The sequence below is a fragment of the Mustela putorius genome, unplaced genomic scaffold, assembly GCF_011764305.1.
Source record: "Mustela putorius furo isolate JIRA1106 unplaced genomic scaffold, ASM1176430v1.1 tig00000281_pilon_pilon_pilon, whole genome shotgun sequence".
NCBI lineage: Eukaryota > Metazoa > Chordata > Mammalia > Carnivora > Mustelidae > Mustela > Mustela putorius.
In genome coordinates, this window is record NW_025421343.1 from 3,293,746 (window position 1) to 3,409,335 (window position 115,590).

Consider the following 115,590-nt stretch of genomic DNA (forward strand, 5'->3'; position numbering starts at 1 on the left):
GTGGCTGGGTGAAGTCAGATTCCGGGTACATCTGGAAGGAAGTCTTAGGAGAACTATGCTGATGGACTGGATGTGAGGACGAGAGAAAGACTAGGTCCAAGGATGACTTCATTTTTTGGCCTGAGCATCTAGAAGGATGAAGTTGCCATTTTCAGAGATGGGGAAAGCCACAAAGGGAGCAGGATGAGAACAGATGAGGAGGCATGAGGCTCCCCAATCACCCACTCTGGGACTGTGCACATGCCGGATGTAAGCCTAGGTCTGTCTGTCTTGCAAAACCTTTCTTCTTTTTCACATCCCTCCGCCTCCCAAGAGAAAAGGCAAAGCCAGCAGGGTCATTGTCCTTGCCTCCTCTGCCTTCCCCCAGGTCAGCATATTCTGGGGAAATCACGCCTTGGAACTCTGGAGTTAGTTTTTAACCTGCTGCGGTCTGTAAGTTGGCTGCATTGTCAAAAGATTCATCCATTTAGTGAACAAGCATTATGACCTGTCATTGTTCTTAGGCCACAGGTCTAGCCTGCCAGTGCCTCCTGTCACAGATCTCCCATCCTGAGAAAGAGTCAGGCCATGGGATGGATCTGGGGATCACCTGTCGCATAGCTAACCACTCCAAAACTTGGTGGTTTAAAACAACAAATACTATATTTGCTCACAACTCTGGGCTTCAGGAATTTGGGCAGAGCTCAGCTGGGATGTTCTGCTCCATGTGGTTTCAGCTAGGATTTCTTAGGAGGTTGCAATCAGGCTGGCTCCACAACCCTGGGACCTAGGCCACTGCACCAGGCCCCACGCTCAGAGAGGCCCTGCAGTTGATCTAATGCTCTGCTGTTGCTATTCCTGAAATTCATAATCATTTTTGAACAAGGGACCCTATGTCTTCACTTTACAGTGGGCCTCACAAATTCTGTAGCTGGTTTGGGTTGCTGTCAGATGCCTGGGACTAGAGCATTCTGGATAGCTTCATTCACAAATCTAGGGTTTTGGCAGGGTGGGCTGGAAGGCTGGAGCCTCTCTACATGGCTAGTCTGGGCTTCTTTGGTGGAAGCTGGATCCCAAGAGTGAGCATCCCAAAAGGCAAAGGGAAAACTTCAGATCATAAGGTCCAGCCTCAGGAGTTCCACAGTCACTTTCTCCATGTTCTATAGGGCGAAAAAAGTCAGAGGGCTAGCTTCGGTCCAAGAAGAGTGGCTGGGGACATGGCAAGGCCTCCTTGTAACAGACTGTGTGGGAGGAAAGTATTATTACACCCGCCTTCAGGAATGTGCCCTACCATACGACATGTGGGTCCTGTCTGCCCAACAGGACAGAAAAGGATGTGCCTGCTGCTATTGCTCCTGCCCTCTCCCTCTACCACACTCCCAACTGGAGCCAGCTGAACTGGTTTGTCTTAGATAGGGTCTGGGATCTGTTCAGTCCACTTAGACCCTAAAAATGACTAGAGCACTGACCTCGGCCAGAGAGTCTGGAATGCCTGTTGATTACTCACCAAGTTAGGTAGTGGGGAAAGAGTGGGCCGGGTGAACAGGTGCGGGAAGCTTGGGTTCATGGTTTTACCCCCTTCCCTCGGAGCAATCAGGACAACTGGAATGAGGAGTCCAAAGCAGGTACAGAACCTTGCTACTCAAAGTATGGTCCCCAGACCGGCAGCATTAGCATCACCTGGGGGTGTGTGAGAAACGCAGAAGCTAAAGAACCAACCCAGGCCTTCTGAGTGGGATCTACAATTGAACAAGATCCCGAGGTGATCCATATGCGTGTGAAGGTTTGAGAAGCTGGGAGACTCTGGAACAACGGTTCTCACCTTGGCTGTACAGTTGGAATCACCGAGGAAGGTTTTATCAGTCCCAATGGCCTGGCCACGCCCCAGACCAACTGAATCAGCATCTCAAGGTGGAACCTGCATTAGGATGTTTTGCTCTTCACTAGACAGTCCCCACAGGGGAGTGAGGAAGCCAGACTCCAAGCCCTTCCTGAGTCAGACCTCCGCCATGGCTCTTCTCTGGAAAGCAAGAAGGCAGGACTGAGCTTCCTGAGAGGCCCAACCCTCCCTCTCCTCACCAGAAGCTGTAGACATTCGTTTTCCCAGATTATACTCCAGACCCTGCGGGGCTCTGGGTTCCTCCCATGTTCCCCCTTCCCACGCCTACCCCTACGTGTGAAGCCAGGACTCCGAAGAGCAGCTCCCCATGTAAGCGCGAACTGCAAACAAATCAGCCTGGACACCAACAAGGGCATTTCCTAACAGGAACCTCAGCTCAGTGCTGAATAAACAGGCAGCCAGAGTCCCCACCCCCCTCCTAGACTTCCCACTGATAGCAAGGCCTGGCCTCTGCACCTGGCCTGGACCTCGAGCTTTCCCAGGACCTCAGTGCTCCCTCCCATCCAGTTCTCTCCCAACCTGTTCCCAACCTGGACTCAACCTACCCAGCCTTAGTAGGGCATGGCAAAGGCTTAGAGACAATCCCAGAAACCCACCTGTGTGGATGAGGGGAGATCCGGGCTGGTGTGCAGAGCCTGTGACAAGTCTGTTATCTCCCTGCCCAACACCACCCCACATCTACCTGCAAGATTCATACACCCCAGCACCATCAGCATCACTGTCAACTCCATTTTCCTTTCTTCTGAGCACAGAAACCTCTCTCTAGATGGTTCTTTCATCCTCTCCCCTGTCCAGCTGCATCTGCTTACAAGACACTTGGAGAGGTCACACACACTATAATCCAGTTCTTTTTATGCCTTTCCCTTTCAACAATGCCCCTGAGTTTCTGCAAGCTCCAACTGGGTTCTAATGCCCATGATGCAGAAAGGCACTAAAGACATGGGGGGTGACTTTTAAAAAAAGAACCAACAACGTTTTTTGGTGTGGGAAGTTCAATCAGTTATGACAGTTAAAGCAAGGTGGTCCTTAAAAGGATTTACCCTCTTTCATACACACTCTTCTACTACAATGCCATCCCCCATTCACCCCAAAGGGAAAAAATCTTGCCCCAAGGGCTGTGAACAAGTAACGGATGTCAACTCAATGAAATTCCATTTCAACCATTTACACTGACCCCCTCATCATGGAATTTAGCGTCAGATGGACCTGGGTTTGAGTTCAGGCAGTTCACCAGCTGTAAAGCAGACCACCTAGCTCTCCAAGATGCAGTTTCCTCCTCTGTAAAGTGGGAGTAACAGCATGACTTCGGGATCAAGAAGGCACCATCAGGATGCACACCCCCCAGCCCCGAGCCTGGGGTAGGACAAGATTTGATAGAGGACCATCCCTCTTTCTTGGCCATTTCTTCAGAAACTGGAGGAATAAGGAAGACACAGAATTCAGCTCAGCAAATAGGTTTGTGCCTACTATGGGCTAGGCACTGTGGCAGGCATGGCTGCTGGCCAGAACGAGAGTTAAGGGGCTGACTTGGGTCTTGGGTTGTCAAAGGGGCTTGGGGTCGCATGAGCTGGAAGCTGAGTCCGGGACCCAGTTTTCCCTTTTGTGCACATCACTCCCCAACCAGTTGGGTCTCAATGTCCTTCCTTTTCAGTACAAGAAAGGGCTTTGACTAGTTTGCTGCTGAGGGCCCAACCAGCTCTAAAGTACTCTAAAGTGGATAGAAAACATCCTAGTGTCATTGCATGAGGATTGTTTGCCCCAGTCCTCCTCTCTTCTCTCTGAGCATTCCTTCTTCCCTCTGCCTGTCCCCATTCTTAGAGCTGGGAGGCCCCGAGGGGCCCCTACTGGCTAGCCCTTCTCTCTTCTCTCCCAGCACTTTCTGTCTGCTTCATCTCACCTACTCCTTGCTTTCATAAGCTTCCCTCTCTTTGAAGGTTATCTGCAGAGGAAAGTGCCCTCCAAGGAGCCCTCCTGGATCTCTGAAGTTGTAACTACTTTCTGTCCTTCCTGCTCCCATAGAACTGCCCCTTCAGTCTGACGGTTGTGAATCTCCCCGCACCCACCCCCACCATCGTGAGATGGTGAGTTCCCACTGGGAAGAAGCTGTATTCTTCTTTCCTTTGTACCCAGCATAAACCCAGCACAATAAATGGGCCTCAAACAAACAGATGTTTGTTAACTTCAGTCTAATTGAAGAGCCTAGGATTTCAGAGAAAGTCTTAAAAGCAGCATATATAAGAAAAAGTTAGGCAACAGTAGGTAACTGCAAAGTGCGATGTGTGTTGTCTGCATAGAGAGAGCCGCCCCTGTGTCCCTGCACATTCCGGGAAGAGAGGAACAAACAACCTTGTTTGCTCTTGGCCTGTCAGGTGCAAGGGGATGCAGGAGGGGCAGAAGAGGGGAACAACAGGTGTGGGCTGGAGCTGAGGCATCGGGGCAGCGGGAGGGGGTGTGGGGTTTCCCTACGGTAGCCCCAGGCCCTCTCATCCTGCAGGCTGGGCTTCCCTTGAGGCCTGATTATTATTACATTGCATTTTAGCTCAAAAGACCTGTGCTTACCCCACTTAGCACCTTTCTCCTGGATGCAAAGCCCCTCTTTGGAAAGAAGAGAGAGCAAGAGAGATGAAGAGACACCCCGCAGAGGAGAGGGCAGAAAAGAGAAAGGGACAAGAATTCTCAAGGGTGCTGGGAGATAGGGCAGCAGAGGGGCCCCCACAATACATCTTCTCCAACGTCCTGGGTCCCTGTGGCTCTGGGACCCCAACTAGGTCTCAGAATGTCGGTGTCCACAGGGGGGGCTTCTTCCCTCAATCCAGAGAAAGAAACCTGTTCTCTACCTAAGTGGCATAATCCAAGGGCCAAGTCTAGGGGTCAGGAAACATCAGCAATTCGTGTTCTTATCCTTTCCCCTCCTTTCCCTCCTTCTGCACTTCAAACCTACAGGCAAGTATAGAGAATAATAAAAAGAATATCCATATGCCCACACTACATACTTCATCAAACAGCTACACTACAGCAGTTTTAAGGAATACAATGTCACAGGGGTTCCTGGATGGCTCAGTTAAGTGTCTGACTCGATCTCAGCTCAGGTCTTGATCTCAGAGTCATGAGTTCAAGCCCTGAGTTGGGCTCCGGACTGGGCAGAGTGCCTACAAGGAAGGAAGGGGGGGGGGGAGGAAGAAAGGGAAAAAGGAAAAGAAAAGAAATAAACTGTAACAGAAAATGGGCAGCCTATAGGCCCTCCCTAGTCCTGTTCCCTTCGTCCTCCCCAGAGCTCATCCTTATTTTATTTTTTTAGATTTTTATTTATTTGAGAGACAGAGACAGTGAGAGAGGGAGAGCACATGCAAGGAGCAGCCGGCAGAGGGAGAAGCAGACTCTCCTTGGAGCAGGGAGCCTGATGCGGGGCTCCATGCCAGCACCCTGGGATCCTGACCTGAGCCTAAGGCAGATGCCCAGCTGACTGAGCCACCCAGGTGCCCTCCATCCTCATTTTAATTGCCATAGTTTTCCTGCTCAATAATGTCTTTATGTTTATACCACATATTTATGCCTTAGGTTATACATGTTTTAACCTTTTTATAAAGAGTGTAGTGGCTTTGTAGTCAACTTGGCTAAGCTAGGACTACATTTCCCAGAATCTCCTTTCCTGCATGGTTCCGGGCTAGGGCTGGCCACAGGAGAAATCTGCGTGATACTTGGCAACAGCAGTGAAGCAGCAGCTGCCTCTCTACACTGTGGAAGGCAGGCCCTGGGCTGGCTCACGCATTATGACAGATTTGCTGGCTCACCTTGCTGATGGGGGAGGTGGGGAGAAACAGACGGGCACAAAGCTCTTTTATTTCCCACAAAGCCTCAGCAGTTTCCCCAACTCCTGAGCTAGGTGTGGATTTAGTTCTAAAACAAAGGACCAGATTCTCTCGCAGGTCACCTGCACTCATAGAGTCAAAGGCTTACAGTCGGGGCGAGAGTGAGGCAGTTTCCAGTTTGTACTTGCTCCCCTCCTGCACATACATCTTTCCTTCCCAGCTGCCTGTCCCTGTCCCCAGCCCCAAAGAAAGAAGTAACAATCCTATATACAGACTATATAACCAGCTCCCATAATTGGGAAATTCCCATGAGAAAGTCCTTCTTCTTTGTCATTCCCTGTAGTCCAGCTTCTCAGATTGTAACCTGACTAATACAGAACATGTTAGCAGACATGGTTTCCAAGAAGATCAGAACCTTAGTGAGTGATGCCTTCTCTAAATTTGGTCGGTATTATAAAATTGATTCTGTGATCTAAATAGATTTAAAGGCATAAGTGAGGGCACGTAGGGCGCTCAGTCGTTAAGCGTCTGCCTTCGGCTCAGGTCACGATCCCAGAATCCTGGGATGGAGCACCGCATCAGATTCCCTGCTCAGCTGGGAGCCTGCTTCTCCCTCTCCAGCTGCACCTCCCCCTTGTTCGTGCTCACTCTCTCCTTCTCTCTAAATAAATAAATAAATAAAATCTAAAAAAAAAAAAAAAAAAGACCCTTACCAAGGATTACCAAGGGTACAGGGATCACTGGTACTCTGTGTCCTAGAACAGGACAAGAAGTTTCTTTACGTGATCACCTGTAGACAATTGTAATTTGGTGCCTATGGAAGTCAGTGTTTTGACTGACTATTTGCTTGAATATAATTAGAATTAATATTGGTAGATTGTTAAAATGCCCTGAAGAATTTGGGGAAAGAATATGTTGAGTCAGGGCTTTAAATTCCCATCTCAAGGTTCATGTGAGGGACCTGAAAGTTTCTATGGCTGACCAAAGAATTCCTTTCACAGCAAATGAAGAGCAGCAATGGGCTCAAGCTCGTGAAATTTACTGATCTTACCACGTTCCCCGTCACCCTGAAGCAGCTGGCCTGAGGGAACAGTAAAACGGCCTTCTGAAGCCTCAGTAACGGTAGCACCTGGGTGGCAACACCTTGTAGGGCTTGGGTAATGTCCTTCGGGATGCAAGATGTTCTCTAGATCAGCAACTGACCTATGTTGCTGTTTCTCCCAAAGCAAGGATCCATGGGTCAGAAAACAGAGGTTAGAAATGAGAACACTGTGGGGTGCCTGGGTGGCTCAATCGGTTGGGTATCTGCCTTCGGCTCAGGTCATGATTCCAGAGTCCTGGGGTCCAGCCTCATATCAGGCTCCCTGCTCAGCATGGAATCTGCTTCTCCCTGTTACCCTACCCCTTCTCATATTCTCTCTCTCTCACACTCTCTCTCTCAAATAATAAAACCTGTAAAACGAAAAGAACATATTTTTTTAAAAAAAGAAATAATAGCTTTCCTCAATATAACACACGATGCTTCTCTAGCAAAAATGCTACTTTCTGTCTCTGAAATGTTGGGTTCTGCTGATCTAGAAGTATTAGTTCCCCAAAAAGGGCACAGAGAAGTGGTTCCACTCAGCTAGACATTGACACTGGACCTGGCTACTTTGAACTTCTCTTGCCAATGAATCAACAGGCTAAGGTTATTGGTCCTGCCTTGGGTGACTGTCTTGACGTCCAAAGGGGAGAATGGGCCCTCTCTTCCCATTCCTGTGATTAAATTCAATAGCAAAACTACTGCAACCCAATGCAGGAAGAAGTGTTATGGGTCCAGACCAGAAACAAAGGTCACCTCACCAGGCAGAGAGTATGAAATGGGAAGTGGAAGAGTATATATAAATACCAGCTAAAGCAGTTGCAGAAGTATGAAACTTTTCTTCTTACTTCAATGTAAATATTTTCCCGCATTAATAAAAAAGTCTCCCCTCCCCATTCCTCTACTAAGTTTTTAACATTACTTGTCAGCAATTAAGTTATAAGATATCACAGGGGGAATATGACTCAGCTAGAAGAGAAATGAGCATCACCGAAGTGTGAATAAAGAGACTTTGTATCTTCTTGCCGTGGGGAGCATTAAGAATGTAATTTTTCTTGGGGTGCCTGGGTGGCTCAGTGGGTTGAAGCCTCTGCCTTCCGCTCAGGTCATGATTCCAGGGTCCCGGGATAGAGCCCCTCATCAGGCTCTCTGCTCAGCAGGGAGCCTGCTTCTTCCTCTCTCTCTGCCTGCCTCTCTGCCTACTTGTGATCTCTGTCTGTCAAATAAATAAATAAAATCTTAAAAAAAAAAAAAAGATTCTCTCTCTTCCAAAAAAAAAAAAAAAAAAGTACCTTTTCTTTCTACATATGGATAACCAATTGATTCACACGTTTTCATTGCGCAAGGGAGCAACGCATCATGTTAAGCAGAAGTGCAAGTTTACTATCCTTTGCTTTCAAACTTTATTTCAAAGTTAAGCATAGTGAAAATGGGTATTTGTGGATGCCAAGTTGACCAAGCATGGACTATGGTGCTTTGCATGGTGTTGACTTCGCTAAGTTGAATCTCACTTCCTAGAATTCCCTTTCCTGTATGGTTTTGGGCTAGAGCTGACCACAGGAGACATTTGCATGACATTTGAAAAATAGAAGTGAAGCAGCCATGCTTATTCTTGGAAGGTCACCAAAGGGTCAGGGCTCTCCATTCTGTTCTACTGACCCATTCATCCACCCCTATGCTGATAGCACACCATGTTCATCACTCTAGCTTTATAAGAAGTGTTGATGTTGGGTAAGGCAACTTCCTTCAACTTATTCATTTTGTCTTAGATATTCTATTCATACTGTCTTAGATATCCTTGGTGCTTCAGCATATAGTTTTTGAATCAGTTTGTCAAGTTTATAATTCCATAAATTTTTAAAAATTTACTTGCATTTAATTTTAAGATAATTTTGGGAAGAATTGTCATCTTCGGACATTGAGTCTTTCTTTTCATATATTCAGATCTTATTTTATGTCCTTCAATATTGGTAATTTTCCCTTTAAGCATTTTATACATCTCTTAAGTTTAATTTTAAATTTATTAAATGTATTTTATTGTTTATTGTATTGTATTGACTTCGCTAAGTTGAATCTCACCTCCTAGAATTCCCTTTCCTGTATGGTTTTGGGCTAGAGCTGACCACAGGAGACAATTACAAATTACAAATGCAATTACAAATGAGATATACTTTCAATTACATTTGTTAATAATATTTACCTTTACCAATTCTTATATATTGATCACATTTCCAGAACTCTTTCTCTGTGGATTTGCTTAACTTCTCTAAAGACAATCATATTGTCTAAAAATAAGAGTAGTTTTGTCTCTTCCTTTCCAATTATATCTTTCTTTTTGTGTCTTATTGTATTGGCTAACATTACCAGTACAATGACAAAATGACACTGTGGTAACGGATATACATGTCTTATTTCTGACTTTATTTTTTTTTTAAGATTTATTTATTTGACAGAGAGAATATAAACAGGCAGAGCAGCAGGCAGAGGGAAGAGGAGAAGCAGGCTCCCCACAGAGCAGGGAACCCCAAGTGGGGTGGATCCCAAGACCCAGGGATCATGACCTGAGCCAAAGGCAGATGTTTAACCAACTGAGCCACCCAGACATCCCTTGCTATAGGTTTGTTATGACTATCCTTTATCCTTTATTTTGATAAAAGAAGTACTTTTTAAGTGAAGTAGTGTTAAATTTTATAAATTTTTTTATGTACCTATTAAGATTATTATATTTTTTCTTCAACCTGTTTATATGGAATACTACTTTGATGACTACCTTTACCCTTAAGTTTACTAAAACTTTACTTTTTTTAAAGATAAAACTTTACATTTTTAAATGATTGTAGACATTGAACAAATGTTCCTTCTGTATTTTTTTCCTTCTGTGGCTATTAAGTATTAGGTATTTTTCTCTAATTTGTTAATATGGCATATTCCTTAAAAGATTTTATGATGCTGAAGTTCTGTACTTTTCCAGGACAAACCCTACTTGAACAAGATTAATTATTTTTATATAAACTGAAAAATATGAATTGCTAATATTTTACTTTGCATTTTATCACCTTAATATCATAGGGTAGTTGGTTTATGGTTTTTGTCTTATAAACCATTTTTTTTTCTGGTTTGAATATCAAACTTAACACATCCTTAAAAATTATTTGGGCTTGGGGTGCCTGGGTGGCTCAGTGGGTTAAAGCCTCTGCCTTTGGCTCGGGTCATGATCCCAGGGTCCTGGGATCGAGCCCCGCATCGGGTTCTCTGCTCAGCAGGGAGCCTGCTTCCCTTCCTCTCTCCGTCTCTCTGTCTGCCTCTCTGCCTACTTGTGATCTCTGTCTGTCAAATAAATAAATAAAATCTTTAAAAAAATTATTTGGGCTGGGGCACCTGGGTGGCTCAGTCAGTTATGAGTCTGCTTTTGGCTCAGGTCATGATCCCAGCATCCTGGGATGGAGCCCATTTCAGGCTCCCTGCTTAGCAGGAGAGTCTGTTTCTCCCTCTTCCTCTCACTCTGCCCCTGCTCATGGGCTCTCTCTCTTTCTCTCTCTCTCTCAAATAAATAAATAAAATCTTTTTTAAAAAGAAAAGAAAAAAGAAAATCCTGAGCTGGAGACACAGTGACTATGTTCTTTACCAAAAAATCAACAAAAATAGACTTAAAATGTTCTTGAGCCTGGGGCACCTGGGTGGCTCAGTGGGTTAGGCCTCTGCCTTCAGTTCGGGTCATGGTCTCAGGGTCCTGGGTTCGAGCCCTGCATCAGGCTCTCTGCTCAGTGGAAAGCCTACTTCCCCCTCTCTCTCTGCCTGCCTCTCTGCCTGCTTGTAATCTCTCTGTCAAATAAATAAATAAAATCTATTTTAAAAAATGCTCTTGAGCCTTCCACCTTATAAGTTTTATCTTGCTCTTTGTCAACTCCTTCTAATTCCAGGGTGCTTGCTGCTGCCAAATTAGCTCATTTTGAATCTCAGTGCATAAAGTGACACAGACCAGACACTTTACCTTGGTTTATAAATCTGTCCCCATACTTTCACTGAACCCTTTTAAGAAGCCTAGCTCATCTACCAATCTAAATAGCCTCTCTCCTCCCCAAAATGGTTACCATTTAGCTAAAAACACAATCTCATTTAATCCTTGTAACAGTCCCATCAGGTGAGTATTATTTTCTTACCCAAGAGATCATTCCCAATTTACAAGAAATTGGAGGCTTGGAGTGAATAATTCACTTACCTGAAGGTACAGAAATGTTCAGTGACAAAGTTGAGACTTAAAGATAGGTTTATCCTATTCTAAAATCTACATCTTCTATCACTGTGCTCCACTGACCACCAACACCACACGCTGTTATTGTCTTTGAAGAGGTGGGTGCTCAAGTCCCTCCTCATAGGCATGCTGTTGGTATCTTGACACTGCCATCTGTTGGGGGGGGGGGATCCTCAGGGTAGCACAGCCCCACACTCTTAGAGGAAAATCTCCTTAAAAAAAAAATATGTTGGGGCACCTGAGTGGCTCAGTCTGTTAGGTGTCTGCCTTTGGCGGGGGTCATGGTGTCGGGGTCCTGGGATCCATCCTCACATCCTGCTCCCTGCTCTGCAGGGAGTCTGCTTCTCCCTCTCCCTGCCACTCCCCCTGCTTGTGCTCTCTCTCACACTCTCTATCTCTCTCTCAAATAAGTGGATAAAATCTTAAAAAAAAAAGAAAGAAAGAAAGAAAAAGAAATATGTTGAGAAATGGAATGGTGTGTGTAGGATTTGGGAGTCAACTTCCACTTAATCCCCCAGTGGGTCTGACTTCAGGTAAGTAAGAGCTCCTCTTCTGAGTTTGCCTCCCACCCACACCCCTTCCCCAGAATGGTCAATTGGTGTCTCCTCATCTCTGACCCAGCACCCCCTGGCCAGACCACAGTAATCCTAGACATGGGACTAGCTGGGCCAGCCACTGATGATCTCACCCACAATCTCAGATTCCAGGCTGCCTAGGGAGCTGTCCGGAAGGTGGGGCAAGTATTTGCTGAAATGGGAAGGAAGGCAGGGCAGGAGGCTGCTTTACCTTAGCAAGGTTCCTCTAGTCCCTACCTGGCAGAGCAGACATGGGCACCTTGTGTCCCAAACAGCTAATGCCTACTGACAATGGCATGGAACTGCCCTTGACATGACTGAGTAGTTTCAAATGTTAGCCATCAGTTTCAGGAGGCAGAACGGCAATAGGAGCCTCAGAACCAAGAATCCCTCTGAGCGCCACAATCCCAGCCTAATGTTCCTCATGCACCAAGCCAATTCTAAAACCTTCACATGGATTAACTCATGTAATCCACACAGCAACTCCACAAGGCAGCTACTAGTATCTCCCATTTAAGAGGTAAGGAAATACAAACAGTAACTTGTAGTTTGCTCAAGAACAACAGCTGGTAAGTACTGATTATTCATCCAAAAAGCAGGGATACAAATGCCGGCCCTAAACCTACATAACTCAAGGAGTTTTGTACACAACTTCTATGCACTGGTGATAAAGACTATTTCTTAAGCTGAAACCATTATAGTTTTTTCCCTTCCACCTTTTGGGATAGAGGAAAGATTTTTTTCCAGTGGGACCCAGGTAATGTGGGTGCAGAAAGTTCCTGGAAAAATCCAAAAAGAAACTGGTAACCATGGCGGTGTCTCCAGGCAGGGGAAACTGAGTGGCTGGGAAGCCGGATGGGAAATTTACTTTGTTTATCAAGATATTTAAATTAAATAAAACTTTTTTTTTTTTTTTTTTTTTTTAAGGTCTGCTTAGTCCCAGTTGAATCTGGCTGGGGCTTCTGCTTCAAAGATGGCGCAAGGATAAGGCCAGGCCTGAAGGCGCTCAGGGGTCGGGTAGCTCGCCCAGAATCACCAGGGAGCCACAGCGAGCTCAGGGTCCTTTCCCGACCACACCAGGATGGGCCTCATCAAACGCGGAGGGAGGGAGGGAGTGCCCACCTTGACTTGCCGCGCGCGGACTCGGGAGGGTCGGGCCCCGCAGGGCGCCGGAGGCCCACCCTGGGCGGCTGGAGGAAAAGGCCGGCCCCCCGCCCCGCCCCGCCAAATTTAAGAGCCCTAGCCCAGCGCTTGGGCCGCTACTGACCGACGAGTCTCCCTCATCGTGGGGTACTCCCCCTCGCCTCTCGCACTCCCCGCACGGCCGCCCACAGGCCCTGGCTCCGCTCCCTGGGCCCGATCCGGCGGGGGCCGCGCCATGCCCAGCCCCGTGCCGCGAGGCCGCCGGCCGCCCACTCCCCCCGGCGCTCGGGACCAGCCCCCGCTCTCTGGCGATCCCCCTGCGCCCCAGCGCCGCCCGGCCGGCCCAGGCACACCCCGCGGTCCCGGGCGCCTCGAGTCGTCCTTCTCCGTCGAGGCCATCCTGGCCAGGCCCGCCCGCCGCGCGCCCACCGCCTCCCCGCCGGCCGTTCCGCCCCGCGCCGCCGCGACGCTCGGCACCGCTCCCTCCCGGGTTCCTGCGACGTGGCTGCCCACCTACCTGGGCGTGGGTCTCCACCAGCCGTGCCCCCAGCCGCCGGGGCCGGGGCTCCGCGTGCCTCACTTCTGCTGCCTGCAGGGCCTGGGCGTCACAGGTACGAGGTGCCCCGGCGCAGCGACCTGGGAACTGGGCGGGGCGGCTGGAGCGCGGCAGCCGCGGCAGCGGGCACAGGATAGAGCAGTCCCTGAGTTTGAGAACCGCGCACGGCCATAGTGGGAAGGGGGCCTATGACCCTTGACCTTGCCGTGGAATCCGAGGCAAGAGACAGGGACTGGCCTCCAGACGGCCGCCGCGCACGCTAGCTGCTGAGCGGGCAGGAAGTGTGTGTGAGCGCGGGGGCGGAGGGGGAAGTGCGGGTGAGTCCCACGCGGCCTCGGAAGACCCGGCCAGGGCCACAGTGTCCCCCCAGAAGGGGTTTGTAGAGTCTCTTGCCCCCTCGACACTCCCTGCGAGAAGGCTTGATAGCGCCACAGCAGCTGTCTTCCCAAAGGAACGGCCCTTTCTTAACTGGGAGAAGCGGCTGCTGCGGTGGTGAGGTCCAGCGAGGAGCTGACCAATGCCCAGACCCCCGTGGCGTCCCCCACAGCTCCCGTCTGTGGAGCTTAGGCTCCACACTTAAGTGCTCCATACTCAAGTACATATGCGTAGAGCGCTCTTAGATGGGGCACCTCCGGATGTGGGGCTGATGTCTTGCATCCCAGTGAGAATGTAAATATTGACCTAACGTTGTCCTCTAGCCCTAACAGCCACCTCCAGGAGCTTTCGCCCTTTTTTGGCAATCTGATTCATGCTTCCCCACCTCCCCTTGAGGAAAACAGGAGCCAAGTTAGTGCAAGCCTTGTCAACTGGTGCCAAAATGGATGTAACCATCTGAGTTGGTGCCCACTCCCTGGGAGCTCTCCGTTCTGCATTTCCACCCCACACCCCTTCCAGGCTCTCAAAACCTATCCAAATTCACGGCCACGGCAGGGGAGTGACCTGCGTGCAGAGCTCCAAACCCATTTGCCCTAACTTCCTCAGGCAGCTGAGCTCTGAGTTGCAGTTTACTGCTTTATATTACAGTGATCTCATTTTCAAGTTAGTTTTTGCATAGTTACTACACTGATACAGTTCAAACTTCAAAAAATGTTTACTAAGTTAGAGGGAGAAGAGTTTCCCTTAACATTCCTGTCCTCCAGTCACCTGGGGGTGGGGTTAACCCCACCCCACAAGCCGCCAATGATTCCAAGTCTCTTTATTCTTCCAGAGGTATTTTATGCATATTTTGTGTGTGTGTGTGTGTGTGTGTGTGTGTGTACACATGTGTACATAGGCTCTTTAGGCTTAGAGCTGACTCACTGCTCAGGCCTCTGGGGTACCCCAGACTGGGCTCCAACAGAGGAACTCCAGGACACTGAGAGACCCCAAAAGAGGGTTCGGACTATGTTTAACTTGAAGCAGCTGGAAGAGTTGGAGAATGTGTTTACAAAGCAGCACAATCTTGTGGGGAAGAAGAGAGCTCAGCTGGCAGCCCAGCTCAACCTTACCGAGAACCAGGTAGGAGCAGGGGCTCCTGCAAGCTCAGGGCTGTACCTGGGGGTGGGCTCTGCTCTCCAGAAGGACCTGGGTGAGGTTGTTGGGAAGACCTGGGCCTTCTTCCTCTCTTGCCAGGCCACGGTGGTGGTGGTGGGGGGGTGACGGGACAGGATGGGACCACATGCCCTAATCACTGGTACACTCCCTACATGAATGAGGAAAACAGTCCCACAGGAAAACACATTATGGGAACAACACCCATTAATCTAGATATTGACCTAGAACTTTATGTTTCCACATTTAAAAAGGAGTTGATGGGGCGCCTGGGTGGCTCAGTGGATTAAGGGGCGCCTGGGTGGCTCAGGGGATTAAGGCCTCTGCCTTCGGCTCAGGTCATGATCCCAGGGTCCTGGGATCGAGCCCCGCATTGGGCTCTCTGCTCAGTGAGGAGCCTGCTTCCTCCTTTCTCCTCTCTCTCCGCCTGCCTCTCTGCCTACTTGTGATCTCTGTCTGTCAAATAAATAAAATCTTTAAAAAAAAAAAAAAAAGGAGCTGACAGTGAAATTAAGTATGTTCAAGGAACTAAATATTTAAAATAAGAATAACCCTTCACTTGACCTCCATATCCCCCTCCAGCTACTACACCGTTTTTCTGCTTTTATCATAGGCAGACTTGCCAAGAACTTGTGACAGTCAGTCTCTCTACGTCCTCACTTCCCAACTACGTAACTCATTCCAATATGAATTTTCCCCTCCCATTCCATCAGAACTTCTCCTCAAAGTCTCTCCATGTTGTCAAAGTCAGCAGCTGTTTTCCTTTCATCTAACTCCCCACTTAATACAATTGACTGCTCCTTCTCTTACTGACACACATACTTCTCTTGGCTTTTAGACACTGCATTCTTGGTTTTCCAGGTCTCTAGCCACTTTTCTGTCACCTCTGTAGGGTACTCTTCTCTTTGTGACCTCATATTTGCCCTCTGTCCCCCCATCTCATTTAATCCCATGGTTTTAAATACCATATATAAGCTAACAATTCCCAGGTTTGTATCTTCGCCCATCTTCTTGTTTTCTCACTTGTACACCAACCTACCTTCTTGAGGTCTCCATTTAGATGTCTCCTAGGACAGGCATTGCAAATTTAAGTCTAAACCTCAATTCTTGACTTTATTTCTTTCCAGATCTGTTCCTCTCCCTACTCATGGCCCCACCATCCATCCAGTTGGTCAAAATATCAAGTCCTCTTAGATTCCCCCTCTCCTGTTTCCAGTCCATCAGCAAGCCTTGTCACCTGTACCTCCAAAATACAACTGGGATCGCTTTACTTTTCTCCATTGCCCCTAGTTCATCCTGGTCCCAGCTCTTTTTGGATTATCACAGTAGTCTGCCAGCTGTGTCTCTGCCTCTCCTTTCATCCATTCTTCACAAAGCAGCCAGATATGCAATTCACTTGAGCAAACAGGACTATGTCACATCCCACTTAAAAGCCTCGAAGCTGGGGCACCTGAGTGGCTGGTTCAGTGGGTTAAGCCTCTGCCTTCAGCTCGGGTCATGGTCTCAGGGTCCTGGGATCAAGCCCTGCATTGGGTTCTCTGCTCAGCAGGGAGCCTGCTTCCCTGCTCCCTCTCTGCCTGCTGCTCTGCCTACTTGTGATCTCTCTCTGTGTGTCAAATGAATAAAAATAAAATCTTTAAAAAAATAAAAAGCTGATATTCCTTTTTTTTTTTTTAAAGATTTTTTTTATTTGTTTATTTGACAGACAGAGATCACACGTAGACAGAGAGGCAGGCAGAGAGAGAGAGAGGGAAGCAGGCTCCCTGCTGAGCAGAGAGCCCGACACGGGACTCGATCCCAGGACCCCGGGATCATGACCTGAGCCGAAGGCAGCGGCTTAACCCACTGAGCCACCCAGGCACCCAAAAGCTGATATTCCTTACCCACAGCCTCCATGGTATTAGGTGATCTGGCCCATGCTGCCTTCTCCCACTGTCTCTTCACTTCCCCATCTCTCACTCCCAGATCCTTCAGCCATGCTCTCCTCCTTTCTGGTCCTCAAACACCCCAAGCTTTCCTACAGGTCATCTCCTGATCCAGCCTGCTTTTCTCTGTCCTCATTAAAGTGGCCTCTTATCCTTTGGGCCTCAGCTTAAGTGCTGGTTCCTCGGGGAGGTTCAAACCCCCATTTGTGTTTGTTTTTGTTTCCATGTTTGTTGTATGTCTCTCTGGTCTGTGAGTTCCATGAGGTCAGGGACTATACCTCTATTGCTCACCACATATCACCATCACCTAGGATCCTGCCTAGCACATAATAGGAGCTCAATAAATATTTGTTGGATAAACAAATGGTGCCTAAAATTATAGGGAAGGGTGTTTTGAAGGAAATGCTCCCGTTAGAAGGAAGAGCGAATATGAGAGCAGAATGTGAGAGCAGTAGGCACCAAGGAATGGGGGAAACCATGGGAACTGCTGGTCACATTCTAATCTCTGACCATTGCCTCTGATTATAGGTGAGGGTCTGGTTCCAAAACCGCAGGGTCAAGTACCAGAAGCAGCAAAGGCTGAAGCTGCCCGTTGTGTCTGCCATGGCTGCCTCCCAAGACGAACCCTCCAGCAGCTCTGACAACAGCAACCAGAGAGAAGACCCTGAGTCAGGAATGGACAGCTGAGGACTGGGACAGAAGCTCAACCTGGGCTGTCTGGACTAATTTTTCTTGGGGGCACTCACTGGAACTACTGAGCCTTTTTTCTTCATCTGTATAATGGGTGCATTGGCAACTTCATCCTCCCAGCACTGACAGGATGTCTGTAAAGTTGTTACAGGGTGCCAGGCCCAAGCAAGTATGTGGGGCAATGTGTGGTGTTTACACCAGCACTGACCTCTCCACAGATTAATCTTTTCCTGGTCTGGCTATGGAGAAGGGGCCTCCTTGAATCAGTGTCTGGGCCTTAGAAGTCTCTTGCCCACCAGAGATGGTGGAGTTGAGAGCAAAGAGTTTCCCAAAGTTTTCTTGTTCTTGTCTGAACTGTCACCATTTTCAGGAGCTCAGCCCCAGCTCCCTGCTTAGGACCAGACATGCTACCCTGACCACCATATTTTTCCCTCTAGCTACCCATCTTGTCCCCCTCTCCATCATTACATAAAATAGAGCAGTTTGGTTCTGCCTTTGCCAAGGTAGGCATTTTGTCACAAACTCTGCTGTATTTCCATGAGATGGTTACAATTTCTCCCCCTTCAAGACCCTAACTCGTGGGGCGCCTGGATGGCTCAGTGGGTTAAGCCTCTGCCTTGGGCTCAGGTTGTGATCCCAGGGTCCTGGGATCAAGCCCCGCATCGGGCTCTCTGCTCAGCAAGGAGTCTGCTTCCTCCTCTCTCTCTGCCTGACTCTCCATCTACTTGTGATCTCTATCTGTCAAATAAATAAAATCTTAAAAAAAAAAACAAAAAAAAAAGACCCTAACTCGTGGTTCCATTTCCTTCCCAGGAAGCTCCTCAGTTTCTAAGAAGCATGCTGATAGCCTGCTCTTGTTAGCCCAGTCACCAGCACAGAACTGATTTCTTTAGTGCTCTACATTCCTGAGCAGAGGGTGTTGATAGAAAATCTAGAATGGCCTCTGGGTACTGAGGTGAACAAGTGAAAGAGGCGTGCCCTGCCACCTAGTGGTGGGAGAAGGCATGGTCCCCACTGCTGTCTGCGGGAGAGAAGACAGGGAGAAGAGGTTGTCTTGGAAAAACCACATGCCTCCAACTGGTGGTAGACCATCCTCTCCTAGACACCAGGCCACAGACTTGAGGGAGGCCAGGGTCCAGCTTCAAGAGCTCCTCTTCCTGTCTTCAGGGAAATCCTAATGCCGGACCCAAAGTCCACTCTGTTAATCAAAGGGATCCAGCTGCATCTGCCTCTTCCAGCACCTGCTTCTTCAATTGACTCATTTAAAAAAAAAAAAAAATAGGGTGCCTGGGTGGCTCAGTCCTTAATCGTCTGCCTTTGGCTCAGGTCATGATCCCAGAGTCCTGGAATCAAGCCCCACATCAGGTTTCCTGCTCATCGGGAAACCTGCTCCTCCCTCTCCCACTTCCCTTGCTTGTGTTCCCTCTCTCGCTGTGTCTCTCTCTGTCAAATGAATAAGTAAAATCTTTAAAAATATAGATTATTTAAAAAATAAAAGACTTAACCTATTCAGCAGTTCCTGGGCTCTCCCCAATCCCTGATGTCACCATACCATAACAGATATAAACAATGTGTTTTTCAAGGAGCACAGCATCCATTGCAGGACAAGGAAACGAGGCAAGGAAACAGTGGTCAGCCTTGGCTGTGGGAACAGATGCTATACGTCCATGGCATCAGGCTTTTGGGGTCCTGAATGAAAGAACAGGCCCCTCTCCTGTTCCCAAGACAATGTGCATATGCACACTCCTGCATACAATTTCAGGGGTCCTCAGACCTGAGGTGCACCGTGTACCACCTTCCACCACCCCTAGGCTGCAAGGTGCCTATGCCCCTGAAGGGGCTGAGAGAAGCACAAGTCCAGCTTGAAGGCCCAAGGAAGGGGGAATTTTGCACCCGAGCGAGTAGGATGGACACGTGCAGTAAGCTAGTCCCTCCTTTCAGGTGGATCAGAGAGGGTAGAGGTCGGCTGACTGCTGCCCACCCCTGCTCTCCGCTAGGTCTAAAGAGCGCTTGACTCTAAACGGGCCAATGGGTGGACAGAGACAACAGGGCACATAAACACGAACGGCACACAGATACATCAAAACTATACACCCACCTATACGCTAGGATACACAGGTATGTACGAAGACACAGACGAAAAACCAAACAGATGTAAAACACAAAGGCAGACCCAGCTACATCCAGCCACCGAACCAATCGACCTAAACACGTAGATTAAAGGGATCTAAGTCCGCACGTACACCCTAGAGCGTAAACCCGAGGTCCTCCGACACACACACCGGGGGCGGGGCCGGAGAGGGGCGGGGCCTCCCAGGTCGAGGCGGGGTCAAGGGTCATAAGGCGGAGGCGCGCCCAAGATGGCGGCCTCCATGTGCGACGTGTTCTCTTTCTGCGTGGGCGTGGCAGGTAGGGCCCGGGTCGCCGTGGAAGTCCGCTTCGTAAGCAGCGCTAAGGTGAGGACAAGGCGGACTCTCCGGGAGCCCTCTACCCTGTCCGACCTTGGAGACAGCCCCACGGGATCCAGGGCCCGGAGCAGAAGCTCCTCTGCCGCTCGTACTCTACGGCTCCGTCCCTACTCGCGGCCCGGGGGTTCCCTGTCTGTCCCCGCGCGCAGGCTTCCGGGGAGGTCACGCGGTGGACCCGGGGCTCCGAAGTCTCCGTGCGCGCGCGCCCCCTTCCCGCGGGACCCGGTGCGCCAGCCCGGGGCTCTGCTCCTGTAGCTCCGGGCGGGGCCGAGGCGGGTGGCGCCGGGCTTTTCCGGCCAGGCTAGTGGGGGGACTTCGCTGCTGAGCCCCAGGTACGGTGGGCGGGGATATGCTGAGCAGAGGAAATTTAGGTATAAAAAAGCGTGGGCCCTCAGGGAACTTTCTGAGTGAGATTTGGAAATGGGTGTGGAGGGAGGCCGAGACCCTTCACGAAAGGCCTTGGAATGCTAAGGAATTTGGAAACTGAGCTCTAAACCCGTGGCCCGTTTGAAGCGTTTTGACAGAGAAATGCCAGGATTTTGTTATGTTATTGTGTTTCAAAAGTTACTTGTAGAAAAATGCATGTGAGGAAAGAGAAGGCAAAAATCACTCATAATCCTATGCTTGTGCAAATATGTGGATATTAAAATTATAATTTTTGCAATCGCTTTTTGATGCAGTAGTGAATCAACATCAATAAACCTGTTTCTAAATAGGTCAACCAACTACTTATTTATGGACTTTTATATTTTATTTTATTTTTCATCCTGAGGTCCGAAGTCTTGCAGCTCAATTTCTGTGCACACATCCTTTTGTTCTCCCTAGCAGAGTATTTTCTTTCCAAATTAACTTTGCCGTATGATATGTGCAAAATGGTATGGCTTTGTTTTCATTTACATTTCTTTGTTTACTGAGGAGGTTGAATAATTTATCATGTGTAATGGCTATGTGTATCCCCAGTCCCTGCCCAAGATGTCAGCCTTCTCTAGTCATCTACCTTCTGCTCTTCAGAGCCCAACCTTCCATTGACTTCTTCCCACTCCAGATGCACCTGGAGCGTTCCTCTCCTTCCGTGATAAAGCAGCTCCCCTATATTCTTGACCTCCTCAGCCGCTCACATCTCTGTCTGCACACAGGCCTCTGGTGTTCTTGATCAGCTCATAGTTTGATGGTGTCCAGGTTCCATCACTCCTAGCACACGGAGATAGTCACCTTCGCCTTCACTGCACAGCCTCTCTCTCATCCCCTCCTCTCTTCCGTTCTTCCTCTAACATCATCACATCAGCCGCTCTACTTGCCCAGTTGTCCTGTCCTAGCCTTCTATCAAACCCCACCTTTGGAAGAATGTGTTGGCCAGCCTCTCCATGCCCACATCTGATCTGCAGCTGGAGAAAATCACATACCCACTTAGACATGGTGACAAGATAGATTATCCCAGGCTTTTTACATCTGTACTCATCAAGTGAGATTGCTTATGAGGTTTTTTTCTTTGTGCTCTCTTCCTCCGGTTACTGCATCAGAGTTACACTTGTTTTTTGGTAAAATGGAGATGCTTTCCATTTTTTCCTCTGTTACTTAGTAGTTTAAATAGCATGAGAATTACTTATTCTTTGGCTTGAGAGAGGTGGCTCATGAACCATATGGTCTAGGGTCCTCACATGGGGGTTGTTTTTTTACTATTTTCTCTGTTGCTTCTCTGGATATTGGCAGGAGCGAGCTTTCAAAAATTTAGCAACTACTCTGCCAGGGACAGGACCAATCAGAACATGATAGTGTCTGACCAAAGAGGATGGATGCCAACCAGAATGCGGTACAGGTGCAGGTCAGCCAGATATTGGCACTGCTTCTTTGTCTAGGCTTTCTTCCTTTTGTTTTCTGTTTGTTTGTTTGTTTGTTTGTTTGTTTTTTAAGATTTTATTTATTTGTCAGAGAAAGAGAGAACACAAGCAGGGGGAGCATGAGCCAGAGGTAACATTAGGCAGAGCAGGGAGCAGGCTGCCCTCCCCAAGCAAGGAGCTCCACATGGGACCCTGGGATCATGACCCGAGCCAAAGGCAAATACCCAACCAACTGAGCCACCCAGGTGTCCCTAGGCTTTCTTCCTTTTGAATTTGGTTCTGGTAATTTCTCTGTTCCTAGAATATTACCCATGTAGTAAAGCTTTTAAAATTTACAGTCTTTTTCCTAAAACTTAACTTTTCAAATTAGAGCCATCTTTGCAAGTTTCTGGCCCTCTCATTCAGGCTCACTTCTCTCCAAGCCTCTTGGTAATATTAATGAAAGCTGCTTTTCTTAAAACACTGTTTTATGTTTGGGGGATGAACGGTTTCATAAAGAAACCAGCTCCGATTCTGTTCTCATTGTTTTGATTACTAAATACTTTCTGCATTGGGCCTTCAGAAAGAGAGAGAAAGACATCGTTATTTACCCAGTGTTGAGATTTGAGATTGTCCACGATAATGTGGGTCTGTGTTCATCTCCCTTTGTCCCATAGAGGAAGACCATCTTTTCATTTTGCTAGATTGGGTCCGGCCCTGAAAGGCTTGAAGGTGGGGTTCCAAGAAGACAACCAAGGATGCATCAACGGCTTTAGCCAGAGGTTTCATGCTAGCTGTCCCACTCTGCTGTTAGAGCTACCCAAGTTGTTCAGGGTTGTGAACTGTAGCTCATGGGTTGCTCAGAGCCATCCTGGTCTACACATCCCTGCTCCTCTGAGTTTGGGAGGTGCTGCTTTCTAGCCACAGTGCCAGTGCTAGAAGTAAATGGGGAGCTACCTGAGAGGCCACATGATGGGACATTTACTGCTGTATCAGTCCGTCGGTTCTTGCCTTCCTCTTCCTTCCCTCCTTCCCTCCTTCCCTTTCTCTCTCTCTCTCTCCCTTTCTTTCTTTCTTACTTTCTCTTTTGGTGACAGTTCAGTGCAGTTCAGGGCGGCACCCTTCTCTAAGTGAACGGTGGGAGTAAGTGCCCCACAGGGCCAGTAACTGCCTGGGTCCCAAAGCCGTTTTCTGTGTCCCTCTGCATCTCCTTCATGTCTTACATGATGTGCACAGTGCTTTAGACCAGAGTTCTAGACTTTAACGTGCACACTAATCACCTGGGCATCCTGTTAAAATGCATATTCTCCTTCAGCAAGTCTTTTGGAGGGGGTTGAGATTCTGCATTTCTAACAGTCTCCCAGATGACGCCATGCTGCCTGTCAACGTCACTTTGAGTAGTAAGGAGCTAAAGCTCATAAGGTACATTCACCTGGGCTGAGGTGTGTCATGGAAACTACCTGGTAGGTACTACGATAATACCTTTCATATACAAAACAGATGCAAAGAAATGAAGCAGTTGGCTCATTTCACAGCAGATGGTATTAGGGCTCGGAATCATCCTTCCTTTCAGTATAACACTGAGAACTGGTTGGGTCCTATGAGTGTCCCATGGACCAGAGAAATGCAGCACATTCTCCCCCAAACTAGGGCTCCCTCTTCTGTGGCATAGGAGTCCTCTGCAGCTCTGAGCAGCAGCATCACTGCCAGGGTCCTGGAGGGCCACATGGGTGACACCAAGAAGATTGTCCTGTCATTACCAGCTCCTGGTACAGGAGCCTCAGTGCGCTTCCAGCCATTCCAAAAATTCTCCTCCTCTGGCTGACATGGTGGCACCCTCCCCATCCTAGTCCTTCTGCTCTGACCAGGCTGAAAGAAGTGGGACTGAAAGTAGGTCAGAGCTGCATTTGCAGAGGAGGTAGTTATGGAGGGCGCTGACCATGCTCCGTGAACCCTCCCAAGGCAGAGAGGCCTCTCCTGAGAGGAGGGTGTGTGGGAGGTGATGCTGGGCAGCCCTCCGGGAACCATTGGAGCTAGGTCTTCTCTCTCCCTATGATCATCCTATTCCTTCTCTCCCTGGTAGGGTAAGGGGCTGTTTGCCACACAACTGATCCAGAAGGGGGAGACCATCTTTGTAGAACGGCCTCTGGTGGCCGCACAGTTTCTCTGGAATGCACTTTATCGCTACCGAGGTGAGCACATCTCATCCACTCCTCGTGGCTGCTGGGCCCAGCTGCTGTTGTGCATGGAAGACAGCTACGTTAGCTGATGTCTCTGGGACTTCAGGCGTTGGGAGAGAAGTTCATCTTCCCTTGGAGAGCCATGCCTGAGAACCATGCTTGTCTCTAGCTTCAGGGCATTTGGGACTGGGGGTGAGCGGTGGAGGGGCTCTTCCAGCCTGCTCCCTGTTGGGGGTGGGGAGGACTGTTGCTCAGGTGGAACTCAGTCTGAGTCAGAGTATAAGGGCCTGGGTGTCATGCTGAAGGTCTCTGTGCTAATGTGCCTCCCTGCACCAAGAGGAGGCCACAGGCCCTTTGATCAAAACAGGTGGAGTTAGGCATCAGAAGCAGGTAGGATGCCCTTAGCTTTTCCAGCCACGTGCTTTCTTTACACTTTTCTTAGGCTAGAGACAAACATGAAAGGAGGGTCAGCTGGCTGCCGAATGTGGGGAAAGCACAGTCTGGGGGATAGGAGAGAAGCTCCACAGATTAAGTCACATTGGGAAGGGCAGAGTGCCTGACAGGAGGGGTGGGACTCCAGAGAGGGAAGAAAACCAGTCTGCCCTGGAATGCATGTGAAAGCATTCACTCGTTCTGTTCTGTAATACAGTCATTCATTTACTTACTTCCCAAATGTTTGCTGAGCACCTGCTGTGTGCCAGCCACTATTGTTAGCCCTAGGGATACTGCTGTGAACGAGACAGAACATGGCCCCTGGTATAAAGACGCGCGCGTTTTCCTGTGTGGCTCTTTTCCTCAGCCTGTGACCACTGCCTTCGGGCACTGGAGAAGGCGGAGGAGAATGCTCAGAGGCTGACAGGAAAGCCAGGCCAGGTTCTGCCTCACCCCGAGCTGTGTGCCGTGCGCAAGGACCTCCACCAGAACTGTCCGCACTGTCAGGTAAGCAGCCCCCGGAATTGCACCTGGGGGTGGGGGAGAAGCCTTAGCTGCAGTCCTCTGCAAGGAGATAGGAATGACAACAGACCTGCTAAGGGCCCCCAGCGAGCCATGATGGAGGGGAAGAGCGTCAGAAGGCTCCATTCCTGTTCCAGCTTTGTCCTCCCTGTCCCAGTCCCACCATCTAGAAAATAGAAAATGGGAACTTGCCCTCTTCCCAGCAGCCTAGCAAGGGCTCTTCCCTCTGTCTGAAAGCTCCCTCCTTCCCATTGTTTTACAAGCCTGGGTGCCCCTCTCACATGCTCTGGGTCTCCGTGTGCTTTCGGCCCTCGTGATGCCACTGAGCTACTGCTCAGGCTGCTCAGAGAAGTTAGTGGAGGCGAGTAGCCTGGAGGGCTATCTGCGCCTCACCCCGTGGCCAGATCCTGGGGTGCTGACGTCGCCCCACTCCACCAGGTGATGTACTGCAGTGCAGAATGTCGGCTGGCGGCTGCTGAGCAGTATCATCAGGTCCTGTGCCCAGGGCCCTCCCAGGATGACCCCCTGCACCCTCTCAATAAGCTGCAGGAAGCCTGGAGGTAGGTAGCACTTCATCTCTTCCCCCTTTTATCTTCCCTCTTTGCCTGAGATGAGCAGATATAGTCATCTTTCTTAAACTTACCATCCCCCAGGTTTTTCCTCCATCTCGGGGTTAAACTGAGGTCACATCACCTTCCATGTGACCCCCCAGCCCCACTGTCCTCAGCATTTTACACACTCCCAGGAAGAGCCCCATGGTGCCCATAGAGATGTGAAGTCCTGCCCACGTCCTTGCCAGTGACTTCCTCTCTTTGGTTATAAATGGAGTCGGCAGGAAGGACTCTCTGTGGCAGTCAGCCTGGACTTCCCTGCACGCAGCTACCGCGGAGGGAATTTCAGGCCATATCCTTTTCTTTCTCCCCAGGAGTGTTCACTACCCCCCTGAGACGGCAAGCATCATGTTGATGGCCCGGATGGTGGCCACGGTGAAGCAGGTGAGCCCACCCAGCCCTCCCAGGGCAGCCAGTTCTGACCTCGTTTGCCTCTTGGCCTCAGTCACCACCCCCGCAACCTCGAGACCCTGCCTTGGATGCAGCTCCGCCTAGGCTGTGGAAACATCAGGAGCAGCTACCTACAGCTCCGGCAAGAGACTCTGATCTGGGAGAGGGCGTCCTGTGCAGCAGCAGGTCACACACTCAGCTTCTAGGCGCTACTTTCTCAAGATCGTGCCTTACGTGTCAAGTGAGAGGAGCCACTCCAACCCCTTCTGCTAACACTGAAGCTTCTCAGCCTCATCATCCTGTTTCTTCAAGTGGTGTTGAACCGGCTAGCCTGGCCCAGCTGGGGAGAAGGTTGGGTGTGGGTGTGGCACGGAGGAAGTCCCCAGGCCGAGAAGGGTCTACAGAGAACCTCCTGTGTGCTGGTGTTTCCCTAATGGCAGGGGCCTCAGAGTCACAGGCTACCCTCCCGCCTGGGCACAAGCAGCAGCAAGGAGGCAGGCATCCTGGAGTCCACATATGCACATGCATACACACACGGGCATAGTGAATGTGACTCTGAAGTATATTTGTTCACTGCAGGCCAAGGATAAAGATCGTTGGATCAGGCTCTTCTCCCAGTTCTGTAATAAAACGGCCAACGAGGAGGAGGAAATTGTCCACAAACTCCTGGGGGACAAATTCAAGGTCAGTCTTCTCCTGAGATCCCCCCACCCGCAACAGCCTTGGATGGTTCTGTGGCTGTCTGATGGGAGCTCCACATTTGGTCCCTTCCCAGCCCCAGGAAGAGGTTAGAACCTGGGGCCAAAAATCTATTTAGAGGGCCTATATTCCTGCTACTATTTCACCTTGTGACCTAACACAGACCAAGAGTTGAGAAGTGGGGTGATGAGAGAGGAAGGAGGGGTTGGGTGCCCTGACAAAGTTAGGCAGAATCTCATGATAGGATAGCAATGGGCAAGTCAGTTATAATGGAAAACAGAGGGTTGGGGGTCCAAAGAGTGAGGGAGCAGCGTGAAACAGGAGGATTTTAGCTGCCGATGTGCTGAGTACTTATTCCCACCCAAAGATTACACATTCTCACCGAGGACAGCCAACTTCCATGCAGGAGCTCCCTAAAGGTACAGGCAGGGCTTAAAGGGAGCTGGGGGGGCCTCCATTCATTCTGAGGAGAGGAGATAGGGAGTCAGGCTGGGCCAGAGACTAGGTTAGGGAGCCTGGAAGATGACAGTGAGGACAGACTTTCCAAGCCACGTTGCCTCAGCCCTCCTGGTACAATCGCTGTAGGATAGGGAGGAATTTGGGGTTCGCCCCCCTAAGTTGGAACAATTCCCCAGACTGCCAAAGTTCTTTACAAATAAAGACTCTGTGGGCTTCCTTTGCCTTTAGGGAAAGCTCTTCCATGAGCTGGCCCTTTTTTCCTTCCCTCTCCTGGTCTTCTGGGGCCTGTCTGGGTGCTCATGGCAAATCCCCAGGGATGCACATCTCTCCCTGCTTCCCCCAAACCAGGGCCAGCTGGAACTTCTACGGAGACTCTTCACAGAGGCCCTCTATGAGGAGGCGCTCAGCCAGGTGAGCGCGGGCGGGGGGGTGGGGCGGGGAACCAATGGCTCTTTACTCATTCCAGCTCTCCACGAGCAACCCGGTCAGCACCTCCTACTTGGAGAGCTAAGCCAGAGCTGACCTGGTATGAAGTTGGGATGGGACTGACTCAGAGACTTCCTGAATAGAGAGTTGTGTCAGGAAGAAAAGCGAGTGGCTGGAACCTGAGCATTCATTTTTCTTCTCCCCACAGTGGTTTACTCCAGATGGATTCCGGTCTCTCTTTGCTCTTGTTGGGACCAATGGCCAAGGAATTGGGACCAGGTTAGGAGAGAACATTCCAAAGCTATTGAACTTGTCCCTTAGGGCTGGAAGGTAGCACACCTCCTTTCAGGATTAGGATGGGGTAAAGTATGATTCTGTGGCCAGAGAGCGGGACTGGAGGCAGTGGTGGGAGTCAGAAGACTGAGGTGTTAGAATTTGCTCTTGGGAGCCTTGGTCTTTTGGGGAACATGGGCCCGTGCCCTGGAGAAGGAAGTGGGCTTAACTTGCCTAGAGGTGGAGAGCCCTGTGAGCTGGGCCTGCTCCTCTCCAACCATGGATGCCTGGGACCCCCCAGCTCCCTGAGCCAGTGGGTCCATGCCTGTGATGCTCTGGAGCTGAAGCCTCAGGACCGAGAGCAGCTGGACGCCTTCATTGACCAGCTGTACAAGGACATCGAGGCAGGTTGGTGAGATGGAGCCTTGGTCTCACCCAACCTCAGATGCCCCCCAGTCAGACACATAGCCTTCTGAGGGAGTTCTGACCGAATAGTTGGGGAAGATAATCCCTGTGTGCCTATGGGAAGCTTCAGATCCATCCGTAGGACACATAGATAAGCCATGACTCTGAGATCCATACAGAGGCTCGATGCTGGGGGTGGGGGGTGCTGGACAAGTGTGGTGATACCATTTACAGAAAAGCTCATGTCTCCAAGAAGCAAGTTCAGATGAACTGGTAGTAGCCAAGTGGTAAGACAGTAGAGCCAGTGCCTGTCCTTACAAGCCTAGTTTCATTCCCCCCAGTAAAATGGGTAGAATAACATCTGCATATTACTGTCTTACAGCCACTGGCGAGTTTCTTAACTGTGAAGGATCTGGCCTCTTTGTGCTTCAGAGCTGCTGTGAGTCATGGCATTGAGGAGGGGTGGCCCTGGTAGGCTGGTGGAGAGGAGTCTGAGAGCAGGATTAGGTCTGAGTTTCCTTGGGGATTCTCCTGGGCCTTTTTGTTCCATCATTTTCTCATTCATTCATACCCTGGACTTAATATATGTGTATATATAAAACCTTCCAGTGGGCAGGATGCAAGAGTTCTGATTCTTGCAAACAGAAGACTCGGTTTCGCACCGCCACTGCCCTGCCGGGTTTCGGGTCAGGGGGGAGTGTTGTAAGAGCCTGGGAGGTCCTCAGACTCCTGGGAGGGAGCTCAGGCTGGAAGCTGAGGCTCAATAGCCCCGGACAGAGAGGGGCAAAGCCAGCTCACAGAATTGTCTTTTCCAGATCTCACCCTCTCCCCCTGGGTTTCCTCACTGTGAGCACCCCCTCCCAGGACGTGGGCCACTCTGCCCCCAGACTAGGCTTGCAGAGGGTCTGGTTCAGCTGTTCCCAGATGCCCAGTAGCAGACAGGACTGAGTTAAGGGGTCCGGCCTGGGCAGGTGTTCCTTTCACAGCCTTGTCCCTCCCTCTGCAGGATACTGGAAACAACTGAGAATCAAGCTGCCCAGTGCTGAGGACAGCAGGGGCAGTGACAGCAGGTGGGAGGCGGTGTGAAGTGGGAGTGCATTTGTGCCTGTGCTCTGGGGTCTTCAGGAAAGAGCACTGGACAGGGAGTTGGGAAACTTGGGTGCCAAGACCTGCACAGCTGTAGCAGCGATGAGAGAACAAGGAAGGATGGGAGCTCTGCCAGGCTGTTATTTTTGTTAGTCAGCAGTCCTTATGACTTGCCTCTCATGACCCAGGTAACCACAGCTGTGTCCCCAATGCAGAGACCTCCTTCCCAGAAAACAACTTCCTTTTGCATGTCACTGCCTTGGAGGATATCAAGCCAGGAGAGGTGAGGGGGCTGGGAGCTGTAGGGCAGGGGCTGGGGGGCGGGGGAGCAGTGGGCCTTGCAAGTTTCCCCTTGGTACTGGGAGCAACAGTGGCTAGAGCCCCAAGTTCAGGCTGTTTGGTTGAGTCCTCACATGCCCCAGGGTAGGAGTCTTTTTACCCATAATTATGCTCTAACCCCACCCTACCCCCCAATTCTTCAAAAAATAACCAGAAAGCCTCAGAGCAGTGACTGAGATGTAACTAGATGCCCAGCTTCTTCCTAGCCACCTTTTGGTCAACAAATGCACAGCTTCTAAGAAAGCCAGATACGACTCTTCGTGGCTTGGGCTGTGGGGGTATGTGTGCGCTTGGGGGCTGTTAGTACAGTGCATGGAGCCTGGCTGAGTCTTCTTCCAGAGCAGGTGGCACTGTGTCAAGATTACTTCTGACCCCAGCCACAGACCATGGCCACTGAGTGCCCATAGCCGTGGCCTGAGGCCAACCACAGTCCCCTCTCCTCGGCCAGTGGTTGGGGAGGCCCCAAGCCCATCTAAGAGAGCAGCTGTCTGACCCCTCCTCTTCTCTGCCCTCCAGGAAATCTGTATCAGCTACTTAGACTGCTGTCAGCGGGAGCGTAGCCGCCACAGCCGCCACAAGATCCTCAGGTGTCAGCTGGGGATGTGGTGGGTGGCCAGGCTCCGGGAGGCTCTGTCCTGGTGGCCGCCCGACTGCACCCTCACCACCCTCCCCCCATCCCCTGCAGAGAGAACTATCTGTTTGTCTGTTCCTGCCCCAAATGCCTGGCAGAGGCTGATGAACCCAACGTGACCTCAGAAGAGGAGGAAGAGGAAGAGGAGGAGGAAGGAGAGCCAGAAGATGCGGAGCTAGGCGATGAGATGACTGATGTGTGACATCACCCCAGACCCTGCAGGAAAAGGGGGCCTTCCCCCAGAGGGGAGGCTTGGAAGGAGCTCCCCACTCTCCTTGCCTGCTATCTTCCCACTCCACCCCCCGCCCGTTCCAGCTCTGTTTCTGCTAGAGGGTAGGACAGAGGCCGGACCCTAGGCCCTAGGCACTCACCTCCCACCAGACCTCATGCCCTGGACACTGCTGCTGAGGGGCTCAGGCTCTGCGCTGTCACTGAGCCTCTCAGAACTGTCCCCGCACAACGCACATGCACACGCGCACACACATGCACACACTCTCCAGGTGTAGCAGCTGCAGCCAAGGTCAGGCCGTAACAGTGTCTCTTGCCCCCGGCCCCGCTTACCTGTCCACCTGAGGCTTCACCCCTTTCAACCTGCTACAGAGGGGGTAACAAAGTGGCCATCTGAGGACGGCCTGACTGCACTGAAGTGACAGGAGAGGGGTTGAGCTGCCTCCACCTTCTTCCCCACCTCCCACTGTTAAAGCTGCTAAGGCAACTGCCTCCTGCTAGCACTGCTGGGAGAGGCAGGAAGGAGCAGCCTGGCCTCCAGGCCTCCAGAGCATCTCCCCTGAGGCTTTGTGCCCTGGACACTGGACCAAGGGGATACTTCCTTCTGCCCACCTCCTCACGTCCTTATTTCAACTTCTGGGGGAGTGGAGATTAACCCCTTCCCCAGACTCCGGAATCTCTGTACCTTGTGCCTTGCTTCTCAGGCCCTGGCACAGTGGCTGGCTACATGAGGTACGCAGGAGGCCTCTGCCTCCCTCAGGAGGGGATCCTCCCTCAGCATGTGGGGGATCATCACCCCTTCCTCACACTCTTTCCCACCGAGGACTCCAGCAGCTTGGCTGACACTGGGGCACAACAGGCCTGTGCTCCTTAATTTTGGATGCCCAAAAGGCTTCCCTGGGACCAGTTTAATATGGGTCAGTGAGGGGCTCTCCTGGCCTTGATCTCTATCTTTGGGGTCTCCAGAGAGGAACATTGAAGTCTTCCAGAAACCTAGAGGAGCTGGGCTAGATATTCTGACTTAAGCCCTGCCTGTGTCACCCTCCCATCTCCCCCCAGTTAGCACCACCCCTCACTCTTGGGTTGGATGCTCTGAGAATTACAGACCATCACTTGCAATTTCTTTGCCTGCCTACCTTCCTGGCGGGCCTGCCACCACCCCTGCTGAGGGATCTCTGAGAGGGCAGGTGCCCACCCCATAGTCTGTCCTAGATCATGAGTCAGGTGGTGCCCCACCTGTGTGGCCTCTTGGGCTCTTACTCCTTCATAGCAGCCAGCACCCCCCTCCCGCCCCTGCCTGCCCACTGTTTCCAATAAAGTGTGAGTGGTGACAGGCCTCTGCAGGAATGCTTTGTGGAGAATGACTTGACAAGCTGCCTGGGGCCCATAGCAGTCACTGAGGTGGTGCAGAGGCACGCAGTGTAGACCAGGTGATGGCAGAGAGGGGAGCCACAGCTCCTCAGCTTGGGCTCCTCTCTGCACTGTCTGCCCACGCTCTGCTTTACATGTTTCCAAATGCCAATAGCCCAGGTCTTCTGTGGTCTAATGTGGATCCCCAGGACCAGGTTATCACAGGAGTCTTCTCAGGGGACTGACCTATGGCTTCCTGAGTTCTTGAGCAGGAAGCAGGCTTTATCAGGATCCAAGGTTGGTGGTAGCCTAAGCACAGGTCCTGAAGGACCTTGGTTAAGTCATTTACCCTCTGGGGGACTCAGTTTCCTACCCCTCAAAATAAGGGCATGGGACCAGATGAGTAGGAAGGCCCCTCCCGCCCATGTGCTCTTACTCTAGGACACAGTTGCAACCCTGATGAGAGGCTTTATTGCTAAAAAGTCAGTGAGGGTTTATTAATTCCTCAAACAAAAGCTCCTAGAACCACTCCAGCAAGTGCTGTGAAGCACACTGAGGAGACCCTGGCAAGGGAAGGCTGGAGCCAGGTGGGATGTGACAGGTCACAGGTGGCTCTTGGGCCACTTGGCTTTAGCCCCTTTTGTTCCAGATTCTAGCCAAGAAGCTCTGGGGCCTGACTCTTCCCATAGCATGAGATGTTTGGGGGCCCTGAGGAAGGGAAGGCCAGTGGCGTGGCTTTTAGCATAGCCAAGGCCCAAGCCTTTTTCCTCTACCCAACTCCACCTGTCCCCAAATCCCAAAGAGCAGAATTCCTGGATTTTCCTTTCCCAGCCCAGAGTTGTTTTAAGGCTGGTTATGTGGGACCAACTCTTCTACCAGAAGGTCCAGGGTGGTTGCAGCAGCTCAAAGGTGGGGATGCTGGTGACATTGACTGGGATGGAAATGATGGCCCATGGCAGCCCATGCTGTTCCAGGGAGCGACGGATCATGTAGCTGGGAGGGCATGAAGAGAGGTGGTGATGGTCACTTTCTCAGCACCCCATCATGCCCCACTGTCCCCATCACTCTGGGAGTTCTAGAGCCCAAGCACTTGGCCCTCCAACTGAGGCTTGCGGGAAAGGACTGGTGATTGCCCTTGACCTCCCCAAGTCATGGCACCCAGCCTGGTGCTGATACAGCCAGAGATAAGGAGCCCTCACCCATCTCGGCCGAGCAGGAAGAGAGCAGGGATGTCAGCTGTGCGCTGGGTACTGTCCTGGATCATCTCCACGTAGAAGCTGTCATTGTCAACCGCATTGTCAGAGATGATCACTGCCCGACCGCCGTGCTCCTGCACCACTCGGGTCTTGGAGAGGAAGGAGCAGCCCCTGGAAGAGGTGGTGATGAGACCAAAGGAAAGACAAGATCCTAACTAGCCCTCCTCCAGACTGCCACAGCAAGGATGAAAGAAGGACCAGGGAGAATTTTTTATAAGTGGCCAAAAGGCATGAATCATCTTAAGACATTTCTTAAAGACCATTCAAAATGTGAATTGTTTCAGAGCACCACCACCAACACTGATCTCAGAATCTACCCTATGCCGGGCCCTCCTCTGGTGCCAGCGTCTGTCTGCTCCTTACCCTCTCTCCACCAGAGCGATCTGGTCCTGGATGAAGAAACCGTTGCTGAGCTCCCCGCAGGCCTCCGAAGGTTCTGCAGGGACAAGGTGAATCTGCTCATACCTTGTGTGCTGGAAGACATTTAGATAGGTCAGGGTGAGGAGCCATGCCAGTTCCAAGACCAGGCTGACAGTCCCCTATTGGTTCTTCCCAAAGTGTGAAGGAAACGTGGAGTGGTTTCGGTATGTTGGGCACTGAATTATTTTTACTAAATTCTCATAAAGGCTTATCTAGTTGTCCCACTCGACCCTGCCTTTCTATGAGATACGTAGGAGAGTTGGTATGGTTTCAGGGGAAGTTTCTACTTCCCCAGAAAGGGGAAGTAACCTGCCTTAAGTCACATAGTGCAGACAAAGCTAGCAGAGCCCTTGGTTTCTCACTATTTCATGTCCTCAAAGAAGACAGCTTTGTCCCTGTCTGGTGCTCAAGTCTGTATTACACCTGGGAGGGTAGCTAACCAGAAATCTGCACCACTGGCCGTGCCCTGCTCAAGTTGCCGGGGGCCAGCACCCACCCAGTCCAGTCGCCCATCCTCAGACCCGCCCTGCCCCGAACTCGCGGGGTCCCCAAGGTGACCCGTGACTCCTTCCTGCACAGCAGCCCCAGGAGGACAGACCAGGATTCTGCATTCTCCCCTGTCCCAGCACTCAAGTATTGGTTGAAGGGATGAGAGGGTCGCCTTACTTGGTGGGATGGAGATGGAGATAAGATCAGAGACAAAGGGGTCTCCCTGAACTTACAAAGATACCACCAAAGTCCTTGGCAGGTGTGGCTGTGAAGATGTAGCGAATGTCTCCAGGACTCAGCACTTGGAAGTACAAATAATCATGGATGCGTAAGCCTGAAAGATAAAAGAGTACGGGTGAGAAGCCTCCAAAGAACAAGCTGGTTCAAGTTCAGATCATGGACCCACTGTTCAATGGGGCTGGCTGTAGTCTGGGCTCAGGGGCCCAGCTTTAGCCATGTTGAGTCCTCCTGATGGGTGAGATGGATGGTCTCTGCCCTGATGCAAAGAGAGTTAGTAACCCCAGACATATCAGCTGCTGCTGCTGCTGCTGCCGCCGCCACTGCTGCTGCTGCACAGGGGAGCCAGGAAGAGGGAGAGCCTCTGTGTTCTCTCTCGGGATGAATCCATCTTTGCTCTGAAGTGGACATGAGAGTTTCAAGGTGGAGCTGTGGTAGCCTGAGTATAAAACGATTCTCACTAAAACTTAAAAGTTGACTCCGGTTCCACTGCCATGCCCCTTGTCCAGCCACTGTCCTTTCTTGTCCTCATGGGTCCAGCTTCTTAACTGGTCTGTCTGCCTCTGTTCTTGCTCTCTATGGTCTATCCCCCCCCCCAAACAACAGCCATGGGGCTTCTTAAAATATCGTAAAGCAAATACGATGAGGTCACCATGCTTATGGCTCCAGAACCCTTCAACAACTAGCCTTTGTGTTCAAAATAAAATCTAAATCTCAACTGTGGCCTGTAGGGTCCTCTTCCATCTGGCACTTGGCTGCTACAACCTCATCTACTCCTTCCTGGCCTCCTTTCAGTTTCTTCCCTTCTCTTGAGTCTTCTTATAGGCGTTGCCTCTATGTGGGAGGCTTCTTCCCCTTTCCCCACCCCAGCTATGCCTCTTCACCGGGCTCACTCCTACTCATTGGCTAGGTCATAACTGATCTGTCACTTCCTAGAGAAACCTTAAGCCCTGTCATTGCTCTCTCCCCCATGCCCCTCCAAAATGAGCTTTTTCTCCTTTGACACTTTCAACATAATTTGTAATTATACAGTATTCATACTGTTTTGTTTAATGTCTGTCTCCTCCACTAAGGCAAGAACCACAGTTTCAGAGCTTAGTTCAATGCTGTATCCACATTATGTAACAGCGGCTGGGATATGTGGGTGCTCAATAAAGGTTGTTGAAGGAGTGAAGAACTATTTTCAGCTCCATTGCACTGAGGAAGAGAATTTTCAGAACAACCAGATTTTTCTGGGGTTTAGGATCTTCTCTTCAGCACCAAAGTTTAAAATTTTACCTGGACTTGAATCCTTGGTTCTTCAGCTCAGAGAGATTGAGGAATGTGGAAATGTGGAAGCTGCTTGCCACACGTCAAGTAGTCAGTCAACAGACTATCACACCACTACTGTGTGTCAGGGTTAGGCCTGACTGTGGCTTTAGCTATCCTTGTCTCCAGGCCATATCACAGCCACCAGAGAGAGTTCCACTGGCTTGGCATTGGGCTCACAGCTTTTACCCCGGGAGTGGGGACTTCCCACCAGATACAGATACATTCCCAAGAAGCCTTCTTTAAACTCCTCCTCCTTCCCACACATATCTTCACCTGGCCTTTGCATCTACTGATCTGTGTAAATCAAGTGTGGGTACACGTATGTGCTCAAGTGTGTGTAGGGTGTATATGTTTATGTGCTCCTTCAGGAGCAAACAGGTTGTGTGTGTATGTGTGTGCCTGTACATGTGAGCCCACGTGTAAGAATGTATGTCCCTGTATGCTCACATACGTATCTCCAGCTTGTACTATCTCTAGCTGGCCCTTGTTCTTTCTCCCGGTCGCCCCTTCAGCCATCTGGGTCGGCGCTCTTGGGGGCGTGGAGAGGAGTCCTGCTTCGACGTGGGGAGCTGAGGACTCAGAGTCCAGCCTCAGGCCGCGCCCTGCTCAAGTCGCCGGGGGCCAGCACCCACCCAGTCCAGTCGCCCATCCTCAGACCCGCCCTGCCCCGAACTCGCGGGGTCCCCAAGGTGACCCGTGACTCCCGGCCCGACACGCGAGCGAGATAGAGGGCCAGCCCCGCCCCGCAGCGCAGCCCCGCCCGTTGCCGCTCACCGTGGGCCGCGACGCACGCGGGGAGCCAGAGCACGAGACAACACCAGCCCGCGGCGCCGGGGACCATTTCCAGGGCCGGGCCCGGCGCCGCGCTTCCTCCGACCGCCCCACCGCGCTAGCTCGCCGGACTTCAGCCTGACAGCTGCTCCGGCCTCCAGCCCCCAGACCCGCTCTTGCTGCTGGTTGGCGGACGGGAACGAGGCCCACGGCTGATTGGCTCTGATGCCTGTTCGTGTAGCTACACTTTCCGCCTCTGCGCCTTAGCCTACTTCCTATTGGTCGAGTGAAGTGGGGCCGAGGGCTGATTGGCCTAAACTCTTAACAGCAACTGCCACCGTCCCCCCCCCCCCCACACACCCGCGCCCTAGCATTTCTTAGTTTGGATTCGGCTCCAGGACAGCGCGGGCTGGTGGGCGGGCCGGGGAGGAAAGCCGACTGGAGATGGGCAACTCTCTGGACTCGCTTTAGCCGTCAGTAGGTGCGGACTCGGCCTGATCTTCCCTGCGGCCGCCTAGCAAGACGATGATTTGCTTCTCACAACCGTGCTTTCCTCCTCCTCACCCCCTCTTTGGGAAGGCGTTCGTCTGGCGCTCAGGTGGTCTTCCGCGACCTCCACTCCGCTCGTCCTCTGCCCACTTCCACCAGTGCCTGCGCGCTCTCTGTCGGTAGGCGCTGGGGACCCGGCTCAGTGATCCCCTCCCTCGAGGAGGCTGTGGCCAGCGCAGAGCCGGAAAACGGGCACTGGGGCCAGGTGCCGGGTGCCCACGTCTGCTTTTCTACCACTTAGCCTACAGCTGTGACCTTGCACAACTTTCATAACCTCTCAGCCTCAGTTCCTCCATCTATAAAATGGGCATGATAATAGTACCAACGCGATAGGATTGGAAGGGTTCATGAAATCTCTCACCAAGTGCATATTTAACGTAAGCCTATCCCATAGCGCTCAATAAATGTTCGTGTTTATTGTATTCCTTGGTCTGGCGTTCGGGGTGAGGGGGGATGGAATGAGGGTTAGCGGGTGACGCAGACCGAACAAGGATTCTACATATTCAAAGAGAAAAGCACAACCCGAATCCGGCGACCCTAGGTAACCAACGCGTCTCCCAAAAGCTCCCTCAAAGACCCAGCCTCTGGTCCTTCTAGCCGTGTCGACTCTGTGGTAACAAGCCATAGAGTGGCGGAAGTGGCCCGTCCCCTTCCTCTCCCGAGCCAACGGCTTGGCGAAGCTTCTGGGGACTTCTCTGGCGCGGGGGATTGTGGGGTTGTTGGGCCGCCCGGACGCGGAGAAGACGGGAGGCGTAGCGGGCCAGTGAATAAGCTTCCAAAATGATGGTGAGTGGCGGTTCGCCTATCTGTCGCCATCCGCTGCCATCCGGCCCGTGGGTGGCACCGCCTGGCCCGGGTCGGTCCCATAGGGCCCTCCGCTACCTACTGACTCTGTCCTTAGGCGGATCCCCTGTCTCCGGCGACCCCGGCCCGCCGCGGCCTGGCTCGGCCCCCGCACGGAACTGGGGCTCTGGGCGAGGCCTTTGTGGGGCTGGAGGGAAGACTTTGGTCTGGCCGGCTGCGGACTACAAGTCCCAGGCTGCTTCGGGGCCGCGAGCCCGCTTAGGGGACCGGGTTTTTGGAGCCCCCTCACAATCATAAGCTGTGTTAGAGTGCGACTTTGAGCGTGCGTGCATACACGGTCGGCGGGTGCCTTGGGAAACGTGGGGGTGTAAAAAACGTGTGCTTCTTAGAACGGGCAGCGTGGGGACCTTATGTTGGGCGGAGCGGAGGGGCTCAACTGTGGTTGCTCGCGGGTCCCCCAGCCCGCCTGCTGCTGCATAGGTGGAAACACACTTGGCTTGTACTTTACCACTCACTCGTTCGTTCCTGAAGTAAAAGCATATTTAGTGCCTACTGAATGTCATGTAATGCCAGCTGGTTGTTGGGGCTGCAGCTTCTCAGCCAGGAGAATGGACAGGGCACATGGGGACACTACGGCAGAGGTGGGAAGAGCCGGGCTCGGACTCCGACTCTGTTTGCCCTTCCGGACTTGGCATCAGACCAGGCTTTTCTAGTTGGCCATCTAACGCTGGGTCTCCTTTTCTTGAATTAGGGGTGTCGGTGAATCCCGGAGGCCCCCTGTAGCCCAGCCCACTTCCGCCCCAGCCCTTTGTGCCATCTCAGGGCCCTAGATGCTTACAATGGATCCCAAGCCTGCTGCTGTCTCCTGAGTTGCTTTTGAACAGGGCCAGCTTTTAAGGGGGTGTCTGAGGCAAGACCCTGACGTAGATGCTGCTCCCTGTGGTGCACTTGGCAGTTCACGGACTCATTTTGGTCAGTCAGAGGAAATCTTCTGTTAAGTGGTGGCCTTCTACAGCCGCTTCCTGTCCTGGTGGAGGTCAGACTGACCTGTGAGGTGTGTGTTCATTCTGTGACCGGATGCCCTGGGAGTCCAGTTGTACCATGATAGAAGGAACCTAGAATTTATCTGTACTTTTTTCTCCCCTTCATACCTCTAGTACTTCCGTTTTTCAGTCCCTCTCCAGCAATACCTATTCTTGAAGTCGCTCCAGAGCTACACTGGATGCCTAGGTTTTGTAACTAAGCTGGTACCTACTAGGTATGTGACTTTGAGCATGCTATTAAATTTCCTGCCCTCGGTGTATTAAGGGGATTCTTTGAGCTGCTACATACAGAGCATCCAGCATGGAGTAAGCACTCAGCAGATCTTAGCTGTTCTGCTAGGTGGTTGGTTTCTTCCTTCCCTCCCTGTAATCTGTCCTACTGACAAGACTTCCATCAGAGTTTTGTTTGGCAAGACTCCTTTTGGGATGTGAATCTTCTGTCAAAATCCTTGCTGTCATGGAATTAGCCCTCGATATTCTAGAATGCTTCTGTGATCAGAAGATAGGTAAAGGGGTCCCTGGCTGGCTCAGTCCATAGAGCATACAACGCCTAATCTCGGGGTCATGAGTTTAAGCCCCACCTTGGGGGTAGAAATTACAAATAAATAAAGTTTTTTAAAAAGAGAGAGGACTGATAACTCAGTCCTGTGACTTGCAGTACACTAGGAAGGAACATGTGTCCTTGCCTTTGTGGTATTGAGTACTACATGCCTTGGCATGTGAACACCTGTTGTTGTTTTACAGAACATTAAGCTTTAATAATAAATAAACGTTTTTAAGGAGGATGAAGATGAAGGTCATTAAGCTGAAATTCCAGAGCCTTCCACGATACCCTTGGCAGATTACTGGTTCCGCTCTTGTTTCTTTATTCAGTAAAAATGAGTGAGATTGAAAAGTAACTTAGAAAAGAAGCTGGACTTCCCATAGCAGTGCGTGTCCTCCAGGAGGTAAAAGAAGAGGACCTGTCCAGCTTGACCTGGCTTGGTTCAATCCAGCTCTGCCACCTTTCCCTTCCCTTAGGATTCCTCGTTTATCCAGCCTGCCATTTCTGTGGGCCCAGCCTACACAGCATAGGGAACGTGGGGCTCAGATGCTTCTGAGCCCTCTTTGCTTTGTACTTAAGAATTCTCAGTGGATTTCGTTTCACCACCCTGCCAGTGCTTTTGCAAAAATTAGAAGCCAGTGTCTTTTTTTTTTTTTTTAAGATTTTATTTATTTGAGAGAGAGCACGCACACATGAGGGGGTGAGGGTCAGAAGAAGAAGCAAACTCCCTTTTGAGCAGGGAGCCTGATGCAGGACTTGGTCCTGGGACTCCGGGATCATGATCTGAGCTGAAGGCATTCGCTTAACCACCTGAGCCACCCAGGTGCCCAAGCCAGTGCTATCTTAATTCATGGCGTATATAAAGTTGAATTTTCAGTATCAAAAGCTTTTGCATATTACTTCATACGTGGCCAAATCTAGGCACTCCACAAATTGAGATGATTATAATCCTTACCTTTGGGAAGCTCATACTTTAAGATGGCTGGTGTTATAAAAATTGTGCACAGAGGAAGCAGAAGGAATTACGGGATCCTCTCTTCAGGGTGCCCCTAGTAGCTGCTGTTAAAAAAACATCTTGAAAGAATTGGGGCACTGATGAATTGCTGGCATGGTAAGAAAGTGTTTTGTTTTTTACCATTTAAAAATATCTTCACACACAAACACACACTTTATTAAGTAAGCTCTATAGCCAACACAGGGCTCAAACTTAGGACCTGGAGATCAAGAGACACATGCTCTACCAACTGAGCCAGGGTAGAGACACCTGGATGGCTCAGCCAGTTGGCCATCTGACTCTTGGTTCAGCTCAGGTCATGATCTCAGGGACCTGAGACACTGCCCTGTGTTGGGTTGTGGGCTCAGCACTGAATCTAAATTGTCCCTCTCGCTCTGCTCCCCCTACCCCTGTTTGTGCACTCACTCTCTCCCAAATAAAATTTTTTTTTTAAAGATTTTATTTATTTATTTGACAGACAGAGATCACAAGTAGGCAGAGAGGCAGGCAGAGAGAGAGAGAGAAGGAAGCAGGCTCTCCGCGGAGCAGACAGCCTGATGCGGGGCTCGATCCCAGGACCCTGGGATCATGACCTGAGCCGAAGGCAGAGGCTTTAACCCACTGAGCCACCCAGGTGCCCCAAATATTTTTTATTTTTTTAAAGATTTTATTTATTTGACAGAAATCACAAGTAGGCAGAGAAGCAGACAGAGAGAGAGAGAGGGAAGCAGGCTCCCTGCCGAGCAGAGAGCCCAATGAGGGGCTCCATCCCAGGACCCCGGGATCATGACCCGAGCCAAAGGCAGAGACCTTAACCCATTGAGCCACCCAGGAACCCCTATTTTTTATTTTTTTAAGGATTTTTTTTTATTTGTATATTTGATAGAGACAGAAAGACAGTGAGAGAGGGAACACAAACGGGGAGTAGGGGAGGGAGAAGCAGGCTTCCCACTGAGCAGGGAGCCTGATCCGAGGCTCCATCCCAGGACCCTGGGATCATGACCTGAGCAGAAGGCAGATGCCCAACAACTAAGCCACCCAGGCACCCCAAATAAAATCTTTTTTAAAAAATGGGGCACCTGGGTGACTTAGTTAAATGTCTATCTTTGGCTCAGGTCATGATCCCAGAGTCCAGGGTCACAGCCCACCGCACCATCCCTGCTCAGCAGGGAGTCTGCTCCTCCCTCTGCCTGCCCCCCAACCCTGTGCTCTCTCTCTCAAATAAATAAGGTCTTTTTTTTTTTTTTTTAAGATTATTTATTTATTTATTTGTCAGAGAGAGAGCGAGCGAGAGCGAGCACAGGCAGACAAAGTGGAAGGCAGAGTCAGAGGGAGAAGCAGGCTCCCTGCGGAGCAAGGAGCCTGATGTGGGACTCGATCCCAGGACGCTGGGATCATGACCTGAGCCGAAGGCAGCTGCTTAACCAACTGAGCCACCCAGGCGTCCCTAAATAAGGTCTTTAAAGGAAAAAAAAAATATCAGGGTAGCTCTTATAAATAGGCATACAATTTGGAGGTGGAGATAAGAAAAAGTCTTCATAAGCATTGTTCAGTTATCCTGTTGGAGAAGTGAAAATTTGTTGAAGGTAACAGGAAAAGTTTGAGATGCAAGTTGGTTTTTGATTTGAAGTTTAACACTATGCAGGGCAAGGATGAACCGAAGAAGCTTGGGGCTGCCATGAGAAATAATTTAGCAGGACTGAGAGAGGGTAGGGCCTTTGAACGGAATAGCTTTTTCCTTACTGAAGGTATAAGAGGCCTGAAAGAATGCTGAGAGTATAAAGAAGCCATTTCTTGCTGTCAGACCTGGGACACTGGTGAAAGGGAAGGAATTTTCTCTCTGGCCCATGCCTGACCTCAGATTTCGGGGGTTATCTGACAGGTAGTCTTTTAAAAAAAGAGAAAGAAAGAAAGTAGTGTATGTGTTTATTAGGAAAACGTTGAAACAAAACAGAAAATCCACAATACAAAGCATCAGAACCCTTTTTAAGAGTGTAGGAACACTCTTACTCATTACAGCTTCTTGCTCATCTTTCCAGCCCCTTTTATGCATTTACATACTATATCTTGCCTCCTACTTTGTTTCTCTTTACATTTTATATAGATAAAATGTAAATTGGAACATGCCATTCCTCTGCAATAAGTTTTTCCAGGGCTTCCTTTTGTAGGAATAAAATCCAAACTCCTTACCATGGTCTGTATTGAGTATGGAGCTGGCTGTTGCCTGCATCTGCAGCCTTACTCCAGTCTTCCTTCTGCCCACTGTCCTCCAGCTGCACTGGCCAGAGGAGTTGGCCTTTATCAGGAATTGCGCAGTGAATATGGAGTCACCCTCATGGGTCACTGGGCTTTCTGATGCGTGAACCCGTGCCTCCTTATTGTTGGGTCAAGATCTCCCTTGTGCTTTCATTTCCTGTGTCTTTCCTGCTCAGACTAGGGGTGGACAGGGGCAGAGGCTTTCAGACTTCGTATAGCAATCCATGGTAAGAAGTACATTTTAAGTCATAGCTTAGTAGTACACATATAGCATAACAAGTTTCAAAACAGCACCCTTACTATATTCTGTTCTACAACACAAAATTAAGTCACAAACGCAGAGAAGACAGAGTCTGGTTATGAGCTCATCTCGGAAGGCACAGGTTTTGATACAAACTGCTTTGCCAAGATGAGGAATTACTGTCTGTGCTAACAGTCACTGAAGCAAAGGTCTCTAAGCAAAGTTTTTAAATGGGGAAGTATCCCTGTCTTCCCAGAGTTTCTAAGGCGGGTATCCAAATTAAGCCCCTGTAGGAATAATGACTGTTCTCGAGGCTAGCCTGCAAAATAGATGAAAATTTCTTTGGGACATTTGACTGGAGACCGGTCACAGGGAAGCTCTATGGAACTGACACTGAGAGATGGAAACATCGTGTACGAATTAGATTTGTTGTCATTTTGTGAGGGTATCTGTTTCTCTGCCTGGCTCCTCCTGTGCACTCCAGCTAAGCATGGTTAGTAAGCTGCCTGCCTGGGCATCTCCAGGACACCACCTGAAGCTGTTGGCATCTCGTATTTTGCATCAATGCCCCGTCAACTTCTGTAGGATTAAGCTGTAATGCAGATAAGTGGTGGTTTTGCTGGAGGGTGAACACTGAGCTTCTTCCTCCTGTGCTGTGACCTAATTCTTCAACACAGGGGATAGTGTAAGAGTTGAAAAGGCTGTGCTTACTCTGCTGAGCACTGGAGAACACAGTATTTGATTTAGACTAAATCATCCTCCTCATACCATTTTCTAGCACACCTGCAGGGTAGCTGTGTTCTTGGCTGTATCTCTGGATATAGGTGCTGGTCAAGGAATCAGCGTGGTGGACAGTGGGAATATAGTTTTTAAAAACCTTCAGAGGGGCGCCTGGGAGGCTCAGTTGGTGAAGTGTCTGACTCTTAATTTCAGCTCAGGTCATGATCTCTGGGTTATGAGATCAAGCCTTGCGGCTGGCTTGGTTCTTAGCAGGGTGTGTGCTGCTCTCCCTCTACACCCCCTCCGTGTGTGTGTGTGTGTGTGTGTGTGCGCGCGCATGCGTGTGTGCATGTGCTCTCTCTCTTGGATCTTTAAGAGGCCTCCATATATTTCTGTTATGGGGGAGATGGAAACATTTATCCTTTTGCCCCTCCTTGAATTTCATTGCAATAGATGATTGTTAAAAGCAGTCCGTTGTTCTTTCTTCTCCAGCCCACACCAGTTATCCTGTTGAAAGAGGGGACTGATAGCTCCCAAGGCATCCCCCAGCTTGTAAGTAACATCAGTGCCTGCCAGGTGATTGCAGAGGCTGTACGAACCACCCTGGGCCCTCGCGGCATGGACAAGCTGATCGTAGATGGCCGAGGTGAGTCTGCAGGGTTCCTCAGGCCAGGGCACAGGGGAGGACACTCCTGGGGAGTGTTCAGGGTAGCAGAGATTGGCCTCACAAATGCCACTGTTTTTAAGATCTCTGATGGCTTGCTGTGAAACAGTTCCATTTCGTACTTTGTCCTGAATGCTAATAAATCTTAGGGGAATATAGGAATATATGGGAGAAGTTGGTCTCAGGAACCTGTTGCTTCTTGGGGAGAGGCAGCCTGGAAACATGAAACAGAACCATCTGTGTTGCCTGTGGTCATTCCATTGTATCATGTCACCAGAACAGAATTTCCCCCCATGTTTTAGTGTCCTAGCTGACATGGGAGATAATAGGGTGTTAATTAGATAGTCAAGACTATCTAAACAGTTTCTCACTCATTTGAAGTAATATTTTCTACATTCAGTTTGAGGTGTGCAAAGTGCTGTTTGGAGAAAATCAGGAGCTCATGGTCTTCAGAAGCTTGTGGTTTCAGGTGCTTTGTGCACAGAGCTAAGTCTGTAAAAAGATCAGTTCATAGATGCCACGATCTTCTCTTGTCCCATCCCAGTAAAGTGTGTGTGGGCTCCCAAGTCCAACTGGGAAAAGGGTCTTTAAATTTTTACTTTCTGTTTTTCCTTTTAAGGCAAAGCAACAATTTCTAATGATGGGGCCACAATCCTGAAACTCCTTGATGTTGTCCATCCTGCAGCAAAGACTCTAGTGGACATTGCCAAATCCCAAGATGCTGAGGTGGGGAAATCAAGCATATGTGTTTAAGTAAAGGTTGAAATGCATGGCTGCTTGCTCTTTTGCTTTTCTCGCATAAAGTTGTTTTTTTTTTTTTTTTTTTTTTTTTTAATTTTAACTCTGAAATTATGATTTCACAAGTAGTACATACTTGTAAAATAATTAGATGGTATTGATAGTCTTTGAAAATTTATACTCTTTCACTGCATTTAGCTGAGATATTAGAACCAGGGCCATATACTGTCGTGCATATCTGTGACCTTGTAAATAATTTAATCTCTCTACCCCTGAAACAAATAATATATGTTAATTTTTTAAAAAAGCAAAAAGAAACAGGTGAAAATAATTTTAGTATATTTAGTATATTTAGCTTAAAAAAAATCTCTCGGGGGCGCCTGGGTGGCTCAGTGGGTTGAGGCCTCTGCCTTCGGATCAGGTCATGATCCCAGGGTCCTGGGATCCAGCCCCACATCGGGCTCTCTGCTTAGCGGGGAGCCTGCTTCCCTTCCTCTCTCTGCCTGCCTCTCTGCCTGCTTGTGATCTCTGCCTGTCAAATAAATAAATGAAATCTTTAAAAATCTCACATGTTAGTCACCTTATAAGATGGGACTGGAAACTCCAAGGTTTCCAGTTTATCTGCTGTTGTTTTTCCATGCTGGTAAAATACAGATAACATAAAGTTTGCCACTTCAGTCATTTTCAAGTGTATGAAATGACAACATTAACCAGTGTGTCTTAAAGCATTTCTAACTCTGTGGGCACTGGGGTGGCTCAGTTCCCTAAGCTTCTGCCTTTGGCTCAAGTCATGATCCCAGGGTCGTGAGATGGAGCCCCAAGTCAATCTCCTTGCTCAGTAGGGATCCTGCTTCTCCCTCTCCCTCTGCCTGAGGCTCCCCTGGGTTGTGCTCTTTTTCTCGCTACATCTCTCTGTGTGTCTTTCAAATAAATAAATAAAATCTTTACCCAAAAAAAGAAAATCTAACACTAGAATCTTGAATCAACTGTTGAGAGGAAACAGGCTTGCATTTTAGAGTATCACAGATTTGTTCTAAAGTTATATAAAAAGGTTTATTGAGACCCAGTAGACTATAAAACAGTGTAACTTGTAAAAATTAAAGTGAGAATAATCTGAATTTGACCTGTTACTATCTTCAACAAGGGACTAATAACCTTTCTGGCCAGGAGTTTGGCCACTTAAACCCTTTACCCCAGTACCACTTCTTCCCCCACTTCTTCCCCCTTGGAGATCCCTCACATTACACAATGGACATAAGTGAGTTGAAAGTGAATTTCTGCCAAATCAGATGTGAACTGGTTTTAGCTTTTATTCTTTTTCTCATTCATTAAAAATAGGGTTTAGATCCCATTGTAGAAAATGACTATGTTAGAATGGTTAGCAGATTGTTATCTGCTTGTTCCAGTGTATAAAATGTAAAGGACTTTTGGCCTTTCCTGGAAGGTTTGTTTCCGTGGGATTCAGCGGAAATGATCTTTTTGGAAACTTCTGTAGTCCTTCATACTCCTTAAAGAATGTTTGTGTCCTGTCTCTTGCTGCCATGGTTACCTGGGACACAGAAGCATAAGCGTGACTGGGACTATCTTGTTCATCATGCCTGTGTGTAATATATAAGTTCTTGGTTAATCTGCTTATGTGATTTCACATCCTGAGGAACTTTGATTGTCCAAATCAGCTCTCTTTGGAGAATGGGCCTGGCTGGGGAATTAATTTTGTAGCCCAGAGCCTTTTGATGGGATGGATACCTAACTGCCTTCACCTATGCTTTCAGGAAAAAACATTTTACACCCATTTAAACACTCCTAGTTTAAATGGGTAGGTTGCCTAAAAATGGAGTTTCAGGGTTTATCTCTAAACATGAGAAAATGTGAATTTCCTGTCATCTGCTTCTAGGTCGGTGATGGTACCACCTCTGTGACCCTGCTGGCTGCTGAGTTTCTGAAGCAAGTAAAACCCTATGTGGAGGAAGGTTTGCACCCACAGATCATCATCCGAGCTTTCCGCACTGCCACCCAGTTGGTATGGGAATATTGGCTACCCTGGCCATGTGCTTGGGTACCTTCATGTTTTTCTTAGGATAATACCTTTACTGGGGTATAGAGAGGCTGGTGACAGGGTTCTTTGGACTTTTTCTGACTTCTCCCTACAAATTTCAGATCTGCCATTCAGTAGCTATCTCTTCAAGCTTCAGGTTTCCTGATGGACTCAGTAAGTGAGAGCTGGGGTTTTTTGGTTTGTTTTTTATCAAGTTCCTCATGGCACACATGTTAGGACCCTGCTTTTACTGATCTTTGACCTTCATTCTGTGATCTTGGGCAAGTCAGTCCCTCTAGGCTTTACTTTCTCCCTTTACTATCTCTCTTCCAGGGGCACCTGGGTGCCTTGTCAGTTAAGTGTCCAATTCATGATTTCGGCTCAGGGTCATGGGATGAAGCACTCGGCTCAGGCTCCATGCTCAGTGGGGAGTCCGCTTGAGATTCTCTCCCCTACCCCCCAAAGTTACTTACTGTCTGTTTCGGGTTGGTAACATTAAAATGAGATCATACATGAGAAGTGCTTTTGAAAAGATACTAAGTTTAACATATAAAGGTATTATATATCTAATAAATTAAAGCACTGGGTGTTTTTCATAAGCCAGAAGGTTTGGCCCAATCTAGAATCCTAGCTTGTTTCCACTCACTTATTTTAGTGTATTTTTTGCATATTCAGAGTTAAATCCTAGAAATACCTTGGTTTTTCAGAACTAGACCTATGCCTAGACCTATTTGTCACTGGGAGTTTTCTAAACTACAGAGACCTTTGTTTCAGGCAGCTATAGGACTTGGAAGTGTTGTTTCAGCTGCAGAGTGGGAATGTTTAAGAATTGGGAGTAAACAGATTATAGAGTGGCAGGATGGTCTGGGACCCACCTCTCCAGGTTGCCTTTGGCATCAGGGACTCACTCGGCTTCTGTTGTTGGCAGGCAGTTAACAAGATCAAAGAGATCGCTGTGACCGTGAAGAAGGAAGATAAAGTGTAAGTTTTTGGTGGGCTTTGTCAGAACCTTGACTTTCTGTGGCCAAATTGGATGTAGAAGTGTGTTGCCACCCTATATGGGCCCAGGGCCATTTGGCTCTTGCCAGACCCTTGGCTGTATGCCAGCTTACACAGCACAAAAGGGGCTGTATGCTGGAGTTTTAAAGCTGTCCCACGCGAGGTCTCTGGCCGTGGTCACCATCCCTCAGTGGTAATCTGTCCTAAAGATGCAGAAGAGGAAGGTGGTGTGGGCTGAGTTTAGACACCAGAACAGACCCCCTGTCCACACTGCAGTAGACTCAACACTAGAGCCTGATGCAGGTCCCACCCATCCTCGTGTCCCAGGGAGCAGAGGAAGCTGCTGGAGAAGTGTGCCATGACCGCCCTGAGCTCCAAGCTGATTTCCCAGCAGAAAGCCTTCTTTGCCAAGATGGTGGTGGATGCAGTGATGATGCTCGACGATCTGTTGCAGCTTAAGATGATTGGAATCAAGAAGGTGCAAGGTGGTGCCCTGGAGGTAAGCCTGCCACAGCCCCCCGGGAGGCTCCTGCCTTCACATGGACTCTGCAGACGGGTTGGTGCAGGAGGTGAGCACACCGTACAGGTGCTGAGAGAATGTGTGTTGGGCTGGAAGTCAGACTAGAGTTGTGGTCCCCATGATGTCACTACAGCCTATGACTGTACATACTTTCTGGACCTGTATTTACTTGACAGCAGAAGAGCAGATTGAACTCAATTTTTAGAATCTCTGTGTGATGTGGGAGGGGATAGCCCTAGCTCCATCTGATAAATCATTTAGGACCCTCCGGGCGAATAAATCTGAGAAGTGCTTCTCAGTCCACTCTATTTGAAGGGACACGCCTTTTATTCATTTGTTTTGAATAGATTATACATAGTTTTAAATGTATAAAGGGGCCTAAAGATAAAAATAAATGCCCCAGATACAACCATTAAGTGTGTGTGTGTGTGTGTGCACAAGTGCTTCCAGCATACTGTGTGTGTCTATAAACATATGTAAATACTGCTTTTCTAAACACAAGGGTTTATTTGTAATACAGTGTTCTGTAATTCCCTTTTGTCCATTTAACAATATATTTTAGAATTTCTTTTTAAAGATTTTATTTATTTATTTGATAGAGCTCACAAGTAGGCAGAGAGAGAGGAAGGGAAGCGGGCTCCCTGCCAAGCAGAGAGCCCAATGTGGGGCTCTGTCCCGGGACCCTGGGATCATGACCTGAGCCGAAGTTAGAGGCTTTAACCCACTGACCCACCCAGGTGTCCCTCTGCCTATCCATCTTGATAGAGCTCAGGCATCACCCCTTTAGGATGCTGTGGATTTGAGTGTTGCACATGTGTTCACTGTTAGGCAATAGTATTAGAGATTAGCCCTGACACAGAACATGGAGGTCTTTGAGCTGAATATATCCTTTTTTATTGAGTGGGAAATAACTTGGTCCCTTAATAAGAGAGATCTGGAGGGTGCCTGGGTGGCTCAGTGGGTTGAGGCCCTGCCTTCGGCTCAGGTCATGATCCAGGGGTCCTGGGATCGAGTCCCACATCGGGCTCTCAGGGAGCCTGTTTCCTCCTCTCTCTGCCTGCCTCTCTGCCTACTTGTGATCTCCCTCTGTCAAATAAATAAAATCTTAAAAAAAAAAAAAAGAGAGCGAGAGATCTGGGATTTGAACCCAAGTCTTTGGATAGTGCTGAAGTCCATCCTAAGGGCAGCATGCTTTCTTACTATTCCCTTCTATTAAATCCAACCCACAGGAAGCTCAAGTTCTGAGGGACTGAAATGTAGGAAGCCACAGTTGTAGCTAGGGAACTGTACAGGGGTTTCTGACCCTTCTGGCTTCATCTCCTTGGAAGAGGGTGCACCTAGCTTACCGCACACAGGTCAGAGTGTGTGTGCACACACGCAGGACAGATAGAGGGGGTGTGGGGTGACGTGTCCCGTAGAAAACTGGGAGGGAGTTGAGTTGGGATTGAAGGGGGAGGCATTAGGCAGCCAGTACCTTATTCATAAATGCCTGGTCCCAGGGTGCCTGGGTGGCTCAGTGGGTTGAGGCCCTGCCTTCGGCTCAGGTCATAAATGCCTGGTCCCTTCTCTGGCACTGGAGGTATACATTTGGCATTATCCCTTGGCTCCCACTTTGGAGGTCAGTCTTAGAGGAGTGCCCAAATGGCTTTTACCATGCTTAGTCTCTGTAAGCTGAATGATTGATTTTCTTGATACTGAAGGGACAGCCAAAATACGTTTTGTGTTTTTCCCAGGTTTTATGAAAATGAAAAGGCTTTGTTGTAACAGTGAAATAAAGTCATGGTCGGGGTGCCTGGTGGCTCAGTGAGTTAAGCCTCTGCCTTCGTCCCAGGTCATGATCTCAGGGTCCCGGGATCGAGTCCCACATCAGGCTGTCTGCTTAGCAGGGAGCTTGCTTCCCCACCTCTCTCTGCCTGCCTCTCTGCCTACTTGTGATCTCTCTCTCTCTGTCAAATAAATAAAATCTTGAAAAAAAAAAAAATGAAGACATGGTTCACTCTTTCAGGTTCACAGGAATAGACATATCTTAGCCTAGTACGCCACTAGCTTGATTTCATTTCATGCCAGTACTGAACTGTTGACTGTTTTGTTATTTTTAAACAGGAGTCCCAGCTGGTAGCTGGCGTCGCGTTCAAGAAGACTTTCTCTTATGCTGGGTTTGAAATGCAACCCAAAAAGTACAATAATCCAATGATCGCCCTTTTAAATGTCGAGCTTGAGCTGAAAGCTGAGAAAGATAATGCTGAAATCAGAGTCCACACCGTTGAGGTAGGCCCCACCAGCTGGCAGTGACCAGGGAATGGCCAGCTTTCTTGGGCCAAAGCCATGGTCTTTGTGGACATCTTGGGCACAGCTTTGTTTTTCAGGCTCCCTATGGACCCCATTCTCCTCCTGGCCCCCTGAATATGTTGATGTCCAAGTACTAGGCCCACTTTTTTTCCCATTCTGCTCCCTAAGTGACCTGACGTGAGGGGATTTGGGTAGGTAAGACCTGCTGAAATAATTCTTTGGACCCTGAGACGGGGCTAGCGGGGCCTTCCACCTATACACCAAGCCCAGGTTTTTGAGTCCTCTTATTTGAGCAGATGAAGGCCGTTCTGCACCGGGTCCCACACTATAGGGACAGGTGTGCTTCCGTGACCGATGATACCAAGGCTGTCTCTGGAGGTAGCAGTGTTCCCAGCTATAAGCAGGTGCTGTTAGGTAACGTGCCCCCAGCACAGAATGGCCTCTTGGGGAGGGGGTCTTGTCACTGGGGACTCCGTGGGTACAGCTTCTCAGAGGAATGTAGATCTGTGAGGCTAAACTATTTCTTAACACCTTGGCATGCCAGCTCTGGAGGAGCTCCCAGTCCTGGGGTTATTTTCTGTTTTGGCGTTTAAAAGTTTTAGGTGGTTCCCAAGTTACCGTATAGGGTCCTTGTTTAGTTGGACTGAGGAGGGGCTCTTCTGGTTACCGTCTTCTGGTTAATTCTCAGATAAATCAGCATATTTTACTTTGGGGGGTATACTTTAGCCTACTATATATGCTGATCTCCCCCCAAAAGCATCCTCATCCTTTTCTGGGTCTCTTAAGGATTATCAGGCAATTGTCGATGCCGAATGGAACATTCTCTATGACAAGTTAGAGAGGATCCATCATTCTGGAGCGAAAGTCGTCTTGTCCAAACTCCCCATTGGGGATGTGGCCACCCAGTACTTTGCTGACAGGGACATGTTCTGTGCTGGCCGAGTACCAGAGGAGGATCTGAAGAGGACAATGATGGTAACCAAATGTTTGAGTGCTGCTTCTTGGCCTTTGTGGCCCTGGTGGAATTTTCATTTACTCCTGGTGTGCTGGAGTGCACTTTCAGGTTGGCACGTGATTCTAGGCCTGTCTTCGCTTTTTTTTGGCCTTGAAGCACTCCAGTCCCCATGTGCACATGCTCGGTATAACCGAAACAAGTCAGGAAATGTGATTTGTGCAGGAACCTAGTAGTAATGTTATGATCAGCTAGAGAAACTTAAGTATTGGTGTTTCCAGCCAGATTTCCTCCTTTTTTTTTTCGCATTTCACCAAAGATGTGCTAGGTCTAAAGCACCAATCCTAAGTTGTTGGGCCCAGGGCACACTAGTTTGGGGGAGTGGGTTTTGGCTGAAGTAAAGGGTCCCCATCTCCTTTTAACTAGACCTGCTTGCCTGCTATGTGTCTTTGTTCTGTTTTATTTTCTCCTCTTTCGGGGATAAGGCTGAGAGTGGGTTATCCAGGGCAGGAGGCTCTGGGCACTAGTGTAGGGTTTGGCATGGGAATTGGCTTTTCAGGCTGGGTGGCAGGAAGCTGTCTTCTGGCTTCAGGGGAGCCTTAACTGCCAGGTGGTCTTACTTTCCTGTGCTCCTCAGGCCTGTGGAGGCTCCATCCAAACCAGTGTGAATGCTCTGTCATCAGACGTGCTGGGCCGCTGCCAGGTCTTTGAAGAGACCCAGATTGGCGGCGAGAGGTAAGCCATAGGCCTGGGCTGCCTGTTGGCGGAGGTCATGGGACCTGCCTGGTCTGGCCTTCTGCCTTTTTCTGGGATGTGCATGTGCTCCTCTTTTTTGAAGTCTCACCTTTGGGGCATAAAGAACTCAGATATGAAGTATTTCGAGAGGGGAGGAGGTCAAGTTGGGTCTAAAGTCTGATTCCACAATGCCCCAGGGTTACAGCCCCAAATTTTGCCCAGAACATGTCTACAAGAGTGGGATTGGAATACCCTAGTGGGATTTGGAAAACCAAAAGAGCAGCTGCTGAGTGTTGGGGAGGATGTGGTGAGGTCAGACACAGCCCGCTGGCAGCAGAAATTAACCTGTATGATTTTGATCCTGGGTATAGGTACAATTTCTTCACTGGCTGCCCCAAGGCCAAGACTTGCACTATCATCCTTCGTGGCGGTGCTGAGCAGTTTATGGAGGAGACAGAGCGGTCCCTGCACGATGCCATCATGATCGTCAGGAGGGCCATCAAGGTACTAGGCTGGGGGTGTCCTGCCCCCCAGGCTGTGTGGACAGCCTGCTCTGCCTCCCCAGCTGATAAGACCCTGGATTTGTGTGGTGGCTTCTTCCATGTATAACCTGTCCTTCCCTGAGTGGTCTATTTTCCCTCAGTTGCTTCACAAGTCATAGAGAAACAGCCTCATTATCTCAGAATAGGTGATACTGTCTTAAAGGCTATGACTTGTGAGCCATCCGTGAAGCTGCTGTTATCAGCCATCCCAGTGATTGTACCGGTGCCCTCAAACTACACAGTGACCCTGAAGATGGTCAGAAACCAGAAGGTTCACCGGATTGCAGTTGGGATGTGCTAGAAAAGAGCCGCATCTAGGTTTCCTGGGGTTTGGGATGTGGGAGGAATAAGGAACCACTCCCTTTCGGTGCTAGAGGGCCTGCCGACTGGCTGGTCTAGCTTGGCTGTGGCTGGAGCTTGGACCAGGGGCCTGTTAGCATTGAGAGGTGGGTCTGGTCTCTGCAGAACGATTCAGTGGTGGCTGGCGGCGGGGCCATTGAGATGGAGCTTTCCAAGTACCTGCGGGATTACTCAAGGACCATTCCGGGAAAACAGCAGCTGTTGATCGGGGCATATGCCAAAGCCTTGGAAATTATCCCACGCCAGCTGTGTGACAATGCTGGCTTTGATGCCACAAACATCCTCAACAAGCTGCGGGCTCGGCATGCCCAGGTGGGTCCTTTTCCCTTGGGTCCAGGGATTGGGTGTGTGGGCCTCAATTTAGAGCGTGTGCCATGCCTGCTCAGGCTGTGCTTGCTGGGCCCCAGGGACAGGGCTGGAACCGGACCCTGTACCAGCTCACTGTGTCTCTGAGGGCAGAGAGAGCCGCAGTGCCATCAGAGGAACTAGGGAGACCCTGCTGCCTCCTCCCCAGAAACACACACTGACCACATATATGGGGCTTCCCAGGGTGGTGGTAAGCAGGCCGGAGCCCCATCGACTAGCAGTCCAGCCACGGCTCTGCTGCTTCTAAGTTGTGATCTCCCAGAGAGCTTATTGGGTTCATTCATTGGGTTCATTCGGTTTATTCGCTGTTTGGCAGATACTTCTTGAGAGGTGTTAAGTGCTGGGCACTGTGACAACAGCACTCAGTGAGTGGCCTTGCTTCTGACTTGCCTGAGGGCTTGAAGCAAACATTCACTTTTCTGCATCTCCATATCTTCATCTGAAATGGGGACTAATGTAAGCAGTGAGCCAAGTAAGGGGGGGTTGGGGAGTGTTCCTCTTGAGAAATACAGAGTCCTCAGGGTGACCTGAGGATGGGGCATCCCCAAAACACAGCATGTTGCCCAAAAGAGGTCCTAGAGCTCTTGTGTGAGCAGCTTGTTAGGGTTTGAAGGGGGTGGGCGTTAGGGGCACGGGTGGGAAGACATGCACACCCAGCTTCCTGGGGTGATGCCAGGCAGATGCCATCTTCCTTGGGGAGATTCGGGCAAGTTCAGAAAGAATGAGGTTTTCTAACACCCAGAAGCTTTTGGAGGATATGTGGGAAGAAATTTGAGAGCAGTTACCTGTTACCTCCTCTCTTTTCCTGTTCTTTCAGGGGGGCATGTGGTACGGAGTGGACATCAATAACGAGGACATCGCTGACAACTTCGAGGCCTTCGTGTGGGAGCCAGCCATGGTGCGCATCAACGCCCTGACCGCAGCGTCTGAGGCCGCCTGCCTTATCGTGTCGGTAGACGAAACCATCAAAAATCCTCGCTCAACAGTGGATGCTCCCCCAGCGGCAGGCCGGGGCCGGGGCCGGGGTCGCCCGCATTGAGAGGCACCCTGCCCCTCTTGCAGGGGGCTGGCAGGCTGGCTGCAGGGTGTGCTTACTCTGTCTTGGTCAGTTGGTATCACAAGGAAGGGGTAGTCATTGGTCCACTCTGTTCTCACTGGAGGTTATTTAAATAAACTTAAGACTTAGAATTCACTTTACAAATTACCTGGGCATGGGAGTTTTACTTGGAAGTGTCTTGACTCTAGCTCAGGATTTTGCTTTTATATGTATTCACCCACAGAAAAATCTTTCTTGTCGGGCTGAATTCTCAGCAGCCTCTGGTTGTTAAGGCAGAGTGTGCCGCAGAGAGCTCCACTTGGGAACCTCCATCTGGAAGTCTCACTTTGTTAGTTTTCTTTATCCCAGAACTGGCTGGGACACTGATGTCATCTTGTTTAGCCCTGGCCTCACCAGGCACCGCTCCCAGGGTTTCTCTGGGTTTGAGTACCTGTGTTACGTTCCTTCATTTGCTCCTTCCACCTCCATACTCTTGGCTCAGTCTTTGGTCTGATTCAAGATCTCATGGTTGAGGGATCTTGGAGGAGTGTTCTAGAGAGGCCACATCCTCTTGAAATTCTGTGGTGATTGTTCAGAAGTCCCTTGAGGAGGTGCCTGAAGGAACACCTACCTGGTCTTCTTGATTCAACCACTAATGGCCTTGGGAGTTCCTTTTGCCTTCATCTGACCGGTGGAGGTTTGGAGTGGCCAGCACAGATAAACTGGAAATCAGCAGTGTCTGACTGCATTTCTCGTTCACACTGTCCTGAGAGCCAGTCTATAGCTAGCTAGCGTCGTTGAAGCTAGAGGTGGGACTCTATCTCCTTGAGCCGTGGGAGCCTTAGCTGCCTGACACTGGGAGGTGATCAGGAAGAAAATCTCTGGAGTTTGGCCCACCCTTGGGTAGATGGACTCAAGCAGGATGGGGTGCTGGGCAGGCTGTGGAGTCAGGCATCCCTCCCTACTTGATGGTCTCTGGGCAAACTGACTTTTCTAAGCCCCCACCACGCTGCCTGTATGGGGAACAGAAGATCCGGCTTGGAGTTGTGGGGACACGTGTTCATCTGCTTGTTCGATGCTGGAACCACATGTAATTTAAGCCCAAACCTTCTTGGTCTTTTTTCTGATTTTAAATATTTCAAGACCTCAGTAATCAAATCAGTGGGGCAACCTCATTTGGCAAAATGGGGGGATCGAGGCCAGAAAACAATGGCCAATTTGGTCTCTCCCCCAGGCCGGAGCCTGATTGGCTAGAGCTTCCTGTAGAGGTGGCCAAGCCACTGAGGGGCTAGGCAGTGCCTGGTGCTCCTGCTGGACTTGTCCTGTTGTCCTTAAAATGGCCTCCCCCAGCTGAGGGTCAGAAATGACGCCCCAAGGCTCTTCATCTGTGTGCAGTGATTGTGGCAGGAACAGCGATGTCTAGAGCCCCGAGACAGGTCTTCCTAATGCATTATTCACTCTCAGTGCTGTTCAGGTCACACATACCCCCCACCTTCCTGCCTCAGTGCACTTGAGGGGCAGAAAGGCTTGGTGACACAGACGGACAAAAATACGGCCACCTACCGTTTACTTCCCTGGCAGATAGTCCAGTTTCACCATCTTTTATTGGATACAAAGTCATAAATTCTCTGATGCCCACCAGTCCTTTTAAATACATACACTCAGGTACATTCGGCAGAGGGCACCTATGGGTGACGTGGAGCAAAGTGCTGGGATGGTGATGCCTGGGGGGCGGGCAAAGAAGTGGGGCCAGGGAAGGCCCCCTGGGGGCTGGAGGTACAGGCACCACTTCAGAAACAAAACCAAAAAACGCTCTCCGCCTCCGCCTGCTGTGCTTGGGGTCGGGGGAGCTCTGCTCACGGTTCAGGCCCATCGCAGCCTGGCCGTGCAGGGAAGGCAGGCCTGGGGGCCACTCGTGGAGGGCCCCACTAGCAGTGCCCACTAGAGCCAAGCCTTCTGGTGCCAGTCACGAGGCAAGCCAAGGTCGCCTCAGGCCTCTGCACTTGAATGCAGGACCCTGCCGGGGCAGAACTGAGGCTTGGACTCATGGTGGGGAAGCCTGCCTGATTGTCAGGGCAGTCTTGGGACTGGCTGGGGTCCCGGGGTGTTGGGGAAGGAATAGGAGCTGGTTGCCTTAGTTGGCCCTGGTATTCCGGTCTTCACCCAATCCTAAACCTTATCCTCAGGCAGAAGCTGCAGATGAATACACTTGTCCAGGAATAAATACATACACACAACACACAGCAGTATATACAGAAATGCAGGCCTGGAACAAGGCTGGGTGAGAAAGCATGACCACCAGGGTTAAAGAGAGAAGTGCCAGGCCCCTGGGGAAGGAACCAATAGGCTGGACAGATGGCATCAATTTGAGTTAACTCCTCTGGGCAGGTAAGCCCTGTCCCCACTCACCATTTCTGCTGTCCACCAGGAATTGGGTCTTTGGCACCAGTAATCACTCTGGGAAGGTCTTCAGCCTAGCGCCTTAAAGGGATTAGGGCCTGGGCAGCTTCTCCCCACCCCCATAGCCCAAAGGACCAGGGAAACAGGTAGGGGCCCAAAGGCAAAGGATGGAGCCAAATCTTGGAGCAGCAGGCTTAGGGAGGGAGGTGGCTTTTTGTTTTTGCAGCATTTCTTGAGGGGCTCGCTCAAACCACTCTCACAGGACCAGGAAATCCTGGGCTGCCTTGGTCCTTAGGTGGTTTCTTGGCCAGTGGAAAGCCACAATTCTGGGCAGCACCCTTCCTCTCTCCCAGGGGTCAGGTACATACAGCACCACCTTTGTTCCCTGCTAGTGCCACGGGGAGGCAGCCCAAAGCCTGACAAAGCGCTCAAGCTGAGTGGCAAGCCTCTGTGTTGCTGGGTCCAGGCCACGTGGCAGGGACAGGTGTAGGGACACCCGAATGCTGGAGCCTGTGGGATCTCTACCAAGTGCCTGGGAGCCCTGGAGCATGTCCTGCCTCGATTTCCTAGCTCTGATGTTCCTCCCCCTTTGCACCTTACTAGGTGTGATAGGTGTGAGATATGGAGGATTCTCCTTTGAGTGAGTGAAGGATCGGTGCTCCAGGAGTGGCCAGACCCTCCATCCCTGTTGCCTGTCCTCAGCCGTGCTCTGTGGTTGCCAAAGTGACCAAATGGAGCATCTCTGCAAACAGGCTCCCCGTACAGCAGCAGGGCTCATCCCCGAGAGTCAAAAAAATAGCTTCAAGCCAGGGGACGAGGGCCCAGCACCCTGCCACTTAGCATGCATGAAGTCCAACGTGCATGAGTCTGTGAGCCCCAGAGCAGCTGTGCGGCGGGACACGCTATGACCCATCGTTCCTGTTGGCAGGGCCAGGGGCTAATGAACCATACAGAACCATAGGTTCTGTACCCCCATCACACTCAGCTGGGAGATACAAGGTGGGGACTTGCTAGCCAAACTTCCTCCTAGCGGAGCTGGGGGATGGGAATGGGGTGGCCTATTTACTTTTCTGCCCCCAATGCTGGTGGTGCTCAGGGCTGTTGCACGAATGAATGAATGGGTAAATGAACCAACTCCTAGAATCAATCCTTTCAGCACTGCCTTGCTCCCACTCTAGCTCCCCGCCCGTGCACCCCGACCTCCTTTTCCAGGACTGATGCCAGACATTCCAGAGGGCACCCACCCGGGGAGACATTACCCAAAGTCTTGTATTCAGGGATGGAAGCTTCATGGGGCAGAAAAAATCCCTCAGTAAGGCAGGCTCTGGCCAAGCAGGGCATCCCTTTGTGCTTTGTCCAGGAGATGGGGAGAGCAGCACCTCTGGTCCTAGGGTCTCGAGCAGAAGCTACAGGGGGTACAATTGGCAAGGCAAAACAGATGCAACCAGGGCACCCCCATAGCCCTTCACAAGCCCCTGGAGGACAGAAACGTTGTGCTTCCTGCAACTCCTGGAGACGGGGCCAGGCAGGTGGGAGACAGTGTGGCCAGCTGCTCTGGAATCGGGGGTGCCACACGGCCAAGGCTTCGTGCAGGACTGGACAGCGAGTTGCCAATATGACAGACACCCTTGGTATTTGGGGGTCTTCCAAGGGCAGGGCAGAATAAGCCATGGGAGGAAAAATCAACAGGAGCAGGGACGGAGCTGGGTGTGGAGCCGGGGGAGCTGGATACTGAGGCTGTGGGGTCCCAGATCTGCAGGGCTCCGTACAGGGTAACCCGGCCGGGGCTGGGTCCTGATGTCCAAGCTAGGCTGTAGCAGAGAGGTCCCTGGAAAGGGCTGAGAAACTAGAGAAGCCCAGGCCCCAGCCAGGACCGGCAGCCTAATGGTTAGGGCAGAGCTGGCTCCTGTATGGGAAAGAAGGAAACCCTAAGATGGATTGAGGTTAATGTTTGAAAGAACTTCCCAAGTGAATGTTAGCAGAACCCAAGGCCTCTCCACCACTAGGGGAGTTCTGAGAGGAGAACTGGGGAGACCTGAGTCTTTGGAGCCTTAGTGTCAGAACCTGGTCTTACCAGAACTGTGCAAGAGTCAATAAAAACAACCCCCATTTGCATTCTGTGGTTTCCAAGCCAAGTGGCTCTGGCTCGGGCCCCAGCACTCCAGCAGAGCCCATAGCCCATGGGGCCCGTGAAGACTGTGGAGGGAGGCAAGTCTGATGAGGCTGCTCTTCCTCGTCCTTGGCTCCATGGGTCTGGTTCCCTACCAAGGCCATGTCTTCAAGCAAGCTAGCCAGACAAGGAAACAAACCAAAATTCCCTCCTCCTGGCTTCCTCCGGGCCCCAGCACAGAAGGCAGCCCAGTGACTCCCTCCCACCCACAGCAGTGGGGACCCAGAGGCCATTTTGTTCCTGCCCAAGCACCAGAAAAACATTTCTTGAGGACAGGAGCTGCTGCTCAGTGCTGCTAAGGTTTCCCAGAGCTAGGGCCTTACCCCTCCAGAGGCTCGGGATTGGAGGAAGGTATAGAAACATGCACCTTTTAGCTCTGGTGTGTCATGAGGGTATGCGATGGCTGGGAGGAAAGGTCTTGTTTCTACAGCAGTAAAAACTAAGTTTTCTCTACTTGGCAATTTCCCCCCTTTGGGAGTGGTGGTTTCAATATCCTGGGGAAAAATTCTAGATGAATGTTTTGCCATTCCAAGCCCATTCCCACTACCTCGCTGTTCCCCTGCTCCCCACTTTTGGGTGTCCAGATTCCCAGAGCCATAGGCCTATCTGTGTTATCCCTGGGGAATGTGGACACGGAGCCTAGGAAGGATGTCTGAAGGGCATGCCCCACAGAGAGCTGGAACAGGGCAGGACGAGGAAAGGAGCCCTCCTTGCCAAGTCTGAGCTGCTTTGGGGAGCCCACTCTGGCTAGGGCCCAGTGGAGCCCCCTGACCGAAAGAAAGGGGGGGGGGCTGCCCCAATAGCCTGAGCAACCAAGGAGCCACTCCGTGGTTAACTGCAGGTCCTGAGGGCAATGACACCAGGTGCTGGTGGTGACTCAGCTCCTTGCTGGCTGTGCCCAGAAGGATGCCCCAGTTGGGAGGTGGAGCAGGGGTCGGAGGGCAGCTTCTGTCCAAGCCCCTGCCCTGAAGAGGCAGTGCCCAGGGTCAGGCCTGTTGCTCCACGGTCCCAGGAGAAGAACAGGAAACTCAACCCTTCCCTGGAAGCCAGGGATAACACCAGGCCTCCAAAGGTCTAGTCCAATCAGGGTCCCTCTGGAGGTCCAAAGAGAGTGCCCTAGTGTGGGGCTGGCAGAGGCCCTGCCGCCCCCGACCCGGGTTAGCAGCCACCGTCCACCTTGATGTGCAGGATCTTAGAGAAGCCGGGCCTCCGTCGTAGGGCCTGTAGACCAAACCCTGGGTTAGTTCCCCTCAGGGTCAGGCAAGTGGGGCCCCCCCATTACATGCCTAGGTGAGCAACCCCAGCCTAGGGATGCCACCTCAGGTCTTGCGGGGCCCAAGAGCCAACTCCTCACCTGAAGTTTTGTCACCATGTCCTCAAACAGCTTCTGGGCCTCAGGACTGCTGGGTTCTTTGAAATAATCGGCAATCCCTATCTGGACCACAATGGACTTGAGGTTCCGGCAAATGCCTGAGAAAAGGTGAGCAGTAAGGTGGTGGCTCACGTTTCACCTGGGCAATGGGACTGCTGCCTCTCCTATCAGTACTTAATGAACCCAGAACCCTACAGAGAGACAGTCACGTGCCAGGCACTGGGCACTACATAGAGGAAAGCAGGCCCATGGCACCCAGAGGGTCAACCAGGCAGGGGGTTGGTGAGAGGCATGGAGGGCAAGGTCATACAGCAGAGGCTGTGGTGGACTCTGGGAGGATGAGTGGGCAACAGTCAATCATGCAGAGGCTCTAGGAGCATCCCTGGCAGAGGGGACAGTTGTACCATGGCCTGGCCATCTGGAAATGAATTCAAGGACAGAGCGGCTAGGGTGAGGCTGATGGGTCTTCTCTGGAGCATGGAGGGGAGGCAGGCAGCAAACAAGTTGGGAATGGAGGGCTTAAGGGACTAGAAGGAGGAGGAAGGAAGGGACTTAAGGAGGAGGAAGAAAGTCAGGAGGCTGAGGGTTCTGGAAGTCATGCTTATGGAGGCTGAGCAGTTAGTCCTGGAGGTCAGTCCAGGGCTGGGCCATGAGGCTGACTGGGAAGGAGGAACAGGGTCTTGGAAATAGTGAGATAATCAAGAAATCTTCAGGGCTCAGGACTTGGGTGTGACCAGGACCTCAGGAAAGGGGGCATGCCCCAGTAGCCTGAGCAACCAACGAGCCACCTGGTGGTAACTGTGGGTCCTGAGGGCGGTGACACCAGGTGTTGGCGGTTACTCAGCTCCTTGCCGGCTGCGCCAGCAGAAGGATGTCCCAGTGGAGGCATGGAGCAGGGGTCAGAAAGCAGCTTCTGTCCAAGCCCCTGCCCTGAGGTAGGGTGAGCTGCCCGAGCTGGGCGCCAGTGTCCTCAGTGAAGGTGGAGTAGGTGGCTGAGGGCAGTGGGATCAGAGGACACATGTGCAGTCTGCAGTAGCATGGAGAGAGGGGTCTTCATGCTGAGAATGGGCCTGGCGGGGCTCACACACATGATCTCATCTGACCACCCACCCATTCCAGAATGTCTGCTTAGAAGACGGAGATACAGAACCTAGAAAAGCAGAATAACTTGCCCAGTGACACAGCTGATAAGCAGCAGAACCAGAATGGAGACCTAGATCAGTCCAGCTCCAGAACCTGTATTCCTAACCTGTCTGTCCTGCTCCTGCCCTTGGCCAGAGCCCCACGTGGAACAGGTGGCAGGCTACAGCTCATGTCTCCCGTGGGGGCTGATCACAGGGCAATAAATGTCTGTGGCACTGAACCATTTGGACCAGATGCTAGCAGGCCTCGCACGCCACACTGGCCTTGAGAGACAGGGGTGGCAAGGCCAAGATTAGCAGCCTCATTGGTCTGTCCCCCGCCCCCGTGCTGGCGCTTGCTGACAAGGAGCAACAGGGACCTGGGTATGCTACCTGCTGACCAGGCATGGCGAGAAAGGACAGCAGGCCCCCGCCCCCCGCGTTCCCATCGCTCACTGTTGAAATGCAGCAGGGCCTTGGGGGTGACAGGGGTGGCCGTGAGCACCAACATCTCCAGTCCCTTCAGGCCTTCCCGGCAGACCTCAGCGGCCACCTCCTGGGTGATCTCTGACACATGGTCCAGCTCCAGGACCTGCAGCCGCATGCAGTTTCTTGCTAGGGAGAGGAGGAGGAGGGGAGGTCCTGCTGACGAACTCCCCAGGTCGCCTCCAGCCAGCCCAGTGCCTCCATGCTCCTGCCACCACCCGGGCGGCAGCCCCAAGCCCCTCCGGGACGTCGGTGTCGCACCCATGCCTGCTTCCCATCACCCTCCACCCGAGTCCCGAGGCAAGACTCACCAAGTGACGCCAGGCCCTGTACCCCACAGCCAGCACCCCCAACCCCCAGGGCCCGAAGGTGCGGCCAACAGCGACCAATCATCTGCAGGCAGCGGTTACTGAAGCGCGTGGGCTGCTGGCTGGAGAATGGGGCAGAGAGAGGGCTGTCAAGGAAGCTTCTGGTTGCACAGCACCCCGAGGCTGCTCCTCTTTCATGCCTCTCCCACCCCCACCTGCAGCTCGGGCTAGGGCCCCACAACCACCCAGCTGCTCAAGTTAGAAACCTGGGATCATCCCTGACCCTTCCTCACCCCTGCAGAGACCTACAGAATCTGAGTCCTGAAAAACTATTCAATGCACCATTCGCACCACCACACACATTCGTCGGGGTTCATCTAGTCTCTGTGCCAGTTCACCTAGCCACACTGCTGACAGCGAGCCCCTCGCTCCTATGTTCTCTCACTCAGTCATTCAACAAATGGGCCTCAAGTGTCTACTAGAGCGGAGCACAACTGAGCTGGGCCCTGGGGACACAGCGGTGACAATACAGAGATGGTCCCTGCCCTCAAGGAGTGGAGCAGGGAGGGGGTACAGAGAACATAACCAGCCTGGTGTGATCCTGTCTTTAAGATCAGAAATACTAAAAGGCTTCCCGAGCACTTCCTAGGTAAAATGCAAAAACCTACCCCCCTGAAGCAAAATCTTCCTAACCTTGCCCCCACCTTCCTCTCCACAATCACTGCTCCGCCCAGCCCGCCACACACAGCGAACCCGCCGTTTCCCTGAACACCTCCTTCCTCGGCATTGGCCCAGATGGCGGGCTCCCTGGTGTCTGCTACACACTTGGTACCAGGGATATGGAAACGAACATTCACAGCCCGGCCCTGAGAGCTGTGAGTACGGTGGAGACTCAGAGAGAGAAAGATGACAGCAAAACAAACTCCAGCAGGTGTCCAGCCCAGGCCCCTGACCGGAATGGGGGCCGGGGAACAGGGACAGATTCTTCCAGGTGGCTAGGAAGGACATGAGACGCCCCAGGAGGAGCTGTCATGCAGAGAGAGGGCTTGGAGGACCAAGTGCAGGGACAAGGAAGCCTGGTTTGAGGAACGCCAAGTCGAGTGAATGACCTGGATTCTCTAACGACCACCTCCTTTGTGGATGCTACATCGACCTTCCTCAAAGGCCTTCTGTGTGCCAACCAAACATGGCTATTTCTAGCTAGCGCTGACTGAACAGCGACATACAGGCTGAAGAGATACAGCTCATCTGAGCCAGCTACAGTCCCACTAAGGCTAAAAGATCTCTAATGTCACTTTCACTTTGCACTTGAGAAACTGAGGCATGCCTGGATTGCCCTATATCACAAGGCCAGTGAGCCGGGACATCACCCCAGGTCTGATTTTGAAGACCCGTTCCTAACAGGTAAACACACAGACTGATGAACGTCAATCTGTCCCCTCAAGCATCTTCTGGAATGGCCCAGATAGGCTCAGTCCTCAGCTAGCCCAAGCCCAGGCTCAACCCCAGCCCCACCAAACCCCTGCTGGGGCTCACCAAGGGTGAAGTGGCGCCACCTGGAGGGAGACAATCTCTCTGCAACCTGCGCCCAAGGCCCAAATGACCTCATGGCCCACGGGGTCTGTGGCGCTCCTGTTGAAAAGACAGAGCTGGGACCGCCCACTCTGGTGGCAGCTGCTCCCTTCCGTTGGAGCAGAGAACTCTTGGGTCCCCTTGCTTTAGAGCCCTGGGGGAAGGGTATGTAGACCGCAGGGACCCCTTTGGCCCCCCGTGGAGAGGTTGTGAACTACCTGTAGGTGACGGCCTGCAGGGCACGGCAGTAGCAGCTGGCCAGCCAGAGGGAGCGGTCGGTGAGAATGTTGGGACAGTGTGAGATGCGCAGAATCAGCAGGTTCCCCCCTGCAGCCTTCAACAGGGACTCCAGCCCTGCTTCCAGGCAGCCCCTGTGGATGGCCAAGAGCTCAGGGCACTGCTTGGGGCCATTCCCTGCCCCAGGAATCCTCCCCTGAGGAACTCCAGGTGTGCCCGCAGTAACCCTCCCACACACACCCACCCTCCCTGGCCTCACCGGGTGCTTCGAGCATACTCTTCCTTGCTCTCCTTCTTGCCCCGCTGCCGGGGCTTCAAGTTCTGCAGCGTCAGGGAGTGGGCCTGGGTGCACCACTGAGCCAGCATGGCCAGGAACTGCGGGGAGAGAGGGATTGCCTGGTGATGGAGGGGCCTGAGCTTGGTTGGGCTGGAGGGAGACCAGCCCCAAGACAGGAAGCCCCCGCAGAGCATCTGGGGGAGCCAGGCTAAAGCTGGGGTGTTGAAAGGGATGCAAGGGCCAGACCTCAAGGGCCCCAGTTCTGCAGGGAGAAAGGCGGGTTCGCAGCAAGGCCGGCGGGTGAAGACAGGCACCTTGGAACAGACGCGGGCATTCTCGAGCAGCACCCGGGTCCAGACCGCAGGGTGGCGAGCCACGAAGCGCCAGTCCCGGCAGACCTCAGCAGCGTGCAGCAGCGTGCGTGTGTCCAGGTAGGTGAAGATGCAGAACAGGGCAGCTCGCATCTTGAGGATCTCTGGGCTGATGACCTCGTTGGAGCGGGAGGGGCTGCCCCTCTCAGCCCGCCGACCCCGCCCACTGCCTCCCTCAGGGCGGGCTGCACATACCAGAGGGTCAAAGGTCAGTGTGGAGGGTCAAAGGCCAATGGGGGTGTTGTGGTGGGGAGGTGGGGTGGGGTGGGAACTAAGGAAGGAACAGGCAGGGGAGACCCCTGCTGGGGGACCAGTGACTTGGGAAGGACAAGGGGCCTCTGCTTCCCCCTCCTCTGCACACCCCATCTCTAATTATACACATTAGAAAAAGGTGACCCCTCCTCAAGTAAACTGTTTTTTAAAGATCATACATCAGCATATTGTCCAAATTCACCCCCTAGATGAAGCAGCTGAGTCAAGTCTAGGAAAGGCAAGGGTTTAGAGAGTGAGGGTGCAGAGAGATAGAAACCCGGCCTCTGTGAACAGAAGGCCAGGGCGAGCCTGCCCAGAACAGTTACTCAAGAGCAGCCATGCACCTGATCTGAGCCCTCTAACCTCCTGACCCTGACCCACCCACACATGCACATGGCCTTGTGCATATATGGGGGGGGGGGCTCTCCCTGCTGTTTCAGGGACTTCAGATTGCAGTGAACACTCAGCTACTGTCCTGTAAATGTCAATGAGCCCATCATGTGAATGGACCCCCTGAGACATGGCATCCTTGTACAGTCCCCAACATGAACACCCCTGTGAGGCAGCACTGCTCTGTCTTAGGAGTTCCTTGCCCCGGCTCCCAGGACACTTGTAGGAGAGTTTGTCATCCTCACTGTGGGAAGTCTGGGACAATGGGAAAACACGTGCAGGAGCCCAAGAGATCTACTGCCCCAGCCCCGTGTCCCCTGAGAGGGCCCAGCACCCAGGAAAGCTTGGCCTCTCTGGCCTACCCTTCCAGGACTCACCTGAGAGCCGGCAGCTGCTCAGTGGCCCAGCCAGAGCAGGCCCAGGGCGGGTGACCTCTGAGGGGCCCTCAGCCTCTGACTCGGTGGTTCTCGAGCCCACGTCTGAGACATCACCCTCCTCCCCCTCCGTGCTGTGTCGGCGGGGTCTGCGCTGCCAGTTCTGGATGGCCTGACGCCGCAGGCCTGAGCTGCGAGGGGCCTGGGTGCGCTCCGAGCCACCGTTGGCAGCCTGGGCCCGTGTGCCCAAGCCCCCAGGGCCACTGTCCTCGGGGGCCCCCTCTTCTGGCCGGGGTAGCTCCAGACTGTCACTGTCATAGCAGCCTGAGCTCTGGGACGCAGCGGGGACACGGCTGGAGGCCCTGGGGTGGGGTGGACCAGACGGTGAGGAGTGAGGGGCACCAGGTCAGCCCCAACTCCCCATGCCACCCCTACCGAGGGCAAACCCCCTGCCCTACTTTCCAAGAGCCCCCTTCCAAGAGTGTGGAGAGGCAGACAAAGGTGACCCAAGGAATGTGGGGAAAGGAGAAGGAGCCAAGGCCCCAGATGGGCCAGCCAACCAGGGGGCCAGTGGATCTTTCTGGGGTGAGGGTGGGTTGTGCGGGATGGGCCAGGCCCGAGGCTTACCCTGTGCTGGGAGAGGAGCCATGCCTCGACACGGCGTATGTGCTAGGCATGGCTGGGCCTGCGTGGTGTTCTCGCTGTGGGCCCCCGAGCAGGAGGGAAAGGCAGAGGGGCAGGGACAGAGGAGGCAAGATGATGAGGAGCAGGAGAAATAGGGCATAAGATGGAGAGAAGAGAGGAGGGAGAGGAGAGAGAAGGAAAAAAGTTGGGAAAGATGGACAAAAAGACAGACAGACAGCCCAGAAAGGCAGGCTCACCAACCCCCTCCCCACACCCAGCCAGTACCCCAGACCCTGGCTTGTGGCTCCTGGGCTCTCATTTGGGCAGAGATGGGCCCCTGAAAACGAAAGCGGTTGGATCACAGCCTCAGGGGCCGGCCCTTCCGCCCAGTCAGCGGGGCACCCCTGTTCCCTGAGCTTGCAGGGAAGAGCCAAAGAAGGGAAGCACAGACGATAACGGGGAACACCAGGCCAGGCGGTGCACATGGTGGCACTGGAGGGGGCAAGGGTGCAAGTGGAGCAGGGACGGCAGGTGGACACTCACCATTCTGCCGGGGCCCCGGGGACCAGGCCCAGCGCCCCCTCCTCCCCCTCCGCGACCCAGGCTGGCACTCGGTGTGCTCCCACAGCTGCTGCTGATGACCTGCAGCTGCCGCTCGGCGCGGTCGGCACGCTCCAGAAGCTCCTCGATGAACTGCTGCAGCCGCAGCTTGGCACTGGCCTCCCTCGCCGCCGTCTCCTTCAGGAACTGGTCGATCTGCACCACCTCCCTGGGCCGGAGCAGTCTCTCACCCAGGTGCCTCGGTCCCTGCCTGCCCACCCGCCCTCCAGATGAGACCCCGAGTGGGAGGGAGACACACACTCACGTGGCTGCACGCAGCACGGGCCCCATGCTACCACACACCCAGAAATGCAACCCATAGGCCCCGAGTCCCACGCTCACACCCCACTGACCCAGCCCCAACGCTCCTGCCACACTTCCCTCATCCCTACAGAAACGCTCTGACATTCACAGTCACACCCAGAGCCACCTCCTCCTTCCGGAAACACTCAGAGGCACAGGGCCACACACAGTTCCGTACGTGTGCTCATGTACTGTTCACTTGCAGGCGTACACGCCGTCTGAGACAGGCACAGTCCCGCTCACACAACCCAACACACACACACACACACACACACACACACTTTCAGAAACATTCTCAGATGCAGAAGCCTCTGGGAAGTACACACAACACCCTTCAGAGTCACTTGAGCATTTACTCCCAAATGTATTCACATTCAACACCGTCTAGGTGTCAGGCACTGTTCTAGGTATTTAGGGGCACAGCAGTGGACAGACCTGAGAAAAGCTCTTGCTCCCACAGAGCTTACTTGTATCACAACGGGGGTAGATAAATAACATCTGTATATTTCTTCCTACATTTAAGGACTGCAGAAATAAGAAGCAAGCAAAGAACACCGAGAAGGAGCAGAAAAAAGGAGAGTGTTCTGGAAGCCAAGTGAACAAAGCATTTCAGGTTGTGTTTCATTTCATTTCATTTGTTTCATGTGTTTCATTTGTGTTGAATGCTGCTGACAGGCTGAGGTGAGGAATGGGACTTGGCGACCTGAAGGTAGTTGGTGACGTGGAGGACAGTGGTGATGGTGGACATCTATCTGACAGAGTGGATTCAAGAGAGAAAGTGGAGAAAGAAATTGGAGATAAGGAGTATAACCTTTCAAGGAGTCTGGAAGGGGAGAAAAGGGGCAGCAGCGCAAGGGGGCAGGGGGGTTATGGTGGATAGGAGAAACAACCTCCTGTTTGGCTGCTTTGAGGAATGATATAGCTGACAAGGAAAATCTGATGATAGCAAAGGGAGAGGGCAGAACTGTGCCACATCTTTGAGTCGGCAAAAGGTTAGAGGATCTGGTGCCACAGTGCAGGGTCTGGCCTTGGCTAGAGTCATGGAGAAGGAATAAAACGAGTTGTCATAGGCAGGCACACGGGTGTACTTGCACGTCCTCACAGTCCCAAACACACACCATCATGACGCTTTTGGCTCCACACACACTACCATCACGTGCTCGTAGCCACAGATGCCACAGGACCAAGCCACGGCCACCCAGGCACATGCAGAGCCACACTCGGGCCCACTCACGGTGGTGGCAGCAGCAGTGACACACACGGTCACCAAGTCAGGAACATTCACGGGCACACCCGCCCACAGGGCCCCCCGCAGGCCACTCACTGCTGCTTGCGGCTCAGCTCCTGTTCCTTGTGCACCAGGTCCTGCTTGAGCGAGGCCAGAAGCTCCACACTCACGTCCACCTGGCGCGAGAGCTCGGACGCGCGTTCCTCCAGCTCCTCCTTCTCGCGCCCCAGCCGCGCGCTCTCCTGCCGTGCCGTCTCCAGCTCGGCCGCCTTGCGCTCCAGCTCGGCCTGCAGCCGACCCACCTGGCCAGCGATCTTCTGCTCCACCTCCTCGCTCAGCCGCTCCAGCCGCCGGTCCACCTCCAGCTTCTCCAGCGCGCGGATCTTGAGGCGCGCCAGGCCCTCCTCGTAAGCCACATCAGCTGGCGAGGGGGACGCGGGCGAGGCGGAGGCGGGCCCCGGGCCCGGCCCGGGCGGCGGCGTCGAACACGCGGAGGAGGCCACGGACTTGCGCGCGAACAGCTCCCCCAGCGGGATCTCGATCTCGCGCAGCGCGTAGCGTGCGGCGGCGGCGGGCACGAGGCCCGGCTCGGCCAGCTCCTCGCACGGCAGGCTGGCGGGCACCAGGTCGCCCGCGAAGTGGGCGAGGGGCGCGTGGTGGTGGTGGTGGTGCAGCAGGTGCGGCGCGGCGGGCGACGGCCCGGCCGCCTGCTCCTTGCCCTGGAAGGACGTGCTCTCGAAGACCTCGCGCCGGGCGCCGGGCACCGCCAGCAGGGCGGCGGGCTCGGGCGTCAGCGGGAAGCCGGAGGCGGCGGCGGCGGCGGCAGCGGCAGCGGCGGCGCCGTCGCAGATGCTGTTGGTCTTGGAGAGGATGTAGAGCGTCTCGTACGTGTGGCTGTACTCCAGGTGAGCACGCAGCGACGACAGGCTCCGGAAGCGCTTGTGCTCCCCGCAGCGGGGACAGCGGTACGGCAGGTCCAGCGAAGCCATGGCCCCGCCGCCCCCGTGGCGCCCGGGCTCCACCGCGGCCGCCCCGCCGGTCAGCCGGGTGCGCTCATGGGGGGCCGCGGGCGAGCCCCCCCGCGGGGTCGGGAAGGCTCAGGGCGCCCACAGCGAGGGGCAAGGAGGCTAGAAGAGAGGGAGTAAGCCGTAGGAGGATGGTCTCCCCCACACGTAAGGAAATTGCCCCAGGAAACACACGCACCCATAAAGGAGGGTATTCCAATGGCTTGGCCTCCTAGAGGAGGCCGCCTGCTCTAGTACAGCCCTGCAGGGGTGGGGGGTGTACATGCACGACAGTGAGAAAGAATGAAAATTCTTTGGCGGGGGGGGGGGGAAGGCATTCATTATACTTAAACACTTCCAACCTATATTCCAACTAGACATAACCCAGGTGCCCATCACCAGTAGAATGGATAAATTATGATACGTCCATAGTGGAATTTTATCCAGCAATAAGAAAAGGAAGCACTGGTACATGCAAGGACATGGGTGAACCCATCCCACATTATGCTGCATGAAAGAAGCCAGAGCAGAGGGCACACTGTAGGATTCCATACATACAGAGTTCAAGTCAGACTAAATTCATCATGATATAAGTCAGAATAGAGGTTACTCTCTGGAGACTAGAAACTGAGAAGGGACAGGAGGAAACATTGTGTGATGCTGAAAACGTTCTAGATCTTGATAGGAGTGGTGGTTATACATGTGAATACATATGTAATAATCAGGCTAAATGCTTAAGGCTGCTGCACTATATGTATTTGGCTGAATGTATCTTATATCTGGGGGGAAAAAAAAGTCCTTAAAGGAAGATGCTTATTTCCATGTCATGCAAACCAACCCATCATACAGGGTGGACTGTTGGTACCATGTTGCAGTGACCAAGTTGTCACCTCACCTGATGATACCTGTGTGCGTGTGTCACTGTTTATTCCTGTCCTCCTTCTGTACCCTCCCATCACTGCCACTCTTGGTGTGTAGGTCCTTTTTCAGAGTCTTTTGCTAGGTCGGTCTCCAGTAAGTGTCCTGCCCCTGCCCTTTGCTCCAAGGGCCACCTTATTTGTCTTCTTCAGGCTATTTCTAGCACAAGCCACCACCCTTCCTAACATCCTACCCCCAGTAACCCTGAACTCCCACTGCCTCTCGTCCCTCATCTCTGGCTTCTGGTCAGACCTCTTCTACCTCATGGAATCTCTACCCCACTCATCACTGCCCTCCTCTTCCTAACTGCCTGTGACTGGGCTTCAGCCACCCTCTGCTGACACTGTGCTCCTCTGGGTCACAGACCACACGTTTATCAATCCAGTTGTCATCAGGTATCTCCACCCACTTGGTCCCTTGGCTGACACTACTGGCCCCTCCATCCAGGCTGCCATGAAGCTGCCCATTTGGGTTCTCCAACCTCCTCTTCCTACTGCCTTCTGAATCTTCCTGATGAGAGGTCCACCTTCACACCCTCTTTGCATCTGCCCTCTTCCTGGCAGTTGGGTTTGCTCTCACACATTTACTCCCAGCTTTAAGCCACTGACTCTCAGCTCTGCATCTCCATCCTGACCTGCTCTCAAGTTCCCATCGCCTTCAGGGGTTTCCACGTAGGGGTATGGGTGACTGTTCCCTTTACTAGCCCAGCACCCAGTCCTCCTGGTAAAATCATTGTTCTTTGACCTTGGAGAACCATTCTTCCTTCCCCACTTTCTCTGTCCACATGCTTTGAGTGGGGGTGGATGGTCCAGCCCGGCTCCAGGGGTAAGAAAGTAATATGGACCTGGCCAAACAGAGTCCCAGGATGGGCAGAGATCACCAGGTTGAGTCCGGGGGTCATTCCTCCCTCCAGGACTTCTCTGGAACTACTAGGGGGAAAGCATCCTCTTTGGTCTCAGGTTTCTAAGCTGATGGGGAAGGCTAGAGCTGCAAGGGCTATCTTTGCTTCTTTGGGGAGGAACCTCCTGGGAACAAAGCCAATGCAGAGAAGCAGAATTGAAATGGAGAAAGAGATTTCTCACAGACACTGTTTGAAATCTGGTCTGTTCAGTTGGGTGAGCCAATCCTTTCCCTTCATTGCTTAAGCCATTTGGAGTCAGGTCTGTGGTACCTGCACTAGAAAGAAGTCCTAACTTAGAAACAAGAATGAGAAATGGGATTTTTTTTTTTTAAAGGAATAGACCCTAAGGAGGAATTAGCTGAACTAAGAGGGGAAGTAAGATAGTACCACTTCCCCCCTCAGAAGTTGGTGACCCCTGCCTGCTACCCAGCAGCAAAGCAGCCGATGAAACTCTCCCACTGTCTCTGGAGCTCAGGTGGTGTTCCTATCTGGAACTTTAGGGGACTTGTAAAAAATGTCACCCTGTTGGGGTTTGGCCCCTCCCTCAGCCTCAGTAAGGTCCAACAAGAATTGAGACACATGGCTGAAAGGGGCCCATCTGAAAGAAGAGGAAGAAAACACTGCTTCGCCTAGAGAGGCGCTTTCTGCCTGAGGCCAGTAATCCAATATAGCTGAGAGTCAGATAATTAAGAGTCAGTTCTCTGCTTCCAGTAAAGTCAGCTCAAGCAAGGACAGGGAGGCTGGAAACACAGAGAGACAAACCTGGGCCACGGCAGGCTCTTGACTCCTCAGGCCGTTCAAGAACCCCTCCTGCTATGCCACCATTGCTTTCATCAGAAACAGCCTTCCACTGGGATGCGGCTTGAGTGGGAAGGGGCAGATGGACTCTGCCTCCCACCCTAGAGGAAGGGTTTGCCTTGCCCTGCGGCAGAGGCCTCCCAAGAAGCAACAGAACCATGGGCTTCTGGGATGGGCAGAGCACCAAGGGCTGTTGCTAAGAGACAACCTCTTCTCCTCCCCCAACACCATCACCAGGGACTTGATTCAAGAATTACAACTTCCAATGAGGTCTCTAGTTTGGTTAATGGCTCTGGGGACAACTGAATGCAAATTGACTGAAAGTTTCCTAATGATTAAGGGGATTGTATTGCCAGCAAAACCCACAAATCTGGAAAACAAAGGCCAGGGATTACTCAGCTCCTAGTGTTCCCCATCCCTTACACTTGCGTCAGTGGGAGGTGAGCCCCCAAGGCCCCTTTTCTGCGTGGCACAGAACCTGAAGGACCAGGGAGGCTCTTGGAGATGGCAGAACCAAAGAAGCCGAGAACAGGTCCCGTCCTCCCCAACTGGTAGAGTATGTGGACCACGTATGGGTCTGTGACCACTGAGTGTTTTTCCTCATCTCCCCTCTTCAGCTGGGAGGATTTTGTGCTTTCAGCTGTCTGGTCTTTCCTCTATCATTGTCTGGCCCTCAACTGAAAGACCATGAGGGCCTAGCTCAGTACCTGCCAAAGAGACAGCCCACCACCAAGATCTTGAATTGGGGCTGGACCGCTAAGTGGATAAGAACTTGGAACATCTCCTTCTGGAGATGGGACAAGGGTATTTTAAGTTTTGTGAGGGATCCAAGTTGTATTACCACAAAGAGAAGAATTTTAAAAATTGTACAGATAGCAGGATCTGTGTAGATCTTGTTTAGAGAAGGGATGCAGGGGACACGTATTCTTTTTGCTGTTCAGCTCCAATCCCCCTTTGTGACTAGACCCCAGTGTTCCCTTGGAGAGCCATTCCCCCCACTGTGGGTTGGGCTATGACCTTAGCCTGTTTATCAGTCACATTTCCCACTCCAGGCCCATACAGCCACTATAGGACCTGTGCCTGCTGGGAGAATGTGGGCCTGGAGCTGCCCGTGGCCATTTCTGTCCTCCTTGGACAAGAACATAGAGACTCCTGGTGACCTCCCTTGGCCATCTAGATCCAGATGTGCCTGAAACTTCAGTCCAGGACTTGTCAATTGTGAGAGGCAGCAAATCCTTTTTGTAGCCTAAATCTTTTGACTCTGCTGCCAGTCACTGGTAATGAAACTGTAGACTGAAACCATGACCTCTGGCGTCAAAAAGCAAACCTTAGACTTCCCCTCCCCCACTCCCCAGGATCCATCCTTGTTTCCTCACTGTCCTCCCAGTCACACCACACACTGGCCATCCTGACCTTGCTCTCTGCTCACCATCAAGACCTATGGATTTTGGGGTGCCTGGGTGGCTCAGTGTTAAGGTTAAAGCCTCTGCCTTCGGCTCAGGTCATGATTCCAGGTCCTGGGATCAAGCCCCTTTGGGCTCTCTGCTCAGCGGGGAAGCTGCTTCCCGCACGCCCCCCCCCCCCCCCCGCCTACCTGTAATCTCTGTCTGTCAAATAAATAAACTCTTAAAACAAACAAACAAAACCTATGGGCTTTTTTTCTGTGGTGGTTCTCTTCTCCTGCTCTGTGCTCTTCCTCACACCCAGATTGCCAGCCCCGGCTTCAGCTCAGGGCTCTCCTCTGTCCCGTTAGGCACCAGACTCCTCTATCTACAGAGGACTCCTGCTCATGCCCAGCGTCTACCAAGTGCAGCCAAATTCAGCTTCTCTTTGGCCTTGCTGTACTCTTGCTAGTTTGAGAGTGAAAAGTGGTTTGGCTGTTTTACTTGCCTTTCTTTCTTTTTTTAAGATTTTTATTTATTTATTTGACAGACAGAGATCATGAGCAGGCACCTGCTGAGCAGAGAGCCCGAGGCGGGGCTCGATTCCAGGACCCCAGGATCATGACCTGAGCTGAAAGCAGAGGCTTTAACCCACTGAGCCACCCAGGCGCCCCTTTACTCGCCTTTCTCTGATTACTATAGCTGGATTTTTTTTCTTTTTTTTTTCACATTTAGCATTCCTTTTTATTTCTTTGGTGACTTTGCCTCTGCACTATTTTCCTCGTTTTTATACTGAACATTCATATTTTCTTATTGATATTCAAAGACTTTTTCTAATATTGATCCCTTGTCATTTATAAACCATAAATGGTTTTCTCCAGTGGGTCGACTGGCTTGTTTATGGTCTTTACTGATATAATAAAGCTGATAGTTTGCTTCAGTAAAAATCTTTAGGATTTCTGATTTTGTTTTCAAGTTTACTGAGTCCAGGCCTACCCAAAGACTATATAAACAGTTATATATGCTTTCTTTTTGTACTTTGTGATTACCTTTTTTTAAAAGTCTAGAACAATTTTTTAAATTAAGGGCGTTAAACAAATAACCATAATAGCATAAACTGACAGTGACTTGGTAGCATGCAAGCTGTATTGTTTCCTTTTATACAATGGAGTTGTAAAATCCAAAAATTTTTGGTATGCATTGTGGGACAAGGATTAAAGGAAAACATGGGTTTTTGTTATGGGCATTTCCACACATATTCAAAAATACAGTAAACTCCTATGTACCCAGCATCCGATTTCAACAGTGACCAACTTATGACAGTTCTTTCATCTGACACCTGCTCCCCTTCCTTACACTTCCCCCACCCTACCACTGGATAATTTTGAGCAAACCCAAGATTTTGTATTATTTTACTCAAGAAGTACTTTAGTACCTAGAAGACAAGGACTTAAAATTTCTTTTTTAAAAAAATACTTAGTCACTGTTCTAACATCACCATCATTTAGGTGTATTAAAACCAAAAAGTAGCCTCTAGAGGTAAATCCAGAAGATAGTTCTCTGAAAAGACCAACAAAATAGTCTCTGGCAAATCTATTCAAAGCGCAAAAAAAGAAAGAAAAAGAAAGAAAGAAAGAAAGAAAAAACAAATATATAACACTATGAATGAGAAAAGGGATAGAACCACTCACCGAGATTTTTTGTTTTTTTTTAAATTAGTAAAATGCGACCAGGTACAACTCTTGGCCCAAATTTTTGAAGATCTGGATGAAGTGTGTATTTTTCCAGGAAAATATAAATTACCAAAATTGACCAAAGAAGAAATAGAAAACCTGAATAAATTAGCAACTATAGATGAAATTGAAGAAGTTGGCAAAGTGACCACAGATGTTAGAAATAGAATTCAGTGATCTCAGGGTCCTGGGACTGAGCCCCTCATTGGGCTCTCTGCTCAGTGTGGAGCCTGCTTCCCCCTCTCCCTCTCTGCCTGCCTCTCTGCCTACTTGGGATCTCTGTCTGTCAAATAAATAAATAAAATCTTTAAAAAAAAAAAAAAAGAAAGAAAGAAATAGAATTCAGCACACTCACACACACACCTGCTTAGGAACAGGGTTATTCCATAATGTCCGGTCAGCCTGGTATCAAGGCACCCATGTGTACCCGACCATCCCAAGTGCTGGTCCCTTCTGTGGGGGCCCTTTCGGACATCAGAACCAACCAGTCTCCCCTTTCCCCTCCCCATATACTTTTGAAGCATCCTCTTCCTGCACAATACCCTGCTAGCCAGTCCCCAAGAAAGGGGAAAGTCTGGGGGTGCAAGCTGTGTGTGGCTGTGCAGGGTAGAAGGGACTTCTCAGGTCCAGGTGGCTCTTCACTGAGGCCAGCCTGCACCACGGTTTCCCTCCACAGGTCAGAGCAGAGGAATGGCTATGAATCATTCTTAGAAATATTTTTGCCTAGATGTGTACACTTCCTCAGCGTGAGTATAAGCTTTGCCCAAATGCCAACAAGAAGATGATGGAGGGAGGGGGAGGCAAAAGAAGAAGAAGAAGAAAAATAGAAATGTTGCCTGTTCAAATTTGATCACAGTCCTGTATTATTAGTATCATGACATAACAGTTGGCGATTTCCTTTGCATTCTCGTCTCCCCATATCAGCAACCCCTGCAGCCCTAAGACCTGCCTCCTTTTTCAGCCAGGACCTGCCTCCTCACCATCCGCAGGACCTCTTCTGCTCCCTACCCCACTTCTGAAATGCCTATCTCAAGTCTCCTTTCTTCTAAACCCAGCTGAAGGTTTTCATTGGGTGGAAGGATTAGGATTCTCCAGCCTGAACCAAAGGCATTGACTTTTTTTGGGGGGGGGTGGGTAAAGTTTTCAGGTATGTGAGTCTCATCTCCTCAAACAAGGCCAACCATCTTGAGATGGGTGTCTTCCCTGGCTCCTGTCTACTGTCACATGATCATGGTCTCTGCCAGAAACACAGAGAATCCTACATTTTCACGGCTTCCACTACCAAATAGGCCCTGGGAATTCCTGCAGTGGACCTCCACATTTTTATCTGTTTGGCAAGCCTTCTTCACCTTCTGATGATAGAACAGCTCATTCCTTCTTCGTTAAGCTGCCCCTCCCCATTCCCTGTGGTTCTGACAGGGCTGCGTGACCTAGGCCTGACCCATCATGGTGCCCCACCTCTCTGGCCACAGTGAATGACCCCAGAACAGCCACATTCCTCAAGCTGAGCCAACAGAGTCCTTCCCTGGGAATAGAAGTGAAAAACTGAGGAGTCTTCTGTTCTCTGAGATCACTGGCTAGTGAACATGAAGCGGTCTATGGCCTTGTGTAACCTCTGCCTACCACATGGAGGAAGTCCATGTACGGTGGGGGGAAAAGTATGGCAACAGAGTGAAGCTGAACCAAGAGCCAGGAAGAATCCTCATCACATTTTGGGAGAACCTAGCTACGGTCATGCCCCAAGCCCACTCATCCCCCTTCTTTCCAGTTATTTGAGTTGGTACATATCCGTTTTTGCATAAAGTAATTTGAATGGTTATTTCTGTCCCTTGTGACCAAAAGTCCTAACATTCTCACAAATTGATATTTCTAGCCTAGAATTCTCCCTGGGCTTTATTAAAACATGAATTAATTCATGTTTCATTTATTGAGCCCCTCCTCTGTGCCATGAATGTATCAGGTACAGTGGAGAGTACAGCCCACAGGGGGTCAAGATCAGGAAGAAGTTGAAACTGTTGGCCAAGGCAGCAGGAGCACAATGAGAAGGATGGTTATGGGAGCAGCATAGGAAGGAGAGTCAAGAAGGCTTAGTGACAGAATAATTGTGGCTGGTATTAAAGGGAGGAGTAAAGGATCAATCTCAGCTTGGGGTTTTGAGCATCTAGGTAGATGGCGCTGCGGTTCAGTTTGCAGGGAAAGTGAAGCAAGGCACATTTGGGGGAGAGATTGGTTTGGTTGTAGATTTCACAAGTTTGAGGTTCCAGTGGGCCCTGGAAGTAGAGATAGCGTATAGTATGCAATGTGGAGCCAAAAATACAGTTTTCGCACCTTACGCGTAAAAGTGAATGAGTAGGATCGGGGAGAGGGTGCGGAGAGAGGGGAGCAGGGGAGAAGTGGATCCTCAGAGAGGTGGAGGAGGGAGAAGAACCGAGAAGATCCTAAGAACCGGCAGAAGCAATGGGAATTCTGGTGGGAAACCTTTGGGAAGAGAGGATGTCAAGGAGGGAAGCAGTGGGCAGTAGTGTAGACAACAGTGTAAACCGCAAGTGGGATGACACAAGCCAGAGCAGAGGCGCAAAGGGTCCACTGGGGACTCCAGGGAGCCCCGCTTTCATGAACCCGGTTGATGGGGTTGAAGGGAGAGTGAGATAGAGACAGTGAGTGGATACAGGAACCTCAACTGTGAAGGGGGAAGAAGCAGCGTGGGAGATTCCAAACAGAGCTTTTAAGAGGAGAGACACCTGAACATATTTAAATGCTTCTTAGCTAACTCTCATCTATACCATCACTTGTGGTATCCTGAGGCACACATAACCCAAAGCCTTAGACCTGACATTTATAGCAGTTTTTTGTTTGTTTGTTTGTTTTTTAATTTTTAAGTGCACCTTACAAGCAGCCTGCACAGAGGGAGAGGATGAAAAGGATGATATGTTAATGTCGGGGGCTCAGAGCTTACGATGGCTAATAACAAACTCACAATAGCACCATGTTCACCTTCAAGCCTGCTTCTTTCTCCTGTTTCCCTGTCTTGACCAACGTCTTCATTATCTACTCTTCACCTTGGATACAACCGGCAAAGCATCTCTGAATTCTCAAAGTCCTCCTCAGACCTCATCAATCACCAGTTTTTGTAATACTACCTTCTAAATACTTGACTCTCTTTCCTCTAGCCCCTGCCCCAGACCATAACCATCCCCTTCTATCTGATCCATTGATACCGTTGCTAACTGTACTCCTAATTCCACCAGCTTTCAATTCTCATGTTTTCTGCAAATACAGATCCAGTCATGTCACTCTCCTTCTCAAATAAGTCTCTGAGCGCAGGCCATTTTCTGGGAGGTAAAGTCCACCACACTTTGACTGCCCTCAAGGTGGGCCAGGACACGACCGCCACTCAGCCTTGCCAGCCTAGCGTTTGCATCCGCTTCCCATGTGCAACCTTAATGAGCCTTGTGGGCCTTAGCTCACTGAGAAGTGCCAAGAGCTGTCACACCCTTAAGTCTTGGCTCGTGCTAGTCCCTCTTCCTGGGACTCCCTTCTCCACATGGGGAATTCTGCAGGCCCAGCTCAAATGCTGCCTGTTCAGAAAGCCTTCCTCAAATCCCTCCTTCGGCTCAAAGCACATCCGAGTGTGAATCACCCCTTACTGTAGATCTTCACACATGGCAACAGGTGTCACATGCTGGATGGTCATAGACCTGTTTGCACATCAGATCCCACCCCATGCACACACTGGCGGGCAAGGACAATGCAAATGATTCACCCTCACACCTTCCTCCCACACAGCAGACATCAGTGTATCATTCTTAGAGGACTAACACTGAATAATGGATGTGCTGATGGATTTCATATAGCTGAAGTGATTTCTGCCCCTCATTATGAAACGGGATGAATCTGGTTATAATTAAGTCAATCCAAGAATCACCTGGAATAACAAGTACTTCCCTGTCTCTTACTTCCCACCCACTGAGGAGTAAGGACCTGCTGTCTTCTTCTTTTTTTTTTTTAAAGATTTTATTTATTTATTTGACAGAGAGAGATCACAAGTAGGCAGAGAGGCAGGCAGAGAGAGAGAGGAGGAAGCAGGCTCCCCGCTGAGCAGAGAGCCCAAGGACCTGCTGTCTTCTTGACTCTGTCACTCTACCAGAGTTCCAAGGTTTAGGGCTTCTCTGCTTCTTTCTAGTTTATCCACCCAACAAAAAGATGTCAAACAGGGGCTCCTGGGTGGCTCAGTTGGTTAAACATCCAATTTGATTTGGGCTCAAGTCAGGATCTTAGGGTCATGAGACTAAGCCCCTCCATGGGCTCCATTCGGTGGGGAGTCTGCTTGAGATTCTCTCCCTCTCCTTCTGCCGCTCCCCCTGCTTGTGCACGTGTGCACTCTCCCTCACAAATAAATAAATAAAATCTTAAAAAAAAAAAAAAAAGACATCAAACACAGGGGCCATGACCGCCACTGGAGGCACAAAGATGAATAAGACAGTCATGCCCCCAAGATGCTTACAGTCTAATAATTTGAACAGTGAATATTTACCTACTAATTACTTTGCTCAGATACCATGCTTCTCATTTAATCCTCAAGACACTGCGGCCCACAGGTGGTACTGTGTCTACTTTAGGAGGAAAGTGAGGCTCAGAGTGCCAAATTACTTGCCCAAGGCCAGGAAGTGACTGGAACAGACTGTGGTTTGATGGCCCCCAGGAACCATGCCTCCCAGGATTCTTCCCCTTATGTGGTCCCCTCCCATACTGATGCAGAGCTTGGCCATGTGACTTCCTTTGGCCAATGGGACATTAGCAAGCCTGATGCAGGCTGAGGCTTGATAAGCTGTTGTCCCAGCGGGCTTATCCTCTTAGAATACTTCCATTTGGGATCCAGCTGCCGTATTAAAAAACAGGCTAAATTACTGACCAAGTAGACGTCCCAGGTAGAGAGGCCCTGGAGGATGAAAGGCCATCTTGATGTTCCTTTCCAGCCAGTCCCTCAACTGAATGCTGCTGAGAGGTGCCATGAGAGACCACAGCCATGGCCACAGTCCTGGCCAACCCACAGACTATGAAGAATAACAAATCACTCTTGTCTTAAGTCCCTAAATTCTGGGGTGGTTTGTTACACACCAGGGAATGAGTGATAGGCTAGGATTTGAACCAAGTACTACCTGACTGACTTCAAAACCCATGCTCTTAGTCTTAATATATGTTTCTTCTGATTGCGAGGAGAATGTCACACCAGCTCTACAATATTCATTAGCCGGCCCATAGTAGGGCTCAATAAATATTTGTTGAATGACTAAATAAAGGGAGTGGTGGGCTTCCAGAGAGGCAGGGAAGTCCAGGGAACTCAAAGGCAGGATGGCAGTTACCTTTCAACAACCATCACCCCCTTCCAGCTATAAATATTCCCAAACGAGATATAGGCTAGGCATCCCTAAATCTAGAAACAAGTGTGTGGCTATAGCCAAACTTCCTCTTGGTCTCTTTCTCTTTTAAATTCAGATCAGGCAAATGGGATAAGTTAGCAGAGTTGGGTTTTTCTTGGTCATGCTCCCTGGCTCCCGTCTCCCCCTCTGGCCTCTCCTCTACCTCTCACTTGGCCTTCTGGGCCCAAGAGCTCTTTCTCCCTCTTTCCATAAAAATTGGCATGCAGGAAAGGAGCAGAGAAGGTAGAACTTACAGAAACGGGGAAGGAAGATTTGGATGTTAATAGATGGCGTTAGAGGCCAAAGAAACGAAGCTCTAAGCTCAGTGGTTTCTGGAGACATCTGCCAGCAGGTGGAGGAGGTGTTCTGAGGATGGGGAGGCAGCTGGAAGTGTCCCTGTGGATGGAGAATAAAGGCATGCCCCCTGACTCTCCAAAGCCCTCCAAATCCCCCAAGAAGGACAGGGTTCTGGCTCTCCACACCTGGGTTGGGGTCACCACAGGTTACCTCCCAGAGCAGTCTAGTGAAGACCCACAGGGGTCAATGCATCCAGTCCCCTGCTTCCCCGCAGCCCTGACACTGCCTTTTCTGTTCTAAGCTCCTCTTCACTCTTGTGCTCCTGCAAGCGAGCACACACCTCCCAAGGTCACACACACATGGCTCGAGCACCTGGATCCCACACCCATAAAACCATCTGGGCCCCTCCTCACTGCACATCCGACCTAAGGAGAGAGCAGGCCCCACTCCTACCCACAGGCACGCCGTGGCACGCGCACACAGGCGCCGTGTCACACACTCACATGCAAAGCAATGCAGTGAGGAGCACACAGCCAGATCGCCGTGGACAGTCACCAACGGAGGCACTGGGCTGCAAGGAGAGAGAAACATGCGTGCACACACACGCACACCTCCGGATCGTCCAGACCATCACACGTGCACACCGGCACGCACACAGACACCCAAAGCCTCCCACCCTCAGACTCCCGCACAGGTGCCCAGCCAGGCCTCAACACCACGCCCCTCCCCCACCCCTCTCCAGACGCAGGTGGAGAGGGCTGGGTTTGAGGGCGCTCGCCTTCCTGCTCCCTCCCTCTGGCCGGGCTCTCCATGGTCCAGAGTCCCACCGGAGCCCAACCCCACCCCCCAACCTGGCTCGGGGAGCGACTGGCTAGAAGGGGGGATGGGAAGCCTGGTCTCAAAACGTTCTGATTTTAATTCCTTAAATTAACCCCTTCCTTGCCTCTGGCCTGGCCTGCCCAGAATCCCTCCCGGTCCGGCAGCCTCGCGGGCCTCCCGAGAGCTGTGGGGGAGAAGGAAGAGGAGGAGGAGGCAGAGGCTGGGGTCCTCCCTGCCTTCTCTCTCCAGGAGCGGTCCCGCAGCGCGCCCAAGACTCGCCCTTACCTCCTCCACCCCGCGGCGAGGCCAGGCCCCGCGGCCCTCGGCTGGGGGTGCACAAGCAGTCCCCGCGTGCCGTGTCCAGATGCTGGGCCGCCCTGGGGCCTCGGATCTCGTTCCCCTCCGCAGCCTCGGGTGGCCGCCGCGGCTTGCGCCCCCGCCTCCCTCTCGGGGCGGGGGCGGCCGAGCCTCCCAGCCAGTCGCAGCGGGAGGGGCACACAAACCGGGTGGGGGAAGGATGGAGGAGGAGGAGGAGGGAGGAGGAGGGGGCTCGCGGCCGGAGGAAAGGAAGAGAAGGGGGAGGGAGGCAGCTAGGAGGTGGGGCGGAGCCGGCCCCTCCTTCGGGGCGGGCTCTCCTGCGAGCTGGGGAGCGGCAGATGCAGCCAGAAGCGGCTGCGCCGGGACCCCACGTTTTCCGCTGAAGGTGGCTTCGATGGGGGAGGGGTCCGCGGCGCCGCCCTGGGGGTGCTGGGGCCGTTGGACCGCGCTTCTCCTGGGGTCTGGGTCTTCCAGACTCCCGGCACCGCCCAGTGACCTCTCCCTGCCCCAGGCACCTCTACTGCCCACCTTTAATTCAGACCTCTCCGCCTTAGCCCGACCACCCTGGCTGGGCCTGCTACCACGCAGGGCAGATCCCGGGGGAGGGGGAGGGGGTTCTGTGGGTCAGGAAGAGAACGGCTGCGCTGCGCTGCGCTGCTCTGGGGTATGCGCCACGGTCACTAAGCAGCCTCGTGGGCCTCGCCCTAGGTTGTGCACTGGGCGACCTCCAGCCTGATGCTTGGTCTCCGCCAAGATTGCTTGAGTCGATCCCTTCTCTCTGGGCATCCCTAGGGAACCAGGAAAGCTGGCAGTGATTTCTTTCCCAGGACCCAATTTTGCCCTTGAGGATATCATCGAGAATTTGTCCCCAACACAAATCCCATCCCGGACCTAGAGGGGGAGAAAAGAGGCAGAGAGACAGTGGCCTTCGGGTTTGGTTCCTTTCCACCCACCCCAACCCAATCCTCCACCTCACCCTGAGTCCCACCTCTCAACCCCCTACCCCCACCCTGCCTTGAAATTGGATAGGAGAGAAGCCTAGCTCTCTAGCACTAGAGCATCTCGAGGGGCCTTTGCTTAAGGCCTACCCAGCCAGTGAAGCACGAACAATCTGCCTGGACTGGAAGGAAGTCCACAGAGCTGCAGGGGGGGCCTGAGAGATCAGACATGGTGTTAGGGCTATCAAGCCCATGGCTGAGCTGGGCTTTGGAGGAGGAAAAGGGGAGATGGAATTTCAGGCTATGGGTAGTACTTGGGCAAAGGCCCAGAGATGAGTTTGTGCAGGATTGAGCACCAAAGCTATGAGGGACAGTCTGGCTGCAACAGCACAGAAATCAGCATAGCCTGAGGATTCTCCAATAAATGAGGCTGATGGAGACTTTTCTTGACCCCATCTACTCCTGCTAAGAAAAAAGCATTGAACATTTAATATGAGGAAGGATAATTTGTAGACTTGGCTGGTGGCTTTGGAGGACAAGTAAATTTAATAAGGACTGAGGCAGAATAAGCCACTCAAGTCAAACTACCCTTCTCCCAACATCTTTTCTTCTGTCCCCGACCTCCTGAATTTTTTTCCTCCTCCAAAAAGTCTTCTTTGGTTGAGCAAGTGAGAAATCACTTCTTCTAAGACCTAAATGATAACAGCTTCTATTAGCCAAGTGCCAAGCATCACACTAATCATTCCATGCATATCATTCAATTGTCCTAATAAATCTGTTAAATACACATTATTATTATTCCTACTTTACAGATGGGGAAGCTAAAGTTCAGAGCCCAGTGAATGGCACAGTCAGGATGTGAACTCAAGTCCATGAACTCTAAAGTCTGCACTTAAACACAGTGCCCTCCTTCTACCATTTTGCTGTATTAAGCTTACTGGGCCCTCCTCTGCCAAAGTACAGTTTCCCCAAATCCACCTGCTTTTGCAGAGAACCAAAAATGTCCATATATTGTCTTGATTCTAACTTTGTCCTGGTGATGTTTGTCTGTCCTCACACTATGCTTCCTATGAATATGCAAAAGCAATCCAGGGCATGCCTGTGTATGTATGTATGTGCTTTTGTGCATATGTATATGTATGCAGGCCCATATCTGTGCACGTGCACATGTGTGCATGTGTGAGTACACATACAGGTGAATACACGTATGTGTACACATGTGGGTAGATGCTATGCGTGTATGAATGTGTCTCGGTGAATGCACGTGTGTATGTGTGTGTGCATGTACGTGTGGGATGTGCATATGTATACGCACATGCACATATGTGTGTGTGTGCATGTGCGCATGTGTGCTTATGCTACATTTCACAGACAACAGTTCCTGCTTGGTTGTTATGGGAACCACAGTTCTAAAAATGTTAAACTGAATCCCACTCCATGTGGGCCCGAGAAACCAAAAGAGAGAACTGAGTGGCAGACACATCTGGGGTCCAGAGCTGAGGTACAGAATCATGGGCTCAGCCAGAATTGGACAGACACAGACCAGCCAGAATTATGGTCCCACTCATGACACCCCCATGGCTTGGAGCAGGACCTCAGTCCTGCTTCTGCCCATTTCTCCCTTCTGATCTTTTCTCAGCTTCATGCTCTCCAAACACCTGCTTTCCTTCCTTTTTCCCCCTTCTCTTTTCCCTTCTCCCTTTAGCACTTTACATCTTTTTTGGGGGGGAACCAATCCACTCAATAATTAAACACTTAAGGGGTGCATGGGTGGCTTAGTGGGTTAAAGCCTCTGCCTTCAGCTCGGGTCATGATCCCAGGGTCCAGGATGGAGGAACGCATCAGGCTCTCTGCTCAGCAGTGAGCCTGCTTCTCCCCTCCCCTCTCTCTCTGCCCGCCTCTCTGCCTACTTGTGATCTCTGTCTGTCAAATAAATAAATAATCTAAAAAAAAAAAAATTAAGCACTTAAGTGTGCTGGGGAGTGGGCATGATGATATGGAGCCCACATATGTGGATCAGACATGGTCTCTGCTCTTGAAGGAGCTCAAGTGTGGGACAATTTGGATAATACACAAGGGGAGAGGAGAGAGCAAAAGGAGAGAAGACAGAGGATGGAAGATGAATCTGGTTCAGATATGGAAGGCTTTAACTGCAGTGTATATTTTTTTGTAGGAAGGTGGAAGCTGTGGTCATTTTGGGATACAACACCATGAGTGCTTTAGGGAAGTTGTATCAGTAGTGATATGCAATGTGGAGTGGAGGGAGAGAGACCACAGAAAGCAGTTTGGTACAGTACAGGCTTGTCTCAAACAGGGCACAGAAGTTGGGGGGATGAGGGAAGAAATAGCAGGCATACCAAGTTGCTTTGTCAAAATCTCCCACTTCATCAAGATTCTTAATTACTCTTCCTCTTCCCTGTATCTCTATGATGAAAGTCAAGACTAGAATGACCTTTGTTACTCATGTATGTGTTGAATACTTCCAGTATATTGGAAAGGAAAGAAGGTGGGAACCACTGGTCTGGCATATGGTAAATTCTCAATGGTTGTGGAACGACTAGATATGCAGGAGAAATGCTAGTCTTGGAACTGGAAGGCCCAGGTTCAAGGTCCACTTCAGTCTCTCACTCTCTGTGTGTCCTTAAGAAAATCCCCATATCTCTCAGGCCTCGGTTTCTTTCTCTATATATAGAGGGGTTAGAAAAGATGTTCTTATAAATTCCTTCCAACTACATGTTATGTGATTTTATGTGATTGTCATATCCATGGTGTTTGTGTATGTGCAGGGAGGGGCATGGGCTGAGATGCTGGCAATAGGCACAGAGAAGATAAACATGGAAAATGTTTCACTAAAGGAACCAACATATTCAGGTTTCAGTTTCAATCAGTATTGTGGAATAGATAAACCAAAGACCCTCCTCCTACAGAATATGTGGACTGACTCACAAAATATAACAGACCTCTGAAATGCTTAACCAAAAATGCAATCAAGGAGAGAAAATCTATATGGACCAAAACTGGGCGTAGAACTGGGAGACCAAGAAATATAAGCATGGGATGTGCTGTGAGTAACCCCAGGAGGTATGGGGAGGGAGGTTTATTTCTTGCCTATGCTGACCTGGGCCCCATTTGGGGGACTTCCCTTGAGGATGCATAACTATATGTGTTAGGGTTTGAACTCACAACCCCTGTGTGATACAGGAAGCCCAGGTAAAGAAATTAACAAAGAGACTGATCTTCATTATTTGGTATTCTTGGGATGCACAGCACAAGCAAATGCAGAATTGCTCAGGAAAAACATACCCTCAACCCAGGCCACAGAGTATTATTGCCCAGGTAAATGCCCACTGAAGGTGAACTCACAGCTAAAAATCACACTACATAAAAGGAAACAATGTACCAGGGATGAGAGCAGATAAGACCCTGAAGATCTTCAGTAAGATCCAACAGTTTTTTCTTTTTTTAAGATTTTATTTATTTACTTGACAGACAGAGATCACAAGTAGGCAGAGAAAGAGGGGGAAGCAGACACCCTCCTGAGCAGAGGGCCTGATGCAGGGCTCGATCCCAGGACCCTGAGATCGTGACCTGAGCTGAAGGCAGAGACTTAACCCACTGAACCACCCAGGTGCCCCAGTAAGATCCAACAGTTCTGAGTGACAGCCTGGATATAGGAGAAGGAAGGGTCAAGGATGAATCCCACAGAAGAACTGTAAGTCATTCAGGTGAGTCTAGGGACCCAAACAAATGATAGTCATCATTAGGAGAAACTGGGTGTATAGATGAATGATACGGTTTTAGACAGTATTTTAAATGGCAGTGAGACACCCACACAGAGTTGTTCATTAATCTGACCAAGGAGTTACACCTGGGGCAGATACTTGGGTTGGCTGGCTTAGAAGTCATTTAAGCAGCAGTAATCACTAAAGGCCTGGAAATGAATGTGCTTTCCAAGACAAGTGTTGAAATAGGGAAGGTGAGAGCTAGGAGCGATGTCTGGGAAAACACCCTCATTATGAGGGCTAGATGACGAAGAGGAGCAAGTAAGATAAGAGCTCTCTGTTTGTCCCTGATTCTGTGGGGGTCTTGGGTTTGGGTAGATTTTCTGATGATTTTATTTAAATTCTTTCCATCTCTGACGTTAACATTCTCTTCCCTCACAATCCCTAGGGGAAGCTCTGGCATATGGAACAGTTTCCCTTGGGAATACTATGAGGAGCTTTTCAGCTGGGAGTTCTAGAACTGGGCTGGGCTCTGGCACCAGCACCATGACTAACTAAATCACTTCTGTGGGGGTCAATTTTCCCGTCTGTGATGTTTAGGCCTAGGTTTGTGTTTGAGGACAAGATGGGGCACAAGATGGTACTTGATAGAATGATGTTAAAGAGGGCAAGGGTGACATGGTTAGACACCACCCACCCACAGCCTGTCTGCCCTTCCTTCTTTGTTTAGGTTGTATGGTTTGCAACCAGTTGCTTGAAATCTGGGCCTTTATGCTCTTCATTACCTTACTCTGCATGGAAAGTGAAGTCAGTTGGTCCATGCCTATAAGTGAGAGGTGTGGTCACTTAAATAGGAAGCTGATAAAAATCACCATTATCTTTTGTGTCTGTGAATCTACAAGTTACCTATTGTAATGCCTGATGGTCCATCATTTGAGCCTCTTTACAGGGTTAAACATTGCCCTCTACAGGCTACTCTTAAAATGTTAACTCTTCTAGAAGAGGTAATGTGGAGTCCTTTACCACAAACTGTTCTAGTAAATATGAGATACTCGGGTCACATGAAAGCACTTAACACCTGAGGGGAGAAATGGATGGAATTCTCTGACTTGATTATTTTGTCTCTGGTCAACTGAACACTGGGGTGGAAGGTGAGCATGTCTGACAGTGAAGGGACAAAGAAGCCAAAGGATCCGAAGCCAGACTGATCTGGCATCACAGGGCTGTAAGGCACTCTTAACTCAAGAACAGCTCAGCTTGAAGGAGAAAAGAATGAAGCCTGCAGACAGGCCCTATCTTTTCCTTAGCAGAAAGGAATTACTGGGGAGGAGAGAGGGTGAACAGCAGACTTCTAATATTCCAGAGTCTGCTCAAGGTGGCCAGAAATCTTTTGAGTTGGGGGTTCAGGGAGTAAAGGGGGACCAAGTTGAAACCATTCCCCATCTTCCCCACCTCCCACCCCAAGCCATGAAGGGTTCACCTGGAAGGAGAGTTAGGGAAAAGCGACTATGGCAGGTGCATGGCTGGATGGTAGAGGGGCTGCTGCCACCTAAACAAGATCGTTTGGGAGCAACTAACATGACTGTGAGAATCTGGCAAGCACCTCGTGTGGCTTGGCTCGGCCCATCCATGGTCTGGCTGAATGCTGAGTCCCGTTTGGCCCTGACAGCCCCTTTTTCTCATACAGATGCACAGCCACTGGCTGGAGCTTCTGTGATACCTAATACTTCGGTTGTTCACAGACAGCTCTGCCATACTGCAGTCCTCCATTGTCATGGCTACTGCCTGGGCCTCCTCTAGTTCCCAAATCTCTCTCACTTGTGGGTAGGAAGCCTTTCCAAACAGCACTATTAAGGTGAGGTGCCACCATTCTGGGGTTGGTAAAAAAAAAAAATTACTGGCTTTGGAGCCAGACAGATCTGAGTTTGACCCCGTCACTTACTAGCCAGGTTACCCAGCAAGTTACCTACTTTGTTCCTTCATCTTTGAAATGGAATATATGTTGCTGCATTTAGAATTGTGAAGATTTAGGATAATATATCCCCAAATGTTACCTCAACATCTCAATCACTCTCAAGTTTCAGAAAAAACTTTGAGCTCTTAGGTCAGTTGTGATTAAATGCATTTGTTAATTCAGTACATATTTATTGAATGCCTACTATGTGCCACAGTGCCTGACAATAGCTGCGTAATGATCCTTTTGGCTGAATATCTCCTTTCTCTTCTGGCACATATTCTCCTGGGGGAGTGACTGGGGGGAAAGGGTCAGGAGCTTAGATGGCAGATTCAGTAAGCTTTTAGCACAATAATTTTAATTGCAAAAATAAACAGTTTTGTCAACTGCTCGAGAGTAGCGTCTGCTTTACAAAAATTAACAACAACAAAAGGAAATAACCCCAAAGCAAAACGTTACATCCAATGGCTGCTGGAAACGACATTGCTGTACAAAATCCCGCGCGAGACCGGCTCGGCGCTGCCCCAGCCTGACTCTGGGGGTTCTAATGAGGGGCGTGGGGCGTGCGCCAAGTTAGTTACAAAAGGCTATCTTGAGTCCCATGGAAGTGCCTACTCAGTGGGTGGCCTGAGAGGACTTCTTCAAAGAGCGGCGGACGCGGGCGTCAGCGCCGGGGACCGCAGGAGCTGTCCACGGAGCTGGTGCTGAACGAGGCGTGAACGACGGGCACTTCAAGGGAACTGGAAGTGGGACCAGAGCCCGGCCCCGGGACGTGCCGGAAAAGGGGTGGGTGGGGGGTCGGGCCAGGTCTCCTCTTTCGTGCCGGGCGGCAGCGCCTCAATCTACAAACCCATTTCCCCCTCACAGGGCGGCGAAAGAGAGGCCCAAAGAGTAAAAGCCAAGGCCCTTGAGCCGCTCCTCCGCGCGCGCCTTCTGCTTGAGGTGCACCTTGCTGTGCCTTTTCTTCTCATCACTGCGCGCGAAGCGGCGGCCGCACACGTCGCAGGCAAAGGGTTTCTCACCCGTGTGAGTGCGCACGTGGGTGGTAAGGTGGTCGCTTCGGCTGAAGTTGCGGAGGCAGATGCGGCACTGGAAGGGCTTGTGGCCGGTGTGGATGCGCAGGTGGCGGTTGAGCTCGTCGGAGCGCGCAAAGCTGCGCACACAGCTCTCCACTGGGCAAGCAAAGGCCTTGGCGTGAGGCCGCGGGCAGAAGCAGCGCGCGCTGCACTTGCCGCCCCGGCGCCCCTTGCGCCGCGCCTTGGTGGGTGGGAATGGGGCCGGCGGCGGTGGCCCCGGAGGCTCGGCCACGCCACTGCTCCCAGTGATGTCTGCCACCAGAGGTTTCGGGAAGTCCGCCGCGGTGCTGCGAAGGCCCAGGGGAGAAACCTGAGCCTGAGTACCCGCCAGAAACTCTCCACCGTCGCCGCTACTCCCCCCATCCCCACTAGGAGGGGTCAGGAGACCCGGGAGGCCCTCGGCCACCTCTCCTAAGTCACCTGCGGCCAGCGGATAAGCGTCGTAAGACCCCGTGGGGTAGAGTCTGTTGGCGGGACCGGCTGGCAGCTCCGCCGGGCAGCTGATGGACAGCAGGTCTTCAATCTTGGCCCCCATCGAAGGGAAACGGGCGTCGGAGGGGGCCTGGTAGGCTCCCTGTGACCCACAGCTCCCTGGGGCTCCAGCTGAGAGCAGCTCCCAGGGAGCGTAGGGGCCTTTGAAGGCCGAGGCAGTGTCCAGCGCAGGGGAGGCCGGAGGCGCCCGGAGGCCTGGCTTGACGTCGGGCGGGGAGAGCTGAGGCTCATACAGGCACTGTGAGGGGGCGCCTGCCGAGGGTGAGGCTTCCCAGAACGCCTCTGGGAAGGCGGCAGCGCCCAGATCCGGGGAGTAAAGGTCCGGGGGACCCGGCAGCAAGGCGTCGGGGCCTGCGGAAAAAGAGGCGTCCAGCGGAGACCGGGATGCTGCCGCCTCAGGGCCGGGGAAAGGTGCCAGACCCAGGATGCCCGACATGAGGTTGAAGAGTGCCTCCGGGTCGTGCGGGTGTTCGGGTACTGCTTGGATGAAGAAGCTACCGCTGTAGCTGAGGCCAGGAGGGGGCGTGGGTGCAGGCCCCTCCAGGAAGCAGGAATCGGCTAAGTCCCCCCCGGCGCTGCAGCTGCTCAAAGCCCAGCTCAAGAAGTCGCCTGCTGAGGAGGGAGCAGGAATCAGCTCCGGGCACATCAAAGGACGCGCCTCAGAGTCTGCAAGCCCCTACCCCGAAACCCTGGGGGCGCACCGACACATAAAAGGTGCTTTTTGCACATTCTGATCCAGCTGGAGCCCGAATACGCCCAAGACGCACACACAAACATGCACACGAAAACACACGTGCACAGGCAAAAGGACGCCCTGATCAACCCACAGGTTCCTGCGGAGGCGCTGGCGGTACAGAGGGGCTGGGGATGGGGTGCGCACCTCAGGACCCTGGAGCCTCCTACCACCTCTACCCCCCACAGCTCTACAGTCCGGGTCCCTGTCTGTTCTCAGGCACCATGCGCCCCCGCTCTGCGTCGCCGTCTGAGCACCCTCCGCCGCTCTCCTTACCTCCGGGGTAGCCGGCAGTCGCCGGCGCGTCCCTACCGGGCAGTCGGGACAATTCAGTGCTGGGTTCCGCGCAACAGCCCTCGGTGGACTTGACCAGAAGCGCGTCGGGGCCGGAAAACTCGCTAAGGTGAAGCATGGCGCGGCGGCGGCTGCGGGGCGCCGGGGGCCTCGCCCGATGGGCTTGGCTGCGCGCGGGTGACGGGGAGGCCAGCTGTTGCGGTGCCCTGTGCCTCACTGACCCAAGCACCCGGGCTCCTGGCTCCAGGTGCTCACCTTTGGGAAAGGGAACGGGGGGCCGAGGCGCCTTTGCTCGCCGGGACCTGCCTCGGGCGGCGGCTTCTCGCTTCTCCAAAGCGCAGCCGGGCTCCCCCGATCCGCGGCCCCCCCACTTATATAGCAGCGGCCGCGCTGGCTCCGGGCTTCCGACTCCCCGGGCCACTGCCATTTCGGGAGGCCCCGGCCCTGCCGCCGTGACGTAAATGCCCAAACATGGACACAGGATGTGTGCCGGGGACTCCCGAAAAGGAAAGCTCGGCCTGTGACGTCGCCGCCGCCGCCGCCGGGCGCGCGCCGCTGCGTGCGCGCGCGCTCCCTGAGCGTGGAACCCCGTGAGCGCCGGGGCCGCTGGGGCACTAGCTGGGGTGCTGGGCTGCGTGGGGCCCCGCGTTCCGTTAGCGCCCCTCCCTCCTGCAGGCAGAGACCAGCGGTCAGCGAGGAAAAGTCCCTTGGGCTTTGGGATTCCACAGTTCGGGATCCGAATCCGCTCTCTGCCACTTAGTACCTATGTCATTTAATTTCCCTGAATGTCAGTTTCCTCACCTGTGAAATGGAGCCATACATATCTCCTTCGTAAGTTTACTGTAAAGAATAATTGGGTTAGAGCGTATTAAATTCTATGGACGAGGACACAGAATTCTTGCCATTATTCACTGTTTGCTCCCTCTTGGTTTTTTTGTTTTGTTTTGTTTTGTTTTGTTTTGTTTTGTTTGCGTTTCCCCCCTTTTGTTTGTTCTAGGAAAAATAACTTAATTCAGTTAAAAAGGACGATAACGCTTGCTACTGATGAGAGAAGTACATTAGTACAGAAGAGTATATTCTGAACTGAAAATAAGTCTCTTTCCTACCCGTCTACATCTTGAGGTAGCAACATCTAAGTTTCCTGTGTATTCTTTCAGGAAAAAAATGCATATGTGAGCATACACTCTGCCTTGCAATATAATCTTTCCCCATTTATAATAGTTGAGAGATTGCTCCGTGTATGGACATAAGGAGTGAGGCCATTCTTTTCTAAGGCTGCATAGTACTCCATTGTGAGGGAGGTCCGTATGTCCCGTATCCACGAGCATGTAGAAAGCTTCCAACCTCTAGATTTTACCAATGTTGTTGTAATCAACGTTCTTAATTATATAAATGTGAATATATCTGTGGGATAAATTCCAATAAGTGTAGTTCTGGGTCAAGGGTATGTAAAATTTTGATAGGCAACAAGCAAATTGCCCTCCATAGAAGTGGGGCCAATTTCTGCTCCTTCCCCGGTCACCTTCCCGGTATGAGATGTTTCCACAGACTTTTTTCTGCCTTTGTATAAATGACTTTTACGCTAAGGATGTTGTTCTCAGCAACACACAGAGAATCCACAGGATATACTTCTCTGGAATCAGCACCTGGAATGTTTGGGCTTCTTATGTGGGGAAAATATCCCTGTCTTAAGGAGGTTGTGCATCTTGGCTGCCGTAGATCAGTCAATTCCAGCAAAGAAGCCTGCCTGCTCTCCTGATCTCATTTCTATTCCACTGTGGTTTCCCCTCTCTTACTTTCTCATTCTCTTTAAAAATCTTTCATTTAATTTTGGGTTTATAGCTTATTTGCCTCCTTTCTGGAACAAAATTAGGGGATTAGATAAATACTTGGGATAGCATGTTTTTCTTTACAAAGAGCATCAATTCTTGGGAGCTGGAAAGTGGGGAGGGCAGAGCTGGGGTTCCCCATTTATTTATTTGCCAGCGATTGAGACAGAGAGCACAAGCAGGGGGAGCGACAGACAGAGGGAGAAGGAGGCTCCCCACTGAGCAAGGAGCCCAATGCAGGACTTGACACCAGGGGGGTTCCTTTTTCTTTCTCTGTTTTCCTAGGAATGGAAACAAAGCCACTCAGGGGTGACAGGCTACAGCATGGTTTGCCATGTATCTCCCAGCCTCCTTTGTGCATTGGTACTCTCCTTTTATAGAGAGTGCCAAGAATGTCCCAACCCCACCAAATTCTCAGGCCTTTTATCCTGTTTCCAATATCCAAAAATTCATTCATTCATTTTCTCAGCATTCATTCATGCAGTACTCATTCCTTAAGTGCTTACAATAAGGTCCAGAAGGTAAATTTTAGTTTTGAGTCTACCAGGACCCTAAGACCCATCTCCATCCCGAGTCGCCCCAACACCACCCTCCAATGACCTTATAAGTATGTTCACAGAATATGTTGTCACATAATCACCTGCAAAAACTGTGCTGATACACTTGCCTTCATCTTCTCCCCATTTCTGGAAATCCTACAAAGCTTTTCAAGAGTCATGCTTGTGCAGCATGTTCTAACAAATGCCACAGATGTACTAATTCTATGTCAACTACACATATGTTTGCATGTAGGAAGTGAAAGATCCCAGCACATGTCTGTAAGGATTAAACACACAGAACACTATTTCCATAATACTCTATTTCAGACCTGGGGATTGATTGTAACCCAAATGTATCTCCAAGGCCAGGTGAGCCCACACCAGACACGCAGGGCACACATGTCTCAAATCCATTCTGGCATCTTGCTGCCTGGGAGGGAGAAGGAATGGAGGGGTTTGGCTAGGCCAGTGTCCAGGGCTCCCCAGGTTGCCCCGTCGGGCCAGATTGGCCAGCCCCAGGTTCCCCATCCCTTCTGCTGTTCTTCCCTCTGCCACAGCATTCCTCCTCCTTCTTAGTCATAGATAATTCCCCTACTCCTCTGGCAAGTTCCCAGGCCTTTGTGCTCTCTGCCAAGGACTATTGGTCTAGATCCGTGTTAAGACAAGGGTCCAAGTCATTGCAACTTCTTCTTGTTACAGGCCAGACCTTTGGGCAAAGCTGCAGAGGGAAGAATGAATAGGAGAGGAAATGGGGAATACAGCTTGTGTTCTGGGCGTGGGCTGAACCACTCACCTTCACTGGACACACACACACACACACACACACACACTCTCCCATGTGGGGTGGTTACCTCTGGAGGGTAATTACATCTGCATTTGGTTCCTTGAGAAGGAGGAAGGACCATAAAGAGAAAGGGCCTTTGTGGCTCTTCCCAGTTCAGTCCCTCTAATCCCTAAATTTTAATATCTCTAAAAGAGATTCTGGGCCCAGATAGAATAAAGGTCTTTGGGAGGGGATGGAAGAAAGAGGAACTTAGACCCATGAGTTCAATTTTAATTCACACTTTAAATATAAAAACACAAGCAGGAAGGGGAAAAAAGGGAAATCATACACTTTGAGCACTTTACAAACGGATCATTTAATCATCCCAAAGCTCTATGGAATAAGGAATTGGAGACCTCTTTCACAGATGGAAAAACAGACTAGATAAAGTTAAATAACTTGCTTAAGACCTAGCTTTAAAAAAAAAAAAAGGTTTGGTTTATTCTTTTTCTTTCTTTTTAAAATTTTATTTATTTATTTGACAGAGGGAGAGCACAAGCAGGGGGAATGACAGGCAGAGGGAAAGAGAGAAGCAGGTGGAGCCTGATGTGTGGATTGATCCCAGGACCCTGGGATCATGACCTGAGCCAAAAGCAGATGCTTCACCAACTGAGCCACCCAGGTGCCCCTAAGTACCACACTTCTATTCAGTGGTAGGACTGAGAGTCAAACCCAGTCTAGTCTACTCCACAAGATAATTGAAAAGATTATTCATTTTACAAAAGGATTCATTCTAGGGTAGCCTAGGTGGAGGCTCTTCCTCCAGCTTTTCAAGTCGAGTATGAGGTACAAATTTGATCTGGCTGGTGTCCTTCCCTGCAAGTATTCCCTGGAGTGGCCACCATGGCTAGAAACACTGTGGGTCACATCAGATATGTATTAAGGAGGAACACATACAAGGTCCTTGGGAATTACTGTGGAAGTTGGTGGTGGTGGGAGTATGTGTGTGCATGTGTTTGTGCATGTGGCCTTGGGGAGGATGAGAGGAAATTTCTAATTTCCATAGGAAGAGGTTGGGGAAGGAGAGTTTACCTTCTGGACAAGCACGGAACAGACAATTACTGACTGACTGAATGAATGAATGGAAAAATTCATTCATCAAACATTCATTGAGCACTGCGCAGGCCATTGGGACAATGATGCAGACAGATGCTGTAGTGGGAAAGACTGGAAACTCTGGATCCAGGATGGGAGGAGGGAGAAGAGGGGGATGGGGAGGAGTGAGCCTCCATTTTCTCTCTTCTGGGAAGGGCCCAGCCCCTGTCATCATTCTGATAATGCTACTGCCCCCTCCTCCGCCCCCCACCTTGATCTTTCTGCTCTAAATATCATTGTGTTCAAATAATAGTGTATATATTTAAAAAGACTCCAAGAAGACAGCTGCCTCAGAGTATTAATCATGAAGAGGCCAGCACTCAGTCTCCATGGCGACTCCTGACAGAGCTGAGGAGCAGCTCCACGTCCCACTTCCTGGGGCCATGGAGATGCGGGGGACACAGTATCCCGGTGCACCCTTCTCTTTCCTCTCTGCCTCTCCTTTCTTCCTCCTTCCTCCCCTTTCCTCTCTCCCCACCCTGCCTCTCCATTCACTCCCTTTTTCTCTTCCTAAAGGATTTATTTAAAAGCAAGGACAGAAGCAGGATCTAGCTATCAGACTAACAAGGAACAAGGCCAATGAGGCTGCAGCAGAGATGAAATTTGCCTCCAATTACCACCTCTGGAGAACACAACTCTCCTCCCCAACCCCCCCCCACCTTCCGCCACAGTGCCCCGCCACAGTGACCCCAAGGACAGAAGGAGTCTGATCATCTGTCCCTGAGGCAAGGGACCCACTGTCAGGGTCCTTCTTCCCTCTTCCCTGCCCATGGCCAGTCGTTAGTTTATGGTTTTTGTCTGTATTATTCATTTATTGCCCACAAAAGTAACATAGGCTCCTTGGAAAAAGAGAAACATGTTAAAATGAAAGTATCTCTCCCAATTCTATACCCAGATATATACATTTAAATAGTTTCAAGTTGATTCCAAGAGATTTTTCTTCCTGTATATTCGTTCAACATTCCTCCATTCAACTAGCACTACCATCGTTATCATCATTTATACCAATGGTGACACACTATACATACTCTTGTAATTAACATTATCCCTTGAATGGTTTTCTTTTCCCCATCATGATACAGATTAATCTATAGTGTTGTTCACAACTGCTCCAGGGTATTCCATCATGTACATGTATATAAGTTTTTAACTCTATAGTTTCCTGTTTTTAACTCTGATAGAAAGAACGTGGCTGTGCACAGCCTTGGATGTGTACATGGTCCACTGATGAGGTTAATAATAATATGTGTGTGAACGTTTGTATAGCACTGACTATGGGCACTATTCACCACGTATTGAGAGTTTTATGTACACTCACCATTTAAGCCTCACAACTTGATGAGTACTATTACTAACTCTATTTCATAGATGGGGAAATTGAGGCCCCTATGCTTCACCCTAAGGTCAAGAAACTTGCCCAAACTTACAAGGTTAGCAAAGGATGGTGCCAGCGTCTGAACCTACAGTAAAACCATAGATTAGATTCCAAAGCCTGGAATTCCTAGGTCAAAGGTACAAACATTCAAAATTATGTAATATCAGATGTTCCCCTAAGAAAGTTGTTTCGATTGTGGAGCCACACAGCAGCATGAGAGTCAATGGGTAGGCACACAGAGGCATCCCTGTGGTATTTTAATTTGCATTGTAATTTAATTTGCATTGTAATTTAATTTGCATTGCAAACATTATCAGAATCGTTCTGCAGGGCCTTGGCATTTCATTTTCTGTGATCCAGGGGAACCTTCTTGAGGTTCTTCACATCCTCACAATGGGCAGTGGAGATGAGGCTGTTCTGACATTGACCAGAGTGGGGTGTGGGGTGTAGGAGCTTCTGTACCATCCTTCCTTTTGTTCTTTCTCGCTTGGGTCATGGAGGAAGTAGAGAAGAGAACGAGGTGGCTTTGAACCATTTAGGGAAAGGTTCCTAACTCTTTCAAGGCAGCTTCTAGCTGTTCTCTCACAGGAGAGAGGGAAGTTATTCTTTCTCCTGTCTTCCATTCTACATCCTTCCTTCGGCGAAGTCAGCTTTGGACAGAGCTGAGAGGTAGATGATCACAGAAGAGGTGTGACTGGGATGGGTTCCAGGAAGGTCAGAGGTGGGGGCAGTAGGGGGGGTGCGGTGGACGCAGTGACTTCGCACTCTGCTACCCACCCTAGGATTTGGAATCACCCTTCTACCACCCCTTCATATCTAAGACTGGTTCCCCCTTTGTGGGCACTGATGGCCCTGAACCTTGAGAGATGTTTTTATTTGATTAGGTAATGGTGTGCAGAGCATTGATTTTCAATTCAAGAGTCGAGAAGATGAAAAAGAGGCTGACAGCGTGGACTGAGAGGCTGCAGCTCTAGAACAGAATAGAATCAGAAACAGGCCTGCTAAACCTCCCTGGGTATTTCTCTCCTCCATGGCCTCTCCGGATTCCTCTCACCTGACTTCATCTCATTGTCTTCTAGCCTCTCTCCTCCCCCATCTCACAGTTGTTCTCTTTAAAGTAGATTGGTCAATGTACTGGCATCTGACAGCAAAACTCTAAAAGTACCCAGGCAATTAGCCACAGAGGAGCCATTGAGCCAAAGCCTGGTCAGCTGTGTGTCCCCCAAACCTTGACGACCACCAGTAGGCCAGGATTCTTGTTGCAAGTGACAGGAATGCAACCTGAATTAGTTTAGGCTAAATAAATAAATTATCACCCCGCCCCATGGAATTTATCAGCTCACAGAATCCAAAGGAATGTCAATCCATCTACCAACCAACTAACCAACTGACAAGGGGGTAGAGATACAGATGCGGATCATGAGTTAGTGAAACCAGGGGCTAACGATTCTTCAAAGGCTCTCAGCCCTTTTTCTTTTCTCTCACTGATGACTGAAAACCTGGCCAGGAGCAAATTCGGTGTTCTCCATGTCAGCCTGCTGTGATAAATGGATTCTTGTTCTCAGTTCCAGGTAAGAAATCTCAGGAAAGACCTCTGCTATCCTCCCTAGGAAAATTCTCTGACCATGCAGACAGGGTGATATACAGCTGATAAGACCACGAGGGGCTTGTGCTTGTGGGTTTGTTTGTTTTTTATTTTTTAAGATTTTATTTATTATCTGACAGAGAGAGGGATCACAAGTAGGCAGAGAGGCAGGCAGAAAGAGAGAGGAGGAAGCAGGCTCCCCGCTTAGCAGAGAGCTCGATGCAGGGCTCAATCCCAGGACCCTGAGATCATGACCTGAGCCGAAGGCAGAGGCTTTAACCCACTGAGCCACCCAGGCGCCCCTTGTGCTTGTGTTTTGAGGGCCTTTTCCAAAGAGAGGAAACCACTGGAAGCCAGAAAGTCTTTCAAGAGGCCACTGCCTCAGGCCCTGAGGGCAGGAGCTAGGCAGCAATGGGTTCTGGCATGTTCTCATACCAGGGGCAGAAATGGATAGTTCCCTCTGCTTCACGGTGCCCCTGGAGCAAGTTGCCTACTCCATCTGTCTGCCAGTTCCAAGGAACACTGCCCAAAATAAAAATCCCTAATTAGCAATTCCTGCAATCCAGAGCAAAACAATGTATTTATTTCCTAGAATAATCTGGAGCCATATTCAGCTTGGCAACCAGTGGGTCCCACACATTCATGCGGTGTGCCATGTGAAGACTCCAGCAGAGGCCTATACTCAGGGCATGCGGGGGAGGGTTGCAGGGGTCCCCTGCCCAGGCAGCAGCAAGCAGGGACCCAGAACAGAACTGGCCTTGTCAATAACCTACAGCAGGTTTCCGGTACAGGGTAGGTAGGAAATGAAAGGAACTTCAGTAGGATTTCTAAATACCAGTTCCCATAAAGGCCAGTTTGGGGACACATGACCTATAGGGTCACAGAGAATCCCATTAGGCAGTAGCGACCTCAAGCTTGGGAGTCTGGAAACCGACTCTAACCCAGCTCTGCTGTTAGCTTGTTCTGTGACTTTGAACAGATGCTTTACTAATGCTTTCTGTGCTTGCATTTTTCCCACCTGTGAAATGGGGCTATGTTAGTTGCTGACCTGCAGTCTGGGGATTAATAGCTACAATAAGCACTACTATACAATAGAGAGATGATGTGAGATGCAGTATATCCAGTTAAGAAATAGTGAATAACCCTGTCCACCCAAATGTGCTCCCTGTTTTCTGGGTACCTCAGGCGTGGAACTGGTCACCATGACCAGAACTTCCCTGCCATCATTGCTCTCATTCATTCACTTATTCATTCAATTAACTCTTTATTGAGGAATTAGTGTATCAGCCCCTTCAAGAAATTATTGCAGAAAAATGGGATGCATGTGACAGGGGCATGGACAGAATGGCTTGAGATCACACAATGAGGCAGCAGATAGTTATCTAGTTGAGAATTTCAAAGGATGGGGCAACCGGGTACCTCAGCTGGTTAAGCATCTGACTCTTGATTTCGGCTCAGGTCATGATCTCAGGGTCGTAAGACTGAGCCATGTGTCGGGCTCCACAGTCAGTGAGGAGTCTGCTTGTCCCTCTCCCTTTACTCCTCCCCCTGCTCTCCTATGTGCTCTCTCTTTCGTCAATCAATCAATCAATCAAATCTTAAATGAGTAAAAAAAAAAAAAAAAAAAGAAGAAAATTTCAGGGGAGGCTTCCCTTGAGGAAGCAACATTTCATTCGAGACAGAGGTTGAGTAAAAGTTAACTGAGAGGAAAGGACAGGTTGAGTGGGAAGAATGTTCTAGGGAAAAGGCCAGAAAGAGAGAGAGGACTGGGGAAGAGAGAGGATCCAGGGAACTCTGAAGTCCATGATGGCTGGAGCATGAGGAGTAAAAGAAGCTAGAAAGGAAGGAGAAGTGAAGCCAAGCTGCTGTGAGGGGCAAGGACATGAAGGACATGTCATGAAGGGGTCATGAAGGACATTTTAAAGCATGTTGAGGCATCTGGACTGTATCCTTAGGGTGGCAATAAGATGTCTTTGAAGAGGTTTGGCTGTGTAGGACATACAGTTTTTAATTTAGGAAGACCAGTCTGTCTACTGTATGGAAGGTGACCTGGAGGGGAGATCAGGTAGGGTACTGCAGCAAATCAGGTGAAAGGAGGTCCTGAGACCTGAGCCCTGGTGGTAGTAACAGGAAAGGAGACGCTTTCAGAGTCAACAGCCAGTTGGGAGCTAGTATATACTAGACAATAGAGGAAGGAATCAGGTTGATTCTCAGATTCTGGATTGGACATTGGGATAGTCATTTATTTAGGTGGAGAACCAGCAGGAAAAGTAGAGTCCTCCAAACAAACACATTGTGTTGGAGCTACGATTTACATAGAGTAACAGGAGCAAATCTTAAGTGTATAGTTTGATGGCTTTTTACCCAAATCAAGATAAAGAACATTTACATCCCCCAGAAAGTTCCCTTATGCCCAAATCTAGTCAACAGATACCACTTTTTTGAAATAACTACTTTTCTTTTTTAATTAATTAATTAGGGAGTGAGGAGGGGGAGAGGGAGAAGGTGAGAAAGAATCCTAAGCAGACTCCACAATGAGCAGGAAGACCCATGCGGGGTTCGAACTCATAACTCTGAGATCATGACTTGAGCTGAAACCAAGAATAGGACACTCAACCAACTGAGCCACCCAGATGTCCCAAGTTAACCACTTTTTTCAGTGTTATCCCTATTGAATAGTTTTGCCTGTTTTTGACCTTCACATACATGGAATAATTCAGTATGTACTTTTCATGTCTGGCTTCTTTGGCTCAAGACAAAGTCTGTAAGTTTATTCACTCCGTATTTTGCATGTATCAGTATTTTATTCTTTTTTTTTAATCACCAATTAATATTCCATTGTTTGAATATACATAGTTTATTTATCTATTCTCCTAGTGGTAGAAGTAGGCTTTTTTCATGTTGTTGTTTGCATTTATGTTTTTGTTTTGTTTTGTTTTGTTTTGATAAAGCCAAAAGAAAAATGATTTAGAGGCACCTGGGTGTTGCATTTAAGCATCTCTTGGTTTCGGCTCAGGTCATGATCTCAGGGTTGTAAGATCCAGCCCCACGTCAGGCTCCATGCTCAGTGCAGAGTCTGCTTAAGCTTCTATTCTCCCTCTGCCCCTTCACCCCAACTCTCTCTCTCTAAGATAAATAAATAAACCTTTAAAAAAGAAGAAGAAGGGATGCCTGGGTGGCTCAGTGGGTTGAGCCGCTGCCTTCAGCTCGGGTCATGATCTCGGGGTCCTGGGATCGAGTCCCACATCGGGCTCTCTGTTCGGCGGGGAGCCTGCTTCCCCCTCTCTCTCTGCCTTCCTCTCTGTCTACTTGTGATTTCTCTATGTCAAATAAATAAATAAAATTTAAAAAAAGAAGAAGAAGAAGAGAAAATGACTTAGAAATGAATGATAATGAAAAGATATAACAGTTATAAACCCCTACGACTTACTACATAGTTTAAAATATACAGAGTATGAATAAGAGCTCTCATTTACTTAAGAAAAAAACTTTAAATGATTTAGCAATAAGCTGAAAACTGTACAAGATGAAAAAGAAGAAAACTGTAACATTTTCCTGAAGAACATTAAAAAATATGACTAAGTGAGGAGATGTTTTCTTAGATGGAAAGCCTCAATATTATAAATAAGTCAATGTTTCAGTGTCCGTGGGTTCTCTTGAAGCAGACATTAAGATGGAGTCAGGGGTACAGGGGCTTCTTTGGAAGTGCTACATGTGAGAGATAAAAGCAAGAATGGACAAGAGAGCCTCAGCCTGCAATGCACATCTGATAAAGTCTCAGGCAACCCAGTGATGAATTTCAGAGCAACAATTGCCCATTAGAAAAATCTTGCACTGAGAAGAAATGGCCTGTCCCATAGCAGCCTGGTGAGGGCTTTTCTGGAAAAAACATGGGCTTGGCTTGAAAGCTGAGATGAGCCTGAAAGGTGCTAACAGCTGGAGACTCTGCTCTAACTGCACACTTTGGGGGTGCCTGGGTGACTCAGTCGGTTAAGCGTCTGCCTTCGGCTCAGGTCATGATCCCAGGGTCCTGGGATCGAGCCCTGCACTGGGCTCCCTGCTTGGCGGGAAGCCTGCTTCTCCCTCTTCCACTCCCCCAGCTTGTGTTCCCTCTCTTGCTGTGTCTCTCTCTGTCAAAATAAATAAATAAGATCTTAAAAAACAAAACAAAACTGCACACCTTGCAGCCAGAGGGCACATCCTTTCTTTCTTTCTTTAGGCTTATTTATTTATTTATTTGACAGAGAGAGATCACAAGTAGGCAGAGAGAGAGAGGAGGAAGCAGGCTCCCTGCTGAGCAGAGAGCCCGATGCGGGACTTGATCCCAGGACCCTGAGATCATGACCTGAGCCAAAGGCAGTGACTTAACCCACTGAGCCACCCAGGCGCCCAGCACATCTTTTCTTGAAGGCGGTTCTACAGATGCTACTCAGTTCTCTCCAATATTAATTTATAAATTTAATGCAATTCCAGGGACGCCTGGGTGGCTCAGTCGGTTAAGCTGGTGCCTTTGGCTCAGGTCATGATCCAGGGTCCTGGGATGGGGTCCCGCATTGGGGGCTCCTTGCTCCGTGGGGAGCCTGCTTCTCTCTCTGCCTCTGCCCGCCACTCTGCCTGCTTGTGTTTAAAAAAATCTTTTTAAAAAACTTTAATGCAACTCCAATAAAAATGCATCAGATTATGTACTAGGAAAAGTGTAAAGAAAGAAATAGATTGATTATGAGAAATCATAATGGAGTTTATAAACAATTCTTGATGCAAAGTCAACATATAAAAATCAATTTTTAAAAATATATCAGCAACAGGGAGGGGTGGCTCAGTTGGTTAAGCAGCTGCCTTCGGCTCAGGTCGTGATCCCGGCGCCCTGGGATCGAGTCCCACATCGGGCTCCTTGCTCGTCAGGGAGCCTGCTTCTCCCTCTGCCTCTGCCTGCCATTCTGTCTGCCTGTGCTCGCTCTCTCTCTCTCTCTGATAAATAAATAAAAAATCTTAAAAAAAAAAAGAAATGTAAAAGAAAAAGAAAACAAAGCAGAATTTAAAATATTCTGTCATTTTGGGGTACCAGTCAGTCAGTTAAGCATCAGACTCTTGATTTTGGCTCATGTTATGATATTAAGGTCGTGAGAACCAGCCCTGCATCAGGCTTTGTACTCAGTGAGGAGTCTGTTTGGGATTTCCTCTCTCTCCCTCCCCCACCCTACCCCTTCTCCTGCTCACAAGCATGTTTGCATGCTTTCTCTCTCTCAGATAAATAAATAAAATCTTTTTTAAAAAAGATTGGCAAGTTTATCTATGTGAAAATTTTAATTTGTTTTAAAAGATTTTATTTATTCATTTATTTGACAGAGAGAGCGAGCGAGCAAGTGAGCACAAGCAGAGGGAGCAGCAGAGGGAGAGGGAGAAGGAGAAGGAGAAGCAGACTCCTCACTGAGCAGGACTCCAGGATCATGACCTGAGCTGAAGGCAAGCTCTTAATTGACTCAGCCACCTAGGGTACCCCTTAATGTTGTTTGACGAAAGCTATAATAAAATTTAAAACCAAGTACAGTTTAGGAGAGAAAAAAAATCTGTCTACATATGATAGACATGGCTTAATATATTTTTTAAAGATTTTATTTATTTATTTGAGAGAGATTTATTGAGAGAGATCACAAGCAGGCAGAGAGGCAGGCAGAGAGAGAGGAGGAAGCAGGCTCCCGGGTGAGCAGAGAGCCCGATGCCGGGGCTCGATCCCAGGACTCCGAGTTCATGACCTGAGCCAAAGGCAGCAGCTTAACCTGCTGAGCGCCCCAACATGGCTTAATATTGAAAGAATATCTACAAATAACTCAAAGAGAAAAACAAATCAATAGAAAAATAACCAGAAGTTATGACCGACAACTGTCATAAAGAAGGAAAATACAAATGATAAAGAGATAAAAAGATGTTTGACCTCATTGGTAATAAAATCAATGCAGATCAAACAATAAGATGTAAGAGATAAAGAGTTTTATCCTTCAGGTAAGCAGAAGTTTTAAATAGAAGTTTAGTAATATTTTACGAATACCACTGGTGGCAAAAAAAAGAACGAGATGTATCTAAATGGAGTTGTTTATGATAATGCTTATTATTATACATTTTATTTTGTCATACTGTTAGGTTTAAAAGTGACACAGAACAATAAACATAAAATTATTCCATTTTTGGAAAAACAAACAATTATATTTACGTGTACTTGTATGTGTAGATGAAGACCTTGGAGGACATACATTAAACTGTTGAGCATTTAACTCTGGAGAAGTGTATAGGGAGGCATTTCTGTATTTCATCTTACATAACCTCTTGTATGAATTTTTAAGCATTAAGAATGCATTTAGGGACGCCTGGGTGGCTCAGTTGGTTAAGCAGCTGCCTTCGGCTCAGGTCATGATCCCAGCGTCCTGGGATGGAGTCCCACATCGGGCTCCTTGCTCAGCAGGGAGCCTGCTTCTCCCTCTGACTCTGCCTTCCACTCTGTCTGCCTGTGCTCGCTCTCGCTCGCTCGCTCTCTGACAAATAAATAAATAAATAATCTTAAAAAAAAAAAAAAAGAATGCATTTAAACATAAAGAGAAACAATAGGAATTCCCTTTGATTCAACAGCTACACTTCCAGAATCTATTCCAAAAAAACTACCCATACTGTAGCTCTGAATGAAGATTCTTTATAGCGTTGATTATAATAGAAAAAATTTGAAACAAATTATATGTCAATCAGGAGAAGATTAGTGAAATAATTACAGTAATTCCTACCATAAAAAAAGTTGTAGCTGTTAAAAATAAGGTGGTATATCTCATATATATACTGTTACATATATTACATATCTCACATATACTGTTAGGTGATTTGATACATTATAACATAATAAAAATTGCAGAACAGTATAGATGTCCAGCCCATTACATTTTTGTGAGTATAAAAATACTGATGTTATGGGATGCCTAGGTGGCTCAGCCAGATAAGTGGCTGCCTTTGGCTCAGGTCATGATCCTGGGATCGAGTCCCACATCAGGCTCCTTGCTCAGCGGGGAGCTGGCTCCCTCTGCCTGCCACTCCCCCTGCTTGTGCTCAGTCTCTCTCTGATTTAAAAATAAATAAAATAATTTAAAAAAACTACAAACAAAGCAAAACAAAACAAACATATTGATGTTATTTACTAGGAGAGGCCAGCTGGGTCCTGCAGCGGCATCTGGGTGCAGAAGGCTCTGATCTCCCCTGCGTGGAGAATGCACACTCCTCAGTGCGATCGTTATTTGAATCCATTAACTCTGCTAGCCAATATAAAAACAAATCATGGAGAGCCAGGTAATAAAGATAGAGAAGAGATGAAAATGAAATAAAAGGTTTAGAAAGAGCTTTGCGCAGTGGCAGTATCGTAGCCAATGAGGTTTATCCGAGGCGCGATTATTGCTAATTGAAAAGGTTTAGAAAGATAAACATTGATGTCAACAGCTGGGCAGGTGGTCCATGGGGCTGCTTTGGGCTGATTCCTCAATCTCTACTTCCCCTTGTTTCCAAGCGCTTCCCTGTACTGCAGAGGCTACGAAGCAAAAAACTACAGTTCTGAGACTCCTTTGCAGCTAGAATTCAGAATGCAGATTAGGCAGTGCCAAGTAGCATTGTGGGATTTGAAAGGCGGGCGTGGGGCAGGAGCCCTCTTCCTGCCGCTTTGGGTGTTTCTCTGCTGCCAAGTCATGTCAAGGAGACACAAGGTTTTCTGGCAACAGTGCTCCCGGGACCACTCCCTCCCTGGCTTCTCGGGTGTTGAAAGGGGGTTGTGTTGGTCAGTAGGCCGTTTCTAGTTTCTTCCTGGATTCCATCTATTGGAGTGTGCTTTGAAGCTCAATAATTTACATTCTGAGGTTCATTCCAGCCCTTCCCAACATTTTGTAAGTACCCAATATCCTCTAATAAGCCTCTTCCTGTTTAAAATACCTAAGGTCATTTCTATTTCTTTGTTTCGGTTATTTTACTGCTATATGACAAACCACCCAAAATTTGGTGGTTTAAAATGGCAACAATCATTTATTTGGCTCACAAATCTGTGATTCTGTCTGGGCTGGGCAGAGAAAGCTCATCTCTGTTCCACACCTTACAAATTGGAGGCCCTCGCCTGAAGGCTGGACGTCTGCGTACCGGAGGGTGAATGGATGCTGGCTGTTAGCTGAGCTGCTTGCCTTCCCAGCCATGTGGGCCTCTCGCCACTGCAGAGTGGCTGCATTCCAAGGTAGAGGTCGTGTCTGTGTGTGTGGGATCATCTTTATTACTTACCTCCAGGAGTCCCATAACATGGCTTCTACTATACTACGATAGACAGTCACAAAGACTTACCCAGGTTCAAGGCAACCGGACTTAGATGCCTCCTCTTGAGGGAAGAGCGGCAAAGTTCTGGAAGAGCATGTGGGATGAAAATATTGTGGCCTTTTTTAGGAAGTACAATCTGCCACATTCCTGCTCTGAAACATAATTGATACAGTTAATAATAGCTTTTTTAAAAAAGCCTTAAGAATAAAACATTGAGCTAAAACTAAATGCAATAGAAAGTATTAAATCTGTAAATATCTAAACAAGCAATTTTTTAAGGGAATATATAAAAAAATAAAGAAAAGGCAGTAAAAATTCAAAAGTGTGACTAGAAAAGCCACAATGTAGAAGCAAACAATTTTCGAAAGAATGAAGTTTAATACCTGGGATGTGAAGGTAAGGGGAAGTAATAGAAGGTAGAATGAGAAGGCTGAAAATTAGAAAAAGGAGCAATAAAATAAGGAAAAGGATAGAAAAAGAAGAATTAAAATAGCCCACATCAAGACAGCAAAATATGTTTAAATAGCACAGACACAAAAGCCTATTACATTAAATATATCTTTGTTAAAATGAGGAGAAAAAAAATAGTGACTGGAGGTCAGTGCAAGGAGAGTTCTGGCCCTCGCCAGAAGGAGTCTCTCTTCAAAGTCCCTGTGCAACCAGAATTAGCTTCCAGGGCTGGCGCTGGTAATCGGGCCACATCCCGGCTTTGGAGGTCTAATCTCTTTGGCCAATCTCTGTCTCTCTCTCTGTCTCTCTCTCAGTAGGTCTCTCTTAATGATCTTCTCCATGCTAATTTCAGACTTCTGTCAAAGCAAATCTTTTTGGACTTGGCTGCCTATATCCAGGTCTTTTCCCAGCTCTTGTGGCCATCACAACTGGGTCATCAACCTGGAGAGGTGACCACAGAGCCCTGCTGAGGTACTTCTTATGGAAGCCATTTTGCTGACATGCAGCTTAGAGTAGGAAGTCGTCTGGAAATTGATGTGGGCAAATTTTCATGAAGACCCAGGAGCCCACTATGTATCTTCATAAATGCATCCTGTCAGTGTATGGATTCATTAAGTGATCTTGTTTAATCTACCAGTTGTCTTATGATTGCTTTGTTTTAATGACAGTGATTAAGAGGAGAGCCAGTCATCATCCCAAGCACACATTTTCCATTTCCAAATGGGATAATCTGGGCGGATTCATTTCCCAGGATTACGGTGCCTTTGTGCTGTCCTTTCCACTCTCCTGTCTCGCTCTCTCCACTGGGTGGTTATTCTTTTTGCCACCGAAGCCCCCCACCCCCACCCCCGTGGAAGGCCCAGGTTTTGTCCAGGGCAGTTTGGGGAGCACAGGTGAGCAGAATTTACCCAGCTACTGGGCGCCAGCAGCAGATCCTCCCAAACAGCCCTACACAGAGCGGGAGCTGGGTTGGGGGTGGAGGTGTGAGAGGTGAGCCTGGCAGGCTTCAATTACGTTGCTAAGTTCTGAGTTGCTCGTTTCCTGAACGGCTGTGTCAGCTCACCCTGGAAACAGTCATTTCCCTGGCAGCTCCATATTTAGGCTGCGGGCTGCCTGCTGCTGGCACCTTTGCCTCGGAGCTCCTGAGCTGCCTGGTGGCTCAGCGGCCTTCGAGAAGAGCCTCATGTCTCTTGTGTTATCAGGGGCTGAGCCTTTCTCCTGAGCAGCAGGAGTGTCAAGACTCAAAAAAAAAAAAAAAAAGGAGTATCAAGACTCTCTTCTTTGGGGTGTCCATTTTGGGGGAGGGGTTGGAGGCAATAGGAAGGTGGGTGGGGAAAAAGAAGCACTGAAACCTGTGATTGAAATTATTTCCTCTCCCCATAGCTTAGAGAATTAAAGAATGGTGGGAATGCTGGGGTCCAGAATGATTGTTCAATGGGGAGATAAGGTTCCTGCTCGCTCCTGGTCCCCTACAGTGCCCCTCATGACCAAGGGCACCTGCTTTCCAATGGCTGACCTCCTTCACCACCACCCCGACCTGCCACCAGGATGGGATCTGTGCTGAGGTATGCTTCATCATTGATATAGAACTAAGAAGCCTTAATGGATCCATAGAGAGAGACTGAGCTCCAGCCCACTGGCCTCAGTAGTCCACATTTTGGCCCATTGAATGGATTGGCCCTGAATTGAAATGGAACGGATTTTTGGAAAAAAAAAAAAATCAGTAAGGATAGAGAGGATGGGATGGGCACTCATGTCTAAGGAGTAGAGAATAATCCTAGCTAACAACGATGACTGCTGACTATGCACTGTTCTTTAAACTTGTCAACTCATTTCTTGCTCATCACAGCTTTAAGAGGTGGGTGATACATTTTGCAGATGAGCAATCTGAGGAACAGGGTTTATGTGTTTTTAATTTTTTAAAAGATATTATTTATTTAAGAGAGAGAGGGTGCAGGGGGGAGGGGCAGAGGGAGAGAGAGAGAATCCCAAGCAGATTCCATGCCTAGCGCAGACCCAAAAGTGGGACTAGACCCCATGACCCTGAGACCAGACCTGGAGACCAGACCCAAGCCCAAATCTAAGATCTGTGTCCCGAATGACTGAGCCACCCAGGTGCCAAGTGTTTGTTTTGACGCAAGATTAAGGGACTAAGAAATAGATCTACCCTTCCTTCTGCCCCTTGTCCTTGCTCCTTCTCACTCACCCTTTCTGAGCTGTCAAGCATGCATGCCACCCAGCACTGATGTGTCCATTGATGCTCTGCCTGGCTCTTCCTCCAGGTCCCAGCATGAGGCGACACAAAGTCCCAGACTATTCACACCTTCCTTTTCTTACTCGATATTCTTGGCTCACCCCTTTCCCCTGCCATTTTTGAAATCGAAGTCAGATGTTGTGTTTTTGTATGAAATAGCTATTGGCATACAGGCTTCCCTCCCCGAGGAAACTCCCAACTCCTTGAGGGCAGGCACCGGTCCTTACTCATTGTGTAGTCCTTTCAATGTGGGGCCTGGGGCTCCATGCTCGATGCACAGGGACACAGTGGGGGTCTATCCACACCACCTGCGGTGGGCCCCAGGTTATATCTGAGCCCACAGTTTACTCACCACCCATTAAATGTCTTTCACCTTTTTGTTTTCTTTGTTTCTTTTTTCTTTTCATTCTTTCTTTCTCCCTTTCTTCCTTCCTTTCCTTCCTCCCTTCCTTCCTTTCTCCTTTTTTCTTTTTTTCTAAGACATTTATTTATTTGTTTGTTTATTTATTTGAGAGAAAGAGTGAGAGCAAGAGAGATCATAGAGGGAGAGGGAGAAGCAGACTCCCCACTGAGCAGGGAGACTGACCCAGGACCCCAAGATCATGACCTGATCTGAAGGTAGACACTTAACCAACTGAGCAACGCAGATGCCTGTGTCTTTCTTTTGCCTGAACCAAATGAAAGTGACCTTCTTTACCTCTGTATATTTATTTTATTTTATTTTTTAAAAGATTTTATTTATTTGATAGTCAGAGATCACAAGTAGACAGAGAGGAGGAAGCAGGCTCCCTGCTGAGCAGAGAGCCCAATGCGGGGCTTGATCCCAGGACCCTGAGATCATGACCTGAGCCGAAGGCAGAAGCTTTAACCCACTGAGCCACCCAGGCGCCCCACCTCTGTATATTTATTTAATAATTGGTGTTCCAGTCTTTCTTCATCATCCCTAGATGGCAAGCCTATGGAAGACCCAGATTCTGGGTCTAGTCACTTAGATCATCACTTAAACTCATACTATGGCATGTCTATACATGTAAATACTTTGGAAGATTTTAAAGGGCACCTGGCTGGCTTAGTTGGCGGAACATGTGACTCTTGATCTTGGGGTTGTGGCTTTGAGCCCCACGTTGGGTTGTAGAGATAACTTAAAAATAAGATCTTTTAAAAAAAGAGAGAGGCTTTATTTTATTTATTTTTAAAAGATTTTATTTATTTATTTATTTGACAGAGAGAGAGACAGAGAGAGACAGAGAGCACAAGCAGGCAGAGAAGCAGGCAGAGGCAGAGGGAGAAGCAGGCTCCCCACTGAACAAGGAGCCCAATGCAGGACTTGATCTCAGGACCCTGGGATCATGAAGGCAGAGGCTTTAACCCACTGAGCCACCCAGGCGTCCCCCGAGAGAGATTTTAAAGGGATATTTTCACCAAATGGAATGGCAGAGTTGAAGAAGCTGAAGATCTTCATATTATATTGTTATTTTGTTAAGTTAGGAAGTTCTTGCCCCAAACTTACTGAGAACTCCCGGACTTGCAGGGGTGGGGAGAGACATTTATAACCTCCGTATCCCAAACATGATAGTATTATGGAGATATTTACTCTTTTGTGAGTCCAGTATTTTCTAAGCATTAAAAAAAAAAATCTGGCTTAAACGATAGGAATGGGGAGCTGCTGAGGACTCTTCCGTCCCACCCCTCATCCCATTTCTAGCTTACTTTAGTTTAGTTGCTTTTAATAATGTAATAGCACCCACCAACTCACCACTCAGAACAAAGTGGTCCCCCATGTCATCCCTTCATCTTGCCCCACACAAGGTGACTTTCCCTGCTGTACCCAGAGTCAGAAGCCTGTCCTGTTATATCACTTTTGCCTCTGCCTCCTTGTCACTGATAGGGCAAATCTGCTTTGGCGGGCTTAACATTTTAAAAACATCCTTAAATGGCCTCACTTGGCAGAGACTAAAGCTCAGATTAAATGCTATTTCTTGCAGCATAATTTTCTATGTTTAAGAGGAGCTCAAATATAGCTGAGATATTATTCATCTTGAAGCCATCACCCACCAATTTGGATATAACTTCCTTTGTCACATTCCAGAAATTCTTTCTTCCAGGATAGGATCAGGGCAGCTGACTAAGAGATCCCCACCCCACACTCCCTACCCACCTCCTCTCCAATACTGATTAGTGTTTTTCCCTCGGCCTCTGCCATGGAGCAGAATGGCTGGTGAGTGACATTCTCCTTTGAGGCCCGTAATTTAGAGGCTCCTGCATGGAGTGACACATGGTGCTATTAGTCACTTGTCCCAGTGGAGTTGGTATCTATGTTTCTCAGTTCCAGATAGCAAGAAGAAGTTGGAAGACACTTGCCCAGACTTGGGGATAAAAAGCAATTTGTGCTGTGGAAACCCCTTAGTTCCTCTTCACCCTTGTTGAGGAGAGGGTCCCTAGAATAAAAATGAGTTGTAAGAGGTGATTTGAATTAGCAGAACAAAGGTCTGTCTTATAAGTGTTTGACTCTATAGAATCTGTAAGATCTGTGGTTATCTGGTTTTCAGGTCCTGTAAGAAGGCTCTAGCTGCCACCAAGACAATGTAGTCTCTAAGCCACTGACCACCAGGGCCTCTGTCAGAAAGGAACCCGGAGTCTGCAGCCTGGGGTAGGGTGAAGACATGGACGGGGTGGGTAGGTATGAGCAGAAGAGTGAAAAAGAGGAGGAGGGAGCCAGGGCAGGAAGGACTTGGGACATTTAACCCAAGACTGATTTGGTCTAGAGGAGGAGACCTGGTCCAGGTTGGGCCAGTTGTATTCTGTCTTCTAGGAGGATCTAGAATATGGAACCAAAAGAGGCACCTGGGTGATTCAGTCGGTTAAGCATCTGCCTTTGTCTTGGGTCATGATCCCAGGATCCTGGGATGAGACCTCAAGTCAGGCTCCCTTCTCAGTGAGGAGTCTGCCTCTCCCTCTGTTCCTCTCCTCTGTTCATCCTTTCTCTTTCTCTCTCTCCCAAGTAAATAAATAAAATCTTTTAATAAATAATAGCTAGATAAATAAATAAAATAAAATGTGAAACCAAAAGACACATGGACGGGAGCCCCTAGAATGATGTTCTAGAGGGAAGTGGCTCCTCCAGCCTCAGTCAGGCTTTCAGGCCAACATCTTGACTTTAACTTCATGAGGCTTTTTCGCCAGAGCCAGAACTACCCACTGAAGCTGGATTCCTGACCCTTAAACACTGTAAGAGATAAATGGTGTGGGTTTTTTTGTTTTGTTTCATTTTAAGTTGCTAAGTTTTAGGAATTACTTGTTCTGTAGCAATAAGTAACTAACACTATTGTATATACATCTCAGAGACAATGTTTTTGGCAGTAAGTAACAGACTACCTGGCCACAGACATAAATCTTTTTTTTTTTTTTAAAGAATTTATTTATTTCTTTGACAGCAAGAGAGACAGCGAGAGAGGGAACACAAGCAGGGGGAGTGGGAGAGGGAGAAGCAGGCTTCCCGCTGAGCAGAGAGCCCGATGTGGGGCTCAATCCTGGGACCCTGGGATCATGACCTGAGCTGAAAGCAGATGTTTAGCAACTGAGCCACCCAGGTGCCCCCACAGACATAAATCTTGAGGACATTAATGCTACATTAGTTTCCTAGGGCTGCTCTGAACTGGGTGGCCCAGAACAACAGCAATGTATTGTGTCCCAGCTCTGGAGGCCAGAATCTGAAATCAACCTGTCAGCAGGGCCAGGCTCCCCGTGAAGAAAGTAGGGAAGGATCTGATCAGGCCTTTCTCCTAGCTTCTGGTAGCCTCAGGCGTTCCTTGGTTTGTAGGTGGCTGTACTCTCCCTGTGCTCTCTTCATATTGCCTTACCTCTCTGCATGTGTCTGTTTCTATGTCTAGATGTTCCCTTTTTACAAGTACAACAGTCAGATTGGATTAGGGCCCACCCTAATGACCTGACAGTCTCCTAAGGCTAAGTATTTGCATGTGTTTTCCAGATGACAAATTGACTCAGAGAAGTTAAGGCTTTAAGGTCCCCTGACTGGTGAGTTAGGAGCAGAGCTGAGCAAGAATCCGGGGCACCTCATTTCCAGCCAAGGGCTGTTTACTTAGAAATGGAGAGTGTTCTGGAGGACAAGATAGTGTGGCTCAAAGGGGGAAGCAGAATATGGAAGGAAAGACTCTTGCAGTGGGCCTCAAAGAAGGAGAGAGGGAGTATTTCCCTGCCCTGTCTCCTATTCACTGTTGCCCAACCAGAAAATGCCTCTTTTCTTTCAATTGCACCCTTTTCACTATTAAAGCCCGGCGGTGGCTCATCGTAACTGATGTAATCAGAACACACGGGTAGAAAGTTACATGAAAAACTCCCCTGCTCTGGCCCATCTCAAGAACTCTCTGGGAATGTTTCAAGAGCGTCTGGATTAGTGCTGCCATCCTTTGCGTAGTCCCTGGCAGGGATCACGTACTCTTAAAATGCTCAAGGGGGTAGCCAGGTCTGTCTCTCCCACATATCCCCTATTTCAATTTGGGGTGGGATTTTGGTGTCTGAATGATAGTATATGTTCTTCATCTATCTGGAGATTCCCTCAGCTGTACGTAGAAGTGGGAAGCACAGCATCATGTTATTAACAGTGCGCAAGTGGAGGTCACAGGCCAAAGATAGGTTCTCTCTGGGCTGGAGCACGAGGCTTCGTTCTGAAAGTCCAGGAGGTATTTCCTGTGCTATCTCTTCCTAACTGAGGATAAACAGAGCCCACAGAATCTACACTTCCCTCCCTCCTGCAGGTCCAGGCAGGGAAGATGGAACAGGGTGGTTGACCAGAAAGACCGTTAAACCTGGTCTGTTCTCTGTAGAGAAGCAGGGAGTAAAGGAACAGAACTCCAACTCCCACCTGTTACAAATTACAGTGGCTCTGTCCACCCGTGCCATATGGCTCAGGAATGTCCTAAGCTTTGAGCAACTCCTCCTCTCTCAGAGGGGACCAGTAATGTGGTATTCCCTTCCTTAGGGGCAAAAATGGACATATGAGTAAAGTAGTAGAAATATTCCTGCCTTACCTATAATTGAAGTGTCCCCAACTAGAGTTACACCCTTCGCTTAGGACACAGTCCTTCCAACAACCTCACTTAGGCAGCACGGATTAGTACCCACTGAGCTAGGGACTGGGAGTCAGAGATAACAAAGCTGTGGTCCTGCTTCCAAAGAGCTTACCATCCAGCATGGCAGACCAACCCCCACACAACAGTGGAAATGACATTGTACTGGAATAACAACGACAATAGTTACATGTCCACTGAACAATGGCTATGTACAGGTGTGATACCAACCATGGAAGTGCTCTACCCTGGTTAGTCCTCCCAACTGTCACACTCAGGTAATTTAAGCATTCCCCATTTTCAGAAGAGGGGGCTGAGGCTTAGAAGGGTTCAGTGCCTGGCTCAAGGCCACACTGAGCAAGAGGCAGAGCCTAGAGCTGCTCCGAGTCTGTCTGAAGTCTCCATGTGCGGCCGCTACATTCTCTTCTCGCCATGGAGGACAACATGGGGTGCCAGGGGAGCCCAGAGCAGGGCAATCACCCAGACCGCCGAGGTCAGGGCGGGATCACAAAGGAACTCACACACCACCGCGCCAGTAACTGAGCTCATATTAGGAGCCAGCCAGGTAAATGGGGGAAGAAAGAGGGAGCATTAGTAGGTCAGGTCCTCACAGGACACCTCAGTGGGAGAGGGAGGGAGGGGAGGCTGCTGAAAGGGGCAAGGGGTGCCTGCGAAGGGGAGAGACAAAGGCTGCACCCATGAGGGTATGTGACTGGGTTC

General features: G+C 50.1%; 6 protein-coding genes and 1 pseudogene across 10 annotated transcripts; 4 read left to right on the plus strand and 3 right to left on the minus strand.

Moving 5' to 3' along the window:
• Positions 1-12,545: 12,545 nt before the first annotated feature.
• Positions 12,546-18,061, plus strand: NOTO (notochord homeobox). Its single transcript, XM_013051056.2, has 3 exons — positions 12,546-13,350; positions 14,569-14,792; positions 17,279-18,061. Exons 1-3 carry the CDS (start codon positions 12,975-12,977, stop codon positions 17,435-17,437), a joined length of 759 nt encoding a protein of 252 aa, XP_012906510.2. The 5' UTR covers positions 12,546-12,974; the 3' UTR covers positions 17,438-18,061.
• Positions 18,062-19,769: 1,708 nt separating this feature from the next.
• SMYD5 (SMYD family member 5) lies at positions 19,770-31,753 on the plus strand. Its single transcript, XM_004742198.3, has 13 exons — positions 19,770-19,896; positions 23,809-23,917; positions 24,705-24,844; positions 25,298-25,419; positions 25,785-25,854; positions 26,440-26,544; positions 27,367-27,429; positions 27,653-27,723; positions 28,019-28,125; positions 28,505-28,561; positions 29,397-29,491; positions 30,064-30,134; positions 30,233-31,753. Exons 1-13 carry the CDS (start codon positions 19,801-19,803, stop codon positions 30,378-30,380), a joined length of 1,254 nt encoding a protein of 417 aa, XP_004742255.1. The 5' UTR covers positions 19,770-19,800; the 3' UTR covers positions 30,381-31,753.
• Positions 31,754-32,208: 455 nt separating this feature from the next.
• PRADC1 (protease associated domain containing 1) lies at positions 32,209-36,418 on the minus strand. Its single transcript, XM_004742199.3, has 5 exons — positions 36,244-36,418; positions 34,155-34,255; positions 33,376-33,485; positions 32,956-33,123; positions 32,209-32,749 (listed from the first exon to the last, which is right to left on the minus strand). The coding sequence occupies exons 1-5, from the start codon at positions 36,308-36,310 to the stop codon at positions 32,629-32,631; spliced, it is 567 nt and encodes a 188-aa protein (XP_004742256.1). The 5' UTR covers positions 36,311-36,418; the 3' UTR covers positions 32,209-32,628.
• A 999-nt stretch (positions 36,419-37,417) lies between these two features.
• On the plus strand, positions 37,418-54,792 carry CCT7 (chaperonin containing TCP1 subunit 7). Of its 2 annotated transcripts, XM_004742200.3 has the most exons (12): positions 37,418-37,575; positions 43,884-44,037; positions 44,675-44,781; positions 46,688-46,813; positions 47,757-47,809; positions 48,155-48,326; positions 50,451-50,615; positions 51,423-51,611; positions 52,226-52,323; positions 52,695-52,827; positions 53,331-53,537; positions 54,409-54,792. In XM_004742200.3, exons 1-12 carry the CDS (start codon positions 37,570-37,572, stop codon positions 54,628-54,630), a joined length of 1,632 nt encoding a protein of 543 aa, XP_004742257.1. In that variant the 5' UTR covers positions 37,418-37,569; the 3' UTR covers positions 54,631-54,792. The 2 variants fall into 2 exon arrangements, with proteins under 2 accessions (XP_004742257.1, XP_012906610.1); XM_013051156.2 differs by lacking the exons at positions 37,418-37,575; positions 43,884-44,037; positions 44,675-44,781; positions 47,757-47,809 and having other exon boundaries at positions 46,752-46,813.
• Positions 54,793-56,192: 1,400 nt separating this feature from the next.
• On the minus strand, positions 56,193-82,577 carry FBXO41 (F-box protein 41). 3 transcript variants are annotated; one of them, XM_045079009.1, is made up of 15 exons: positions 82,270-82,577; positions 81,669-81,736; positions 81,123-81,264; positions 68,809-69,839; positions 67,125-67,350; positions 66,585-66,658; positions 65,961-66,319; positions 64,885-65,126; positions 64,553-64,668; positions 64,275-64,427; positions 64,021-64,116; positions 62,488-62,606; positions 62,147-62,305; positions 60,552-60,667; positions 56,193-60,418 (listed from the first exon to the last, which is right to left on the minus strand). In XM_045079009.1, the coding sequence occupies exons 4-15, from the start codon at positions 69,699-69,701 to the stop codon at positions 60,356-60,358; spliced, it is 2,616 nt and encodes an 871-aa protein (XP_044934944.1). In that variant the 5' UTR covers positions 69,702-69,839; positions 81,123-81,264; positions 81,669-81,736; positions 82,270-82,577; the 3' UTR covers positions 56,193-60,355. The 3 variants fall into 3 exon arrangements, with proteins under 3 accessions (XP_044934944.1, XP_044934943.1, XP_044934945.1); XM_045079008.1 differs by lacking the exon at positions 81,669-81,736; XM_045079010.1 differs by lacking the exons at positions 81,123-81,264; positions 81,669-81,736.
• A 4,256-nt stretch (positions 82,578-86,833) lies between these two features.
• EGR4 (early growth response 4) lies at positions 86,834-92,259 on the minus strand. Of its 2 annotated transcripts, none has more exons than XM_004742201.3 (2): positions 91,494-92,259; positions 86,834-91,096 (listed from the first exon to the last, which is right to left on the minus strand). In XM_004742201.3, the coding sequence occupies exons 1-2, from the start codon at positions 91,936-91,938 to the stop codon at positions 89,778-89,780; spliced, it is 1,764 nt and encodes a 587-aa protein (XP_004742258.1). In that variant the 5' UTR covers positions 91,939-92,259; the 3' UTR covers positions 86,834-89,777. The 2 variants fall into 2 exon arrangements, with proteins under 2 accessions (XP_004742258.1, XP_004742259.2); XM_004742202.3 differs by having other exon boundaries at positions 86,834-91,093; positions 91,494-91,695.
• A 13,869-nt stretch (positions 92,260-106,128) lies between these two features.
• On the plus strand, positions 106,129-106,294 carry LOC123391813 (annotated as a pseudogene).
• Positions 106,295-115,590: the final 9,296 nt, after the last annotated feature.

Bases quoted from the DNA above. Each gene is read 5' to 3' on its own strand.
- NOTO (XM_013051056.2), top strand. From the start codon at position 12,975: ATGCCCAGCCCCGTGCCGCGAGGCCGCCGGCCGCCCACTCCCCCCGGC. The intron at 13,351-14,568 runs GTACGAGGTGCC...ATGTGTACATAG, and splicing joins GCAGGGCCTGGGCGTCACAG to GCTCTTTAGGCTTAGAGCTG. The intron at 14,793-17,278 runs GTAGGAGCAGGG...CTCTGATTATAG, and splicing joins TCAACCTTACCGAGAACCAG to GTGAGGGTCTGGTTCCAAAA.
- SMYD5 (XM_004742198.3), top strand. From the start codon at position 19,801: ATGGCGGCCTCCATGTGCGACGTGTTCTCTTTCTGCGTGGGCGTGGCA. The intron at 24,845-25,297 runs GTAAGCAGCCCC...CCACTCCACCAG, and splicing joins AGAACTGTCCGCACTGTCAG to GTGATGTACTGCAGTGCAGA. The intron at 28,126-28,504 runs GTTGGTGAGATG...ACTGTCTTACAG, and splicing joins GTACAAGGACATCGAGGCAG to CCACTGGCGAGTTTCTTAAC.
- PRADC1 (XM_004742199.3), bottom strand. From the start codon at position 36,310: ATGGTCCCCGGCGCCGCGGGCTGGTGTTGTCTCGTGCTCTGGCTCCCC. The intron at 34,256-36,243 runs GTGAGCGGCAAC...TTTATCTTTCAG, and splicing joins CGCGTGCGTCGCGGCCCACG to GCTTACGCATCCATGATTAT. The intron at 33,124-33,375 runs GTAAGGAGCAGA...CACCTCTTCCAG, and splicing joins ATCGCTCTGGTGGAGAGAGG to GGGCTGCTCCTTCCTCTCCA.
- CCT7 (XM_004742200.3), top strand. The intron at 48,327-50,450 runs GTAAGCCTGCCA...ATTTTTAAACAG, and splicing joins TGCAAGGTGGTGCCCTGGAG to GAGTCCCAGCTGGTAGCTGG. The intron at 51,612-52,225 runs GTAACCAAATGT...TGTGCTCCTCAG, and splicing joins ATCTGAAGAGGACAATGATG to GCCTGTGGAGGCTCCATCCA.
- FBXO41 (XM_045079010.1), bottom strand. From the start codon at position 69,701: ATGGCTTCGCTGGACCTGCCGTACCGCTGTCCCCGCTGCGGGGAGCAC. The intron at 66,659-67,124 runs GTGAGTGTCCAC...GGGGGCCCACAG, and splicing joins CCCGGGGCCCCGGCAGAATG to CGAGAACACCACGCAGGCCC. The intron at 60,419-60,551 runs GTGAGGAGTTGG...TTTGGTCTACAG, and splicing joins ACATGGTGACAAAACTTCAG to GCCCTACGACGGAGGCCCGG.
- EGR4 (XM_004742201.3), bottom strand. From the start codon at position 91,938: ATGGCAGTGGCCCGGGGAGTCGGAAGCCCGGAGCCAGCGCGGCCGCTG. The intron at 91,097-91,493 runs GTAAGGAGAGCG...CTCCCTCCTCAG, and splicing joins GACTGCCGGCTACCCCGGAG to CAGGCGACTTCTTGAGCTGG.